The sequence below is a fragment of the Lactuca sativa genome, chromosome 4, assembly GCF_002870075.4.
Source record: "Lactuca sativa cultivar Salinas chromosome 4, Lsat_Salinas_v11, whole genome shotgun sequence".
NCBI classification, from domain to species: domain Eukaryota; kingdom Viridiplantae; phylum Streptophyta; class Magnoliopsida; order Asterales; family Asteraceae; genus Lactuca; species Lactuca sativa.
The window spans coordinates 162,067,920-162,212,098 of NC_056626.2; the positions used below are offsets into that span (position 1 = coordinate 162,067,920).

The window sequence follows — 144,179 nt, forward strand, 5'->3', positions numbered from 1 at the left end:
CAAATTCTTCATGCTAGTAATGACCGACTACTTATTGAAGTGGATAAAAGCCGAAGCTTTTGTTCTGGTAAGAGACAAAGAGGTTGTCTCATTTATTAAACGCAATATCTTGACCAGGTTCGGGATCCCTGCAGAAATTGTATGCGACAATGGATCCCAGTTCATAAGCAAAAGGATAAGAGACTTTTGCACGAGTTGGGGAATCAAAATGATAATGTCCACTCCTGTTTACCCTTAAGCCAATGGTAAAGCAGAATCTAGCAACAAAATCATAGTCAATAACTTTAAGAAAATGTTAGATAAAAGAAAGGAAAATGCGCAGAAGAACTTCCTTTCATCCTATGGGCAGATAGGATCACTTCCAAAGTAGCCATCGGCCAAACCCCATATTCCTTGGTGTTCGGAGCAGTAACAATCTACTGAAGTAGTGATCCCGACAGCAAGATACCTAATTCAAAGTCAAGAAAACAACGACAAGATCCTGGCCCAAGATCTTGATACTATTGATGAACTCAGGGATCTATCCAAGATCTGCATTGCTGCTCATCAACAGAGAATCGCCAAGGCATACAAAAAGAATATAAAATTCAGAAGATTCCAGATATGATACTTGGTGTTAAGGAAAACGTTCCAAAACACCAAGGATCCTAGTACATGTAAACTGACACCTAAGTGGGAAGGACCATATCTCATAGGTGATGAAGTAGAAAATGTGGCATATTGGTTAGCTACTATCGATGGGAGTATCTTACCAAGATCCTGGAATGCTATACATCTTAAAGCATATCATACATAAGTAAGATCAATCATACTTTAACAAACTCAAGGTGCACGTATTTTTTTACCTAAACTATTATTATTATTTAAGCGTCGAAGGGGCGTTAGCTAGACTAGCGCCCATCCCTAACTAATTTTTTTTGTGCCCAGGGACTCAAGGATCCTGACATACAAGGATCTTGACACATGAAGATCCAAGGATCTTGAAATTTGAGGACTTTGGCATTGAAGAGTCACATAGCTACAACGTTCTATGAGTCTTAACGATTGCAATATGCAAGTATCCTAGTAAATAAGAATAGAGACTATTAATCTCTCCTACGAATTAGGGTACTCAATTCCCTCTAAGGTTTAAAGAGTTAATTACCTCTTTCATACGAGTTAAGGTTTCTACACCTTGCTTGGATGCACGTTATCTAACTATGAGATGTGAATAAGAGGATCATTTCACACTGCAGGGACTTGGCAACCCTCTTATTTCTCAACATAAATTAAGATCCTAAAGTTAAAATCTAAGGTTTATTACATTGACATGTTATCTTAAGTTGGGATCTTCCCCAGATGATTCCTAAGGTTTATAACATTGACATGTTATCTCAAGTTGGGATCTTCCCCAAATGATTCATAAGGTTTATAATATTAACATGTTATCTCAATTTTGGATCTTCCCCAGATAAAACTATGTTTTATAACATTAATATGTTATCTCAATTTGGGATCTTCCCTTGGAAATACCTACGGTTCATAACATTTTCATGTTATCACACAATTAAGATTTTCCCAACTCATATAACACCAGCATGTTAACTTAAATTGGGATCATCCCCAGATAGTGTGCGAGGCATACAATATTCTCATTGTTCTCAGGTACTTTCCGAGTCAGGATCATTTCTAAGTAAAAATCCTTTCCAAAAGTCACCAAGTTATAGCTAATCGAGGATCCTTACTGATGAAAGTCTAAAGTAAGGATCCCCTCATCAGAAGTTGTCAAAGACACCACAAAACTGAACAACTTATCCTAAGTTTTTCTAAGATGGGATTGATTCCCAATAAATTCTAAAGTTGAAGTTTGAGAATCCTTTCTAGGAAAAAGAGCAAGGAAGAAACATGAAGCTTAAGAAAAAAACTCAAAGGGCAACAACCAGGTTCTATCTATCATTGTTTTAAACTATTGAGAAATCTTTAAATTTTCTAAATAAAGTTTTAGGATCCCAAACTCTTCAAGATTCTAAACAAATAATATTTCCTGGTTATCGAATTTCTATTTTTTAAATTGATACTTTCTGAAAAAAGTTTTTACTTTAAGAATTACTTGATAAATCTAATATTTCCTAATTATCATATTCCTGATGATTTCCTAAGATTATGAAGGAACTAAAGTTTTCAGGATCCTAATTATTTGAAGATCCTAGTACTACATGTCAATCAAACAAGTCAACCACGCATATAGAAATATAAAGCGACCGTAGATTAAAAGGGTTGCCCACCAAACCCACAAAAAAAGAGTAAATTATTGTCTTATAGGACCAAATTTATTAAAATTGTTTTTTAAAGTAAATCAATCTTAAGCTGTAGATTGATCACCATCACCCGGAGTCACCTCCATCTTATCCTTCTCTCCTCCCTCCTTCTGTTGCGGAACAGGATCCTGACTGGCTTTGATAGACTTGCCAGTTAATTTGGCCAGGACCTCATGCCACCCGGCCATATTCCAGGATCCCGTACTCTCCATATCCTCTGCAAGAACCTTCTTGGAGCATAGGGCACTCAGACTTGAACGATCGAACGTTAACACGTAAAGTGAGGAAACTCGAGACCTTATTCTCGGTATCTTCAGCAACAAAAAAAGCTTCTCCAAAATTGAAACCTGCATTAGAACAAACAAAATAAGAAAAGTAAATCCTTGGATCCTCGAAATCAACAAATAGATCCTACCCTTTTAGACCCAAGCTTTGGGAAAAAGATCTCCGCCAATGATAGAATCACGCTTCACGAAGAAGTATTTTTCCTTCTAGGCTCCATCATTGTGTTTCAATTTCAAGATAAGAGGGAACTGATTCGATTTGAACTTAAGCAAGAAATGAGAATTTCCAAAGGTAGAAAGTTCATAAACAAAAGCCAACTCAGGAAGACCTATTTTGTAACGAACCAATTTTACAAAGAAAATTTTCATTTTTGTTTATCCATACACTTTTTCATACATTAAGAAATCTAATTATAATTGTTTTCAAAACATAAGTCAATTACAACTTTTTTTCCAAACATCAGATTGTCCCATAAAACGCCTGTGAGAGAGTGCATGCCGCGCCATCAAGCCTTGCCCTTGCCCTTAGGATCCGATGTACCTGAAACAAATCCACAACCTATAAGCTAATTCTTAGTGAGTTCCCCAGAGCACACCCCACACACAATCCACATATCATGTTAGCTATGAAAGCTACCTTTACTGCATAACACATATCAATTAGCTATAAAAGCAACCTCTACCACATAATACATATTAATTAGCTATAAAAGCTACCTCTACCACATATCACATATGAATCAGCTATAAAATTTATCTATACTATTAGCCACAAAGGCTATCTCTACCATTATCCATAATGGCTATCTCTATGCTTACGTAAAGCTTATCTCTACCATTAGCCGTAAAGGCTATCTCTACCATTAGCCCTGAAGGCTATCTCTACCATTAGCCACCAAGGCTACCTCTACCATTAGCTGTAAAAGCTATCTCTACCACATATCACTGCATCAATATGGCACACCAACTATCATAAAATGGGCCGGCCTTGGTGCCTTAGATCCATTGGTATGGTGAAAAGACTCACCTCAAATGCAAAAGCTTCCTGAAAGAAATCCTTAGTTGCTGCCATGTCCCCCTCTTGAGGTATCAATACTTATCAATATACCTAATTAGTAATTGGGTCCTATACCATAATCCTTAATCCATGCATGGGGGTAAAATGACCATTCTACCGCTAGCCTAGTATGATCCAAGAACTAAGGCCCAAATCCAGAACAAATCCCAACACTAGGTAGGCTTTCCAACCCCATTAGTGGCCCACTAATGGCCCAATTTTCTAAATTGGGCCCAAACCGACTAATAGGCCTTACCCTAAGCCCTAACATATTCCTGGCCCAAAACATTTGACTTTTGATGGTCCATTTAGGCCCAAAGACCCAAAGTCCCCTGCTTGGCCCAACCCGAGGCCCAAAACACTTCAATCCCATATCTGATGAGTATAATGGGCGTACTCCTATGTATGCTAAGAGTACAAGGTAAATGGTATGTACGATGGGCGTACCTGCATGTACGCTCAGTGTACTCCCCTGTTAACTCACTTTCCTATTAAGTGCTTAATACTCTGATCCAGAAGATACAATCAACGATCCAAGTCCTCTCCAACGTCTTAATCCATAAAGTTGCTTGCTTGGTGGCTTGCAACCCACAAAAAGAGTCCAAAATTGAAATGTCATAACAAACTTCCATGGAAAGACTAGATCTCATGCATGGTCACAAGTGAACCCTAAAGATTGGAACTTTACTGCATAAAAGACTCATATGACACTAAGGGTGGCAACCTTGGACCTAGAAAATGAGTTGAGTCATAAAGGTCCATTCTTGGGACCAAAAGAGTCCAAAACTCATAATGGTTCCATATGAACGAACCATGATGGTAGCGAATCCGTAAATCACGGAGAAGCTAACAAGTCCTTACAAATGAACCATGATGGTTCCATATGAACATTGGTAGCATATATAGTTAGGATTCCATAAACTAAGAATGTGCGACTCCGCATCATTTTCCTATCCCTGGTATGAATGTTGATTAGGACAGAACCCCAATTCAATTACCTCTTAAGATCCTAAGTATGTGCGGTTAGGTCACATCCATCTATAGTGGAAAAACCTGGCAGAAGTCGGATTACGAATTCCCTTGACTTATAATAGCGCCTTTGTGTCGCTAAAACACCTAACAAGCAAAAATGATATAGACCCAATAGTGACAATGAAAAACGAAACTAGCAACGATAAGAACACGGACACTAGAACACCTAACAAGCAAAAATGAGATAGACCCAATGGTTACAACGAAAACGAAACTAGCAACGATAAGAACACGAACACTAGAACACGTAATAAGCAAAAACGAGATAGACCCAATGGTAACAACGAAAACAAAACTAGAAACGATAAGAACACGAACACGAGAACACCTAATAAGCAGAAACGAGATAGACCCAATGGTAACAATGAAAACGAAACTAGCAACGATAAGAACACAAACACTAGAACACCTAACAAACGGAAACGAGATAGACCCAATGGTAAAAACAAAAACGAAACTAGAAACGATAAGAACATGAACACCAGATCACCTAACAAGCAAAAACAAGATAGATCCAATGGTAACAACGAAAATAAAACTAGTAATGATAGGAGCATAAACATAAAACACCCTGTCATTCGTAACGACCAATACTCCCCAAATCAATGTAACAACAAGGAGTCCAGTGTCATCAGTTGACACGGATAGGCTTGATTCTCACCTTACAAACCTCAAGCTCTGTAAATAGACTTTCGTCTTACTCAACCGAATAACAAAACACTTTCATTCGATAATGACGAAATCCCTATCAACCTGACGCCTAAGTTCTGGCATAAGAAATACCACACCCTTCCCTAGCCCCAACAAAGATTGAAAACCAAGGTGCAAAGGGCATAAAAAGGAATCCAAAAGGCTTCCAACATTCCTCCAGAGATTCCCAAAATCTTTTAGAAAACCTCAACCATGTGCTAAGCAGAGATAAAATCACCTCAACTCCTGGAAACACCTCAATGACCGAACACCCGACACCACTTAGCACGGTCACAAGAACAAATAGTGTCTGATCATAAGATCGACATATTATGTAAAGGAAACACCAGACCTAGTCCCTAACCACATGAAGCACTTGTCTAACTCATAAGGGGAGAAAGACGAAATTGCCACAGGCACCACCGACTACGATTAAGCCAAACAAAACCTATCCTTAAGGATCGATACTCCCTACCCCGAATTGGAGACACGATCAATCAACAACAAGGAACTGGCAAAGGCCGACGTACCATTAGCTTGGAAAAACACTAGGGAGAAAACTCCCAAGATAATCGAAGGCTCATGAGGTCAACCACATCACACACAAACTCAACCTTGGTAACCATAGCACCAACTCTTAAGGCCCCGAAAACTCTACTTCTAGGACACCAGGATCCCGATCCCAAAAAGACCATTCAAAAGGCCTCGCCAAGAAAAGGCCCGATGACCCATAGTCTCCAATTAACCTAAGAACCTAGTTTAGACATTTTACATCCCATGTATTCAACACTCATAAGTGTCGAACCACCGAAGCCCTATAAATCCCACTTAACAAGAACGGGGTATACAAGAATCTGCACCCCAAAGAGAAACATGTGTAATGGACATTGAAAGATTTGGGATACCCACCTACCTCTACTCGAGTACTCATATACCAACAACTGCCACCCGAGCATGGGAGTTGTACCCTTCAAGGCCCCGTATGGCTGGAAATATAGATCATCCTCTGTTGGGCTGAGGTGAGAGATACCCACCTGAAAAGAGGACAAACACTCAATAGTACACCCCCTAGACCCAAGATTATTCGAGAAACCACAAAAAGGATTTTCAACACCCGAACACGACCCCAAACATTGTATAAACCGACAATAGAACTATAAAGATAGCAGGTTAAAGCCTCAAAATCCCAAGTAAGGGATCAGGGTATTCTTAAAGATCTTCCCTCAGGGAAGGATGACTCGATTTGAAAGGCAAGGTAAACTAACTCCCCGATGCACCAGACCATTCGAGATCCTCGCACGAATCGGTCTGGTAACTTACGAACTCCAACTACCCTCCAATCTTAGTGACGTGCATCCTGAGTTCCATGTGTCGAACCTAGAAAGGGTTTTTCAGAGAAAACCTTTCCAGTCCCACTAGACAAGATTTAGTGGACTAAAACCTCCTGAAAATTTATCAACCTATCGAGACTATAGATAGAAAGGTTAAGCACACCAAAACAAAGCCACATCCCGATGGTGAAGGTTCAAGAGAACATTAGGTGTGAGCCGGTATTCCCCTGGGAACACAAAGATCAAATAACTCGAAAGTACTCTCACCTATTTCCGTTTTCATGACCATGTCTTTCGAAAGAATTTCGGGACGAAATTCCCTCTAACGGGGGGATGATGTCACAACTAGCCTTTTTGGCTAGGAAATATCATCCTCAAGTAAGCAAGGACTATTGTGAGGCTTGTGCTAACATAACTAAGTGTTCAATATGAGTTCCTAAGGAGCCATATAGTGTTAGAATGGAAATCTCTCCAAGTATAGTGAATCTCTCCCAAATCTCTCCAAGAATAGTGAATCTCTCCCAAATCTCCCTAAGTATGCGAAATCTCTCCAAATATAGTGAATCTCTCCCAAATCTCTCTAAGTATGCGAAATCTCTCCCAAATCTCTCCGAGTATGTGAAATCTCTCCCAAATCTCTCTAAGTATGCGAAATCTCTCCAAGTATAGTGAATCTCTCCCAAATCTCTCCAAGAATAGTGAATCTCTCCCAAATCTCCCTAAGTACGCGAAATCTCTCCAAATATAGTGAATCTCTCCCAAATCTCTCCAAGTATGTGAAATCTCTCCAAATATCTCAAATCTCTCTCAAATCTCCCTAAATACCTTGCTCAGTCGAAAACAACTCAAAACCGGAAGGGGAAGCCCCAAAAGGATCCTCTTGGTCCGGAACCTCTTGGTCCGAAACCTCTTGGTCATGGACCTTCTTAATCGGGAATGCCCCCCTAAGGAGCCAAGAGAAGCCACACCCTCCGGAACCCTTTTGCTTCAGATCTTCTAATGGACTACGGAAGGCTTCACTTCGGATGCACCATGTTCTAAGCACTCCTGATGACTCCGGAACATCTCCTAAGCACTTCGGAACCTTCCGGTTGACTCTAGAATCTTGAGAAATGCTCCGGAAATTGAACTACAGCTTCGGATTTCGCTTCTAAGCTCCGAATTTTGGTCATTTTCGGTCCTCTTTATCATTTTAAGGTATTTTGAGGTCGGGAATCACGCCAAACTCGTATTTTTCCCATCCTAAACCCCTTAAACCTCTATTTTATGCTAAAATAAATTATTTTAAGCATACTTTTCATAAAAATAAATATTTGGGATTTAGGAAAACCTTATCCTAAATCAAGAAAAGGACAAGGAAGTTGACTTTGTGATTTAACGAAATTACTCATTTCCCATGCAAATCTCAAATAAACACACACTAACCTTAGGAAATAAGCTTTACCCACCAGTCCTCCAAGAAAATGTCAATTCACTCCTTATCCCTCCACTTAGAATACGTGAACTCCTCTTCTTCTACTTTCACACTTCTCATTTCCATCTTTAGCAAACTTCTAAGAGTGTTCTCAACTCCTTCAAGCTTCAAGTTCATCTCTTCAAGGGAAATTCCCAGATTTCTTTGGTGAGTATTCTTATCCTCTTTGAACAACAATTCTTCACATTATTCTAATATTTCATTACATTTACACAAAAATTATTCTTAGGATACTTTTTTTTAAGTTCAAAGAAACTCTCAAGTGATAGAACTTGGAAACTCCTCCTCAGCTCTTCAAATCACCCAACAAGTCAACTAAGGTGAGCTTCATACCCCACCTTTTTCAATGTTTTAATATTTTTGGGGGAGAGTACAAGTCAAATCTTGCCTAAATTCTTAAATGATTTCATATATACGCATGTTTGTATGTGTGTGTGAAATATTATTAAATTAATATTTTAGTAATATACTCATGAACGTAAGAATTTTCAATTTCATAAAGAACAGAGGATACTTTGTACAAAAGAGCCTCCCAACTATTAGGTGTGTCCAACTTAACCCCTTTACATATGCTTTCATGTCTAAAGATAAAAGTTATAATAGGGATCTTGATAAGTGGACACCATTTCTTGTAATTTTCGAAAATGGAAACTTTGTGAACTATATACAAACTATCAGGGGATATTTTATAAATATTCGATATAAAAGTTGCGTAAAGAAAATATGCAAATAGAGCCCTTATGACAGAAATATTTGCATGTCATAAGCTGCTGTCATAAAACCTCCAAGAGCATAAGTAATGTTCTATGTGTCATAAAACAGAAAATGCGTCTTATAACCGGCAGTTATAAATTTATAAAAATTATAACTTGACATTTTTTCTCTTGACTAAAATGACTCATTTTTCAATAAACGAAAAGGAACGAACACGAGCACCCAGTTAACGAGCACAATCAACGATATGAAACGAGAACGATGTTTCTATTCAATGAGTACGAATTTCATTATTTATCTAACAAATAATGGTTCTCTAATGATTGCTCAAAAGTTTGTTAATATTCTAGTCAGACAAATCTCAAAAGTACCTAAATATAAAAATATTAGTGTACGTCTAAGTTCTGTAAGGAGTTATAGCCAGAGTCTTCTGGAGGGAGAGCGGGAATTTGTGTATAGATCTATACGGGGTTGACACCCTGCACCTTCGCTGTTCGCTACAGCTAGACAGACCAGTCTAGGGTGACAAATGTCTTTTCCAAACCGAGGGCGCCTAAGAAACGCCAAAACAGGCACTCCGTCAGATTAGTATGGTTATAACGACTCACTAGAATATGTTATTAACTAGAAATTTATGTAAGGAAAACCTCATAAATAAATTTTGGCACGTTGTGTTGACTGTCCTACACGTGATAGGTGATGGTCCGCATTTGTTGTGTTGATTGTCCTTCTTCATCGCGTAGAATGCCCACAATAGTCGTGTTGATTCTTTCTCCTAGAAGTATAGAGTCGTAATATTGCTATTTTTACAAATCAAAAAGCGTAGGACTCTATGGAGAACGTTTGTAAACGGTTTTGATAACGATAAACTGACCCACACATATACATAGTTGGAAACTAGAACTTACGATTATTTCATAGCAGAAAATATAGGATTTTATGGGAAAACGATTTTTCTACGACTTCGATAACGATAAACTAGAACGCACACACTCAATTTTACTCGATAAGAGGAACAAGATTTTCAACCACATTTCCTCTTTGAAAATAAGGGATTTTTCTTGAAACAGTTGACTATTGCTATTCAAAATAACTATTCTTGTACACAGCTCACTTTTCAAATCACACTACTTTTCAAAATCACTCCTTATAAGGATGAACAAAAGTAATGTCATACACACATATATCCATGATTTTCAAGGCAAGACTTCAAACAATTTCATAGAAAATATCGGATTTTATGAAAGATGAGAACGATTTTAAACAAGTGTAAACGATTTTATACAAAAATGCTTATGAACTCACCAACTTTTTAGTTGACGCTTTTCAAAACGACTTGTATTCTCAGGGATCTAGTAAGCAGGTAACAAGGGACGCTGATGCAAGACCATTTAGTTGTAGTTTGGATTCTTTTCTACTTATGTATCTTTTGTGTAACTTGAAGAACAAATACAACATGTAAACAATGTAAGTTTGTCATCTCAATTTATGATGTTTGGATTGCTCTGTTTCATTTATATTCAATTGTTATGATACTGCACAATGTAGTCACCCACCTCCGGACGTTTCCGCCGTCTGGTCCGGGGGTGTGACAGTCCCTGTCGGATCTAATATAGGGATCAATAGAAATTGAAACCTCGTTATAAAACATGTTAGAAGCAAGCTTTCAGATTGGAAGTCTAAGTCCCTATCGTTCGGTGTCCGTTTGTCATTGGTCAAATCTATTTTAGGCAGCATGGCACTTTACTAATTCTTGCTTTTTCAGGTCCCCTATTTTTATTCTCGATCATCTTGAAAAGCTCAGACACAGGTTCTTATCGGGGGGGGGGGGGGGGGGGGGGGCGAAGAGAAAAATAAAATCAATTAGGTCAAGTGGGAGGTTTTTGCTGACAAAAATAAAGGCGGGCTAGGGTGGGATCTCTTAGAAGTATCAGCATGAGCCTCCTCTTCAAGTGAATTTAGAGGTTCAAGTATGAAACCTTTCAATTACAAGAGTTAATATTTTCATGAATGAGACTTTTCATATTCCATAACTTGAGGGCAAGTTATGAGACTCTTGAAAACTTTTGGATTACATAACTTATGGACTGAATTTTGTAACTCCTTAAAACCTTTTAGAATTCCAAAACTTAAAGACATGTTTTGTAACTCTTCAAAAACATTTAGATTAAATTTTAAACTTATAAAATAACCATTTTATCTTTTACCAATTTGACCTAATGCAACTCTTATAGCAAGATAGTTTCAAACTAACAATTATCTTAAAAAAATTGACAACTATCTTTTAATTAGATAAGGATGGCCATTACCATATCAGACAAAACAGATTTTATGATATAAAACAGTTTAAGGTAATGATCCAAATCCAATTCTGGCCAAAAAATTGCAAACAAGCTATCCGACTCGTCGAGTCAGATTATGGACTCGCCGAGTTCATGTATGGACTCGTCGAGTCCCTCTTTCAGAGTGCAGTTTTTCGACTTTTTCCATATTTGAACAATTAAGCAATGCATCTATATAACAGAAAACACCCATGTCTCTGATACCACTGTTGGGTTTTATGTACTATAACAATCCTATGGTGCACATACAACCCAAATGCTTTGGATCTAAGTTTTCTCTAGTTATACATGCAACAAAAATTATCCAAAGCATGAAGCCTACAACTAGCATACAATTGATATATGAACCATAAAACTGGTTAGAATATTACCTCTTGTTGTAGTTTGTTGAATTTGGCATTTCAAGAGCTTAACACCTCAAGTGTGATGCCTCAAACGGTTCATAACACACGATGAACAATTGGATGAATATGAGAGAGAGGTTTGGAGACATAAAATCGGCTAGGTCTTCCTTTGAACTCATAGGGCCGATTTTAGGCTTAGGGAAATACATATATAGTGTAGAATTCCAAGAGTCATATGAAAACCCTAATTCTTACACTTAGGCTTATGATCCAATAACTCATATGGACTAACTCTTCATGGAAACTTACATAAACTTAGTCCATGATGGATCAATAGTCCAAACCATATGTATCACTGATTTACATAATCAGTCTCCGTTAATTTAATTAGTCTCTTTTGATCACTAAATTAATTTTGATTAATACTAATTAAATAATATGATTTCTCAATTTAATATATTATACTTATAATACATTAATAAATCATAAATAAGCTCTTTCTCAAATATCCATCCTATCAAATTGTCCTGGTGAATACAACCCGAAATGGACCATGCTACTCTCGGGTCATGTACATACCAATTATAGTTATGGGCTCAGATACCTAATCCAACAATCTCTGCTCCAATGGTATCGATGACACGAACCACATCCTCATCAGCTGCTCTTTCGTTAAAGAGGTAATGGTTTTAATTTTCAAATGGTGCGACATCACTATTTAACGTTTCACCGACTTCATTGAGCTCTTTGATTTCGCGAGTAATTGGGGTAGATGTCCTGAAAAGAGGGCGATTCTAATCTCCATCCTCTATAGGCTCTTTTGGTGCCTTTGGAAGGTGTGTAATGAGGTCTTCAACAAACAGCATTTCTCGCATACTAAAACGACGAATTGCATTATCATAACGGTGTTCAATTGGTTAAAGTGCAGGGGTAATTTAGATTTAAATATTTGTTCTTTGACCGACTAGGTCTGCTGCCATTTCAAAAAAATTGCAATTTGTTGTTGTGTTTCCCCTGCCTTTTTTCTTTTAGGCAGGCCTGCTCTTTTATAAAATCGTTGTTTCCAAAAAAATTACTTATATAATATTGCCTAATAATTATATGCAAAAAGTTAAGATTATCAGATAATTGTTATAATTATTAGCGGTATGATCAGATAATAAAAGCTTATGGATAACCTAACCCTACATTAAACTTTTCACATTTAATGTTAACATATCTTTTTTTTTTTTTTGGAGATTGTGTTTGAACCGAATTCCTGCACAACAGTTAAAGGAAAGGAAATTTTCTTTTATACATCATCCTATTTTATCCCTACTACACACCACTCTAATACTATGTTGACTTGGCTTCTCTTTATTTACCAATTTCCCCTATAATCAAATTTAAAGTTTCAAGAAGGTGTCAAGTTTTTTTTTTCTTTTTTTAAAGGAAATAAAATGAAAAGAAAAACAAGGTTGAAGTGAATAAAGTGAAATTGGTCGCCTAACGGGTAGAGGAGGAGTCATGCTCTATCCAATCCATTCTTCTTTAATAATAATTAAAAGTTATTTTAAAGTATTTTTTTTCCTTAACAATATATTTTTATTTTTTCGATATTTTTCACTAGGTGTAAGACTCATGTATTACATTGGTTAATTAAAAAAAATTAAGTATAAATATCTAAATATTTAAGAAAATTGGATTTATAAAAAATAAGAAAAATAATGAATTATTAAAATTGATTTTCTTATCTTTTAATTTAAATAAATAAACAAAATAAATCAATGAGTTTTAATTTGGTAATTTTTAAATAAAAGTCCATTAATGAAATTGATATTCATTTTACTACATTTATTGTAATTATTACATTAAAGTACTATGTGAAATTTATTAAAATAGAAAGACCCATAAAATGACATGTGAAAAAAATTAATTTAAAATAACCAAAAAATAATATTTAACAAATTGAATGAGAGTGTGACATGTAATAAAAAAAAAGCTTTCATTTAATAGAGTAAATTTTTAGGAGCACAATCAAAATGCAATTTTTATTCTATATTTTCCATTTTTAGGAGGGCAATCAAAATGCAATTTTTGACATCAGGTTAAATTGTACATTCTCATCTTTTTTAATAAATTAGGTTTAAAATTAAGAGTAATCAAAAAAGTATATATGTAGACTAATATGGTATGTTATATTCAACATATTAAAAGCTAAATATTATAAATTTCGCAATAAGGATGTCATGACTTGCATATTGTTTAGATTTCGCTTATTATTAAAAAATGTTAAATATAATAAATAAAATTTTAATAAAACTCACATCTCACGATATATTACAAAATCTATTAGATTTTGCAAAACATGATATCTTTGGGTAAAATAATGATATTATTTCAAGAAGAATAAATTGTTTTTTTGTTTTTGTTTTTTTTGTTTCTTTTTATGGAATATCTTTTTTGAAAAATATCATATCATTTTGTTTAATCGTTAATTATGGTTCGACGGAGGTGTCGGCATAACGCCTGGTGGTCCGACGAGTCAATGGTTCGACGACAATGGCTTCGTGGTTTCGGTGGTCCGGCAAAGCGACGATAATGTATAATTTTTGATATTTAATATTTATATTAATAATTATTTGATTTACCTGATGCCTCCTATTTCGGTATTATTATCGACGGAATATTTAATCAATTTTTTAATATTTTTATTTTTAATTCATTTTTTAGTCAGTTTTTAATTATATATAAATTACAAAATCATAATAGAAACCGATAAATTTTTTTGTATATTTTTCCATAAATAAAAAGAAATAACTATTATTTACTATAAACGCATTTAATGATTTAATGACGTGTGTGTGTATATATATATATATATATATATATATATATATATATATATATATATATATATATATATATATATATATATATATATATATATATATATATATATATATATATATATATATAGTTTGTAAAATATAATAATTTTATATATTTGTTCTTTTTAATTTATTTTTGAAAAAATAAATTTGAAATAAAATATTTAAATAGAAAAAAGTAAATATAATTAATTAATTGATAACCAAAATATAATTATTAGATAATAAAATTAATAAAAATAAAAATCACAACTATTTTTGTAATGGATTTATTTGGAATTTTAATTTTTTATAATATTTTTTATATATTATAAAAACAATACTGTTGTTTTTTTTATTTGAATAAAAACCAAATTTAAAATTATTAATATTAAAAAAGTTAAAAATAAAATGTAGTTATTATATAATAAAGTTTTATTGAGTATGATATAAGGAAGTAGTGATAAAAAAAAATTAGTCAAAATAATAATTATATGTTAATGATATGGTAATAATAACCTAAAAGATAAATCTAAAGATTTATGATAACAGTTTAGATTGGTGTGTACATAATAGGATACAATGATGTTAAGTAAAGGGACTAGTGAGATAGGGATGAGTAGGTTATTACTTGTCCAATTATGGTGACTAAGGCTTTGTTTGATAGTGAGCTGATTGGGTCCAGTCAGCAAATTTCGGCTGACTCGGTCCGGTCAGACCATTTGATAGATCCCGAAATTGACTGCCTCGGTCAGCAAGAGCTGACCCAGCTCCTTACTCGGTCCTGAAAAAAATATGAGTTGACTGAGACTTTTTCTTTGATTGCCCTCCTTTACACAGACGCTGCTACAACCAGCACCATCACTGAGGGCGCCCTTCTCATTATCCTAACATGTGATGCAGTTTCTTCTTCTCCTTCCCCAGACACAATTTCTTCCTGCAGCTCCTCCCAACTCCGACCTACGCCCACCTCCGACCTGAGCTCCGACCTCCTTTTCGTGGTAGGAAAAGACCTCTATTTTCCTATTTTGTTGTTCGGTTTTCCTATCACGTTTGGTTCAATTTTTCTTCCTTGTATGTATCTTTTTGTTAGATAGAAACACCATGGCTTTATCAAATTTTAACGTTGTATTTCTCCTTTCTTCAATTTTATTAGTCTTTATCAAATACCAATATCACTTTAGTTTATCATCATATTATTAATCCTTTAAATATGTTTGTAACTCTAGTTGCACATGAAGTGTTTGATGGAATGCTTAAATGAAACTTTTTGATTAAAATGAGTCTATATTTGCCCCTGCTCAGACCCTCATTATAATATCCCCGGGTACTTTCACAATTGACAATTATTTTGTCTTAATAATGATTTTACAGCCTTGGTCCTTGTTGTTCTTCATATTGCTAGATTCTTTTCTGATTATATTCTTGTAAATGGCAAGTCATCATATTTTTGTGCTTTTGATGGGTCTAAATTGATATCAGATGTCCAATATAACATCATGTTTTTATTATTGATCATCTTATGTGAATTTGCTTCCCATTACATACATGCTTAGTGCCAATGTATTTTTTTTTGTTGGTTTTAGCTGTAGGTCACCAGAGGCTGTTGAGAATCGGTGATGTGAGTCTTGTACTATAAACGTGATGATGTGCTCTACTCTTTTTATGCAAATTGTGATCTTTTTATTACAATTTAGGTTATGTATTTTATGATATTGAATGGTTGTGAGAGAAGAGTAATAATATTTTGTTTGATATGGCATTTAATTTTAAAAAGGAAGATTGGTTTATGTTTTCTTATTGATTTTGTGTACATTAACTACAAACAATGTTGTAAGTTGTTTTCTAAGCTTGTTGGTTTCGAGATTAACATTTAATAGTATGTGTTTCTGTACTTCCTTTAGTTTTCATCTTCTAAAAAATATGAACAATAATATCATACTTTTAATAATAAAAATGAATCTATATGTTTCACATTGCTCATGGCATGCCATTAGAAAATAGAAATGATCTATAGTGCATAAATGTTAGCCATGGATCTTACAAGTGATTAGTTACGTATGTTGAGTTGCAAGAACAAAAGGGTAGAATGGTCATTTTTAGCACTCAGCACAGCCAGTCAGAAAAATAATCAAACAACATAAACTCAGTCAGATGTGGACTCAGTCAGAATTTCTAACCCAATCAGTTTCTAACCCAATCAGCTCTAACCCAATCAACAACTATCAAACGACCTCTAATTGGGGTTTAATTGGAAGATGGTGGGGAATTTACAACATTTCTTTCAATATAGTTGCATATTTTGTTACTTGGTCGGATAAAGCTTTTCTTAACCCAAAACCACGGAGAGGTTTGATCATGTCATCTTTACTATTATTTGGATGTTTTGGTATATTCCTATTCTAATAAATAAATAGTTTTAATCTATTTTTATCAAGTGTTATTTTAATACAACTCCTCATTAATATTATGTCATATGTCATTTAGATATACTAGGCAACTCATTTCAAAATTTGAATTTATATTTTCTAATTATATGTTAAATTTGAAGTTATAATAACTTTAAAATTTTGATATATAGCTTAATTAATAATCTATTTAAAATGACTTATTTAAAATAATTGGTTAATAATTACAAATTTTTATTATAAAAGTTTAATTAATTGTATAACCGTGATTCCCACAGGTTATAAACTAATTCGTAATAAAAACATTATTTGGGACGGTAAATCCCATAAAAATGGATATCTTTGAAAGTTAAATTTCCCAAACGTTTTTATGGATCTCGAATAAAAATTGTAAATGTAATTTAAACTACTTCATGGTTGCATAACCTTTACATCCTATTCCCGAGTTCAACTTAAGAAGAGAAAGGAAAGGAAATGGATGGAAATGAGAAGAAAATAAAAGAAATTGGTGTTTACGAGTTTCATTAACGGGGGGAATTTGAAGAAAGTGGAGGGAAATGGGAGGATCACTTTCCCTCCTAACTTTCCTTCCGATTTGGGAGGGTTTGGAAAGAAATAACAAAATGATTCATTTTCCTTCCACTTCTTTCCAATTCAGGAACATAAAAGAAAATTTTGTTTTCCTTTCCTTTCTCTTATTTTCTCTCATGATTTTTCTTTTCTATTCTCTTATTTTCTTTTGTTAAACTCGGGAACGAGACGTTAGTTATTTCTATTTGTAATGTTTGCTTTGTTTGCTCGTTGCTAGTCTTTTTAAAAAAAATTTGCCATCTAAAAAAAATAAAAACTTTCCTCGCTACGAAAAAACCACAAAATGGAGGGTTTTCTTCATCCATATGATGAATAGTCAAAGCAAGAGAATTATTTGAAGTTCAAAATATTTCATAAAATATCACTTGAATACGTCAGTTCTAATCGTAATAGTAACTTGCTACTAAAAAGGTACCTATAATTATGATCGTGTTATTGAACATTGTTTAGTAAATAATTTTTGATAATTGTAACTATCTGCATATGAATTCCATAGAACCCTCTTAAATATTTATGAAAATAATTGTCATACACTAAACAACATATGTATTTTATGTAACTGGAATGAGTTTCCATATCCTTTGTTATTGATAATTATAGGATAAATACGTGTATGGATGGACCAAATCTCAAAATATTAAGCAAATTAACAATGGGCCTATATATGTATAATATCTATACATTGATATCGAGAACCATATTGCAAAGTTCGTTGCCCAAATATTGTGTCTCTCATGCAATTTCATGTTTTTGAAGATGCCTCAAACAAAATCTGCCAAGACGCCTTTCTTTAGGATCATTGGAAACAAAGTTTTGGAGCAATGTTGTAGATTAAGAGCTTGATTCGAGAGCCAAGCTTGTTCTATTCATGATTTTTGGCCTATTTGGTTTAGAGGAGCCGTCAAGATGGTCAAGGATTCCAAAACTCGTGCAGTGAGTCTCGAATAGTTGATGTTGATGTCACACATCATAGTGTAAGATATATAAGGAGTCATTGGTTTTACTTTTCAAAAGAACCCTGTTGACGACTGTGGAGATATGAGACTCCAACATATATACACTTCTAGGAATCTCTCTCTCTCTCTCTCTCTCTCTCTCTCTCTCTCTCTCTCTCTCTCTCTATATATATATATATATATATATATATATATATATATATATATATATATATATATATATATATATATATATATATATATATGATACACTAGCACTCCTCTAAGGGAGGAGGAGTCCTTCTCTCCCAACCCATTGAACCCAATGTCACATCAGTTTTTTTACTTTCTTTTTCTTCTATCTTTCCCAACCCACACCATATGTAAATTCTATCTTTCTCAACCCACTCAACCCACTTTCCATATCATTCTCTTTTATTTTTTCATTTTTTTTGCTAATTTAAAAAAATTCTAAAATAATATTAGAAATAACATTTAATATTCTTTTTTATTTAAGTAAATTAGAAAATATAAATTAAAATAAAACATACCATTTTTTTGATTTTTTTTTTGCTAATTTAAAAAAAATTCTAAAATAATATTTAATTAAAAACCACACTTCAAAAAAATACACGATAATTATAAAACACGATAATTAAAAAAAAAATACACTAAAAAAAAGACAACATAATTTATATCCTAAAACGACAATTGAAATTAACTAGTTATTATCTAGAGTTGGAATGTAGACATGTTCAATATGATCAGTAAGATCAGATCGAAGCTGGTGGTGGGTTTCAGCATTGCGCAATTCATGTATTATTTCTTGGTCATCAACTTCGTCGGTGGGGGGATCGGGCTGATACACAGGACATATAGCAACACCCTCATCTTTCAATATCATATTGTGTAGTATAATGCAAGCGTACATTATATTTTTTGTTTTCTTCACCGTCATAGCTCGTGCAGGCATCTTTAATATGTCCCAGCGTCCTTTAAGGACCCCAAAAGCACGTTCTACATCCTTTCTTGCTGATTCTTGTGTTGCCTTGAACCGTATCTTTTTGTCGGTAACTGGATATGGATATGCCTTCACAAATACAACCCATGATGGATATATTCCATCTGCAAGATAGTAACCATGTTTGTAGTGTTCACCATTCAGATAAAATGAACAATTGAGTCCTGTTCCATGATATTTCTCATCAAACAATGGTGATTGGTAGAGGACGTTTAAATCATTGTTAGACCTGGCTACACCATAGAATGCATGCCAAAACCATAAATCTTGTGATGTCACCGCTTCTAGTATCATTGATGGATACTGATGGTCACCCCTCATATATTGGCCTCTCAATTCCGTTGGACAATTCCTCCAATTCCAATGTGTGCAATCAATGCTACCAAGCATTCCAGGGAATCCATGTCTAGCTTCATGTGCTTCATACAAAAGTTGAATGTCAGTGGATGTTGGACGGCGTAAATATTCAGCCTTATACATTTGGACAACACCGTAGCAAAAGTTTTCAAGAGCTTCACGAGAAGTTCTTTCTGACAGATTAAAATACTCATCTAACGAGTCTGGGTTATAACCCTTCGCTAATTGACGTATTGCTGATGTGCATTATTGTAGCGCACTGAAACTCCTTTGATTTGTTGCATCCCATGTTGTTTGAAAATAAGGATAATTCGTCTCCAGGTCACCAACAAGTCGCATAAACAAACCTTTGCTCATACGAAACCTTCTGCGGAATTGCGCGTGACCATAGGTTGAATCATCTGCAAAATAATGTCGGATTAGCAGTCGTTCAGCCTCTAAACGATCTCTGTGGATTGTGTTTCTCCTTTGAATGTTGCTTGAACTAGCATTATTCTGAAGAAGCAGTTGTGCAGTACGAGACAGTACAGGTAACAAATTATTGTTGATAAGTTCATCCTCAGATGATGAATTGTCATCGTTAACTTCCATTACTATTTTCCGAATGTGTGGATTCATTTTGAAAGAAGAGAAAAGTTAGAGAGAAAATGAAACAAACATGCATATATATAGATAATGAAACAAGCATAGCTATATATAGATAATGAAACAAGGATACATATAGAGAATCTTAATAAAAATAAAAATAAAAATAAAAATAAAATAAAAATGAACATGAAAATAAAATAAAAATAAAAATAAAAAACATAATAATAAAGAGAAAGATTCTCCAGTCAAATGATGCCGACATTTTGAACTTCATGGGTTCTCTAACTCCCAACCATACTTAGTTGCAATTTGTCGTTTCCTTTCAAGCACCGTGCGCAAAATACATCCAGTCAAATGATCATGCGGCCGGAGAAAATACTCCATATCTTGGTTCTCTATCTCGCGATCCAACAATTGAGCTTTTCGTTCTTCATTAGCTTCGAGAATGCGCAATTTTTGTTCCCGGTACCGTTGTCTCTGTTCTGCCTCTGTTTCGGTTGCAGTCTTGATGCCGACAATTTGTTTGACGAGACCAAACATTTCATTTTCTGTTGATGATGTTGATGTTGCTTTCTTTCCTTTTCTTTTTCTCTGAGGCGGTGAGTCTTCAACACTAAACGACTGTTGTTGTTGGGGGGAGAATATAGGAGGATATTGTGGATCAGATGATGATGTGTAGGCGTTGGATGAAGATGTTTTGGTTCGTTTTGAAGAAGGAGGCGGGGAGTCTTCACCCACTTTTGTAACAAATGCCCATTTTGCGTTGTCTTTCAACCACTCCCAAGCTTGTTGATGAGGAAAACCTTTCTGGTTAATAGTCCTCCGATACTCACTTAGTGAAGATTGTAAAACATCAGCCTCAGATCTCCCGCTAGCCACACTGTTCATCTTACGGTTATAGATGCAGTTGAAAGCATTACATTTCTTTTGGAGGTCTTTCCATTTTGAGTTTACTTGGTGTCGTGACCGGTCTGAACCTCCCATTTGAACACTGAAATGCTCTAGAACCCTCTCCCAAAATGCATCGAACCTTTGTTGATTTCCGCGTTGTTTATCTTTAGAAACATTGACATATGCCCTAGCCAAAGCCAACTCTTCGCGTTCCACCCAGTTCTTTCGCTTCTGGCGGAGTTTATAGTTGTGTTTTTTCTCAGCAACAGGGTGCAACTCCTCGCTGGTTTCTTCTTCGATTCTTTCGGGAGCTGGGTCGTCACTAAAACTGTCAGATTCTTCATTTTGAGCATCACGAAACTGGAAATTCTCGGGTTGAGAAGATTGGAATTGGGTTTCTGGAACCCTTTGAGAAAACTGATTCCGTGGATTATAACTCTGATTTTCCTCTAGAAGTTTAAATGTGTTGTAAGATTGTTGCACCGGGAAATATTGTTGTGGATAGTTTTGGTTTTGTTGGTAGTTTTGGTAGCTTTGGTAGTTTTGGTATTGTTGATAGTTTGGATTTTGAAAGTCTTGAAAAGAAAATGGAATATCTTGACTTGAACCGCGTTGTGTGGATTTGTAGTTTTTGACTAGAACTGGTTTGTTTAGCTTTGCCTCGGGAATCCATTGAATGTAACTAAATGAATCAAATGAAACATAAAAATTTTCAGAGTAAAAACACTACAAATGAATGAATTATTTATTCATCTATATATAATATGGCAAAATACTACAAAACCATAGAGTATATAAACTTGTAAAATAAAAAAGTTAAAAAAAAAAAAGGAACCCGTATCAATGTAGTCAAAGAATGCAGTCAAGGTCAAAGTTCAAATGTAATTTAAGAGTGACAGATGCATTACTTCTCTTGCAGGGAATCTTTTGGAAAGCTGCTACAAAAAAACAAAACATTGATTCCTACTTTCTAAATTTACCAACGGGTTCACCAACCCAATTTTCAAATGTGAAGCCACTGAACCCGGCGAAACCATTGTTGAGTTATCGTTTCTGGGCGGTACCGCCGGTACCGTCTTTATCTTTTTCCACCATTCCGTCCTACCTAAGAGATGGAGGCTCGATAAGGATATATATGAATATTAAGTGACGGGGTATAAGACGCCAATTATGATATCATGTAAAATATTTGTGAAGTCTTTCATTTACTTCCTGAAAGAGTCATTATGAAGAAATGTGAGACTTCAATATATGTAGATACTTATAAGACCATATCGGACTAATGATGAAAACAATAGCAGGTATGTGTCATTCTAATATGAGATACACCAAGGCATGGTTAAGTTCATCAAGATTCAAGGTTGATGGTTGTGATTTCCTAAGTAGAGGGATATGAACAAGGGGTGGGGAAGGAGATGAAAGAGGAAAGAAATGAGGTCAACGAATGCTCCATACCATCTGATTAGAATTAATTATTGTATCCTATTCATTGATAATTAGCAAATGCATAAAATACAAAACGGATCATATGGTAGAAATAACAAATAGTTTAACAATGGGCCTATATATGTACAATATCAATATGTTAACATTTTATTGATTAAAATAATGAAAACAAGACTAGGTAAGTAGAATGACAACTTCAAAGATATAGATATAATTAATATATTTTTAGAAAATAGTAACCTTATTTTACTTATTGGATTGGAGGCAACCTAATTTAAAATATTCCTTAATGAAAGAGATAATGTGGAATATGACTTTTTGTATTTCATGATGTTCTTTAATATCTAATAATGATGACGATCAAAGATAACATTAATTAAAAAAACACTAGTAATACCATTGCGAGCAATTAGGGGGAAGAAAAAGTATGACAATCGTCGTCTATTAATCAAAAAAATATTTTTTCTTTTTTTTTCTTTTGCTTTTAGAAATAAGGTACTTTTTAAAAGAACTAGTCAAACAACCTAGAATCAACCAAAAGTTTTTTGGCCTCACGGTATGTAGTGATATTTTCAACAGAGAATTTCATATATGTCCCTCTTAAACTTTAAAATATCATATTTTTCCAATTTAATTTTTCAATATCATATTTACCCTTCATAAACCTTCAAAATATTATATTTGTCCAAATCATTTTTTATAATGTTTTTAATTTTTTATAATCATTCTTTATACCTTAGAATTATTATAATAATTAAAATTTTTAACCATATTATCCATACGTCTATGATAATGGAATGTAAACTTCTAAATTGTTGGAATGTCGTCCTCTTGACGAACAAAAAAATTCATCTTCAACCCTCTCTATAGAATGTATATTTTGATTGTTTAGTTTTTTTTTTGTTGTTGATTATTATCATGCTGTAGATGGAGGATATTTTGATGTTTAGACAGTACATATACGATATTTTGATATTTAAGAATGACATATATGATATTTTGATGTTTAAAAATGACATATATGATATTTTGAAATTTTATTAAGGGTAAATATGATATTTAGAAATTTTATGAATGGTAAATATGATATTTAGAAATTAAGTTGGATAAATATGATATTTTGATGTTTAAGAAGAGTATATATGAAATTCTCCCTATTTTCAAATGACACGTCATGGGTTCCAAAAAAGACAACAATACCCCTCAATCCACTTTATCATATATGTAAATTTATATTAAACCAATAATAAAATTGCTATAAAAAAAAAGACAATAATACCCCTTAATCCACTTGCTTTGCCTATGTCTAACATACTAGAAAAAATTGTCTCTTATTCTCGTAACATCATACATGATTAGAAATCCTAACATAATTGACAATAACCAATAGAGGACAATAATTTCCTTTATCCTTATTTTTTCCACAAAATTTCCCTTTGTTTAAGAGTTATATGCAAGAAACAACAAATTATTGTTAGGATATGTTAGATGAAAATAAGGGTGTCGAACGGGTAAAATTTTCGGGTTTCGGATAGAACGGGTATTTCCTTAAGAAAATAATACCCGATACCCGACCTATATTGTAATTCGGGTTTTCGGGTTTTTGGGTATTCGGGTTTGAGGTCGGGTCGGGTAATTATCGGGTATACCCGAAAATTTCTTAACTGACACTTATTGATAATTTTTTTTCTTTATTTTTTTATTCTTACATGTTGGTTGGTTTAGTAAAGAATCGGGTAGGAAAATACTCCATACAATTAACAAGTACATATATAATAACAATACAAATCATTATAATATGTTATAGACTTTTTAATTCCATTCCGTGCGATAGTGAGAAACTGAGAATTGTGATGACGGTTCAGGACTTCAGCTTCAGCGTCGTATTTCCTTTGCAAGTTTGCGTCGACTGTCGAGCTGTCGTTCATAAAAAGGAAACGAAGGGTTCTGTTTTATTTGAAGTGTGCGTACGTGACTGCATTGTATATTTGGTATTATTGAAAAAACGAATTCGGGTATTCGGATATACCCGAAAATAAATATTCATACCTAAAACTCGACCTATATTATTATCGGGTTAACCTATTACCCGAATGTTCATACCCGTTACCCGTTCTACCCGACCCATTCTACTCGAATTCGGAACGGGTCGGGTAGGTAGAACGGGTTTCGAGTTTTTTCGACAGGCCTAGATGAAAATAACCAGAAAAAGATATAGTGCATGTTTGGCACGAGGCTTTTGGAAGCGTTTGAGAGCTTCTAGCTTTTAGCTTTTGACAAAACGCTCTAGTTTAAACAAAATGCTTCGTTTGACAGTACGAGCGTTTAATTTTTAATTTAAACAAAACGCTCCAAATCTAAAAGCTACTTCATGTAGCGTTTAACAAAACGCTACTGAGCTTTTGAAATCAATTTCCATAATTACCCTTAAAAATATATGTATATATGTGTTTGTTTTTAATCAATTGTCCTTTTATGTAATTTTATATATTTCAAAAGTGTCCAACTATTTTTACCAAACACTCATATAACAAATAAAAGTTACAGCTTCCTGCTACCAGCTACCCGCTAATCACTTCCAGCTAAAAGTTACTTTTGCCAAACATGCCCATAATGTCCTTCATTTCTAATCTTCTTATTGGCCCAATTTATTTAGCTAAATTACACCAACAAATTTAAAAAAAAAAAAACAAAAAAAAAAAACACATAAGATTGTTCAGTTATAAAAGGATGAAAATCAAAATACATATATCAGATTTATAACCTAGGTTTTATTTATTTATTTATTTTTTAATCCAAACTATCTACATTAAATGAAAAATAATCAACCATATATAGATGTACACATTAAGGGTTCTATAACATCATTCTTTCATTTCTTCATATATTAACAATATATAATGACAAATCTATCCAATTACATTACATATGAATGCATAAAAGAATAGCACTCAAAAAAACAGTCAAATAAAAGAATAGCAATTATGTTAACAATAATAACTTAACATAAGATAATTGAATAAAATAAATGAAAATTAACATATATCATTATCGTATTTAAAATATTAAATGAAGATCTTAGTTTACAAATTAAAAAAAAAAAAAAAATCTTAGTTTACAAACTTTAACAAATAAAGATCTTACTCATCTTAGTTTACAAATTTAATAATGATAAATTTATTTATTTTTTCTATTTTTCTTAGGTAACTTATTTAGTTTTTTAAACTATATTATTATTTATTTTTGTTTTGTTTTGTTTAATTATTTTTATTTTAAAAGTACTTAAAGAAAATTGATGTTTTTCTTTTCCAATATATGAGTCCTAAGAGCTAAATATTTAACAGACAATAAAATAGTAAAAAGAAATTGTTAGGTAAGCACTAATAACTGAAAAGTAAAAAAACTAATTAGTTCTATCTTGTAATCATTTATCCAAAATCCATTCGGTAGTAAACTGTAGATGTTAGTCTCTTACATATGCATCTTTTTTCATGAACAATAAGATTTCTCACCTTTTTTTTTTGGAAACTGAGTAATCCAACTCTTATAAACGATATTATTATTATTATTATTATTATTATTATTATTATTATTATTATTATTTTTTTTTTTTTTTGACAAAAATGACCACATTGTTTTTTGTTAAAATAACCACATTCTCCGGAATACATTGTTCTGGAGAGGTCTCCGGAATTCTGAAGTACCATTCCGGAATAGATTTGACTTTTTTTTTGTAAGTTTTGCTTTCATAAAATGTATAATTTTTGGTTTTTTGAAATATAAAATGCAATTAAAATGAACAAACAACTAAAAAATACATAAACAAAATAAATCATGTGTCTATAAGTCATATTACAAATACGAAGTTCAAATTATCTTTGTCATTGTATCCCAAAATATTTCTGCTAGTCATTTTCTACAACCCATAACCCATGGACCGGTGGTTTTACCATCTATAGAAATCGATTTCCTGGTGAACAACTCCAAGAACCAACACAAAACACCCCACAATCTCATATGCTGTCAATCTATTGTGGTACGTCTGGGGCCTTTTCAAGAGTCATTTTGAAGCTCTCGAGTGAGATTGAATCAATTAGTTTGGTACCCCAGTAGTTGACTCCCACTAGCAGTTTGTGGATGTGGACTCTCATACCTATAAACCAATCCTGATTTTTCGAACAACAGTCTCCCTTCTAATGACTATTGTATATAGTCATTTGGAATGTCTTCAAATCCAAAGCACCCAAAAACCAATGAGCATGTAGCATATTGATTGAAATGTAAAGCTACAAAAAAAAGGGTAGAAATAATTAATTAGTATATAAGTACTCAGGTAATGTAATCCAAACAAAATTATACCATATCACACTCTGTCCAAGTTGGGTAAACGGATATGTCAGCCATGTCACTCCAGTCATATGTATCAGTGTTGAAAGTTGACGACACAACCGTCCATCGAGCATCATCCGCTCTATGCTCTACCAACAATGAGATCCATATCATGATGTGCTGCCAATTTTTTTTTTTTTGCAGTAAAGTAAGTATTATTATTAGAAACTTAGTATGTAATAAGGAAGTAATTAAATTACTTACATCACGTGACATCCATCCTCCATGACTATCCGCATATAATTGTGTCTAAAACTCAAGCATAACAAAACCGGTCAAATAATTGTAACCAAACAACAACGAATCATCTCGTTCTTTATCTACACTGTGTATAGTAGGATCTAAAAGATTTTACAACGGTGCTGGTTGTTGTTGTGTAACACCTTTCCTTTTTATTTGTATCCATGGCGACTTATACCAGACATAACTTTTTGGCGTTTAGACCGCCTAAGAGGTGTTGGTGACGGTGTTTTGTATTCATCCCACAAAATCTCTATTACATCCGACGAGTGAATGACTAGAGACGGCTGCTCAGCTTCGACATTCAGCGGCTGTTCAGGGCCGTCATTCAACGACTTTTTGGGGGTGCTAAATGCATAATCATGCTCCCATAACTCAATGTCATTGTAGTATCCCTGTACAATCCAATAATGTATACTTGTAATCAATACAAAAACATAACGAGCATAAACAATTAAATAATTAAAAATGTACATCCATCCCCTTTGAGGTACCAACATTGTCTCTGTGAGTCTTATTGTAAGTTTTAGAACCGTAGCTAAAGTAGTCTCATGCTCTGCTAAATGCTCCCCCTGAGACCGCAACTGCTCGCGACATTCTCGTCTCATTTTTCAATTGTCTGACCTCTTTCTGGAAGTTACTAATAATTTGGTCATTTTCAGTTAATGGGTCAGCGGCCGACTGTGGTGGTGGTGGTGGGTGATTGGATCGTCTATTTGTGCCTTTTTTTGTCGAGGCTCATGGGTAGGGAGGTTTTTGGGTGTTGGTATTAGGGAAGGTGCCCTATGAACTTCAGTGTTGGGAAATTTAGGGCTATTAATCCACGTCGAGCTAACAATTCACCATTCAACACGCATCTCATCTTCCGTCGGCTCCAACTTTGGTACAAGTCTATTACCCTGTTAACAAAATTATAAAATTATAAATAAACATAAATTATAAAATAAATAAATATTTAAATAATAAAGTAATCATACGTCGTGAATTTGTAAAAACTAGTTACAGTGAGTCTTTTGTAACGGCCTCAGTTTTGACTATGCAACAGCTCGAAGGATCACATTTTGTTGTTAGTTACCAAACAAACTGCTCACCGGAAAAGTCTCAAGAATCCATATCTGAATGTTAGCAAACAAATAAATAAAAAATAGTTATAATATTTGCCAACAAAAAAAATAGTTGTTTCATCATATACTTACCTTAAAAGCGAATAATAACCCCTATAGGGTTTAGGTCAATTTTTTATGTTCGTTCTCTTTCGGTTCGTCTCGATGTATAAGTTTGTCAACCTTACTGAATACAGTAAAAACTGTTTGTACAATTGATCCTAAATTATCTGTCACAACTGGCATTTTGCTAGGAAATTCTATTCTCATATAAACATCATCCATTGTAAGAGCCTATACTCTAAGTGAATATTATACTCCATTCTCATTCAAATATATCTCATATGCTCAAATAAGGGTTGGAAACCCTAGATATCTCATTTCAAGTTCACTATGGCCTAGGATTCTCTTATTGGACCTAATGGACCAATAAACCTTCAAGTTGACTATCTTGGGCCTAGAAACCCTAATTGGGCTCTAATTAGACTCACATTCATCAACCTTAACATTTTGGGCCATGTGGACCTAGAATGGTTCATTCTATTCCTAATGGGCCAAATTGGGCCATAAGTGATTTTAAATTTCCTAATGGGCCATAAACCCATTCTTTTATTTTTTTTGGGCCGTGAATGCTTCCAAGGGCCCAATGGGCCAAAAATTTTATGATTAGAATCCAAAGACCCTCACTACACTTAATGGACCCAAGCTACTCCATCCCTTTTTCTTCTTGGCCCAAGAATCTCGGCCCATCTATATATATAAAAAAAAAGCTTATGGAGGATAATTGAGAGTTAGACACCTCAACATGGTTTAATGGATAATTGAGCAATGTTCAACATATAACAATGCCTAGTCTCATGTTTCCATGCAAACTTTCCTTTCCTCCCCTTTTTCTTCCTCTTGGCCGAGACCACCACCCCACCACTTTCATTCCTTCTTTCAAACACTCTCATAAACCTTCTCAAGAACTACTCTTTTTTCTTCAAAATTTTGTGACTTTGGTAGGGTGTTTCAAGCAAAAATTTATCAAGAACTCATCCATTGTGGTAAGATCTTACAAACCCAAGTTTTATACTACATCTTTAAACCTAAATCACTCCTCTTACACCATATTTTCATGGATCATGATTCTTAGAACCATCCAAGTTCGAAAACTTCTTCAAGAGGCTTGCTAAAGCCGAGATCTTCACCTTATTCTTCATCAAAACCGAAACTTCAAAGCCAAGTGAGTTCATACCCCTTGTTTTATGTTTTTATATGATTTTTGGGGGAGAATACAAGTTGCTTTGTGTAGATCTATGTGTATATGCATGACTATGTGTGTTTTCCATGAATTATTTGGTGATTATGTGTGATTTCTTCACTAATCTAAAAATATGTTAAGAAACTTGAAGTTTATCACTAGGATCTTCATATGAATCTTGAGAAAAATATGTTTTATCACAAGTATTTCATGTAAACATGTAGATCTGGGATTTGTATACTTGATATAGCAAAAATAAGTGTTGTGTTCAAAGATCTATAAACTAAACTCACAAAACAGCCCTTGACAGAAAACTTTTGGTCCAATCTCGGACTGTTTTGACCATCCAAATGGAAGTCTTTTTCAAAACTGTTTTACATGGATAAAGTTCAGATTTATACCTTTAAAATGACTACTCTCACGTTTTCATACGATTTTTCTACAATTTTTGGCGAATTTTACAAAACTGTCTATCATATTTGAAATAATTTCGGACCAACCTGTGAAGATGAGTAATTTCACCCTAGTTTGAAACCATCAAAAATTATGAGAACAATTGTGAGCAAAGTAGACAAAATTTCCAAACTTACAAAATTTACGGATCCAGATTTCGACTTACGATGAATTTTCTAAAAACTAGTTCGGAAAAGCCAAAAACCAGAAAAATATGTATTTTCACAAAACCAAGCCAAAAATGATATTTTTGACAAAAATGAGTTTAAAATGCTATTTTTATCACAAAGTAGTCATCAACACAAGTTTTTAACAAAATTGGAGATTAAAGTGTTACTCTTACAAAAATTGGGTCTTAATTGTAAATTTTTGGCTTATTGGGCCAAGAACGTCATTTTTACAAAAAGTGGGCTTTAGATATCAATTATGTAAATAATCAAGCTAAAATAAACAAAACAATAACAAACGGGTTAAAAACGATATTCATATCCTTATTGCGTCTGGAAATAATACACATGTTTAGTGGGCCTTAGTGTCCTTTTACATGTATATTGGGCTCGGGATAGGTATTCATATCCTTATTGGGCCTGGAAATAATATACTTGTTTAGTGGGCCTTAGTGTCCTTTTACATGTATATTGGGCTTAGGATAGACATTCACATTCCTTTTGAGCCTGGAAATAATAGACACGTATAGTGGGCCTTAGTGGTCCACTTACATGTTTATTGGGCCTAGGAATGAGTTTTATATGCGTTATTCTTTTTATGTTATTTTAGTGGATACTATTTGCATGCTATTTGGGCCTATAAATACCTTACATGTGAAATGGGCCTTAGTTGTCCTTTCACATATATTTTGGGCCCATGTTATATAATCTCATTCCCTTTAGGTCTTGAAATGATTTACATGTTTAGTGATGCCTTAGTGGTTCACCTACATGGATCATTGGTCCTGGAATGAGTTTATACCTTTTCTCTTCGCATAAATTCGATTAAGGATCTAGCGAGTTTTTGTCGGTTGGCACCTATTAAGTGTACGATCGTAGCCTGTAGTTATAACCAGAGTCTCTTGGAGGGAGAGCGGGGATTTGTGTATGGATCTATACGGGGATGACACCCCACACCTGAGCTGTTCGCTACAGTTAGACTAACTCAGTCTAGGGTGACAAAAACCTTATTCTATTTTCCGTCGGCGTCCAACGATGCCAAGACAGGTGAAATTGTCATAAATTAGTATGGTTATGACGGCTCGCTTAGAGGAATTAACGTTATTAAGTTTACGGAAGACCTTTCTATTTAGGCAACATCGGGTTGTTTGGGAACATTCTCGTTACATGCTCTTACATTCTCTCTCTACAATCTATTTACCTTTTTAGTCAAATAACAATAACATACATGCATTAATACAGGATCTAACACAAACACACTAAACAGTTTTCAGAAAATATCGGATTTTCTAGTGGTTTTCAAAGTTATACAAAACATTTTCACAAACATGCTTATGAACTCACCAACATTTTTATGTTGACCGTTTTCAAAATAACTTGTATTCTCAGGAAATCGTTGAAGCAGGATGAACGAAACAAACTAATGGATATTACGTTATATTTTTGTTTCATCATACTCTTACTATTTTGGCATGTAATATTCAAATACAATATTCGATGTAAACAATGAATGTTGTTATATTACATGTGTGATGATGATGTTATGTTTCAATTATATTCACTGTAATGATATTTCAAGATGATGTCACGCACAAGCCCCCGGACGTTTCCGCCGTCTGGTTCGGGGGTGTGACATTATCCTCCTCATGGATATTTGCCACATAAAAAATTAGTGAAAAAAAAAATTAAATTTCTGAAAAGTATTAGTAACGATAAGTAATTGTAATCAATAATTATAAAATAGACGACATTATACCTGTTGAATTCATCCAGGTTGGATAGCAAAAGGAAATACTCTTTTGTAACAGGTTGTTTAGCCAACCACCCATTACACCTTTCTCTAACATGTATAGAAGACATACACATACTTCATCCTCATCCGATAACTCATTAATTGAATGTTTAAACACATCCGTAACATGGTGTAATATGACCGAGACATTAGTCGGGACCATAGGAAAGGCATGGGAATGGAAGGTGATGCAGAATGCAAAAGCAGGAAAATAGTCACCAAACCAGAAGACGGTGATGCGACAAAATTCTTTCTTACCGAAAGACAGCTCATAACCCCCAATCTAAAAAACCTTCTCCTCTACTTGACTTCAATTCTAGGTGACAACTTCATGACAAAAGATGTAATGTAGAAGCAAAGGATCCCCATCTACATTAGGAAATATATAACCACCTCCCGAAACATGTATTCTGGAACAAAGTCTCGCATTCAGGTCTATTCTGAATGTTGCAAAAATCCACCCCCCCCCAATTTTAGGTTTACACGAGAGTGTAATTGATCCATCAAAAAGCAGGTCGTGCTGCACAAATAACAAAAATGTTCTCACTTCATTCTAAAATGTAAATGACCAATATTCTGGACCAGTTCTTCATGTTCCGGACAAGTTCATCATGTTCTGGAATAGTTCTTCGCGTTCCGAAGGCTTCCGGAATGAAATTTTAAGATTCGAAACACAACATTTCGATGTAAATCAACAATACCTAAACATCTAAACCACTTTTCAGTTGGTCCTACAACAATGACATCTTTAATTTAAATTTCGAAACGTTTTCAGTTCATTCTGGAGGTGGTCTATGAATTATGAAATAGTAGAAAAATAGGAACCTTAAAAAAAACAAAGGGAAAATAAATAACATACCCATAAAATAACAAGGTCGTGATGCTCGTCTTCCATATCGGAGATGGGTGTAGATGAGATTTGCGTGTCGAAATCAATTCAGAACGTCGTAATCGAGTCGGAACGTTGGAATCGAGTCGAAACATCAAAATGGAAATGAGCCTTTCCGAAATGATATCGCTGTCTCATATTATGTTCTGTATTTTGAAATTCAAAATCCGGATCCAGAACATATATTGTTGATCTGGAATAGGTATTCCGGATCCAATGAAATGGGTTGGGCCACCCGAAAAATAATCTGGAATTTGTTCCGGAACAACCCATTCCGGAATATGTGGTTATTTTGCAAAAAAAAGTTATATTTAAAAAAAAAACCCCAAAAGATGGTTAGATTACTCAATTTACCTTTTCTTTTTGTACATATTTATTATGAGGATTAGTTTTGGTTGACTCAACAAATTACCACATTTAACAATAAACAACATCAATACCACAATAAATATGAAGTTATAAAACACCATACAATATATATATATATATATATATATATATATATATATATATATATATATATATATATATATATATATATATATATATTAAATTTCTCTAGACACAGCTACAGTATAATGGGTCATCTTTTGTGTTATTTTGCCCTTCTATTTTCCTGGTTTTTCTCTTTGCTTGCTTCGTTCTAATATGTTGATTTTCCCATTCTATTTCCCTTTCCAATTCAGTCTATTTTCTGTATTGGGTCTTTTTATGTCGTTATTTATATTGATGGTGGGTTTCTTTTGCTTCCTTACCGTTTGGTTGAGTACGTGTCCGCTTCAGATTCTCACTGCTTCTTTCAGGAGTGATACATGTTATGTATACGTCTCCACTGGTTCCTTCAGCAGGTTAATCTATCAACAGATTCCACTGCCTCAAATACTTCTTTATTCTATTTTAATCGCTCACTTCCTCACTTCCACCGCCTCTCCCTTCTTCCGTTTGCCTCTATCCCTACAGCTCGCCTTCCCTACTGCTCACGTGAGCGCTGCTCACTGGCTTTCTTCTCTAACTACAATATTGATCCCCTCTTCCTGTCGATCGTCTCCACCACCTCAATCCACAAGTTCTTCTGATCATCTTCTGTTGTTTAGTTTTTCTCATCCACAAGGTCTAACCACTTCAACCGATTTCTCCCGATCCGCAGCTATGGCCAGGTAAATCTCAGCTATCAAACGCCTATAAAACCTTAGGGTTATTTTTTGTGCAAAATATTCCTCCACCTATTCTACTTCTCATCATCTTCCATTTACCCGACATGGACCGATCGTCTGTGACAGTGGTCATCGGCGCCGCCTTAGGCGGAAACCACCTCATCACACGGAAGAATGAGGAAGCCCCCAAGCAGCAATCGAGAGCGAAGACCGTCACAAGTGCTTCATATAGGACGTCATCTTCCCATCGATCCGCAACTATCGGCAGGTAAATCCCAGCTACACTTATAAAACCTTAGGGTTATTTTTTGTGCAAAATATTCCTCCACCTATTCTACTTCTCATCATCTTCTATTTATCTGTATCTTTAGGTACCATTGTTCTCTCCACCGGTTTTGTTATTACAGGTTGATGATTTTAAATATTTTGAGTATCACTACCTGTGAATATTTTTTAGAAAAGTTTTTATTCCCCTTGGATATCGGCGTGAAGGTAACAATCTTGACACTGTTCGTGATTATCTGTTGCTGGAACTGTATAACACAATTTCTTGTCTGGTGAGCCTACAAAAATTGATTTGGGTAAAGGTACACAGATTGATGTTCGTTTTCAAGTTTCTTTCTATCCATTTTATTATTTGTTTCTAATACATAGACAATGCATGCCAATTCTTTGTGAAAATGCCCAACTGAAACACATATGTCACATTAATGGTTTTTATTCGAAATTGTTTCCTATTATACAGTAGCACCTTTTTTTTTCTTCTATCGTCCCAACAAAAAAATAAAATGATTTATGTTTCTTCCTTCAGTTTAATACGTTAGTAGTAATGATGAATTTGACTAATTTCTTAACTTTGTGATGGGTGTGTAGAGCACAGGACCTGAGATGCGAAACATGCAAATGCAATTTGCATTCTGTATTTCGTTTTGTTGGATTTTTGTGGTGTTTCCAAAATATCGACTCGGATTTTTGTTAAAAATATCATCTTCCAAATCTTATTCATCATTTCAACTGGAGAAAGTTCCTAACTTGGTAAGCATAAAGACTTTTGTATTCTTTCAAATGTTTTGTGTATTTTGTTTTGCCCTTTTTGTTGTTTGTTACTATTATTCATATTGTTGTCTTTACGTTTTGTCTGCTTCTATTCTCTTCTATTGTCTGCTATTTCCTAAGAAATTCTTTCAATCGTTAGCATCATCTTCAGTCGGCAAACCCACCCGCGACCGGGCAGGACACAAACTTTATATCTCATGTTAAGCACAAACTTTTCTATAGATTGATAACTTTTGGAGTGTTTCTGAATTTAGGATGTCGGAAATGCCCTTTTCTGGGAACCTCCTCTTGACATATTGTCTGAATCAAGAATTAGTTCAGGTATGTCCAAAATATTAGATTATGTATAATAAGTAATCTTACTTAATATGGACTTGCTAACGTAGGGCTAAAAGTTTGCGAAATCTCCATTCCTTCACAATCGACTACATGTACAACAACACCCCTGAAATTTAAACCGGATGAACTTTTTGGATCGTCATCAATCGGCATCACTGATTCCATTCCGATGAGGTTAGTATCTGATTTCCATGTAAATTATGAACCAACAACTTTCCAGAAATGTCATTCTATGATTATATCAGAGCATCTGGATGCCGTTCCTGAGAATAAATCTCCTACATCTTTAGAGAGATTAAGAAAGCAATAAAGAAATTCCCTCAAAGCACACAAAAAAGAAATAAAAGACAAAGTAACTTAGCTTAAGTTGTAAATGCTACAAGTGTACATCTTTGACTAACTTTGACGTTGATCATTTTGTTCTCTCACAGTGTACCCATAATTGCTTATAATTTCCGAAGTAGACCTTGAGATGCGTATGAATGAAATCCCCATCAAAGATTTAATCAGGCTTGCAGAACATAGGGAACGAATAGCTGCATGTTCTTATTATTTTATTGAATGTTAATTCACTCTCATTGGTCTTTATTTATTTTTATTTTATTATTTACATAGAAAAAGGAAGCATCTACATCAGGACAAGGGTATTCAATTCAATCACAAATATCTCATATGCTTGTGTTTCTTGACTATATGTTGCTCAAATGTTTATTTTAAATTTCATGTTTTTGGAAATTGTCTATCATTATCTGAGATAGTTCCAAGTCTAATGAAACATGACACGGAACACGAAGGAATAAAAAGATTCACAAAACCCTCCCGAATCGAAAGCTTCTGACCCCGTGTAGCAGGGGATACCTATCTAGTTATAATTCTAAAAATCACTTTAAGTTAAGTTATACACAATAGTTAAAAAAAAACAAACATAAATACCCAAATCAAACACATAATCAAGTCAATAAAGGAAAAAATGCATCAATAGACCAATGGTGATGTACCAATATAGGAAAATATATGACATCTAAAAACCATTTTTCCAAAGAATATGAAAATCCTTTTCATATAATCTTTTTTGCTACAAATCTAAACTCTTTTTCATAGAAGATTCGAAAAGAATGAAAGATATTATTTTGGACAAAGTGGTGTAAACGTACTTCTCAATATGTTGCCGATTGCACCTGATTCGAAAAGGTATAACCATATTCAATTTGTTTCGATAAATATCAACAACGTTTTAATAACAACTTACTATCAACCATGTTTGAATAATAGCAATCACTTTTCATTTTTTTATTTTTTCGAGACTTGCACTAATAGTTATTGTATATTAATTTACTTTTAACATTTTCCTTTTTCTGAATAAAATCAAACTTATATTATTATTATTTCTTCTTTTTTTACCTGCCAACTATGGTTCATTTCCTATAGAAATTTACTTCAGTTGGTGTTACTGTTACGTGAGTTCATCCAAAGTGAATTATCTGCATGTCCCACAAAATTTTGGTCAGCATGGGCATCAAACTTTATTCCATAATCTAATGAGTAAGTTGTTCAAAAGAGTTAAATAACCATCATCGCACCTTATTCATCCCATTCTTAACCGGAAACAAAAAATTAACATAAGTGTAAGATCTATAAGAGTCGTAGTAACTTTATTCATGAATATTACCTTAAAAGTTAAAAGTATTTCTCAAAGGTGTAGCATTACATGGTTTTTGGATTCCTATTGATTTCCCTTTTCACCTATCTAGAAATGACATCTTTAGCATGCATCACTTTTGTTGAAAAAAAAAACCCTCAAGGCTGCAACGAAGCAAAATTAAATTAATCAATTACCTGAAAAGATAATTATGGAAGTCATAGAGCCCCAAATTATAGATTAATCAATTACATGAAAAGATAATCATCATAGAACATCATATCTTAAAATCATCCATTGCTTCCTTTACATTAGAGAACAATTGTAAAGAAAAATTAGAATACCAATGTGTCACACCCCCGAACCTGGACGGCGGAAACGTTCGGGGGCGGATGACTTTGTGTACAGTATCATAACAATTGAATATAAATGAAGCATAACAACCAAACATCATACATTAGAAATACACACTTACATAGTTTACATATTGAACTTTTTCATCAGTTACACAAAAGTAAGAAAGTAAAATTTCTTGAAGTCGCACCACTTGATCTTATAGTCGAACTTATTACTTGCTACTGAAATTCCTGAGAATACAAGTCGTTTTGAAAAAGTGTCAACTAAAAAGTTGGTGAGTTGATAAGTAGTTTTGAATAAAAATGGTTTTTGTACTTGTTTAGAATCGTTTTCATAGTGCTTTCAAAAATCCAATATTTTCTAAAAAGAAATGGTTTGAAATATTTGTGTCCGATCTTATATTAATGCATGTGTGTTAATGTTTGCGAAAGTAGAAAGAGAATGATTTCCAGACAACCCGATGTTGTCTGCAATAGATACTGCTGAAATCTCAACCTCGGTGGTTGAGTATCGATGCTTATAGGTTGTTGTTTTATCAAAAGAAGGTTTCCCGTTTCATCCCAAAAAGAAAATAGAATGGTTTCCTGTTTATCCCAAAAGAAAATAGAATGGTTTCCTGTTTTATCCCAGAAAGAAAATAGAACGGTTTCCTCGTAAATCTTATAACGTTAATTCCTCTAACTGAGTCGTTATAACCATACATAATAATGACAATTTTGCCTGTCTTTGCGTCGTTGGGACGCCGCCGGAATAGAATAAGGTTTTTGTCACCCAAGACTGGCCTAGTCTAACTGTAGCGAACAGCTCAGGTGTAGGGTGTCACCCCCGTATAGATCTATACACAAACTCCCGCTTTCCCTCCAGGAAACTCTGGTTATAATTACAGGCTACGATTGTGCACTCAAAGGTGCCAACCGACAGGTCTCACTAGATCCTTAATCGAAAATTTACACGGAAAAGAAATAATAACACATAAAACTCATTCCCAGGCCCAATAAACATGTAAGTGGACCAATAAGGCCCACTATACGTATCTATTATTTCCAGGCACAAAAGGAATATGAATGTCTACCCTGAGCCCAATATACCTGTAAAAGGACACTAAGGCCCACTAAACATGTATATTATTTCCTGGTCCAGTAAGGATAAGAAAATCGTTGTTAACCTGTTTGTTATTGTTCTGTTTATTTTAGCTCGATTATTTACAAAATTGATATAAAAAGCTCACTTTTTGTAAAACTGACGTTCTTGGCCCAATAAGCCACAAAGTTTTCAATTAAGGCCCAATTATAGTAAAAATAACACTTTAGTCCCCCTTTTGTTTCAAAACTTGTGTTTTTGACTAGTTTGTGGTAAAAATAACATTATAAACTCATTTTTGTGAAATACACACTTTTCTGGTTTTTGGCTTTTCTGACCTAGTTGTTGGAAAATTTGTAGAAAAATCATCGTAAGTTGAAATTTGGATTCGTAAATTCTGGAAGTTTGGAAATTTTGTCTACTTTGTTCAAAAAATTTCTCATACTTTTTATTGGCTTCTAACAAGTGTGAAATTGCTCACCTTCACAGGTTGGTCCGAAATTATTTCAAATTTGATAGACAGTTTTGTAAAATTCGCCAAATATAGTAAAAAAATTGTATGAAAACGTGAGAGTAGTCATTTTAAAGCTAATAACCTGAAAGTTTTACATGTAAAACAGTTTTGAAAAATATTACCATTAAGGAGGTCAAAATAGTTCGAGATTGGACTAAAACGTTTCTGTCAAGGGCTGATTTTCGAGTTTAAGTTATCTATGTTTGTTCACCACACTTGTTTTTGTTATTTTAAGTGGATAAATCCCAGATCTACAAGTTTACAAGTATTATATGTGAGGACACATACTTTTCTCAAGGTTTATATGAATATCCAAGTGATAAACTTCATTTTCAAGTAAAGATCTAAAAGTTAAACACATGAACATGCATATATATATATATATATATATATATATATATATATATATATATATATATATATATATATATATATATACATAGATCTAACACAAAAGCACTTGTATTCTCCCCCAAAAACATTATAAAACCGAAAACAAGGGGGGTATGAAGCTCACCTTGGGGATTTTCTAAGTGTAGAAGGAGATGAAGAAGAACTTTAAGTCTAGCTTGAACAACTTGGAGAGATCTTGAAAATATGGGTGTTCTAAGGGCATAATCACAAAAATTGGAGTTGTAAGAGGAAGGATCTTTGTAAAAATACTTGAAACAAAACAATGGAGTTAATCATAGACTTACCTAGGATCTTATAAATCCCTCCTTGATGATGAAAAGCTCGAAATTTTGAAGAGGAGAAGAATGATTGTTCTTGAGAGTAATGTATGGAATTTGGAGTTGTGAAGTGTGTGTATTGTGTGTGTATAGGCCGAGAATAAGAGAAGGGAGGGAAGAGAAGTTGACTTCTTAAAACTTGATGAGATGTGTTCCTTGATACATGTTGGTCCAATGCATAGATGTATGATGGACAATATTGAGGTGGCACATGCATTATCTTTTATTTCTTTTTTTATATGGGCCAACCGAAACAAGGAGGTTCTCGGCCCAACTAAGGTCCTAGTATATGGTTTCGGCCCAAAAGGCCCAATAAGAATGTCGTATGGCCCCAAAGAACTATGTTGAAGGCTTATTGGCCTACTAGGGCCCAATAAGGAAGTAATGGTCCAATAAGGGTATTGGGTTGAAAATTTATGCGTTATGGCCCAAAAATTATTGGGCTTGGCTTATTGGATCTAGTTTTTAGGTTTGAATCGTAATATATGAAAGTATGAACTTAAATGGCGTTGTAGTTTGAATCTTTCTAGCTGGGTCCTTGTAAGTTTACATGGAGGAGTCATCTTGTACACGGATTAAGATCTAACCCTAATTTGCTAGTTGTGACACAATGAGAAAACAATACTCATGCTGCAAAAACTAAAAACATTGTTGCCATTAATTTAATTTCAGAAGGTAAAATCATAAGAAAAAGATAATAAAACCAAATAAAACAGACCATCATGCTTCTATATCCATTGAGAACTGTATCATCCTTGCTCTTTTAAAAATTATATTACTCATCAATGAGAAAAAAAAGCTTCATGATTGTGTATATAAAAAGCATATTGGGTGAAATTAATAAAGATATTACAAGACACATACAACATTGGATACCAAAAAAACTCCAATAAAAATTGTGGTGGTTTTGTCAACAGATAAGCATAGTGTCGTAACAATATGATGACGATCAATCTTTTGTCTGATCCAGTCTCCATGATGTAAATACACTTCAATGATTATTACAGAGCTTCTATATGATACTGATAAAAATACCCAAAAAAATTGCTTCAAGAAACACTTACAACTAAATCGGTACACTTAACCTAATCAAGAACTTTGATTCACAATTTTGACAAACATAAGTTTTGATGGATGGTAGAAAAAAACAAATTTCAAGCATGCCAATATATATGACACGGTTATCACTACAACATGCAAACGTGAATTGGGTCGAAGAATATTGGCTAGGTTGCAGCCTACCTCAACATGGGCGACGTTTTTCAGGTTGTCATGTTTCGGTTGGTGGATCGATGTGATGATGGTTGTAGAATGTCACACATTACTATGCCATTACTTATTATGTAATGAGGTATTTATGTAACATCTAAATTTCAAACCAAAATTTTCATTTTTAATTAACTAAAAACATTGTTCATAAAAACTCATCTCAAGAAAATCGCAAGTATCAAATACAAATCATCATAATAATACCGGAGTGTCTCAAAATATCTAGAATCAAAAACTGCAGGAGAATGTGTACAATCCATCCTTTGCCTTCCCGCGATTATCATAAGTACTTGAAACACATGTAATCAAAAACTGTAAGCACGAATCTTAGTCAGTTCCCTAAAATACAACATACAACATAACACAAAATAAACAACATTAGGTTATCAGCAACCCTGGAGACTACTTGAAGTCTCAGTATACACAGTAACATATATCACAGTGACAATAAATAGACCAAGTTGGTCACACATACAATCTACCACACAAGTAAGAATAGTGAGGAGATTCACCTCGTGCAAAAGACTAATAGCACTCACACCCTACTTGCCGAAACTAGAATCCTCCTATTAATTGCATCAAATAACCCTAATTGACAATTAAGGTAATTTTCCATACTCAACTAGTCCTAATACAAGTCTAATCTACAATTTAGGCAAAAGATCATTTTACCGCTTCCAAAACCAAGACCCTCAAAATTGACCAAAAGTCGCACTTGGTCAAAACATTACAGGTCAACACAGTTGACCATTACGTGCGGTGTACCCAAACCCTATGTTGGGCATAGAGCACAAAAGCTGCAAACGGGTTCTCAGCTGGCTACGTTGGGTGTAGCCAAATTTACGCTCAACGTACATGACCAAAAGTCAAATCCTAATCTTTAAGCTCTTAATCAATAAGATACTTTACCCCAACCTCAGATCTAACCCTAACACACATTCTTATCCATAAATTCTCCAAATTTTGCATTTTCATGGCTAAAGTGAGCTCAATCTCAAAACCCTAACTTCTAACATCTCCAAAAACTCCATAACTCTTGCATGGATGAAATGAAAGGATCAAACTTGCATTTTTATGACACCATGGACTCAAAAACGTCTGAAAGGACAACTCAAATGGTTTGGAGTAGTCCATACTCACAAAGATTAAGGTTTTGGGACAAAATGAACATTAACGTAAGCTTAAATAAGACTAGCAAAGAAAGCCTCAAGGTATGAACTTTATACCTTCTGTAGATGAACAATCAGGTGTAGATTCTGGATCCAAGAGCTTGAGTGCACCACTACTTCTTCAATGATCTTCCTTCACCACCAAGAACACTCAAAATCACTGAAAGGCATCAAAATTTACACCCAAGGGCTAGGTTGCGATATCAGGGCTAAGAGGGATGGCGGATGGTCATAAGAAGGTCCAAAGGGGAATTAGATGCTTAAATAGGGGACACAACCCTAAAAACTTACGGTTAAGCAACAATATGAGTACGTCTAGCATACTCAATCAAAATCGTGATCCAAATACTGACTTAATCCCAACGTACAATCCATGTACGCCCAGTGTAAGGACTTACTTTGCAATTAATTAACATTTTATGGTTGAAAATGGAAATACCTGGAAATGGGTGTTACAATTTTCCCACACTTGAATCAAAATTCATCCTTGAAGTGAATCGCTATAAAAAGATCAAGGTAATGCTCACACATCTCAGCCTCGGGCTCCCAAGTCCACTCAGAGTCTTTCTGATGTTGCCACTGAACTTTGACCAACTTCACCATCTTGTTCCTTGATATGGGCATATTTAGTTATAAAATTAATGCATTATCTTAATACTTTATGTTGATTTTAACTCGTTTAATGAACAAAAGTTGCTTAATTAGTTTAGAATTTCATTTTTCAATAACAATGACATGCTCGAATAGAAAAGGAAGCGGATTTAGCAATTGGAAGCTTGGATCTTGGATTTTGAAGAAAGAAGGATGTTGTTGGACAGCTTGACTCCTCTTCAGTGTTTTGGTTATATCTCAAGAACCGTAACTACGATTGACTAGATTTAAAATGTTCTGAAAACTAGACACAATTTTGGACGACTTTCATGTTTTGAGAAAATGTTGATTCCAAATGGACTTGACGAGTAGGCCATTAACTCGACGAGTTGGTCAGAAGTTTCGCGATTCTTGACTTTGGGTTGCCGTACACGGGATTTTAAGTGATGGACTCGCCGAGTCAGTCACTGGACTCGCGGAGTAGGCCCTGTTTTCAGTATATATATATATATATATATATATATATATATATATATATATATATATATATATATAGAGAGAGAGAGAGAGAGAGAGAAACGCTTCTCATTCGAACCCTAGCTAATCGGGGGAGCCGTGGACGATTTTTGGAGGCAGAAGGGTTCTTAGAAGTTGTGGTTTTCGAGATTTCAACCTAGATATCAATTTGGAAGAATATCAAAGGAAATAACACATTACTTTTATCTTAATCTTTTGCATGAACAATGTTTAAATCATTAGATTATGTTTTTAGTTTGTTATTTGCTGTAGATATGAGCTAAAAACTCATAACTTCTATTTAGGATAGATGATTTTATAAATATGGTTTGATTTTATGATTGGATTGATTCAAATTGGTGATTTTGTTTTGTTAAGATTGTTAAAGATCCTTATGTGTTAGCAATAACTATTTTTTGTTAATTAACTAGCAAATTAAGTTGCATGAACATCTCTTAATTGCTAATCTTGTATGATTTATGTGTAAACATTGTTATATGCCTAGGAATAGCAAACGTGAAACTAGGGTTAACTAGAAAATAGGTACGTTAATGTGTGAGCTTGTGTGACGAACCATCAACAAGGAGTTAATTGAATTAGCATATTTAATTAGCTTATTACAAGTCTTATCTAACCTGAATCAATAAACTAGGAAACTCATTGGTTTAATCAACTGATCACTGCTTGAATTAATTTTTTTTCTAAGGATTAGTAATAGTGAACGTGAACCTAATCACACTAATCGGTAGCCAATGCCAATTAATCCATTGCACTTGTCATAAAATCAACCGTATGAATTAATGATTTGAACCTAAACAGAAGTCTCCTTAATTATTGAATTTAGTTGATTTTTATTTGCTTAGCTCTTAGTTTCTTAGTTTAAGTTTTAGTTAATTGTTTAAGTTTCTAATTTTGCAAAACTAGAGAAAACCCCCTTTCCATTACTTGTTTTATTTAGTTAATATTAGCATTTATTTTAATTGTTTACCGTTCCTGTGTTCGATACCCTACTTACCTGAACTAAACTGCTAATCGATAGGTACACTGCCTTTCGTGTGTTTGTCTTTGTGTTTAAGTTAGTAGGATTAAAACTAGTCCGTTTTATACACATCATTCCTCAAGGTCTTAATCTTCCTATCTAGAATCACCACCAAACTCTGGATATAATTCAGGTGACCATTAACCTGAATGTCCTCCAAAGGAACCACAAATGTCTCATCAGCCACACACTTCCTCAACTAGGAAACATGGAAGGTGTCTTGAATCTGACTTAACTCCTCTAGCAGCTCTAATATGTATGCTACCTTGCCCACTTGGGCTAACACTCTGAAAGGACCAATAAACCTGGGGCCCAGATTGCCCCATTTCCTAAATTTGGAAAACACCTTTCCAAGGTGATACTTTTAGGAGCACTAAATCTCTAACCTGAAACTCCAAATCAAAGCGTCGTCGATCGGCGTAACTCTTTTGGTGGCTCTAGGCAGTTAGAAAACTCTGTCTGACCTGCTGGATAAGCTCTGTAGTCTTGAGCACTATCTCAGTGCTCCCCATGACTCTGTGTCCGACCTATCCCCAAAAGATAGGAGTCTGACACTTCCTCCCATACAAGAGCTCAAAGGGAGGCATGACAATACTGGCACAATGGCTATTATGGTAAGAAAACTCGGCCTACGGAAGGTAAGAGTCCCAACTCCCACCAAAATCAATGATATAGTCTTTCAACGTATCTTCGAGCATCTGATTAGTTCGCTCGCTCGACTAATCTATCTGCGGATGGTAGGCGGTACGAAAATGCAATGGAGTATCGAACTCCTCATGAAACCTCTTTGAAAATCTGGAAGTGAAGCAAACATCCCAGTCTAACACAATGGAAGTCGGCACCCCATGGCGAGCCACTACCTTTCGAACATAAATCTCGGCCAATTTCGTGGCAAAAGAGCTCTTAAATATGGCTAGAATATGATCATTCTTCGTCAAACGATCAACTATCACTCAGATAGCATCAAAACCCCTCGAAGTCTTCGGCAACTTCATATGAAATTCGTCGTAATCTGCTCCTACTTACACATTGGTACCTCTAAGGGCTGCAACTTATCGTTAGGGTGTTGATGTTCGTCCTTGACCTTCTGGCAGATCAAACACCGCTCCACGAACCACGCCATAAACGTCTTCATACACGGCCACCAGTAGCCATGTCTTAGGTCATGATACATCTTTGTAGCCCCGGATGAATGGAAAATCTTGGTTTGTGTGCCTCATCCATCAACACCTGCCGATCCCCACTAGCATAGGGAACCCAAATCTGACCATATAGTATCAATAACCCCCTGCTATCAATATTGGAGGCTGAAACCTAACTAATCACCCGCTCACTCTTCCGATTCTCCCCTTGATATCCTATGACTGTGCAACTCCAATCATATCCAAGACTAGAGTCACCACGGTCATCCACAAACATACATCCCAAATTCGGGTACTGACTGTCCTTTGGCTCAAGGCATCGGCTGCCACATTGGCCTTGCCCGGGTGGTACAAAATCTTGTAATCATACTCTTTTACTACATCGATCCACCTTCTATATCTCATGTTCAGATTAGGCTAATCCATAAGCTACCGCAGACACTTATGGTATGTGTAGATAGTATAATGAACCCCGTAAAGATGACGGTGGCAAATATTGAGGGCGAAAACCACTGCCCTAACTCAAGATCATGAGTGGGATACTTCGCCTCGTGAGGCTTCAGCTACCTCAAGGAATATGCAATCACATGTCCTCTATGCATCAAAACAATACCCAATCACGAGATAGATGCATCACAATAGACCACAAAATCCTCAAATCCCATAGGGAGGGAAAGTATCAGCGCCTCACAAAGTCTATGTCGAAGTGTCGCAAACGATGTCTGCTTCTTAGGTCCACAACTAAACACAACATCCTTTATCGTGAACTTATTAAGAGGAACTGAAATATTTGAGAAGTCTCGAATGAATCTTCGATAATATCCTACTAAACTGAGGAAACTCCGAATCTCAGATGGAGACTTTGGAACCTCCCACCGTATAACCCCCTCAATTTTGGCTGGTTCAACCAAGATACCGTTCTGATTGACGAGCTGTCCCAAAAACTGAACCTCGTGCAACTAGAACTCACATGTGGAGAACCTGGCATATAACCTCTCCATCCGCAAAACCCCAAGAATCTCATGTAGATGCTCATCATGTTGTTCTCTGGTCTTCGAATGAACCTAGATATCATCGAAGAAGAAAATCACTGACCAGTCCAACATAAGTCTACATACCCGATTCATGAGATCCATTAACATTGTCGGTGCATTGGTGAGCCCAAAAGGCATCACCACAAACTTGTAATGCCCATAACGAGTTTGGAAATCCATCTTCTGAATAACCTCCTCCCGTACCCTACTTTGATGGTAACTAGACCTTATATCGGTCTTGGAAAACCGAAATGCTCCCTGCAGCTGATCGAATAAATCATCAATCCTCTACAACAGATAACAGTTCTTCACTGTCAACTTTTTCAACTCTCGATAGTCAATACACATCTGGTGTGAACCATTCTTGTTCTTGACAAAAAGGATCAGTTCTTCTCACTACGAACTGCTCGGATGAATAATCTCCTTTCCTAACAACTCATGAAGCTGAGAGGATAACTCTTGCATCTCGAGTGGCATAAGGCGATATGTTGCCTTTTCGATCGCCGCTGCAAAAGAGATTAGGTCGATCCAGAATCCCACCTGCCTCTTGGGAGGCACACCCGACAACTCTTCTGGTATTTCATCAGAAAAATCACGCAAAATAGGAGCATTAGAGATGGAAATCAATCTTTTCTCGTCAACCCAAGTATCCACCAATACGCCAGATAACCCGTACATCCATGTTATAGACACTGGCTCACCTTAGCGAAAGAATAGAAATATGATACAACCTTAGTATCCTCGCCGTATATGGTGAGAACTCCCCCACTTGGGTCTCAAAACATCACCAACAGCCGCTCACAGTTAATCAGAGCCTCAAACCAGCTCAACCAATCTATACCCAAAATAACTTAGACGTCTCCGATCGCAATAAGAATAAAGTCGATTGGATAGCTAACACCAAAAATCTCCAATACACAGCCCCATAAAATGACAGTAGCAAAGACTACATGCTCATCAGCTATAGAAATCCTCTATGCTTTACTCAAGGCCTCACGCGTAATGTTAAAACCATAACAAAATGATGATAACACAAAAGACTGACTCGCACCCGAGTCAAACAACACTAGAACAGGTCCAAAATTCATAAGAAAAGTACCTAACAGGAGCAATAACATAAGTAAAAATAAATCAAATCAATAGAAATAATAAAGAAACACATACCAACCACGACATTCGGTGCTGATATATCCTCCTCCGCTGTCTGTTGGAATGCTCTCGCTCGAGCCCTCGGAGCCTCGACCTTCCCCTTCCGGCCATTAGTAATATGCAAGGTCGTGGGATCAGGACCCTAAACCGTCCTCGATGCAAGATGAGGACACTCAGACCTCATGTGATCCATCTATTTGCAATTGAAGCTAACCCGAATTCCCTTGGGGAAATCCTTCGCCATGTGCTGATATTATGTATGGTATCTGGTATTTTGGGGAACTTACTAACCTTCATGCTTATAGTTTTCAGTTTATGTTTTTAGGTACTTTTGGTTCGAACGGGAAGAGCTTGAGATGATTGCATTGCACACACCACCTCATTCCGCATTTTGTGATTACTCTAATGTTTTATGATATATTTAATATACTTGGTTCTACCATGGTTTTATGACGACGTTTGGATAATAGTTTTATTAATTTGAATACGAAATTTTTTTGTCTTAGTTTTGGGACATTACAAGTTGGTATTAGAGCCTTGGTTTGAGGGATTCGCACATACTCTCGGGTGTGTCTTGATTCAAACTGAGAGTTTTGTAGAATTTTTCAAAAAAAAATGTTTTATAAAAAGGATTTCTAATAAAAAAGGGTGTGGTCCATGGAATCGACCGAGCTCAAGTAAGTTTTCCCAAAATACCCATACATGATTTATGATATTCTTTGATTTATGAATCTGTGAAGTGCATGCTAGTTAGGGTTTAGGATCTGCTCATGATTTGCATGATAGAATGCTAGGAGAGATGCCTTTATATGTCTACTGTTTGAGCTTGTAGACTCACATGATAATACTGATGAGTCAGTGATTGGATGGCATGATTATGTTATGCTGCTTTCTTTGTGCTTTTTAAGAGTTCTCACTAACTTCAGCTAATTAGGAAGCGGATATGTTAAGTTACATATCGTGGAAACTAAATAATTTTAGAAGGTTAGGTTTTAACTCAATTGCACAGCTGTTGTCTGAGTCCAACCGTTGTAATGTTAGACCTTTCATTCAAAGAATTATTTGGTGCCAGTGATATGTAATTATATTCGTAAGCTAGTTAGAGGGTGCTGGTAGGAGTTCCTTTTGCAGTTGATGGCGGAGAGTTGTGTGGTGATTTCTCTAGGAAAATATAGGAAGTGATTTAGTGCTGGGAGCCTGGTCGAGTGGAGGATTATTTGTGTGGATAAGGAGTAACTTGGAGGATTCAAAGCGACTGTTGAGGAAAGTACGGATAGATGTGGAAGGTAGTATGGGCCCATACTACTAGAAGTAGAGGATCCGTATCGAGTCAAGGATAATTGCGATGAAACGAGGAAGCTTATAAAGTAAGAGACACCTTGATATATATATATATATATATATATATATATATATATATATATATATATATATATATATATATATATATATATGCATATTCTGATGGTTTCTATGGTCTATTTTCTTTATGGAGACTCTTCGAGGCAGACCGGTTGGTGGTTCTCGTGCTGGTGATGGTTCAGGATCGGGTCTTGGAGTTAGGCAGTTGGATGATCAGACGCGGGAGTTCATTTTGCCTGAGATTACCCACAACATATTTGAGCAGAATCCTGTTATCTTTTCCTGAGATTACTACAGGGAGAAGGACCCGATCTCGAGTAGGCATTGGTTAATGGATGTTGCTAACGCCTTCTATACTAGTAGGTTTTTGGAAGGGGAAAAGGCCAGACTTGCTTCCTATCTTTTGAAAGATAGATCTCGAGACTGGTGGGAGGAGGTTGGGCGCTCCGTTAGTGATGAGGTTGTTGATTCGATGACATGTTATGATTTAACGACCAGATTCTGAGCTAAGTTCACACCAATGATTGAGGTGTAGCAGCTAGGGAGGGAGTTCCAGGACCTTCGCTAGACTACTGAGATGGTGTCTGATCTCACCATGATGTTACATGAGAGGGAGTTGTTGGTTCCGTAGTATGTGGCAGATGAGGAGATGAAGAAGGCGAGATATTATGAGATGTTAATGAGTGGTATTCGGCAGTTTGTGAGCTAATCCAGTTGCAGGACATTGTAAGATATGATAGCGAGAGCCAGAGAAAGGGAAATTGATCTTAAGATGGAGAGGAAGAGGAAGCCAGATCAGGCTCAGGTTTCAGGGGGTCGGGCAAGAGGTCCAAGGTATTTGATTCCCGGTTGAGATGCCAGCAGGTCCAAAGTCGCTGTGGCAAGTACAACAAGATGCACAATGGGGTGTGCATGGTGGGTGGTTATGGCTGCTTCATGTGTGGCCATATGGGTCATATTAGTAGGGATTACAATGCTACTACTACCATCACCACCCAAATATCTTATCTAATTTGCTTCCATTACATTTAGAGGGGCTAGAAGAAGGCCCGTTGTCTGAGTTTGGCAGCATCGGGACTAGTGATAGCACCAGCTCCATCAAAGCTGAGGATCACTGATGGTCGCCAGGATAAAGCAAATATGCTTGTGGTGAAGAGCATGGTTTTTTCAGCTGACAGCCAAGGAGGCTCGTGCAACACTTGATGTGGTGATGGGCATGTATCTTCTCTTTATCTCTTTATTTATATTCAATTGCATGCTTATAATTATGTGTTTTATTTTAGGATCATTCCTCATGAACGATATTTTCGCCTTGGTATTGTTTGATTTGGGGGATAATCGATCTTTTGTATCGCTTGCTCTTAGCAAGAGGTTTACTGGAGCTCCAGGGGAGCTGGATTGTCCTTTAAACGTCGGGATTGTAGTTGATCAATATGTCCATGTATCGAGGGTTCATCAGGGTTGTGTCCTTTAGATGTTCAACGAGCAATATTTGATTTATTTATTTTCCCATTTCTCTGTGCGGGAGCAAGGTTATCGTAGGGATGGACTGTTTAAACCCCAATGGGGCGGTGATCGATTGTGAGCATCAGTTGGTGCGTATCCGGACCCTAAGTGGGGGAGAGTTGGTGTTTCAAGGAGAGAGAGATCAACGTGGGTCAATATTTTGTTCAGCGGCTAAGGTCAGATGCTACTTCATTAGGGTTGTTTCAGATTTGTCGCCTATGTTATAGATACTTGGGATAAGGGTAAGGCAATCGTGGATGATGTGTCGATAGTTCGGGAGTACCCATATGTGTTTCTGGAAGATTTGCCTGGGGTGCCTCTGGAGAGGCAGGTGGAGTTTAGGATTGATATGGTTCTTCGTGCGACTCTGATTGCGAAGGCACCATATCGTTTGGCTCCTCCATAGATGTAGGACTTGTATACATAGCTCCGGGAGCTGTTAAACAAAGGGCTCATTCGACCGAGCAGTTCGCCATGGGGAGCATCGATCCTCTTTGTGAACAAGAAGTATGGGTCTCATCAGATGTGTATTGATTACCGGGAGTTGAATAAGCTAACGGTGAAGAACCATTATCCACTGTCGAGGATTGATGAGTTGTTTGACCAGCTTTAGGGTGAATCTTGGTTTTGCAAGATTTATCTACATTCGGGTTACCATCAGATGAGTTTCAGAGAGGAGGATGTTTAGAAGACGGACTCCCATACTTGTTATGGTCATTATGAGTTCTTGGTGATGCCCTTCAGGCTCACCAATTCTCCATCCGCGTTTATGGACCTCATGAACCGTGTATATAGGTCGATGATGGATCGGTTTGTGATTGTATTCATTGATGATATCCTAGTCTATTCCAAGACCCATGAGCTGCATGAGGAGCACTTAAGAGAGGTTTTGGAGACTCTAAGGAGGGAGAGACATTTTGTAAAGTTCTCCAAGTGTGAGTTTTGGTAGCGCGGGGTGCAGTTTTTGGCACACCTTGTCAACCAGAACGATATTTTGGTCGATCCGGACAAGGTCGAGGTCGTGATGAGATGGGAGGTTCTGAGGTCTCCATCTGAGATTCAGATTTTCCTTGGGTTAGAAGTTACTCTCAGAGATTCATCCAGGATTTCTCCAAGATAGCGGTTCCTCCGAATCGGTTAAGGAAGAAGATTGTCATTTTTCGTTGGGGGCCTAAGCAGCAGACAACTTTTGAAACCCTGAGACAGAGATTGTTTCAGGCGCCAATTTTGACCCTAGCAGAGGCTCTTGAGGACTTTGTCGTTTATTGTGATGCTTTGATCACGGGTTTGGGGGCAGTTCTAATGTAGAGGGGTCTCATGATCGCTTACGCTTCAAGGCAGTTGAAGCCTCATGAGGCGAACTATCTGACACATGATTTGGAGTTGGGAGTTGTGGTTTTCTCCATCTAGATTTGGCGACATTACCTCTATGGGGTCCACTGTATTATTTACACGAATCACAAGAGCCTGAGGTATCTGATGGATAAGCCAAATCTTAATATGAGGCAGCGCCGGTGGTTGGATGTGGTGAAGGATTATGATTGTGAGATCCTTTACCATCTGGGGAAGGCCAATGTAACTGTCGATGCTCTTAGTCGCAAGGCGGTCAGGGATATTTGTTTGAGGATGACCTTACTCCGCTTTTGGAGCGGATTCATGAGGCTCAGATCAAGGATATGAAGGAAGAGCACCGGAAGGTATATCGTTCCCTTCAGGAAGAGGGGCAAATTAGTTTCAGGTATATCGTTCCCTTCAGGGTTTAGGACTGGGTGGGCTAGGTTGCTTATTGCTTGGATCTTCCCGAGGAGCTCAGTCAGATCCATAGCACTTTCCATGTCTCTTAGTTGCGGAAATGTTTAGTGGATGACTATGCGGTCGTTCCATTGGAGGATATTCAGGTGGATGATTGCCTAAATTACATCGAGAGAATGGTAGCTAGTCTTTACCATAAGGCCAAAACCTTGAGGAACAAGGTTGTTGAGTTGGTGAAAGTCTAGTGGCAGTATTACATGTGGTTAGAGTGAATTCTAGGGACGAAGGACGAGATTAGGGAGCACTACCCAAGGTTATTTGAGGCAGCGGACTTCAAGGACGAAGTTTGATTCAAGTGGGGGAGAATTGTAACACTCAAGTTTTTGGTAAGTTTCCTTTGACCCCCTTTAATTCAAATTCTGGTCCCCTGGTTAGTATGCAGGGTGTACTCTATGAGTACGCTTAGCGTACTAGTTATAAGTTGGTCACAGGCATCACCTATGTACACTGCACGTATGTATGGTTTGAGCAAACCTAAATTTTAGGGTTTACACCCTATTTAAGCATCATTATATCAGCTCTTGGACATTTTTAGACTAGCCTCCATCTCCCTTTACCTTGGAATCGAAGCCCTATAACATTTGGTGAGCTTTGAGCTTGAAAGAGTGTTTGTTGGTGGTTTGTGAAGGAGGAGAAGAAGAGGAACACTTGAGGGGATAGCTTGAGCAAGTGGATCTAGGATTTTCTACTCATTTTCAAACCTTTTGAGGTAAAAAGATCTCACCTTGATGCTCTTTCGTGTTAGATCTAGCTTATGGTGTAATTTGTGCACTTTTGAGACTTTTGAGTTAAAGGTGAGATTTTGATCTACTCCAGAAGCAATGGATGCTAGATCTTAGCTCCATTTAGTCCCCATGTTGATAAAAATGTCAACTTTATTGAAATTGTTGGTCCATGCAAGCATTAAGACCTTTATTAAGCTCCTTTTTTAGCTTTGAGTCCCATTAAGCCATCCATGAGTGTAAAATTGCTAACTTTATGTGATAAGTCACCCTTAGGGACCAGATCTGAGAGTTTGTAGAAAAGTCTTAACTGTTTAAGTGCTTAGTGAAGTGAATTGGGAGCCTAAGGCGTATGTTGGGTGTACAAGCTGAGTACGCCCCGCATACTCAGCAGATGGACGTTGGACTTGGCCAATCTCGGTATTGGGCCATAGTTTGGGCTTTCATAGTTTGGGCCTTGTTGGGCCATTAGACTTCTATTTTGGGCTATTGGAAAGTATATTGGGCTCCTTTGGATTTAGGCCCATGATGGTTTTGGGCGTAATTTGGAATATTGGGCCATATTTGGGCTTTGGGTTGCCAAGTAGGATTTGGGCCTTTTTAGTAGATGCGTTGGGCCTTTGCTTTGGGCCAAGTTAGACAAAGGGTATAATGGTATTTTACCCTAGTTATGGGCTAAGTAGTTTAGACTCTTGGTTATGGGTTGAGATCAAATTAATAATTGGATACTATTTTGATGATGATAGTGCGGACATTTTCCGGAACTGCAGACAAAGATTCACTTAAGTGATTCAACAGCTAGAGGTGCGTTTCTTCATTGTTTATAGCAGGTTGAAGGCACCAATGCCAAACCATGGTTTTTTTTAATGTTAGGATGCTAGATGTTGGCGTGACTCTTGCATGTGTTATGTGCTTGTATGCTTACCGAGCAGGCCCGATGCCAGGCGGGGACCGATGACCATTCTATATGGTATTTATCTTTGTGATTATTGCATGTGTTATGTGTTTATCTATTATGTGATTATATGTATACTGGGCGGGGCCCAATGACTGAAAGATCTGTATAATGAGTGGGGACCAATAACGGGAGGGGCTCGTTATGTGTTTATTGTGTATGGTATGGGGTATTTTGGGGAATTCACTAAGCTTTGCTGCTTATAGTTTTAAGTTTATGTTTTCATATACTAATGGTTCGAAGGGGAAGAGTCCGGGATGATTGCAGTGCACACACCACCTCATTCCGCATTTTTTTTTATTACTTTGATCTTTTATGATGTACTTGGTATACTTGGTTCTACTATGGTTTTATGATGATGTTTGGATAATAGTTTTATTAATTTGAATACGAATTTTTTTTTGTTTTAATTTTGGGACATTATAAGTTGGTATCAGAGCCTTGGTTTGAGGGATTCAGACATACTCTCGGGTGTGTCTGGAGTCAAAATGAGGATTTGGTAGAAATTTTTTAAAAGGAAATGTTTTCCTAAAATACCTATACATGATTGATGATATGCTTTGATTTATGAATCTGTGAATCGCATGCTAGTTAGGGATCAGGATCTGCTTAGAATTTGCATGATAGAATGCTAGGAGAGATGTCTTTATATGCTTACTATATAAGCTTGTAGACTTACATGCTAGTACTGATCAGTCAGTGATAGGATGGATTGATTAGGTTATGCCTGGTTCCGATTACTCAATGCTCGAATGCTGTTTGCTTTATGCTATTTAGGAGTTCTCACTAACTTTAGCTAACTTGTAGGCGGATATGCTAAGTTACATATCGTGGAAACTAAATAATTTTAGAAGGTTTGGTTTTAACTCTATTGTGTAGCTCTTGTCTGAGTCCAACCATTGTAGTGTGAAACCTTTCACTCGAAGAATTATCTAGTGTTAATGATATGTAGTTATATTCATGAGCTAGTTAGAGGGTGCTCATAAGAGTTCCTTTTGAAGCTGATGGCGGAGAGTGGTGTGGTGATTTCCGTAGGAAAACATAGGAAGAGATTTAGTGTTGGGAGCTTTGTCTAGTGGAGGATTATTTGTGTGGATCAGGAGTGACTTGGAGGATTCAAAGCAACCCTTGAGGAAACGAATAAATGTGGAAGGTAGTATGGGCCCGTACTACTAGAAGCAGAGGATCCATACTCGAGTCAATGAGAACTGGGATGAAACCAGGAAGCTTATAGAGTATGAGACTCCTTGATATATATATATATATATATATATATATATATATATATATATATATATATATATATATATATATATATATATTGATGCACATTCTAATGGTTTATATGCTCTATTTTCAGCATGGTGACTCCTTTAGGCAGACCGGTTAGTGGTTCTGGTGCTGGTGAGGGTTCAGTTGGGCAGTTGGATGATCAGATGTGGGGGTTCATTTCATCTGAGATTACTCGTAGCATTCTTGAGCAGACTCCTATGATCTTTGGTACAATCAAGGAGGGTATCATGGAGGTGCTGGAGAAGCGCTTGGGCTCTTTCCATTATGAGATGGTAGCTTTGATTAGGACATGTTCACCGACCTTCAGGAAATTTCAGTTATGTGGGACACCGAACTACTACGGGGAGAAGGACCCGATCATGAGCAGGCGTTGGTTAGTGGATGTCGCTTACACCTTCCGTACTAGCAGTTTTCTAGATGGAACAAAGGTCAGACTTAGTTCCTGTCTTTTAAAGATAGAGCTCGAGATTGATGGGAGGAGGTTGGGGGCAACGATGGTGATGAGGCTATTGATTCGATGACATGGGATGATTTTACGACCAGATTTCGAGCTGAGTTCGCACTAGTGATTAAGGTGTAGCAGTTGGCGAAGGAGTTCCCAGACCTTCTCCATACTATTGAGACGGTGGCTGAGATCAACATGATGATTTGTGAGAGGGCTTTGTTGGTTCCACAGTATGTAGCGGATAAGGAGATGAAGAAGGCGAGATACCATGAGATGCTGAGGAGTGATATTCGGTAGTTTGTAAGCTGGTCTAATTGCAGGACACTGGAGGATATGATTGCGAGAGCCAGAGAGAGGGAGATTGATCTTGATATGGCCAGTAGGGCCAACAGGGCCGAACCCGTTGTAGCAAGTGTGGCAAGACGCATGATGGGTCGTTCAGGGTGGGTGGTTTTGGCTGCTTCAAGTACGGCCGGACGGGTCATATTAGCAGGGATTGCACTACTACTACTACTACCACCACCATCCCAATATCTGATCTGATTTTCTTCCATTGCAATTAGAGGGGCCACAAGAAGGCCGATTATCCAAGTTTGGCAGCAGTGAGACCAGTGATAGCACCTGCTCCATCGACGCTGAGGATCATTGATGGCCGCCAAGGCAAGACGGATGCACCTGTAGTGAAGAGTAGGGCTTTTTAGCTGACGGACGAGGAGGCTCGCACAACACCTGATGTGGTGACATGTATGTATCTTCTCCTTATCTCTTTATTTATATTGAATTTCCTGATTATATTTATGTGTATTACTTTAGGATCGTTCCTCGTGAATGTTATTTCTGCCTTGATATTGTCTGATTCGGGGGCTACCCGATCTTTTGTTTCGCTTACTCTTAGCAAGAGGTTTGCTGGAATGCTGGGAGAGCTGGATTGTCCTTTAGACATCGGGATTACCGATGATTGATTTGTCCATGTATCGAGGTTTCACCAGGGTTGTGTCCGTCAGATGTTTAGCGAGCAACATCCGAGTGATTTGGTTCCCATTCCTCTGCACGAGAACAAGGTTATCTTAGTGATGGACTGGCTGAGCCCCAATGTGGCAGTAATAGATTGTGAACATCAGTTGGTGCATATTCAGACCCCAAGTGGGGGAGAGTTGGTGGTTCAGGGAGAAAGAGCTCAATGGGCTGATTTTATGTTCAGCGGATTGGGTCAGACACCATATTCATCAGGTTTGCATTAGATATTTTACCTATGTTACGGATACTTGGGATAAGGGTAAGGTGACCATGGATGATGTGCCAATTGTTTGGGAGTATCTGGATTTGCTTCCGGAGGATTTGCCTGGGGTGCCTTCGGAGAGGCAGGTGGAGTTTAGGATTGACCTGGTTCCTGGTGCGGCTTCGATTGCCAATGCACCATATCGTTTAGCTCCTCCAGAGATGCAAGAGTTGTCTACGTAGCTGTTAGAGCTGTTAGACAAGCGATTTATTCGACCGAGCAATTCACCATAAGGAGCACTGATCCTTTTTTGTGAAGAAGAAGAAGGATGGGTGTCATCAGATGTGTATTGATTACCGGGAGTTGAATAAGCTAATGGTAAAGAACCGTTATCCACTCCCAAGGATTGATGATTTGTTTGAACAACTTCAGGGTGTATCTTGGTTTTCCAAGATTGATTTGCGTTCGGGTTACCATCAGATGTGGGTCAGAGAGGAGGATGTGCAGAACACGGCCTTCCGGACTCGTTATGGTCATTAAAAGTTCGTGGTGATCCCTTCGGGATCATTCTGAGATTCAGGGTCGTGGGTCAGAATTCGATTGAATAAAGGCATTGGTCCTAAAGGAGGCGATGTTTAGACCTTTTGGAAGGAGGCAATGATGGTTATGAGATCTAAACCTTTGAATTGTGTTTTAGACCAAAGGGTAAACCACGGAAAGTCATAGGCCGGGTTCTTGCATGAAATATGGAATTTTGTTCAAGAAGTTTTTATTCCAAGATTTTATGATAATATTGTAGAGCTCTTCAATACCTTTCCATTGATACAAATATCGTTGAAATTGGAGTTGAAAAGAAAAATTCATGACCATTTGAAAATATGATGATTTTGGTTTAAGCCGCACACGTTGGGCATATGGGGAAGTACATTGGGCGTACTAGGGCATCCCTGATTATGTTGAGCGTACCATGAGTATGTTGGGCGTACGCGATCAACTCCCAAACCTTCTTTTCATGGTTTGAGCCCTATATAATCTCCTTAACTTCCCCAAACCCAATTCATTCTCAGCCTCCACCTCTCCAACACACTCCCAGGAAAGCCCTAACTCTAGTTTGAGCCTTTTGAGCGAATGAAGGTCACCCTGAGTGCTTTAGAGTGTTCTTAGTTCATTTTGGACAATAAGGAGCTCATTGGAGAAGTGTTGGTTGTATTGGAGCTTGTAGATCGAGACTTAGTTCACCTTACTCTTTCTACTAGAAGTATAAAGTTTGAATCTTGATGATGCATTTGATAGATCTAGCTAGTCTTGGGTGCTATGAGCTTTTGTTCACTTTAGTGCATAAAGTTTAGATCTTGAAAGTTTGTGACCTTGTTATGGATAAATTTGGAAACTTTATCCATCTAAACATCTTATTGATTTAGATCTAAAGGTTGGAGACATGGACTTAATGGATTAAGTTGAAAGAGATGCTCTTTTGGTGCCTTTAAGACTTAAAACTAGATCTTGATGGTTTGGACCATTGTAATGGATAAAGTTGGAAACTTTATCAATTATGGAGCTATTAGGATCCTCAAAAATGTGATCTTGGTCCTTTTATTCCTTCCATGCACCTATCATGAAGTCTTAATGGATTCAATAAGTTAAGGTTTTACCTTTTGGACCTTTTCTAAACATGGAAAGTCATAAAGGTGGATACTTTATGGCTTAGAATGATGTTGTGAGAATAGATATGAGTGTTGGATGAAAGGACTTAAGAAAATAAGCAATTAATGGAAAAGTGACATCTGACCAAGTATGATAGGCGTACCTTTGAGTACGTTGCGCGTACTCGTATGGGGTCCCAATTCTAGATGGTGAGTAAGCCATGCGTACGAGCTGAGTATGTTGGGCGTACTCATTATGAAGTTTGACTTTCGTTGATCGTTGAATTTTGACCAAGTTTGACCGTAGGTCAAACTTGAGGATTTTGGGCTATTAATAAAGATTTTATGTGGATCTAGTGTTAGCGGATTCGCGGGTGAAAAAAGTGCAGAAAAGGGATCGTATCGTAGTGTTTTAGAGTTCTTTGATTCAGGTGAGTTTTCTCATTATGCTTGTGGGTCGAAGGCACCAATGTTGGCCCACTAACATGTTTATGTAGGATACTTGTTGTCTTTATGACTCTTGCATGATTGTTTGTATATATATATATATATATATATATATATATATATATATATATATATATATATATATATATATATATCTTCACCAATTGTGTCTTATTTGTTGTTATTATTATATGTGAAATTGCGTATGTTGAGACCTTGAGTAGTCTCGAGGGTTGCTGATAACCCACAGGGCATCGTGTTTTCCCTCTAAGACTTCGGGTAGTCACTAGGGTTGTTGATTACTCACGGGGCATGTTGTTTGCCCACTAAGACTTCGGGTAGTCTCCAGGGTTACCGATAACCCATAGTTGTTTATATGTGATGTGTTGTGTGTGGTATTATAAGGAACTCGCTAAGATTTGTGCTTATGATTTGTGGTTTAAATGTTTTCAGGTTTTCTTATAATAAAGGAGGGGCACGGCTCGATTGCATCGAATCCATGGTTGTGCACGTCATAACTTTTGATGATACTCAGATAAATATTTTAAAATTAAATGGTCCTATTTAAGATCTTGTAGTTGTGATTTGAATAAACACTTAAATATCTAATCCGAAAAATTTGGATTGAAATTTGGGTTGTTAGAAGTTGTTATAAGAGCCTTGGTTTGAGTAATTCAGGCATATTATTGAGCGCTCCTGAACTTAAACTGAGGAATTGGTAAAATTTTCTAATAGAAAATGATTTTCTGAAAAGGTTTTTAAAATAAAAGGGGGTACGATGCATGCAATTATCCGAGCTTAAGTAAGTATTTTCCAAAGTACCCATACATTTTTTATGATTATTGTATGATATGACTATATGAGAATTGCATGCTAGATTAGGGATAAGGATTTGCTCAGTGTTGCATGGTAGGATGTTAGATTAGGAAACAAACCTTATGATCATTTTCTGAGTTGGTAGTGATGCATGCTAGTGACTAGAGATCTTCAAGAGCTTCTGAGGTAGGAATGCTTGTTTATGTAATGCTTTTTGTAGCACCTGGTTCTTGGTATGTATCCTCTTGTTGTATACCTTGCAATTTGACATTGGACTCGGTGAGTTGAAGGTCCAACTCGCCGAGTAGAGGCGAGAAGAGACAAGGGACTTAAACGGTGAACTCGGCGAGTCGGGTCCTGAACTCGGCGAGTAGACCCTGTTTGGGCAAAAAAACCCTAATTTGAGGGTTTGCACCCTATTTAAACACTCTAACTCGGCCTCCCTTGTCCCTAACACTTCCAGAGAGCTGTAGAGCGAAACCCTAGCCCTCATATTGTTCTTGTGAGTGATTTTTGGCTTTGTGAAGGAAGTTTGGAGCTTAGAAGAAGAAGGAGGAGGTTGAAGAGTGCAAGGAGGGGAAGTAGATCCGAAATTTGCACTATGAGAAGCTTCCATTCAGCTAGAAAAGTTCCTACCTTGATCACTAGTTCATTAGATCCCCTTTTGTCCATAATTGGTGGTTTTCAAGCCCTAAAACCTCAAACTCCATGTGTTTATGCTCTATGTTCTTAAAGGACTTCAGATTTGGACCTTATGGACATCTTAGTAGAGTAAAGTCTTTGTGGTTGAAGTGATTGAGGTCCCTATGGAAAGCATGACCTCATAAAGAGCTTGGAATTGCCTTTTGGAGCTCATAGGGCCATGCATGCACGTAAAGTTTGCAACTTTACGTGATAAGCATTCCCTAGGAGCTTAGATCTATGGTTTGGAACCGTTGCATGTCTAAGATTTGGTTTGTATGGGAGGAGATTTGAAGGGACTCGGTGAGTTCCAAAGTGGACTCGACGAGTTCTATGAAGATAGTCTTAGACTCGACTTGTTGGATGAACGACTTAGCGAGTCTTATGAGGATTGCCTGGAACTCGACGAGTTGTTCTTCAAACTCGGCGAGTCATATGAGCAGTTACTGAGTTAAGAAGGGTTTAAGTGTAGACGGTCCAACCCTTCGTAACTACACGCGGAGTTAGCAATTTAACGTGTAGCAATAGTCCTAGAAACCCAAATCCTCAAGATGGATGCTCCGGTAAGGATTTGGAAGCGAGTAGGAGATCTGCTCGTGGGACTCGGCGAGTTGTTCTCGGACTCGGCGAGTCAGTCTAATCGTCCCAAGAAGTGAGTTAAGGGTGACTCAGTGAGTGGGAAGAGGGACTTGGTGAGTTAGTATTGGGATAGTAGGAGAGGGACTCGGCGAGTCTATGCCATGACTCAGCGAGTCCAGTCAACTGGAAGTTGACTTTGACCAAGGAGTTGACCGTGGACCAGGGGTAGGTCAGTAATTTGACCTAAGGGTATTCATGAGTGACTAATATAAGTTTATGGATTTATAGCCGGAGGATTACCGGTGCAGCAGTTAGACGTCTAGCAAGCAGACTTTTAGTAGCTACTTTTCGAGGTGAGTTTCCTTCCAGTGGGAACGGGTCTAAGGCACCAAGGCCGGCCCGTATAGATGATGTGTTAGTATCGGAGTGTGGGAAGGGCCCGTATCTCATAGTTGAGTTTGATTATGACATATGCTAGTATTATAGAATTGTTTATACTCGTTGTCTGTGTGATACTTGTATGTTATGGCTTAGTAGCTGAGTGTGGGCGAGGCCCATATCTCCCAGATAGTGGAGTGTGGGCGAGGCCCGTATCTCCTAGATAGCGGAGTGTGGGTAAGGCTCGTATCTCTCAGATAGCGGAGTGTGGACGAGGCCCGTATCTCCCAGATAGCGGAGTGTGGGCGTGGCCCGTATCTCTATGGGTGTGGGCGAGGCATGTATCTCCTAGTTGTTCATTATATGATTGTATGGTATGTGGTATTATGGGGGAACTCACTAAGCTTCGTGCTTACAGTTTACAGTTTTGGTTTCAGGTACCTCTTCAGCTAGGGGGAAGGAGCTGGCGTGATAGCGGCATATCACACACAGACACTCTTGTTTTTCCGCATTATGGATTTTCTGGGATGTACTCTAACATATTATTATGATGTGGCTGGTTTTCAGACATGAAGCATTATTATGAAACTTTTATATCGAAGTTTTTATGAATTGACCTACTTAAAAATGAAATTTTTGGCATGTATTTTTGGGATGTTACAAGTTGGTATCAGAGCCCTGGTTTGAGGGATTCGGACACACCCTCGGGAGTGTCCGGACTCAAATCGAGGGAATAAAAGAATTTTCTAAGAAAATGATTTTTCCTAAAAGGTAAACTAAAGAGTTTTGGGAAAAGTACGAAGTGTGTGATGTGCGCGACCGGCCGAGCTCAAGTAAGTATTCCCCAAAGTACCCATACGAGATGTGTTATGTTTATCAGTTTCAATAGAACAGCATGCTAGTATAGGACTAAGGATCTAGGAATGTTGCCTTATGTGCCTGCTATATGTGTTCCTGCTTATGAAAATTGCATGCTAGCATTGAGTAGACAGAAGTAGGGTAGCATGTATAGGTTAAGCTTGATAGTGTGAGCTTAGCATTGTATGCTAGTATAGTTCCTGCTTTGAGGATGTGATTGTTGATATCGTTCCCTCTTCGTCTGAATGTTGCTTGCTTTGTGCTTTGAGGGAGTTCGGGTGATGGGGGTTAGCTATCCGATGGATACATTAGGTCACATACGATCAAGGTCGGATAATCTCAGAGTGAGGGGTTTGACTCTATTTCATAGCTCTTGTTTGAGTCCTAACCGTGGTAGGGGTGAGTCCCTAACTCGAAGGATTATCTGAGCCTCGTTGCATGTGATTGTATTCAGGTGATGGCGAAGCACCATCACGCAGAGACCTTCGGCAGCTGAGGACTGATTAGGGTAGGGTCGGAAGTTCCCAAGGAAAGCCTAGGATGAGGATAGCAGAGAGAAGTAGTGATGAAGGGACTTGGTGGAGTCGAAGCATTCCTTGAGTAAAGTACGGATAGATGTGGAAGGTAGTATGGGCCCGTACTACTGAAAGCAGAGGATCCGTACTCGAGTCAAGGAAGGCTAAGGCAAAACCAAGGAACTCATGGTAGTTGTGATCCCTTTAGTGTGTTAGTATCGCTAATAATTATTATGGTGTATTGCAGAATGGTGGTACTACGTCTGAGGCCAGCAGTTGGTAGTTCAGGAGAGGGATCGGGTTCGGGTTCAGGGTCCGAGCCAGTTGATGAGAGCCTACGCGAGTTCATCGCCTCAGAGATCACTAGGGGCATCCTTGAGTCGACCCCTATCATCTTCGGGTCGATTAAGGAAGGGATAGTCGAGCTGATGGAGGATCGCCTCAGGGCGTTCAGGAGTGATATGGCGTCAGGCCAGTCAGGATTCCGCACACTCTTCTTTAAGGACTTCAGGGGCAGTGGTGCACCAGATTTCCATGGGGCGAAGGACCCCATTGCTGCCAGACGATGGATTGCAGACATTGAGTCTGCGCAGTTGACTAGCTTCTGCCCTGAGGGGTCGAAGGTGAGATATGCAGCAGGGTGTTTACGAGACCGAGCTAGAGATTGGTAAGAGTCTGTCGGTGACTCATTGGGAGCCTCGACTGTTGAGGCTATGACCTGGTTGGACTTTGTGACCAGGTTCAGGGCAGAGTTTGCGCTGGCTGTCGAGCTTCAGCAGCTGGCCAGGGAGTTTTTAGATATGAGGCAGACGACTGAGACTGTGGCGGAGATCACCGCCAAGTTCCGGGAGAGGGCATTGTTAGTGCCCCAGTATGCAGGTGATGAGGATATGAGGAGGACCCGCTACCATGACATGCTAAGGGTTGACATCCAAGAACATGTTAGCTTTTCAGCTTGCCCTACCCTGGAGTCCATGATATCCAGGGCAAGGGAGAGGGAGATTGATTTGGAGCATGTCCGGAAGAGGAAGGGTGAGGAGGGGCAGGTGGCTGGGGCTTTGGGGAAGAAGCCCAAGGGATCAGATGGTAGGAAGAGAGGCCAAGGATGACCGGGCCACTGCAGGAAATGCGGCAGGTCGCACGAGAGAGCATGTAGATTGGGATCGTCGGGCTGCTACAAGTGCGGCAAGACGGGACACTTTGACAGGGATTGTACTGCCCCTGCTCCGGTTGTTCAGACATATGAGTTGTTGTGTTTCCACTACAACCAGAGGGGCCACAAGAGGGCCAATTGCCCTCAGTTGACAGCAGCAGCAGCGCCGGTGAAGGCGCCAGCCCCAGCGACCCTGCGGATCACAGATGGCCGGTAGGTCAAGTCGGACGCTCCAGTGGTGAGGAGCCGAGCCTTTCAGCTGACTACAGAGGATTGTTCCATGTATGTGCCTTGTTTAGGATTGTTCCATGTGAACGGTATCCCAGTTCAGGTGTTGTTTGATTCGGGGGCTACCCGATCATTTGTTTCTCTTGCGCTTAGCAAGAAGTTTTTTGAGTCCTCGGGCATGTTGGATTGCCCTCTAGAGGTTGTGGACGACCGGTCGGTGCGAGCATCAGAGGTCTTCCGGGATTGTGTATTGAGATTGTTTAAGGAGCGGTATCGGGTTGACCTGGTTCCCATTCCGTTGCAGGGAAACACGATCATTATTGGTATGGATTGGCTGAGCCCCAATGGGGCAGTGATAGACTGCGCGCAACAGCTAGTGCGATTCAGAGCGCCAAGTGGGGGAGAGTTGGTGATTTAGGGTGAGAGACCACAGCGAGGGCCAGCCTTATGCTCGACGGCGAGGGCGAGGCGTTACCTTTAGCAGGGTTGCGCAGGATATATCGCTTATGTCATGGACACCCGGGAGGCGGGTAAGGCGATAGTGGGCGATGTGCCCGTGGTTCGAGAGTTTGTGGATGTATTCCCCGAGGAGTTTCCTGGGATACCTCCGGAGCGACAGGTGGAGTTCAGGATCGACCTAGTCCCTGGTGCGGCTCCGATAGCCAAGGCACCATATCGGTTGGCTCCTCCCGAGATGCAGGAGTCGTCTACACAACTACAGGAGCTGATATACAAGGGATTCATTAGACCGAGTAGTTCTCCCTAGGGAGCCCCGATTTTGTTTGTGAAAAAGAAGGATGGGTCGCACCGGATGTGTATAGATTACCGGGAGCTGAATCAGGTGACGGTGAAGAACCGTTACCCACTCCTAAGGATTGATGACCTCTTCGACCAGCTTCAGGGAGCATCTTGGTTCTCCAAGATTGATCTGCGTTCGGGGTACCATCAGATGAGGGTCAGAGAGGAGGATGTGCAAAAGACCGCGTTTCGGAAACGCTATGGCCATTATGAGTTCGTGGTGATGCCGTTTGGGCTCACCAATGCTCCTGCCGCGTTCATGGACTTCATGAACCGCGTGTGTAGACCGATGCTGGACCGGTCTTTGATAGTTTTCATTGATGACATGTTGGTTTATTCCAAGACGCAGGAGGAGCACGAGGGGCATCTATGAGAGGTGTTGGAGACCCTGAGGAGGGAGAGCTTATATGCTAAGTTCTCCAAGTGTGAGTTCTGGTTGCGCGAGGTGCAGTTTCTTGGGCACCTTGTCAACCAGGACGGGATTTCGGTGGATCTGGCCAAGGTAGAGGCCGTGATGAGGAGGGAGGTTCCGAAGTCTCCATCTGAGATTCGGAGTTTTCTGGGGTTAGCAGGGTACTATCAGAGATTCATCTAGGACTTCTCCAAGATAGTTGTACCCTTGACGCGGCTAACAAGGAAGTCTGTAGTCTTCCGATGGGGGCCTGAGCAGCAGGCGGCGTTTGTGACGTTGAGGCAGAGATTGTGCGAGGCGCCAATCTTAGCCCTGCCAGAGGGCGTGGAGGATTTTGTTGTTTATTGCGACGCGTCTATCTCAAGTTTGGGCACGGTATTGATGTAGATAGGGCATGTCATTGCTTATGCCTGGAGGCAGCTGAAGCCTCACGAGGCGAACTACCCGACACATGATTTGGAGCTGGGGGATGTGGTATTCGCCCTCAAGATTTGACGTCATTACCTCTATGGGGTTCGCTGTACGATTTACACGGACCACAAGAGCTTGAGGTACTTTATGGATCAGCCGAATCTGAACATGAGACAGCGTCGGTGGCTTGATTTAGTGAAGGATTATGATTGTGAGATCCTTTACCACCCGGGGAAGGCCAATGTGGTGGCCGATGTGCTTAGCCGCAAGACAGCACCGATCAGGGATGTCCGTCTGAGGATGACCGTGGTGACCCCGCTGCTGGAGCAGATTCAGGAGGCTCAGCAGGAGGCGATGAAGGAGGAACATCGGAAGAGTGAGAGGATTGTGGGTCAGATTTCCTCTTTCGACTATGACAGTCGAGGATTGTTAACACTACACCGTAGGGTGTGGGTGTCGTACCATGGAGGCGTGCGCCAGGTTCTGATGGGAGAGGCGCACAAATCTAGATTCTCCATTCATCCCGGGGCAACGATGATGTATAGGGATCTTCGTTTGGATTATTGGTGGCCCTGCATGAAGCGGGATGTATCCTGGTACGTGGAGCGTTGCTTGACTTGCAGGAAGGTCAAGGCCGAGCTCCAAAGACCACATGGTAAGATGCAGCCATTGGATATCCCGTTGTGGAAATGGGAAGATATTATGATGGATTTTATCACAAAGCTTCCCAGGACCACGCGAGGAGTGGATTCGATATGGGTCATCGTGGATCGATTAACCAAGAGCGCCCATTTTATTCCGATTTAGGAGAGCATCTCGGCCGAGAAGTTGGCCGACATCTATATCAGGGAGATAGTGGCACGGCACGGAGTGCCAGTGTCAGTGATTTCAGAAAGGGATGTGCATTTTACTTCCAGGTTTTGGAAGAAGTTTCATGACGAGTTGGGTACTCGTCTACATTTCAGCACCGCTTTTCAGCCGCAGACGGATGGTCAGAGCGAGCGGACCCTCCAAAAATTAGAGGATATGTTGCGGGCATGTGTTCTGGATTTCGGAGGTAGTTGGGATACTTACCTTCCATTGGTAGAATTCTCGTATAATAATAGCTATCATGCGAGCATCGAACTTCCTCCCTTCGAGATGTTGTATGGGAGGAGGTGCAGGACCCCGATATGCTGGGGCGAGGTTGGCCAGAGGTTTATGGGGAGCACCGAAGTAGTGCTCAAGACGAAAGAGAATATTCAGCAAGTCCGGAGCAGACTTCAAACTGCTCAGAGTCGGCAAAAAACTTATGCCGACAAGCGTCGATCAGACCTGGAGTTCCAGGTCGAAGATATGGTTCTCCTGGAAGTGTTGCCTTGGAAAAGCGTCATTCGATTTAGGAAGCGGGGAAAGTTAGGCCCAAGGTATATTGGACCGTTCAGGGTTATAGCTCGGGTGGGCAAGGTGGCATATAGGCTAGATTTGCCAGCCGAACTCAGTCAGATACACAACATTTTCCATGTCTCTCAGCTGTGAAAGTGCCTGGTGGACGACTCAGCAGTGGTACCCTTGGAGGACATTCAGGTTGATGGCAGCCTGAATTACATCGAGCGGCCTGTCGAGATCCTTGGCCCGAGGTCGAAGGATCTGAGGAACATAAGAGTGGAACTCGTGAAGGTGCAATGGCAGCACCGGAGGGGGTCGGAGTGGACTTGGGAGCCGGTGGATGAGAAGATGGAACATTACCCTGAGCTGTTTCAGGATCGAGCAGCAGGCTTCGAGGACGAAGTCTAAAATAAGTGGGGGAGATTTGTAGCACCTGGTTCTTGGTACGTATCCTCTTGTTGTATACCTTGCATTTTGGCCTTGGACTCGGTGAGTTGAAGGTCCAACGCGCCGACTAGAGGCGAGAAGAGACACGGGACTTAAACAGTGAACTCGGCGAGTCGGGTCCCGAACTCGGCAAGTAGACCCTGTTTGGGCAAAAAACCCTAATTCGAGGGTTTGCACCCTATTTAAACACTCTAAATCGGCCTCTGTTTTCCCTAACACTTCCAGAGAGTTGTAGAGCGAAACCCTAGCCCCCATATTGTTCTTATGAGTGATTTTTTGCTTTGTGAAGGAAGTTTGGAGCTTAGAAGAAGAAGGAGGAGGTTGAAGAGTGCAAGGAGGGGAAGTAGATCCGAAATCTGCATTGTGAGAAGCTTCCATTCAGGTAGAAAAGTTCCTACCTTGATCACTAGTTCATTAGATCCCCTTTTGTCCCTAATTGGTGGTTTTCAAGCCCTAAAACCACAAAGTCCATGTGTTTATGCTTTATGTTCTTAAAGGACTTCAGATCTGGACCTTATGGACATCTTATTAGAGTAAACTCTCTGTGGTTGAAGTGATTGGGGTCCCTATGGAGAGTATGACCTCATAAAGAGCTTGGAATTGCCTTTTGGAGCTCACAGGGCCATGCATGCACATAAAGTTTGCAACTTTACGTGATAAGCATTCCTTAGGAACTTAGATCTATGGTTTGGAACCGTTGCATGTCTAAGATTTGGTCAGTATGGGAGGAGAGTTGAAGGGACTCGACGAGTTCCAAAGTGGACTCAGCGAGTTCTATGAAGATGGTCTTAGACTCGACGAGTTGGATGAACGACTCGGCGAGTCCTATGAGGATGCCTGGAACTCGACGAGTTGTTCTTCAAACTCGGCAAGTCATATGAGCTGTTACTGAGTTAAGAAGGGTTTAAGTGTAGAAGGTCCAACCCTTCGTAGCTACACGCGGAGTTAGCAATTTAACGTGTAGCAATAGTCCTAGAAACCCAAATCCTAAAGATGGATGCTCTGGTGAGGATTTGGAAGCGAGTAGGAGATCTACTTGTGGGACTCGGCGAGTTGTTCTCGGACTCGGCGAGTCGAATCGCGAGTCAATATAATCGTCCCAAGAAGTGAGTTAAGGGTGACTCAGTGAGTGGGAAGAGGGACTTGATGACTTAGTATTGGGATAGTAGGAGAGGGACTCGGCGAGTCCAGTCAACTGGAAGTTGACTTTGACCAAGGAGTTGACAGTGGACCAGGGGTAGGTCATTCATATGACCTAAGGGTATTCATGAGTGACTAATCTATGTTTATGGATTTATAGCCGGAGGATTACCAGTGCAGCAGTCAGACGTCTAGCAAGCAGACTTTTAGTAGCTACTTTTCGAGGTGAGTTTCCTTCCAGTGGGAATGGGTCTAAGGCACCAAGGCCGACCCGTATAGACGATATGTTAGTATCGGAGTGTGGGCAGGGCCCGTATCTCATAGTTGAGTTTGATTATGATATATGCTAGTATGATAGAATTGTTTATACTCGTTGTCTGTGTGATACTTGTATGTTATGGTTTAGTAGCTGAGTGTGGGCGAGGCCCGTATCTCCTAGATAGCGGAGTGTGGGCAAGACCCGTATCTCCCAGATAGCGGAGTGTGGGCGAGACCCGTATCTCCCAGATAGCATAGTGTGGGCGAGGCCCGTATCTCTCAGATAGTAGAGTGTGGGCGAGGCCCGTATCTCCTAGATAGCGGAGTGTGGGTGAGGCCCGTATCTTCATGGATGTGGGCGAGGCCCGTATCTCCTAGCTGTTCATTATATGATTGTATGGTATGTGGTATTATGGGGGAACTCACTAAGCTTCGTGCTTACAGTTTACAGTTTTGGTTTCAGGTACCTCTTCAGCTAGGGGGAAGGAGTTGGCGCGATAGCGGCATATCACACACACACACTCTTGTTTTTCCGCATTATGGAATTTCTGGGATGTACTCTGGCATATTATTATGATGTGGCTGGTTTTCAGACATGAAGCATTATTATGAAACTTTTATATCGAAATTTTTATGAATTGTCCTACTTAAAAATGAAAATTTTGGCCTGTAATTTAGGGATGTTACACTTTTAGTTCTATATTTTCGGATGTTGCTTACTTTGTGCTTTGTAGGACTCATATTGATGTATGTTAGCTATCGCATGAATATGAAAGTTACATGCAGTGAGGGTTAAATAATCTTAGTGTGGTTGATTTGGCCTTATTGTGTAGCTCTCTTTTGAGTCTAACTGTTGTAGGGTTGGGTCTTTTAGTCGAAGGATTATCTAAGCTTCGTTGCATATAATTGTCTTCATGAAGTAGTTAACTGACATTAGTAGAGGTCATTCAGCAGCTGATGGCAAGGTGAGGTGGTAATCCTAAGAGAGCCTAGGAAGCTCTTTAGTGCGATTGGTGCAATGTTTAGCGGATTTTGGAGGGTATCATTATAAGGAAGCAACTTAGAGGAATCAGGGTGATTCTGAGGTAAGTACGGATAGGTGTGGAAGATCATATCCGGACCGTACTACTGGAAGCACATGATTTGTATTCAAATGAAGGAAAGTATCGGAAATTCTAAGGATCTAGATGAAGGTAGGAACATGGTTTAGCACCATGAATCCGTTACAACATTTTGGGTATTATTAAATTTTCAGTTACGGCTGTCCGAGAAGAAGATGGTTTTGGTGATTGTTTGGGCCTTAGTGTCCTTGTCATATGGGGTTGAATGGTGTAGACCTAGATGAGTATTTGATTTTGAGGTCTTGGGGCCCCGAATTAAGGTAGTGTAAGTCTGAGTCGTAGGACTCAAGGAGGGAGCGGTTGGGATGAGCGGCTTGAGGATTATAGTCTTGAGGTCGAGTGATCGGTTGATGGCTTATGATGACATTTTCTGTGACAAGGATTCTATTCTTCTAGTTTTCAATGTTGAGAGAGAGAGAGAGGGAGAGAGAGAGAGAGTATAATTGCAGAGATCAGAGGACAACCCAGTAAAGGAAACTGGATGGTTGCGGTATCCACAATAAATATGGAAATGAACGAGAGGATTCTTGTGGTTTGATCACCTCGAGAAAATTCCATATCTGGAAAGAGATCCAATTATGTGGAGACTGTACAAGATGAGCAACAAGGGTATGCCTTCCTTGAGTTCAGTTAGAGCGTGTTCTGGCAGGTTGTTCTAGGTGATCAGGAGAAGTGAATTGGGAACGACAACTTTCATTGTCTATGTTGTATCTCGACTATCAGGATGATGCCTCATGCTTCTATGATTGAGTCCCACGATGGAGTGAAGGTCGGGGATTGAGAGGCGAAGTGTGTGGTAGTCCAATTTCTCTTAGATGGAGAATTGGTCCTATGAATGGGCTATCGGAGTTATTTCTTGTGCATTTTCATGGGATTCTTGATAATAGAGGCAGTTATAACTGGGGAGTTTCTGAGGTATCCATCTGAGATTCAGAATGTCTTTGAGTTGCTGGGTCATTATTTGGAAGATCATCTTGCGTTGTGTTATACATAGCAAGAGTCATGTATTGTATGTATCTGGCTGAGCCGGGTTGAAGTGTAGGTGTCTACAATGTCATTTATTGAAAGTTCTAACCCAAGTGGGGGAGAACTAGGTATGCTACTTGGAAGATCAACGATCTGTTTGAGTTCATGGATCTAGAAGAATGGGTTTCACATATCAGCGGTTTGGGTAAGCAAGACTCTGGTTCCAGACGAGGGTGCAGAGCAAGTTACCATCAAGTATATGTGCTCGAAAATACATGAGTTGACTTTGCGATAAGAAGTTGTTGGTCAACGAGCTCGTTGTAGCCAGTGGTCCCTTTCAGGAAATCCGATGAATTATTCAATAGGTGGTTAGGTTGCTCGGGTCGAGCATCAAATGTTGGAGGATTCGTCAACTCGAGGTATAAATTTCCACCTATAGTCCAAGATAAGTAGTGGTTGATCTGTTAATCAACTTCGGGTTTGGGTATATGTAGTTCCGCATGGTTTTACTTTAGTGGAAAACATTGTATTACCGGGTTGTTCTCAGTATATTCTCAATCGTTGGTTGTTCTCGTTCGTTGTCAATAGTTGGGATGCTTCGAAGGTGTTGAGCCGTATAAGTTGGAGGTGACTGGACGTGACAACCTATCGTCATTTTCTATTTATGGTATATCATGGCTTATAGGTACGTTTTCCTTAATTTGATGGATTGTGGAATTATTGTCTATAGAAGACTCAGGTTTGATTTGGTAGTAAGTAGATAAATGAAGTGAGTATCCATTGATTCAAATTTTGGGTCTTTTGGGTTCCTTGTCATCAGTTAGGATTGCAAAAGGATGTGGAATTGTATCAACGGAAGGTACTTTGGATACAAAAATATTTGTCGAGAGTTGTAAAGTGATTCATCTGGTTTGGGGTATGAGCACCTGATATCGTTTAATCATGGGATCTTGGTCCTGTAAGCTTAGTGTGGTGGTGATTGGGTAGGAAGATTGCGGGATGGCTAGGTAATCTAGTGATTATAAGGTTATCAAAATATAGATGAATCCAAATGAGGGATGGTCACGTGAGACCACCGGGGATAGATCCAGGTGCGAGCCAGTTTAGAATTTGTGCCCATGTCAAAGTTTTGGATCAGTATATCTGGAGGGAGCACCAGGGTTCCTTGAGGTTGCGAAAACCTAAGATAGTTCAGGATTGTGAGTGTAGAGCAGACTACTTTTTAACCGGTGGGGACTTGAATGGCTAATCGGGTGGTGCAGATAAGATATTGTTTGATTAAGGATTAACTGGGAAGGTCAGTCAACATGGTATCATCCTATGTCAACTAGAGAGCCAGTTCTGGTTGCGAGAGGGTTTAGGGTTAAGCAAGCAATAGTGTTCTTTGGTCAGTGATGAGCATCAGAGAAAATGATATGGATTCATTGCTAGGTTCAGGTTGAGGGTTGCGTTAGGACCTCTTTGTCTGTTCTTGTTTGATGAACGCTTTAGGGACTAAAGCACGATCCAAACACCTGATAGATTCCAGTAGGACGCAGTTTTGAATCGTAGTGTTTTCAATTAGTGTGCAGTTATGGGAGTGATGTAAGACTCTGAAGCAGTCGTAGCATTCCCCATGTTCGTGTGTAGTTATGGGAGTGATGTAAGACTGTAGAGCAACTGTAGCATTCCCTAGGTTAGTGTGCTATTATGGGAGTGATGTAAGATTTCGGAGCAGCCATAGCATTCATTAGGTTAGTATACGGTTGTAGGAGTGATGTAAGACCGCGGAGCTGCCGTAGCATTCACTAGGTTAGTGTGTAGTTCTGGGAGTGATGTAAGACTGTAGTGCAGTCGTAGCATTCACTAGGTTAGTATGTAGATTGTGGAAGCATTGGTGGAATGCGTAGCAGCTGTAACATTCACTATTGTGATAGTGATGGAATTCTATGACTTGGCTTGTAACATTCTCTAGGATAATTTAGATCATCGTAGGTTTGGGTGAAGGGTTGTGAATGGGCCTCAACATTTGTAATGCTTGGGTAAATCGGAGGCTGGGTTGGGGTCGAATATGATGTGAGAACTCGGTTTGGTTTGTAGCCATCACTAGGGTAAAGTAGACTTGATGATCGTTCGTGCATTGGTTGGTTGAGTTGTCCTTCATCGGGAGTGAATGACTGATAGAGTTGTGTTGGCGGATAGACTAGGACCACACGTACCTGTTCAGTTTTTGAGTCTGGAGCTGATATTGTTTTCGATCAAGATTTTTCGGTATTGGTAGGTGGTCGGGGTGTATACGTTTTCGAGTATCTATAAATTTGTTTAAGACAAATAGGTTTTTTCGATTTGGGTTGTGAAGTTGAGTCTTTGTGGGAACATTTTTGATTGGTTCTGTTTGCCTAAGAGTTAGACACCGTTCAAGCTTTTCAATTTCAGGTATAACGGTTGGATACTCATTGGCTTAGGGAAAAAGTTAAGGTTCCTTCTTCATTACGGCTTGTGATATCTGCTAATTTGGGTTCCACAACAGCAAGGATGGGCGCTCATCAGAGCGAGGTAACTTCCCAGTCATTTTTGGGATTCAGGGAGTTCAGTAAGGATCGTTTAGTTCGGTAAAGGAGATAGTAAGGAATGATTTTGAGGACAAAATCTAATATAAGTTGGGGAGAGTTGTAACACCCTGTTCAGGAACATTCTGTGATTCAGGGTCGTGGGTCGGAAGTCAATTGTGTAAAGATTGTCGAAATCGGAGTTGAAACGAAGAAGTAATGACCGTTTGAAGTTAGGACGGTTTTGGGTTAAACTATGTATGTTGGGCGTACGGGGAAGTATGTTGGGTGTACTAGAGAATCCCTGCGTATGTTGGGCATACACGATCGGTGCCCAAACCCTATTTTTATGGTTTTAGCCCAATTTAAGCTCCTTAACTTCCCCAGACCCATTGCATTCTCATCCTCCACCCCTCCAACACCCTCCCATGAAAGCCTTAACCTTAGTTTGAGCCTTTTAAGTAAAAGAAGGTGGCCTTGAGTGCTTTGGAGTGTTCTTAATGCATCCGGGAGAATAAGGAGGTTTTTGGAGAAGTTTTGGTTGCTTTACAGCTTGTATATCCAAACTTTGTTCACCTTGATCTTTCTTTTAGAGGTATAAAGTTTGAATCTTGATGATGCATTTGATAGATCTAGCTAGTCTTCGATGTTATGAGTTTTTGGTCACTTTAGTGCATAAAGTTTAGATCTTGAAAGTTGGTGACCTTGTTATGGATAAAGGTGGAAACTTTATCCATGTAAACATCATATTTATTTAGATCTAAAGGTTGGAGACTTGGACTTAATGGATTAAGTTGAAAGAGATGCTCTTTTGGTCCATTTGAGACTTAAAAACTACATCTTGGTGGTTTGGATCATTCTAATGGATTAACTTTCAAACATTATCCATTATGAAGCTATTAAGATCCATAAAAATGTGATTTTGGTCCTTCTATTCCTTCCATGCAAGTGTCATGATGTCTTAATGGATTTAATAAGTTAAGGCTTTGGCTTTTGGACCTTTTCCAAGACATGGAAAGTCATAAAGGTGGAAACTTTATGACTTAGAATGATGTTGTGGCACTAGATATGAGTGTTGGATGAAAGGACTTAAGAAAATAAGAAATTAATGGAAAAGTGACATCTGACTAAGTATGTTAGGCGTAGCTTTGAGTACGTTGCGCATTGTAACATCATGTTTTGGATTCCGTGATTAGGGTTTATCGGCTGCAACCCGGGCATGAGGAAGCCTCGGGGCTGCGACGAGTTTCTAGAAGTGTAGGGCTTCTCGTCAGCCTTCCGTGGATATGAGGTTCATTGGAAACGAAGTTATATCGAGGAACCTACAGAAGTTTGAAGTTTTGGCAAGATAGGTCCTTTAATTGAGAAAGGTGGCAGTTTAGTATGCTGGGTATACGTGTGTGTACGCTTAGCATATTCATGTGCGTGACTTTTAAGCGGAACCACCTAGTACGTTGGGTGTACTAGAGGGGGTGTCCCTATATAAAGAATAAGATGACCTCATTCCTAGACACCATCCGCAGACAATCAACCCTCTAAAACCCTAATCCTCATTATTGAGCTTGCGTGTGTCCATTTTAGAGCTTTTAAGTGATTTTGTGTGTTCTTGGAGTGAAGAATGAGCTTTGGAGAAGAAGGAGTGAGAGTCCAAGCCTTGGATTTGAGCATATCTGAGTAGGGAACATCATCTAGAGGTATAAAGCTCCAAGCTTTCTCACTCTTTTGGTTTGTGCATCATAGTAGAGTATTTTAGGGTTTTGTACCAAAAACTTGGAGACTTTATGAGATATTTGAGCTCCGGACACTATGATCAACCCCTTTGAGTGTATTTAGTGGTGTAGTGTCATAAAAATCAAGACTTGGACGTTGGAATCAATCCATGCATGAGATATGAGCATTTTGACATAACAGAGTGAGATATTTGTGTGTTTGTGACCTTATCATCCATGCAAACGCTTAAAGTCACTGATTTTATGGAGTAATAGCTATTAGGGAGTCCAGATATGTGATATGAGCTAAGGTCTTAACGGGTTAAGACCAAGAAAGTGAGAAAAGCCATACCGGACGTACGCCGAGCGTACTCCTAGTATGGCCCGTGTACTGGGTTGGTGTCCCCGATCAGATTTCGTGCATGCTTGTGTACGCTGAGCGTACCAAGGGAGGTACGCCCCGCGTAACCTCACTGTGGACTTTTTGGGCTAAAGTTATTATTGGGCCTTATGGGTTGGGCCTGGATCTTTGGGCTTGTGTACTAGAGATTTTGAGCAAATAAATATTATATATATATATATATATATATATATATATATATATATATATATATATATATATATATATATATATGCCTTGGGCCCTTGTGTAGGGCTTGTCACTTGGACTTGAGAGTTGGGTCTTGGGAGAGCCCATTCATTATTGGGCCTTGGTGTGCCCAATGAGTTTTTGGTTGTTGATGGGATATCTAGTGGCTACCTTTGGACCTAAAGAGTGAGGATTTGGTCTTAGAGCTTAATTGGGTAATTGTGGATTTTGGTCTAGTGTTAGAGGTCGGTGCAGCAGCATATGTGTCTTATGTGCTTACCTGTGTATTGTGATATTCTACATGATGTATTTGTGATTTATGTTGAGTATTATTGTTATGAGCTTATTGAGTTAGGACCGGAGGGTCCACCCGATTTGTGGGACCGGAGGGTCTCCACTGAGACATATTGACTGGAGGGTCGTATCGAGTTAGCATCGAGTGGCTATTGTGATGTATGTGGTATTTGGGGAACTCACTGAGCTTCATGCTTACCGTGTTATGTGATATGTGTTTCAGGTTCTTCTCAGGGTCGTGGAAAGGTGTTGGCTTGATTGTACACACACCAGTGAAAGAGTTTTGTTTTGAGGATCCTAGATTGTTAATCAAACAATTATGGAGTTGACTTTTGTAAATTAAATAAATGGGATTTTTGTGAAATGTGTTATGAGAATTATGTGATTTTAAAATGAATTTTTTTTTGAAAATTTTCGGTGTTATAAGTTGGTATCAGAGCCTTGGTTTGAGTGATTCGGATGCACCTTCAGGTATATCCGGACTCAAACTGAGGATTTGAGAAATTTTTTTTCAAAAGAAATGATTTTTCTAGAACGAGCAAGAGTTTCTTAAAGAAAAACGAGAAGGAGCAGTGTGTGCAATCAGCCAGAGCCCGAACAGTGATTTCTCAAAATACCCTTACTTATTTGTGCTATGAGTTACTACTGAGATATTAGTGATGCATGCTAGAAGATAGGCTAGGTATTTGATATTTTACGGCTAGAGTTGCTTAATTTTTGATGCATTAGCCTAGGAATTTTGCTATCTGTGATGTGCTTTGAGTATATGCAGAGTAAGAGTATCCAACAAGAATCTTTTAGAAAGAACTTTGAGCAGAGCAGTAATCTAGGAGAGATACCTAGATGAGCATTGGAGGATCCTACTGAGGGAGTAGTTAGATACCTATGAGAGGTAGGGTTGCTTGAGTCCAGTGATACCTTTTGAGTGTGAGTAGAGCAAGTGGAGTTGTAACCTAGAGTGGTTTTACGTGTTGGTGGAGATTATTCGATGCCCGAATGCTGCTTGGTTTGTGCTTTGTGGAACTCTTCATGATGGGAGTTAGCTACTAAGTGAATATGACGATATTCAGGACGTAGAGGGCTGGCATCATAAGGAGTTCTTCAACAGCTGATGGCAGAGAAGTGTGAGAACGTAGGAAGAGCCTAGGGAGTGACTTTAGTCAGAATTGTACGCTGATAGAGGAGAGTATTTTTTGGGTAGCGACCAGGTATATCAGGATTGGTGATAAAAAAAGGTTGAGCAGGTACTTAGGAAGTCTGGGATGATCCGTGTGGAATGTATGGGTAGATGTGGCAGGTAGTGTGAGCCTATACTACTGAAAGTAGAGGATCCGTACTCGGAACAAGGATAATTCCATAGGTTTTAAGTATCAGATTGAGAGGTGATAACATTGTTCGGGTACCATGATTTGTAGCAAATTGAGAGGTGATAACATGGTTCGAGTACCATGATTCGTAGTAGATTGAGAGGTGAACACATGGTTCGAGTACCATGATTCGTAGCAGATTGAGAGGTGATTACATGGTTCGAGTACCATGATTCGTAGCAGATTGAGAGGTGATCGCATGGTTTGAGTACCATGATTTGTGGCGATTGGTGATTCTGGTTTTACTAGTTATCCCATTGTGATTGATTAGATTGAGATCAGATATGATAGAGTGTGGGGCCAGAGGGCCATGTCAAGTGAGTTTCGATGGAGCATACCTTGAGAGGGAAATCGAGTTAGTTCCCGAGAGATTTTATTGGTGAGATGCTAGTTGGAGTCGCAAGACTCGGGGATGAGTAGAGATGATGCTTATTAGAGGATCACAGTCTAAGTGAGCTTTTGATCGATAGATGAGACGTCACCTTCTGTGAAAAGAGTTGTGTTGTCCCCGTTTCCTAGGAGAAGCAAAAGAAATAACAAGCTTCTGGTTTCAGAGTTTGGAGGTAAACCCTGTGGGGTAGCATAGGGTTGCAACCTTTTCACCAGAGTATTTGGGTAGTATATTTGCTGTGGGGTATTTCTTATACCATGAGAGAGTCATTAGTGGGACTAAGATGGAAGAGAACAAGGAGGTGCATTATTGAGGGAGACATACATTTAGCAGCAGTTCTAGGTGATTAAGAGGAGTGTAATGGGTCGGTGGCCCTCGTTGTCTACGATGTCAATCGACTATGAGAGTGAGGTCTCTTGCTTTTATGATAATTCCCGCGATAAGAGGTTGGTCAAGAAATCAGAGGCGAGGTGTGTGATAGTGCATTATTTCCATATTAAGAGTCAGGACTAATTCAAAGAAGTTGGGGTATCTGGCGGTGTGTCGGTCTGAGGCTTCGAGACGACTAGAGGCAGTCACGTTGGGAGGATTCTGAGATTTTCGTCCGAGTTACGGGATATTTGGAGTTGCTTGGTTTTCATCGGGAAGATTATCGAGTGATTACATGGTACGTTCCAAGAGTAAAGTGTGATCTACCTAGTGAAACGGTCTATGGAGTAGATTGTTGGTATGCCAATTAGTGATGGTTCGAACCCTGAGTGAGGGAGAATTGGGTATTCTATTGAGAGGATCAACGACCCGTTCAAGTGCGGTTAGAGAATTGGTTACGAAGATCTGCGGTGCGGACACATGAGACCTGGGTTATTGGTGGATGAGGCGAGGTGCAAGGCGGGATGATGTATGAGTATTTGCTTAAGAAAGGATGAGTGAATCCACGACAAGTGGCCGTTGGTCAGAGAATTTATTGTGGCTAGGGATTTTTCGGGTTTTCAAATGTTGAGTTCAAGGCGTTTGGGTCACTAAGTTCAAGGTGCAATAGCTGAGATATGTGGGTGTAGGTATAGATTGTGATCTATACTCCAGGAGGGGCAACAGTTGATTTGTCAACCAATTTCAGAGTCGGTATGAGTAGTTTCGTATAAGTGGTGATTAGTAGAGGATGTAGCTTCAGATTTTTGTCAACGTGTTTTTAGTCATTGACGATTCATCCGTGTTTCAATTTGTGAGATCGGAGTATTTCGAGGTTTCGAGTCGCGTAAGTAGAAGATTTTTGGTTGAGGCAAGACATCGTGAGATGCTGTGGTAGTGGACCGAGGTACCCGTGCATGATGTCCTAATTTTTGGTCATGTTGAGACTCGAGTTATGAGATGGCGAGTGGAGTCCGAGTGACTTTTGTTCCAGTGGGTACCCATCAGTTAATTGTCGCCGGAGTGGGACTGTCTAACGGTGTATTTGTGATGAGAAAAGTACATTGCCTACGAGAACTTATATCAGGAGTGGTGGTGCATAAGCTGGGTGGGTGTAAGCACCTTTCTACATTGAGCTGCAGAGCATGAGTTGGTCAACTCGATGTAGTGATGACTTGATAAAGAGATTATGGGGTGATAAGAGAGCAAGTGGATCCGAGTGGGAGTAATCGCTCGGGATTATCATGAAAAACCATTGAGTGAGCCCATGGTGAGTCAGTGAGCGAGACAGTGGTGTAAGACTACGGGGGAGCCGTAGCATCCATGAGTCAGTGGGAGAGGGTATCATGGTACTGCAGGGAGTCGTGGTACCCACTAGTCAGCAAGAGAGTTTTGTGGTACTGCGGGGAGCCATAGTATTCACTGGAGAATGTTGTAATACTGTTGGGAGTCGTAGCATTCACGAGTCAGTGAGCCGGTGTCATAAGTCTGCGGGGAGCTGTAGCATTCATGAGTCGATAAAGGTTCATCTTAAGATCACGGGGGAAACTGTAGCACTCAGTAGTCGATAAGAGTGAATATTGTTCTTCGGGGAGCTGCAGTACTCACTAGTCAGAGTATGACGCATAGGAGTTGTTAGGCTTGGGTAGCCTTACCACTTGAGTCTTCGAGAACCTGGTTATCGGACTTGGGGCAAGACTAGGGTCTCCGTGACGGTCGGAAATTATTATATCCTAGGTTGAGGAGGGATTATCGTAATTGGAAGGAATTGGAGAGATGGTGTGTGCATAAATTCACGAATCGCAAGTATGGGTTGAGTATCAAATTAGAAATGAGTGGTTCCAATTCTGTTGTCGAATCAGACTCTCAAGCTGAGTTTGGTACAATTCGTGTATTGAGTAGGCCATATGAGGTTCCAGATTTGTAGATGGGTTTCATTTTGAGGGGTATTGATCGCCATCTGATTTCTTAGACCGGAGTGGGTCAGTTTCGTTGGTATGGGAAGAACCGCGTGACGCATGGAACCAGTAGGTGGTAGACAACAGAGGTCGGAGGTGAGACGACTTCAGATGGGGTTGTAGTATTCGCTTGGGGTACAACGAACTTCATGACTTGTGTGTCATGATGGGCCGAGATATTTATTGTGAGAAGGAAGCCGATAAGTCATTTTATTGGGTGTGCAGTGGGTAACCTTTGGAGGTTCAACTATTTGGTTGGGAGTTGACCTAGTGCTCAGTGTTGGAAGGGATATTTGAGAGGAAACGGGGCTTATGATTAAGGGTGTCAGAGGATCGTTCTGAGCGTGCTTGACCGCTTTCTTGTTTCTAAGGACAGAGTTTGAGGATCATCCTTGAGAAGAGTTCTGATAGTTGTTCAGGCGATGGGTCCTTAGTGGGATATGACATTTTCGTTCCTTTTGAGTTACGATCGGGATCGATTAGACAATCAGATTTGGTAGAGTGTTCTTAGAGTATGTTATTCGATGAGAGATTAACATGATGATATTTTGCGAGGGTGTTCTGGCAGGGAGACAGACCACTAGAGTTTTCAAGTTCTGGAGAGACAAATCGAGTACCACAGCAGCAGAAGGGTTTGTCCTTCTTTCGGGTCGGGAGTTCCTTTTGGGTTCAGGTGTCTTTGAAAGAGATTGTTGTATGATATGATGTCCTTTCGGTGGTGCTTCTCGGGTTATTGGGTTCGATCTATGTGTTGATAAAGAGTGATTTTGAGGGCGAAATCTAACTCAAGTAGAGGAGAATTGTAACATCCTGTTTCGGATCGTCCATGATTAGGGTTCATGGGCTGCAACCTGGGCATGAGGAAGCCTTGGGGCTGCGACGAGTTACTAGAAGCGTAGGGCTTCTCGTCACCCTTCCATAGATATAAGGTTCCTTGGAAACAAAGTTATATCGAGGAAACTATGGAAGTTTGAGGTTTTGGCAAGATAGATCCTTTAATTGAGAAAGGTGGCAGCTGAGTACGTTGGTCGTACGTGTGTGTATGCTTAGCGTACTCGTGTGCGTGACTTATAAGTGGAGCCACCTTGTACGCTGGGCGTACTTGGCTTAGAGTGAAAACCCTAAGTGAGGGGGTGTCCCTATATAAAGAATAAGATGGACTCATTCCTGGCCACCATCCTCAGACAATCAACCCTGTAAAACCGTCATCCTCATTCTTGAACTTGTGTGTGTCCATTTGAGAGCCTTTAAGTGATTTTGTGTGTTCTTGGAGTGAAGAAGGAGCTTTGGAGAAGGAGTGAGAGTCCAGGTCTTGGATTTGAGCATATCTGAGTAGGGAACATCATCTAGAGGTATAAAGCTCCAAGCTTTCTCACTCTTTTGGTTTGTGCATCATAGTAGAGTATTTTAGGGTTTTGTACCAAAAACTTGGAGACTTTATGAGATATTTGAGCTCCGGACACTATGATCAACCCCTTTGAGTGTATTTAGTGGTGTAGTGTCATAAAAATCAAGACTTGGACGTTGGAATCAATCCATGCATGAGATATGAGAATTTTAAGATAAGAGAGTAAGAGTTTTGTGTGTTTGTGACCTTATCAACCATGCAAAGGCTTAAAGTCACTGACTTTATGGAGTAAGAGCTATTAGGGAGTCCAGATCTGTGATATGAGCTAAGGTCTTAACGGGTTAAGACCAATAAAGTGAGAAATTCCATACTAGAGATATGCTGAGTGTAATCCTAGTATGCCCCACGTACTGGGTTGGTGTCCCCGATCAGATTTTGTGCATGCTTGTGTACGCTAAGCGTACCAAGGGAGGTACGCCCCGCATAACCTCGTTGTGGGCGTTTTGGGCTAAATCTATTATTAGGCCTTAAGGGTTGGGCCTGGATCCTTGGGCTTGTGTACTAGACATTTTGATCAGAGAAATATATATATATATATATATATATATATATATATATATATATATATATATATATATATATATATATATATGCCTTGGGCCCTTGTGTTGGGCTTGTTACTTGGACTTGAGAGTTGGGCCTCGGGAGAGCCCATTCATTAATGGGCCTTGGTGGGCCCAATGAGTTTTAGGTTATTGATGGCCTAGCTAGTGGCTACCTTTGGACCTAAAGAATGAGGATTTTGACTTAGATCTTAATTCAGTAATTGTGGATTTTGGTCCAGTGTTAGAGGTCGGTGCAGCAACAGCAGTATCTATAGGAGTTGTTCATTATCCGAGGTGAGTCTTCTCACTATACTTACGATGAGTGGTATCTTTGTGTGACCGTGATGTCTTATGTGCTTACCTGTGTATTGTGATATTCTGCATTATGTCTTTGTGATTTGTGTTGAGTATTACTGTTATGAGCTTATTGTGAAATGTGTTGTGAAAATTATGTGATTTTAAAATGAAAATTTTGTTTGAAAATTTTCGGTGTTACACGCGTACTCATATGGGGTCCCAATTCTAGATGGAGAGTAAGCCATGTGTACGAGCAGAGTATGTTGGGCGTACTCAGCCTAAAGTTTGACTTTCGTTGACCGTTGACTTTTGACCAAGTTTGACCGTAAATAAAGAATTTATCTGGGTCTAATGTTAGCGGATTCGTTGGGTGCAAAAAGTGCTGAAAAGCGATCGTATCGTAGTGTCTCAGAGTTCTTCGATTCAGGTGAATTTTCGCATTGTGTTTGTGGGTCGAAGGCACCAATGTTGGCCCACTAACTTGTTTATGTAGGATACTTGCTGTCTTTGTGACTCTTGCATGATTGTTTGTGTATATACGTCTTGATCAATTGTGTCTTATTTGTTGTTATTATTTTATGTGATATTGCGTATGTTGACACCTTGAGTAGTCTCAAGGGTTGCTAATAACCCACAGGGCATGTTTTTTTCCCACTGAAACTTTGGGTAGTCACTAGGGTTGCTGATAACTCATGCGACGTGTTGTTTGCCCACTAAGACTTCGGGTAGTCTCCAGGGTTGCCGATAACCATAGTTCTTTATATGTGATGTGCTGCGTGTGGTATTTTAGGGAACTCACTAAGCTTTGTGCTTACGATTTGTGGTTTAAATGTTTTCACATTTTCTTATAATAAAGGAGGGGCACGACTCGATTGCATCGAATCCATTGGGGACTTGTGTACGTGATAAAGTATGACGATACTCTGATAAATGTTTTAAGATTAAATGGTCATAGTTAAGATATTTTAGTTGTGATTTGAATAAACACTTAAATTTTTAATCCGAAAAATTTGGGTTGAAATCCGGGTTATTACAAGTTGTTATCATAGCCTTGGTTTGAGGGATTCAGGCATACTCTCGAGCGTGCCTGGACTTAAACTACGGAATTGGTAAAATTTTCTAAAATAAATTGATTTTCTAAAAAGGTTTTTTAACTTTTGTAATATCCAAATTTTCAAAGCAAAATTTTCATTTTTAATTAAATAAAAACATTGTTCATAAAAACCCATCTCAAGAAAATTACAAGTATCAAATACAAATTGTAACGCCCGTAGATCAGGGCTAGTCAATTTAGAGACGATAAGCGTCCAAAAGTGACTTTTAATAGAGGATTATTTAGAATGAATAACCTTAACTAAGTTGTAGTATATGTTACAAGGATTCCGTATATATAAAGAACGCCGAAATCCGAGTTATAACGAAGAAGTTATGACTTGTCGAAGTTTCGCGACAAAACCGGCACGACGCTGAATGACGTAAAAAGTGAATTTACGTTAGAGAGATATTTAGCCTTAGTAATCTAAACGAAAGTCGTAGAGTTCGTTAACCCAAGAGCGTGCATAAAATGAATGCCCAAATCTGAATTTGTATAAGGAAGTTATGATTTTTCTAAGTTTCAGCTTAGCAGTATGCAGCCCGAAACTCGAATCCGAGATCGAGTGATTGTTGGTTGAAAAAATCTAAACGAGAATCGAATATCCCATTGATATTAGTTCAAAGGTAAAAAGACAGACGAAAACGGACGTCAGATGAAAAAGTTATGAATTTATAACGGAGTTTTCCTGTCCCGGCCTACTAAAATAATATAATAAAAATAAAGTCAAAATTAGCCGACGGAGTCTAAACAAAAGTTGTAGAGCGTAGTCTCACCTATGCGTGGATATAAAGAAAGTCGAAAACGGAGTTCGTACGAGAAAGATATGAATTTTTGAAGTTTATTAAATAAATAAAATATTAAATTTAATTATAAAATCTGATATTATCCAAATGGGGGGAGTCACCGGGCTTATCCGGGTTATGCCCAACGTACCTGGATTTACGCCCAGCATAAATCGAGAATCCAGCCCCTATAAAAGGAAGTCAAGGCTGCCGAGTTCTTTGCTCCTTTTTTCTTCTTTCTCTCTCGTTTTTGCATCGTTTTGCGTGCAAGAAATATCCCGAAGCCCCGATATTAATCTAGAGACTTGAAGCAAGTCCCAAAGCCCCGAAGATCTCGAGAAGTAAAGTTTCCGAGCCGAAGCTCTGCTTGCGAGAAGCCAATTTTTGTGTAGATCTTCCAGATCTACCGAATAATACTACTTCTACAAGCTGTAGTGCTGTCCGATCATCTTTTGATCAACTGAGTGTGTGATTAATTTCTTCTAACACATAAATATGAAGTATTTGCTATGAAATACATGCTATGTGTTTATATACTGTTGTTTATTTGAGATAAGTGTGGAATGGATGTTTTATATGGTTTTTAAATGAGTTAAACTATATATGTATTTTATATCAACTAATATGTTGGGTAGAACATGGGTAGATGAGATAGTTGGTATATGATAAAATGATGAGATATGTAAGATGATTAAGAATAATATTGGTAGATGCACCAATTAGAGAATGTCATAATACTAGCAGATGCGCTTAAGAATAATATTGGTAGTTGCACCAAATAGAGAATGTCATAATACTAGCAGATGCGCTTATAGGATAATCTTGGTAGATGCGCTTATAGGATAATGTCGGCAGATGCGCCTAAAACAGAATGCCATAAACCTAGCAGCCGCGCCTCATAGTGTATGACGTAATCCTGGCAGAGGCGCTTAAAGGATGATGTTGGTAGATATGCCTTATGTAGCAATGGATTTTGTGCCAATTCCTTAGGTCAATCCTCAGGAATGAATGAATGAAGGATAGTTGAATTCTTAGGGTAAAACCTTGAGAAATAAAGAACATAATGGGGATGGGTAATTGGGTTGATTGTTTGATCGTTGAATATAGTAATTATATTATTGTGGGTCAAAAACCCTATATGTTCACCAGGCTCCCAAGCCTGACCCTCTCAGTTTTCTTTGTATCACATGTATTAATACGAAGACATATTTCACTGAGAGATTAAAGGAGATGTAAATCATTAGTGTAAATAATTGTAAGTTCTCTTTATGCATATGTGTCTGTATCGGAACATGACATCCCAAGATTTTGTTATATAATGAAAATTCATTTCTTAAAGAAATGCTTTGATAAATTCTTATCATATTTTGTTTTGGGAACAAATTCTGCAACCGTTTTCTTTAAACGATTACTTTGATTTTTAAAAACAAAGCATAAACAAATCGGTCTTTTCTGGCTGTGAAATTGGGGATGTCACACAAATCATCATAATAACATCAGAGTGTCCCAAAATATCCAGAATCAGAAACTACAAGTGAATGTATACAATCAAGCCGTCTATAACACCCGTGACTTGAGGTAATGCTAATTAATTAGTCTTTGTAATTAATTGTTAGACTATGAGATTAATGTTGGATTATTGAGTTGGGCCTTTTTTGAGTGGGCTGTTGTTTGGGCTGACTGAAGTTGTACGTTGGGTGTAATCTTGGCGTATGCTGGGCATAGTGACAACATTGGATGTGGGTGGTTGAAGCACGTACGCGCAACGTACGCGACCTGACTCAAAACCCTAATTTTTAGGGTTTAGGCCATATAAATACATCTTTATGTCCCAAACCCCAGCCTCTTTGACTCGGAATCCCTAGAAACCTAACCATCTTCATTTTTGTGTGATATTGATCTTGTAAAGTCCATTTTAGTGGCTTGGAGCTTGGAAGGAGAAAGAAGACATTAGTGAAGAAGAACTTGTGTAGCTTGAGCTTAAAGATTTGAGACATCATCATCATTTAACAGTCATTTGAGGTAAAAAGCTCAAAACTTGCCTCATGAATGCTTAGATCTCTTGTAATGGGGTTTTTTACCTTTTTGGTCCCAAGAATGGAACTTTATGACTCCAAATCCGTTTTTAGGCTAAGGGTTGCCACCCTTAGTGCTATTTGAGTCCAAAAGACAGAAAAGTTACCATCTTGAAGGTCTTAATGTGGCCATGCATGAGTATTAGTCATTTCTATAAAAGGAGGTTGCCGTATGTCAAGTTTGGGTCTGTTTATGGGAGTTTGCAAGCCACCAAGTAATCGACTTTGTCGGTTAAGACACTTTATTAGACTCATATATGTGTTTGGAGTTGAAGGTCTTAAGGGATTAAGCCTTTTTGGAGATTATGGCTTAACTGGGTAGTATGTTGGGCGTACAAGCCCGTACACGCAATGTACAAGCCATGCCGCCTGTACACTTAGCGTACAGAGGCGTACGCCCCGCGTACTCACTGGATTTGGGTTTTCGTCATTTTGGCGTCGGGTTGGGCCATTTCATGGAATTTGCTATTTTGGGTCATAGTGGGCCGTCAAAGATCAGTTAGTTTGGGCTAAGAATATGTTGGGCTTAAGAGAAGGCTCGTTTGAGGATTTGGGCCTAATTTATAAAATTGGGCCATTGGTAGGCTACTAGTGGGCTTGGAAAGGCTATCTAGATTTGGGCCTTTCAAGTTATGGTTTTAGGCCTTAGACATGGACCAAATTAGATCAGGGGTAAAATGGTCATTTTACCCTAAGAAGAATTATTAGTTTTTGACTAAGTGTTGTTGTGGTAATGATAGCTCGGGGAGTCATCGGAGCAGTCGTTAAAGATTCCTTACCATGAGATTCTGCATTCAGCTTTGCGAGGTGAGTTTCCTCCTGTAGGAACGGGTCGAAGGCACCAATGTCGACTCGTTTATGTATGTTAGTACGTTCCAGACTAAGGTCCGATGTCGGGAGGTGCCCGATGAATGTTTGTATGCTTGATGTCTTCATGATTCTTGCATGTGTCTGTATTTGTATGTTTCCGGATTTCGGTCTGATGTCGGGCAATCCCCGAGGAATGTTAGTATGCTTCCGGACATTGTCCGATGCTGGGCAGGGCCCGAGGAATGTTTATACGTTTATGTTATGTGATTATTTATGTGTATTTATTGATATGTTTATATGTATACTGAGCTTTGCTCGATGCCTGACAGGGCCCGATGTCGGACTATGTCCGATGCCGAGTGGGGCCCGATGTCGGGCGGTGCCCAATGAAGGGGCGGGGCCCATGATATGTTATATGTGATTATGTGCTTATGTGTATGGTATGTGGTAGTTTGGGGAGATTCACTAAGCTTCGTGCTTACAGTTTTCAATTTTGGTTTCAGGTACTTCTGGTAGCATAAGGAAGAGCTTGGGATGACTACAGTGCACACACTGTTATGTTTATCCTGGGATGATTACTCTGATGTTTTGATTTGGAAACTCTGATAATAATGTTTTTGAGATGGTTTAACTTATGTTTTCTATGAAGTGTTTTGATGACTATGGGTTTATTTAATGATTTAAAACGAAATTTTTGGTCATGATTTTTGGGATGTTTCAAGTTGGTATCCGAGTCTTGGTTTGAGGGATTCGGTCATAGTCTCGGGTGCGTCTGAACTCAAACTAAGGACTTGGTATAAATTTTTTAAAAGAAAACCATTTTTATAAAAAGGGTTTTGAAAAGAGAAAAGGGGTGTGGTTCATGCAAGTAGTCAAGCTCAAGTAAGTTATCCCAAATTACCCATACATGTTTGTTATGATATGATATGATTATGAGAACTGCATGCTAGATTAGGGATAAGGATCTAGGAAGGATGCGTTGTATGCCTGTTATATGTGTATGAGAACTGTATGCTAGATTAGGGCTAAGGATCTAGGAAGGATGCCTTGTATGCCTGCTATATGAGTTTAATGAACTGCATGCTAGTACTGATTAGTCCGTAATATGATGGCCTGATTAGGATATGCTTGGTTTTGATTAATCAATGCTCGAATGTTGCTTGCCTCGTGCTTTTATAAGTTCTAGTTATCTTTTAACTAACTAGTAAATAGATATGTTAAGTTACATATTATGAGGAATAAATAATTTCATAAGGTTAGGTTTAGCTCTATTCCGCAGCTCTTGTTTGAGTCTAATCGTTTTAGGGTAGGATCTTTCATTCGAAGAATTATCTGGTCTTAGTGATATGCAATGGTATTCACAAGCTAGTTAGGGAGAGATAGAAGGGACTTCCTATGTAGCTGATGGCGGAGAGTGGGTCAGAGGTTACCCTAGGGCAAGCCTAGGATGATATTCGCATGAAGAGAAATAGTAGTAGAAGGGACTTGGTGTAGTTAAGTCAACTCTTGAGGAAAGTATGGATAGATGTGGAAGGTAGTATGGGCTCGTACTATTGAAAGCATAGGACGTCCTCGAGTCAAGGAGAGCTGAGATGAATCCATGGAACTTGTAGTGTATGTGATCCCTCGATTTATGATGAGTATTATGATGTCTGTTATAGTGTATTTTTAGTATGGTGACGCTGCGCACCAGACCAGTTGGCAGGTCTGGTGCCGGTGAGGGATCAGGCTCGGGCTCTAGAGACGGGCAACTCGAGGATTAGATGAGGGAGTTCATTTCATCTGAGATCATGCGCAGTATATTGGACCAGAATCCTGTGATCTTTGCTACGGTCAAGGAGGGAACTTTGGAGATTCTTGACGAGAGGTTGGCTGCATTCCGCACCGAGATGGCGGCAATGATAGGGGCGCGCATGATGACATTCAAAGAGCTACGAGCATGTGGAGCTCCAGACTATGATGGGGCTCGGGACCCCATTACTAGCAGGAGGTGGTTGGCTGATGTCACCAAAGCCTTTCGCACCAGTCGTCCCGAGGGGGACAAGGTCCAATTGCTTCCTGCCTTCTGAAGGACATGGCGCGTGATTGGTGGGAAGAGGTTGGAAATGTCATTGGAGATGATTCTGCTCTTGATGCAATGACCTGGAGTGATTTTTCGGCCAAGTTCAGGGCCGATTTTGCCCCTGTGATCGAGGTGCAACATCTTGCGAGGGAGTTCCAGGATCTCCGGCAGACTACTGAGACGGTAACTGAGATTACCACCATGTTTAGGGAGAAGGCCCTTCTTGTTCCGCAGTACGTGGCAGACGAGGAGATGAAAAAGGCCCGATACCATGAGATGTTGCGGGGTGATATCAGCTAGTTTGTGAGCCGATCCAGCTGCAAGACGTTGGGCGATATTATAGCTAGGACTCGGGAAAGGGAGCTGGATTTGGTGATGGAGAAGAAGAGGAAACCAAAGGGGGTTCAGGCAGGGAGTTCAAGAAAAAGGCCCAAGGTATCAGATCACAAATCAAGGAGCCAGCAGGGCCGCAACCGCTATGGCAAGTGCGAAAAGATGCACAAGGGGGCGTGCAGGGCAGGTAGTTTGGGCTGCTTTAAGTGCGACCGAACTGGTCATGTCAGTAGGGATTGTACTGCTACCACCACCACGACAATATCTTATCTAATTTGCTTTTAGTCCAATCAGAAGGGCCACAAGAGGTCCTAGTGTCCGACTTTAGCAGCAGCAAGATAAGTGGAGACACCTGCTCCTGCTACGTTGAGGATTACCGATGGTCGTCAGGTCCGAACAGGCGCCTGCGATGAAGACCATAGCCTTCCAACTGACAGCAGAGGAGGCACGTGTAGCTCCCGATGTTGTGACAGGATCGTTCCTTGTGAACAATATATCTACTCTGGTATTATTTGATTTGGGGGCTACACGATATTTTTTGTTTCTCACGCTCATCAAGCGATTTGTGGGAGCTCCAGGAAAGCTGGACTGTCTACTTGATGTAGAGATAGCGGATGATAGGACCGTTCGGGTTGCGAGGGTTCATCGAGGATGTACACTGCAGTTGTTTGATGAGCAGTTTTCTGTTCATTTAGTCCCCATTCCCCTGCGAGGGAATAAGGTTATCATGGGTATGGTCTGGTTGAGCCCAAATGAGGCAGTGATCGATTGCGAGCTGCAGCTTGTACGATTTCGGACCCCAAGTGGGGGAGGCTTGGTGATTCAGGGTGAGAGGGCACAGTGTGGACTGACTTTGTGTTCAGCCGTGTGAGCGAGACGCTACCTACAGCAGGGATAGGCAGGTTATGTCGCCTATGTCTTGGATACCCGGGATAAGGGTAAGGCAACCATGGATGATGTACCGATCGTACGGGAGTACCCAGATATGTTCCCATAGGATTTTCCTAGGGTACCTCCAAAAAGGCAGGTAGAGTTCAGGATTGACCTAGTTCCTGGTGAGACTCCGATAGGCAAGGCACCATATCGTTTGGCTCCTCCTGAGATGTAGGATTTGTCTACACAACTAAAGGAGCTGTTAGACAAGGGATTTATTAGGCTGAGCAGTTCGCCATAGGGAGCCCCGATCCTATTTGTGAAGATGAAGAAGGACGAGTCATATCGGATGTGTATAGATTACCGGGAGCTGAATAAGGTAACAGTGAAGAACCGTTATCCCCTCCCGAAGACTGATCATTTATTTGACCAGCTTCAGGGAGCATCTTGGTTCTCCAAGATTAATCTGCGATCGGGTTATCACCAGATGCGAGTCAGGGACGACAATGTGCAGAAGACAGCCTTTCAGACTCGCTATGGTCACTATAAGTTCGTGGTGATGCCGTTTGGGCTCACCAATGCTCCTGTCGCGTTCATGGATCTCACGAATCGCATGTGCTGACCGATGTTGGACCAGTCTGTGATAGTCTTCATCGATGATATCTTGGTTTACTCCAAGACTCAGGAGCAGCACGAGAAGCACTTGAGGGAGGTGCTAGAGACACTGAGGAGGGAGAGACTTTTAGCAAAGTTCTCCAAGTGCGAGTTCTGGTTGCGTGAGGTGTAGTTTGTGGGGCACCTTGTCAACCAAAAGGTTATTCTGGTCGATCCGCCAAAGGTAGAGGTCGTGATGCAGTGGGAGGTTCCGAGGTCTCCATCAGAGATTCAGAGTTTTCTTGGTCTGGCGGGTTACTATCATAGATTCATCAAATATTTCTCCAATATTGTTGTTCCATTGACCCGACTGACGAAGAAGTATGTGACATTCCACTGGGGGCCTGAGTAGCAGGCAACTTTTGAGACTCTCAGACAGCGGTTGTGCGAGGCACCGATTCTGACTTTGCCGGAGGGCGTCGACGATTTCGTGGTTTACTGTGATGCTTCGATCATGGGCATGGGTGCAGTGCTGATGCAACGGGTCGTGTGATTGCATACGTGTCGAGGCAGTTGAAGCCTCATGAGGCGAATTATCTGCCACGTGATCTGGATCCAGGGACTATGGTCTTCGCCCTCAAGATTTGGCTACACTACCTCTATGGTGTTCGTTATATCATTTACACAGACCACAAGAGCTTGAGGTATCTGATGGACCAGCCAAATCTAAACATGATGCAGCGTTATTGGTTTGATGTGGTGAAGGATTATGACTGTGAGATCCTTTATCACCTAGGGAAGTCCAATGTGGTGGCCGATGCTCTCACATGTAAGGCAGTAGCGACTCCGATTCGAGATATATGCATGAGGATAACATCGATTACTCCGTTGATAGAACGGAGTCGGGAGGCTCAGATCGAGGGTATGAAGGAAGAGTGTCGAAAATGTGAGCGGATCATAGGTCATGTGGCATCATTTGATTATGACAGTCGTGGGTTGTTGACCCTACATCGGAGGGTTTGGGTTCCTTATTGGGGCAGTGTATACGAAGTTCTGATGGATGAGGCTCACAAGTCGAGATTCTCCATTCATCTCGGGGCGATGAAAATGTATCAGGATCTTCGCCCTGATTATTGGTGGCCCTGCATGAAGCGGGATATAGCTTGTGATGGGTTTTGAGCAAAGAACAATCCTATGGTGCACATGCTAAGCCCTAAAGCTTTGGATCTAGGTTTCTCTATTGTACATGCAAAATTTTCCAAAGCTTACAAACCCTATATCTAGCATACAAAATATGAAAATAACAACTAAAAAAAGTTTAGATGATTACCTTTCACAAGTAGCAAGAATCTTCAACCTCAAGAGCTTAGTATCACAATTGTAATACCTCTAATGGTTTACAAACACAAGGGCAAGAAGATGATCTTGAAGAGAGGGAATGGAGGCTCCAAATTCGGCTCTAGAACTCTTGGTAATAAGTGGTAGCCGATTTTGGGTGCCCTAGGGTCCTTTATATAGGTGTGCTGTTAGGGTTTTAGTCAAAACCCTAATTGGATAGCTTAGGCCTTAAGCAGTCCAAAGAACCTTCTGGAATAAGGCCACGGAAGAAATCATAGTGGGCTTCCACTCTAATTTTCGTCCCCCTTATATCCATAAGGATCTACAGCCTAAATCCAATTATCTTATAATTGGCAATACCAGTCCCCCTTATTTAATTAATCTTTTTTAGCCACAAAATTAATTCTTAATTAATTCTTGACCAATATTAATTAAACAATATGATTTCTCTTTTAATATATAATTCTTATATTAATAAACCATAATATCATCTCTCTCCATTAATCATCTGTCACACCCCAAAACCGAAACGGCGGATACGTTCGGGGGTGGAGGACGTCATGTCAAGTATCACGAGATATGTATATGGTAAGCAAGTAAAGAACAACCATTTCATTTAGAAAGAAACTGTTTACAATGTATGTGTTCACAAAACATAGAATTCATAAACAAATAACAAAACAAGACTTGAAGCTATAATGCTCCATCTTCTGAAGTCCCAGCACAAGCACCTGTCTAATAGTATCCTGAGAATACAAGTTATTTGAAAGAGTTGATCGGCAATTAAGCTGGTGAGTTCATAAGATTTTAGTGATGTGAGTAAGCTGTAAAGTGTTGTTGAAAATGTATATGTAAAGTGATGTAAGCTGTAAGTTCTGTTTTGTAAAGTTTGCCTGTTCCTCTAGAAAAATCATATATTTCCTACTTTAATGGAAGTTAAGTAAAATGACACTACAATCCTTTCTATGCGTACTAAGTGGGTACAAGTTATATATACTTAGAGTAAACAAAAAATCGATTGTGTGCATCTGCCCTCAACTCACAACCCAACAGGGAAACAGTAAGTAAGGCGGATAGCACACATTCCATTGGTTGTTAGATCGTTGTCATATATAACCTTGGTGTATTCACTTGTTACTCATGGAGTCATTTGTAATGGTTCCTTTATATCAAATGAAGAGTTCTTTTAAGAAAACCTATATTTCTTATAGTAAAATATTGACTATGGTGATTGCTTTTATAATAGCTTTGTTTATACTGCTATATATAATCTGATATCGGGTAGATAGTAGATTGGGTGACCTCGGTGCAAGCCCACATCCCACGGGAACAGGACGTACAACGAAGAGCACACATCCTATTAGCTGTCGGATATTAGTTTTATATATAAACATGGTGTATAAACTAAGGTGTTATAGAGTTAACTCACTTAAAGTCTTTAAAACTGTATTGGCTTAATAAAATGGATTAAGCCCTTAACTGGGAAATTGCTAGTTTTGTATACCAAAAGTACTAACTTTGAAACATAAGTTTTGTACTAGAAAAACTATCCATTGACCCTGTGTCCTATGACCTGCTCCATACTTGGTACCCTTATGATGACTTAATGTATACTAAGCATAAATATATATAGATTCGGGTAGATAACAGATAGGGTGACCTCGGTGCAAGCCCACATCCAACGGGAACAGGACGTACAGCGAAGAGCACACATCCTATTAGTTGTCAGAATCTACTTAGCATATATGTATCCTATAGTGTATACATTAAGGAATCATAAAGTTAGCATCATGGTTTTAACTTTTAAAAGTAGCCTTCTACCAAGACTCGACTATTTTGAAAGTAGTCTTCTACCAAGACTCTACTGTTTTGAAAGTAGTCTTCTACCAAGACTCTACTGTTTTGAAAGTAGTCTTCTACCAAGACTTGACTGTTCCTTTGTCAAATGTAAAGTATATTCTCCCTAGTTTATAACTATCTCGAATAGAAAATAGATTAACCTTCAAGTGTTACCGACACTTTATGAAAGTAATGGGAGAAGTGAATACTCTGATGTCGTTTATAATGACCTGCGGAGGTACTATTAACCTAAAAACATATTTGTTTTATTACGGTCATAATGTGAAAGCTAGAACCCCTACTAAACGCTCTCATGTAAAGAGATTGAGGGAACCCAACGCGACCCTAGCAAATCCATGCAAGCCGTGTAATTCACATTAAAGTTATATGATCATGTATACCCAATATAACTATCACTAATGCGTTAGCGATTCATTGGTATAATTAGATCCTGTCTGTGTGTTATCATGCTCTAGCAACTTAACTTATTTGTTTTGTTCTGTTCTGGTATTGTTTGATTCTCTTCATTGTTTGTTCTGTTCTGATATTGTTTCTTTGTGTGCTTCATTGTACTAGAAGTAATGAATAGCATTATCCTAAACTATACCTATAATAGTTTACTAATGTTCTAACTGTACTGTTACAGAAAAGACTCATTTATCTACCAAGTTATGCTTATACTTCAAAAACGGAGTTTTGTACAACTATAAAGTAACACAACCTTTAAAAGAGTTTTGAAATATATTGGCAACTTATAAATGACATAAGTAACATTTTGAAAGATGTTTATAACAAACATTTACACAATTATCATTGTGTTCAACTTGTATTCCCCCCTTAAAACAGTTCAAATAGTTTAAAAGATTCATTACGGGGTATGAACTCACCTGATGTGGGTGATTCAAACGGGTATGCGCGTACGGATGAGAAGTTCCACGAATGAAGTCCCGAGACACAATAAGTCCTAAATGACATATAAGGACATATATTGACATGAATATAGTGTTTACAACAACTATATGAAAGGAAACACCTTCCGGGACTAGGAAACACCTTGACCAAGTGTTGGAATCACATGTGATTCAACATAGGAAGGTATAAAGGCACTCACATGAGTTTACCACCATGAGTTCACGGCCCAAGGGAGTTTACGGCCGTAAACTCATGGCTACTCATGTGGGAATGCAAATTTGAAGGCTAGGGAATGATTCAGGGACATTAACTCTAACCTAGGATGAGAAAGACCACCTTCTTTGGAGTTTTTGAGGAGTTCACGGACCAAATGAGTTTACTACCGTAAACTCATGGCCATTTATGCTTATGAGTGTCCTAAAGGTCATAAGGAAGCATTCTAAATTCAAGCCTAAGCCTTAGGAAGTGTTTGTGGCATCAAAACACCTCTATCTTGAGGTTACGTCCCATGGACCATTTGGTCGTAAGTGTGTGGCCGTAAACACCTATGGGTATTGGTATTTTGGTTGCTTTGGGTCCTAGACACATCAAGGTAAAGTGCTATACTTGTCTCTTGGCTTATGGAAGGCATTTAGGGCATTTTGGCACCCTAAAATGGAGTTCACGGCCCAAGAACATCCTTGGCCGTGAACTCACTTCTAGCCTTTTTTTCTTAATGATTTTGTGGTCTAAACATGACATGGTAGTTTCTAGGTTTAGTTCCAAGGCTTGGAGGGACATTGGGCACACTTTGGCCCTCAAAATTAGTGTTCATGGTCCAAGAAGATCTTGGGCCGTGAACACCATTTCCTTAGTGTTTTGGCTTGATTTTCATGTTATTAAGGCATATAACACACTTATATACACTCTAGATTGAAATACTTACAATCCGGGGTGATCGGGCGAAGATCCTTGAGAGAGAAATCGACTTTTCTCTAGCTGGAAATGCAACTAATGAATAAATATGGTAAAGAACCATATATATACCCCTAGGGTTTTTGGCAGAAAATATTTTATTCAACGATTGAATTCTAAGATCAATGAGCTTTGGAAAAACAGAGTTGCACAATACCCTAGTGCAACCTCTCTCCTGATATCTCCTTAAGTGTAAATCCTGAAACGCTCAAACTTATCTCAAAAGTTTGAAGGTTAGCAGAACGGATTTGACTTCACTTGCTGTGGATGGTTTTTACAGAGTGGAAACTCTTGGGTTGTCACATCATCCCCCCGTTAGAATGAATTTCGTCCCGAAATTAGCTCTCTTAACCTTACTACTTGGTTTTAGATTTTCTGCTTAGTAAAATACTCACTCGTAGACCTGGCAACTTTTCCCTGGTGTTCTTGATAGGATTCATACTTGGTCCACCTATCATTACCTCGTGTATACAAGTCATATATGATTAAGATTAGTAGGACTGTCGGATGTGCGACTTTGCCCTAGCTCCACAACCCTCGGGGAAAACAGGAGATAGGGCGGAAACACACATACTAGATCTGCGTAATCACTCTCATATACCACCCTTGCGTATACATTCAAAAGTAATAGGCGGGCTGTATTCGTCCATAGCCTCTATGCTCGAACTTGGTCCACTGGACGAGTGGTATTTCGTGATGGTCTGCGGACATCTGACGATAAGGCTTCGGAGGACAAAGTACTCTTCGCACGAGCACTTCGGGGGTTTAGAATGCGAAAGATAAAAATTTTGATTCAGGTCGGACTTTCGATATGAATGACGAAAGTTTCGAGAACTTGCCGATCGCGGCGATAGAAACATATGAACTCAGTATGGTGAGGACCACGCCAACTCATGACGAAAGAAAACAACGGACTCTATACCGAACAAAGTTTTGGTCAAATGAAAGAAACGTCTGCTAAACGACGATGTATCCCTGGTATGATTGGTATTGTAATCCTAGTATGTTCAACAATGTACTCCTTGTAACTGATCTCGAGTTTCCTGTTTTCTATTTTGAAATTAGCACTCCTACGTATCGTACCTCTATGTGCGCATACTTACAAATAAAAGTTCTTTACTTACTGAAAGGATACTTTTATACTATGATCCCCCATGGTACCACTACCATCGCCCGTCATATATAATTTGTGAATACTTAAGATGAGTCCGGCAGTCGACTGAGCATCTCTACCTTAAATCCTCAACCAATTAAGGAAAGGGGGCCTAAACGGAGTCACTCACTCTAAGTCTGCAACATCTCAGTTGCGCACAACCCTGATGTATATGGTGAGTCATAATAGCTTCTCTAAGGGATCTTTTATTTCTCTTGAATTTTATGACCTATTACAACATTTGAGTTGTTATAGTTACTTTTAAGTGTCATCCCCAATATTTTAATCTTATATGAGTATAAATTAATTTTTAAATGTAATTACTATTTTGAAAACGTACCACTACTCGACGATGACTCCGGGGTAGATTCTCCTGCGGTGATCATCATAATACGTCCATCCGCTCCTGAGTTCTTCATTATTGGGCAGTCCCTCTGAATGTGTCCATTCTTACCACAGACATAACAGGCTTGGTTTTCTTCAGCTCTGAGGACTTGGGAGATCGGTTGAGTTGGTGCCCTGCAGTAACGGACTGTGTGTCCTTTTATGTGGCAGTTTAGACACTGCATTTCTCGGCACACTCCAGTGTGGTGAAAGTTTCACTTTCCACACTTTGGAAGGTTTCCAGCATAACGACTGGCAGGTGCTGAAACAGTAGGCGTCGTTGCAGCGTACATAGTACTCGCTTGTTGCTCTTGCGGGGTGTCTTGTGTTGTTCGTTTCTTCTTTCTCTTGTTCTCCGACTCCTGATTATAGTCCTCTTCCCTTGATGACTCGGGAATAGGGACTTTTACGCTGTGGCAGACTCCATGATCGATGAGTCGCTGAGCCAAGCGTTTAGCACTAGCGAAAGTGGCTGGGTTAGAAGACAACACATTTCCTTGGGTCGGAGCAGTCAGACCCCAAATGCATCTTTCTATCTTCTTGCTCTCCGAGGTAATCATCTCGGGGCATAGATCTGCTAGTTCGCTGAACCGGTTTGTGTAGGTCACTATGTCTGAGCCAACCATAGTGAGATCCCACATCGCTTGTTCCAGCTTTTGAACGCCTAACGAGCAATATTCTTCCCGCATTAACTCTTTTAGGTTTTCCCAACCTATTGAGTTTGCCATTGATAGGGTCAGTGACTTAACATGGTTGGTACACCATGTTAGGGCCTTGCCATCGAAGGTGCAGGCAGCAAACTTCACTTTGCTTCCTTCTGGGCATAAATAGATTTCGAAAACCGACTCTGTTTTCTCGAACCATTGCAGGAGGGCAATGACTCCTTCAATCCCTTTAAAGGACAGTCGTTGGCATCTGCTGAAGTCCTTGTAGGAGAACTCTCCCTAGCGCACAGGGACCTTACCTTGAGTAGAATCAGTAGGCATTTCACCTCCACTTGTACTGATGGGGTGATATTGTGCCATGGTTGTTGCCATAGCCGCGACCACTGCAGCGTTCAGAGTTGCTGCATCGATTTGTGGAAAAGGTATGGGAGTTATCGGAGTAGTGTGTTTGGGTGATCTGCGAGGAGGCATCTTTGCTAAAAAGAAAACCAAGATGAGACGGAATAAGTCTATAGTAACGGACACAAGCCGAAAGCTGAAAAGACAAGGTTATCCTAGTTCTGGATGTATCGGGTCCTGACTTCCACAGGGTTCTAGGAACAATTCATAAATGAGTCTATACCTAATAAACTCTATGAATTTGAAATAACTATCCTCGAATGAATATCTGTTTCCTGAATAACTGTTACCAGCTGCATGTAAGAAAATAATTCTAACACATGTAATGTGAGCAGTGTTTCCACTCGCTCGATAATTTAACCTAGTTAATATTTATTAGTGTGATGCGTAAGACGTTTTGGTGACTTCGGCTAATCTTTCCTTGAAATCTTCTCATGAACTTGTCCTTGTTCCTCCTGAACTCTTCTGTTGTCTACTATGAGGAAGTGGTTACGTTAATCTGGGCTTGTCGTGCGAGAATGAAAGTGACTAAAGAACCTATGAGCTTTAAGGTAACTTTATGGGGTGATCCTTACGGAATTCTCCTATAATTGTACCAGGTACACCAGTTTGCATTGTATATAATCGAAGATCAAATAGACCTTCGAATAATTGATCCCACCTCAACACTACGTCCTTAAAAGGAATGGATAGCGAAGCATCGGTCACAAATTCTATGTCTATAAGATCTTGATTATATATAAAACTTTACGAATATACCCTGTAAGATTATAGACCTATCCTCAAGGGTCTTTTAAGTTATCACATAAGTTATTTATCTGGACCAAAATACTCCTATAGTATTCTATCTCTAACTGTACATGTTTTGACGTTCTCTTGACTGGTGTTTCGGTAAGTTTTAACTCCGTTGCAACACCACATCATTCCCAAACACATGTCGGTCACATCTCGAATGAATATAGTTGATCAGGCTATATTGATCCTAGCTATGAGTACATAACTGTTTAGGTTGACGACAGTGCCCAACCTTTAAATACCTTTAGTTTTGTTCTCCTCGTGATCCTAGTTCTATTATGTACATGTATGAGCAACTAGGTATATTTTTATAACTTGTAGTTATACTCTAAAATATATCATTATCCAGAGCACTTAAGCCCCATTGTATTTATAAACATATATATTTTATCGGTTGATATACTTAGTTCATTATAAACAATGCTTTGATACCAATCTGTCACACCCCAAAACCGGAACGGCGGAAACGTTCGGGGGTGGAGAACGTCATGTCAAGTATCATGAGATATGTATATGGTAAGCAAGTAAAGAACAACCATTTCATTTAGAAAGAAAGTGTTTACAATGTATGTGTTCACAAAACATAGAAGTCATAAACAAATAACAAAACAAGACTTGAAGCTATAATGCTCCATCTTCTGAAGTCCCAGCACGAGCACCTGTCTAATAGTATCCTGAGAATACAAGTTATTTGAAAGAGTTGATCGGCAATTAAGTTGGTGAGTTCATAAGATTTTAGTGATGTGAGTAAGCTGTAAAGTGTTGTTGAAAATGTATATGTAAAGTGATGTAAGTTGTAAGTTCTGTTCTGTAAAGTTTGCCTGTTGTCACAACTGGAAATTTTGTGTCTTGTAAACTTTACATTCAAGCTAATGTGAATCAAAAACTTCAATCAAATACATCATACAAGTACTACAAATAGTCATCAAACAATTAGAAACCCTAGAAGTTCTTACTTAGGTCCATTTTGGACTAGAACTTCCTTATTGGACCTAATGGACCAATAAACTTCCAATTTGACTATCTTGGGTTTATCTCAAATGGGCTCTAATTGGACCCACATCTATTTGTTTCAAGATTTTGGGCTATGTTGGACCTAGAATGAAAAGAATTAAAAGCCTTGATACATGAATAACCTAAACTAGTCCAATAAAAATATGAAAATCCTACCACATTTCTTTAGACTTAAAACATACTCAAGATTAACACTAATGTTGGGCTTAGGGGCAAAGGCCCAAATTTTTTTTCCTTTTCTTTCCAAATTCTCGGCCCAAATGCACAAGCCCAAGAGGATGGAAGAGTTGACTTGTTGTGCCACATCATTGTTATCCAAAGGACTTCCATGCAAAATATCTCACATACCTCCATGCACATCACTTCAAAATCACTTCTCTTCTCTTCTCTCTCTCACTCTCGGCCACTAGCACACACACACACACCACAAAAATCTCTCAAACTCTCTCAAGAACACTCCTCCCTCTCCACTCAAAATCTCGAGTTTTAGGAAGCATTCAAGAGGAAATTTCCACAAATTCTTCATCTAAGGTAAGATTATGCATGGATCTATGATTTAGATTCTTTTTGTTATCAAATCCCTTCCTAATCTATGCAAAAATCGTGATCTTACATCCTAGAAATACCTCAAACTTGAGATCTTCAAGGAAAGAGTGCTAAGGCCGAAAATCACTTCATTTTCCTTCCATTTTCTTTGCAAAACCGAGCCCCCACACCCAAGGTGAGCTTCATACCCCTATTTTCTGTTTTCATGAGTTTTGTGGGAGGGGAATACAAGTGAAAGTGTAGATCTATATGTGTTTTGTATGCCTTGTATGATTTCCATGCTTACATGTATGCTTTTGTGTGCTATAATGTTGGATCTAGCCATAAAACCCCTCAAAACCGAGATATATCTTATGTTAAATGATTTTAGCATCAAATGTATTTCTACATACCAAGTGTTTCAAGAAAAATAGCTAAGTGGTTTAGTAACAATTTTCTTTGGGCTAAAAACACAAATTTTGGGCCTAAAATGTGAAAAATACAAAAATTAAGGGCCCAAATTGACATATCACGAATTCTGAGGGATGAAGTGTGTCAAAACAGTTTCAATAAAACAATTTCTGGAAATATACTCATTTAGAGGATTAAAAATATAAATTTCAAGCTTAATGGGCTAAAAATGACAATTTCGGCCCAATGAGGCCCATTATGCGAATTTTTCTGTTTTGGAGGGCCAAAACTGTGATTTTCTATAAAACAGTGGACCATAAGTGATCCAAGTCCTTTTCAAAGGTTTAAAATGCTCTTTAAATTAAAAAGGACCAAAGTTGCAAAAAATTTACAATTTGGGCCAAAAATTGTCAAACTTGCGAAAAAGAAGGGTTATAACCGAGAAAACTGAAATTTCAGGGACTTAAGCTGTTTTCTATGAAAAATATGCTGGAAAATATTTATTTCAAAAATTTTTGGTGTTAAAATGTCAAGAAAATTGATTTAAGGACCAAACCGGAAAGTATTTGAATAAAGGGTTGAAAAAGTAAATTTTACAAACAAGGAGGGGCTGAAAACAGAAAATTTTCAAGACTAATTCAATACATGCAATTTGACCAAATAATGGTACCACGACTATCGACGAAATACAATACATTACAACACCAAAAGTCGTTGTTAAACGAATTGGTTCGGTCTCGAACCAATAAAAATCCGAAACTACTAACACGACGACACTACGATACTACAACACTACGATTCATACAACTAACGATTTGGTTCATTATACATGCGAATGTGCACAGACGTCTACGCACTATCTTTGGGCCCCACAAGTGTAAAATCTTGTTCGTTGAGCCTAGCTAGCCCGACGACCTGATCTTAAGGCCCAAAGACTTCAATCTTACGAAGTGTTGGGTTTTACCGATCCGACACGACGTAACCGGACTTTCAATGGCTTGTAGACTACTGGTCCCCAAGGGTCCTTTAGTGTCGCTAGTAGAGTCTGCCTTTTATGCGAGGCGGGTCTGGGACCCCTCGTACCTTTTTATCCCCAACCGGCTAATGGAGTCATCGAGGCCTTCGTGTCCTCTTTCTCTTCGGATGTGGGACTACACGTAGTCAGGGCGGTTGGATAACGTGATTAGTACGGACGACGCCTACGGGATCGTTAGTATTGCTATAGACGAGTCGTTTGTGTAACGCGTGTTTGTAGCAGATAATCATAATCCAATGTCGTCTGGTAATGATAACTTCATGCGTTGCAATGGTTTCAATGTAAATTCATGGAATTCAAAGGATTAGGAAAACATCGGGTTTTCCTAGGTTTCACAATACATATCGGATTCGAAATGCATACAATTTTAATGAACAATTTTTACAAGTATAGAAACAAACAAGCATACCTATGGATCTTCACACCTTTTTGACTATACTATTTTCAGAAAATATCGGATTTTCTGGTGGTTTTCAAACAATACAAACATTGGATTTCAAACACTACTTATGAACTCACCAACATTTCATATGTTGACGTTTTTCAAAATACTTGTATTCTCAGGGAACCAGTGAACCAAAGGAAATCATATTCAGTGATGGCTTGCAGTGTATTGATGTACGAATCGAACAATTTATTTTTGGGAATGTAATGTTTAAACAATATACTTCATGTAAATTCTACTGGTTGTACTATATTAATGCATGGTGACGAATGTTGTTATGTTTCATATATTCAATGTTATGGTATTCAATTGAGTCACGACAGCCCCCGGACGTTTCCGCCGTCTGGTTCGGGGGTGTGACACCTGTTCCTCTAGAAAAATCATATATTTCCTACTTTAATGGAAGTTAAGTAAAATGACACTACAATCCTTTCTATGCGTACTAAGTGGGTACAAGTTATATATACTTGGAGTAAACAAAAAATCGATTGTGTGCATCTGCCCTCAACTCACAACCCAACAGGGAAACAGTAAGTAAGGCGGATAGCACACATTCCATTGGTTGTTAGATCGTTGTCATATATAACCTTGGTGTATTCACTTGTTACTCATGGAGTCATTTGTAATGGTTCCTTTATATCCAATGAAGAGTTCTTTTAAGAAAACCTATATTTCTTATAGTAAAATATTGACTATGGTGATTGCTTTTATAATAGCTTTGTTTATACTGCTATAAATAATCTGATATCGGGTAGATAGTAGATTGGGTGACCTCGGTGCAAGCCCACATCCCACGGGAACAGGACGTACAACGAACAGCACACATCCTATTAGCTGTCGGATATTAGTTTTATATATAAACATGGTGTATAAACTAAGGTGTTATAGAGTTAACTCACTTAAAGTCTTTAAAACTGTATTGGCTTAATAAAATGGATTAAGCCCTTAACTGGGAAATTGCTAGTTTTGTATACCAAAAGTACTAACTTTGAAACATAAGTTTTGTACTAGAAAAGACTCATTTATCTACCAAGTTATGCTTATACTTCAAAAATGGAGTTTTGTACAACTATAAAGTAACACAACCTTTAAAAGAGTTTTGAAATATATTGGCAACTTATAAATGACATAAATAACATTTTGAAAGATGTTTATAACAAACATTTACACAATTATCATTGTGTTCAACTTGTATTCCCCCCTTAAAACAGTTCAAATAGTTTAAAAGATTCATTACGGGGTATGAACTCACCTGATGTGGGTGATTCAAACGGGTATGCGCGTACGGATGAGAAGTTCCACGAATGAAGTCCCGAGACACAATAAGTCCTAAATGACATATAAGGACATATATTGACATGAATATAGTGTTTACAACAACTATATGAAAGGAAACACCTTCCGGGACTAGGAAACACCTTGACCAAGTGTTGGAATCACATGTGATTCAACATAGGAAGGTATAAAGGCACTCACATGAGTTTACCACCATGATTTCATGGCCCAAGGGAGTTTATGGTCATAAACTCATGGCTACTCATGTGGGAATGCAAATTTGAAGGCTAGGGAATGATTTAGGGACATTAACTCTAACCTAGGATGAGAAAGACCACCTTCTTTGGAGTTTTTGAGGAGTTCACGGACCAAATGAGTTTACTACCGTAAACTCATGGCCATTTATGCTTATGAGCGTCCTAAAGGTCATAAGGAAGCATTCTAAATTCAAGCCTAAGCCTTAGGAAGTGTTTGTTGCATCAAAACACCTCTATCTTGAGTTTACGTCCCATGGACCATTTGGTCGTAAGCTTGCGGCCGTAAACACCTATGGGTGTTGGTATTTTGGTTGCTTTGGGTCCTAGACACATCAAGGTAAAGTGCTATGCTTGTCTCTTGGATTATGGAAGGCATTTTGGGCATTTTGGCACCCTAAAATGGAGTTCACGGCCCAAGAACATCCTTGGCCGTGAACTCACTTCTAGCCTTTGTTTCTTAATGATTTTGTGGTCTAAACATGTCATGGTAGTTTCTAGGTTTAGTTCGAAGGCTTGGAGGGACATTGGACACCCTTTGGCCCTCAAAATTAGTGTTCACGGTCCAAGAAGATCTTGGGACGTGAACACAATTTCCTTGGTGTTTTGGCTTGATTTTCATGTTATTAAGGCATATAACACACTTATATACACTCTAGATTGAAATACTTACTATCCGTGGTGATCGGGCGAAGATCCTTGAGAGAGAAATCAGCTTTTCTCTAGCTGGAAATGCAACTAATGAATAAATATGGTCAAGAACCATATATATATATACCCCTAGGGTTTTTGGCAGAAAATATTTTATTCAAGGATTGAATTCTAATATCAATGAGCTTTGGAAAAACAGAGTTGCACAATACCCTAGTGCAACCTCTCTCCTGATATCTCCTTAAGTGTAAATCCTGAAACACTCAAACTTATCTCAAAAGTTTGAAGGTTAGCAGAACGGATTTGACTTCACTTGCTGTGGATAGTTTTTGCAGAGTGGAAACTCTTGGGTTGTCACATCATCCATTCAAGTTGCTTTGGTGAAGGCAACCCAAAAGGACCATGCTATAACCGGGTCAAGTACATACCAAATATAGTTATGGACTTAGACACTATTCCAACAGTCTCCCACTTAGATAAGTCAAATAACTATAAATGCAAGTACGACTTTAGGATCTGATTAGCAATCGTAGCTCTCGAAAGCCGTTGTCGAACTCTGACACATCCTTCAGATAAGGGATCGTATAGTCCGCCGTTCTCAAGATATCGTGTGGACAATTACATGGAACATATTCATACTTATTGTCCAACAGTTTGTTTCTCGATCTCTGATTCGTCTGACATAGAACTTTATTGAACACATCAATTCAGTCCTGATCGGGCCAAAAACATAAGTCAAACCAAATCATCGAGGGGCCCAAATATCACTTTTACCCTCTTAGGATAAAAGGAACATATAAACTTCGACTTATATGCATTTACTATTCACTCATCAAATCATGCACAACAATGAGTTTTATAACATCAAGTTACTGATGCGTTTATGCATTATCAATGCACAACCAACTTGCAAACAATAAACCATATATCTAGGTTTAAAGACTATATGATATTATCGTCTTGCAATCACTTGTGATAAATTCCATGAAGTCATTCCAGCAAGCGTGGGTTTAATCCAATGCTCAATTCTTATTTCATAAGCACTCATGAACGTTGCAACAAACTTTTGCTATGTCTAATACACTTTAGACAGTTTACAAACCAATTCATGATAGTCTTCTTTCATACCTACTTCCAAAGTATGAGCGGCTGTGGACTGTTCGAATAATCTTATTATTCAAGAAGTCAAAACATGCAAAGTGAAACAATAGGTAAATAATTAAGACAAGACAGTAACTTTACTTATAAATAATACTCATTTATTTAATCATCAAATGTTAATTACAATTTATCTGTTACACGTTTCGAATATATCTAATCTAAACTAATATTGTCCTTCAGCCCAATGCGCCTAGCGTGCTTCAAGTGCTTAACCCTACTCAGTCCCTTCATAAGGGGATCTAATGGGTTATCCTCTGATGATACCCTCTTTACCACAAAGAGTCCCTATTGTACCCGATGTCTGATGATGTGGTATTTCCTGTCGATGTGCCTGGATTAGCCATGATCCCTCGATTCCTTGGTCAAGGAAACCACACCTTCGCTCTCGCAGAAAATTTCCATAGGCTCCTTTATGGCTGAAACAACTCCAAGGTCTCCGATGAAGTTCTTCAACCATATTGCCTCCTTAGACGCTTTGTTCGCTGTTATGTACTCTGATTCGCACGTTGAATCAGCTACGGTTTCCTGCTTGGAACTTTTCCAAGTCACTGTTCCTCCATTCAGGGTAAAGACCCAGCCTGACTAAGAGTGGTAATCATCTCGGTCTGTCTAAAAACTGGTGTCATTATACCCTCACACCCTTAATTCATCACTCCTACCAAGGATTCTGGTCCTCCGAAGGTACTTAAGAATATTCTTGACTACGGTCCAATGCGCTCTACCAGGGATCCCTTGATATCTATTGACCATGCTTAAAGCGAAGGACACATCAAGATGAGTACAATTCATAGCATACATGATCGAGCCAACTATGGAAGCGTAAGGTACTCGACTCATTTCTGCTATCTCGGCCTCGGTACTCGGACTTTAAGTCTTACTCAACTTGGTATTTCTTTGGATTGGTAACTCTCCTTTCTTGGAATTCTCCATACTAAAACGCTTTAGTACCTTGTCCAAGTAAGTATTTTGACTAAGTCCTATTATTCTTTTACTCTTGTTTCTCACTATCCTTATTCCCAGAATATAGGCAGGCTCTTCGAGGTCCTTCATAGCGAAACACTTCCCAAACCAGGACTTAACCTCCTGCAGGGTTGAGATGTCGTTTCCTATGAGCAGTATGTCAATTACATACAATAAGAGGAGGCTAATTATACTCCCACTGGCTTTAACATATACACATGACTCATCCTCGCTTCGCAGGAGGCCAAACTCTTTGACTTTATCATGGAAACAAAGATTCCATCTACAAGATGCTTGTTTCAATCCATAAATGGATTTCTCAAGCTTACACACTCTATTAGGATGCTTCGCATCGAAAAAAACCCTATGGATGACTCATGTAAACATCCTCAGCCAACTTCCCATTGAGGAAAGCGGTTTTGACGTACATTTGTCATATTTAATAATCATGAAACGCAACTATGCTAGCATAACCCTAATAGACTTTATATTTGCAAATGGTGAGAAGGTCTCATCATAGTCAACTCAGGGAGTTTAAGTAAAGCCCTTCGCTACCAACCGTGCCTTGTAAGTGTGTAGTTTCCCATCCATGTCGGTCTTCTTCTTGAAGATCCACTTGCACACATTGTCAACCAAATTCCAAACTTGGTTGTCATACATGGACTGAATCTCGCTGTCCATAGCCTCTTTCCATTTTGCAGACTCCGGGCCTGCTATGGCTTCCTTGTACCTATTATGTTCATCCAAATTTATTCGTGTATTGTCACTAATAAACATATCACCCTCACTTTTTATATGAAAACCATATAACACAGGTGGAACACTAACTCTACCGGAACGTCTAAGAGGTAAGGACTCGTTAATTGGTTCAACAGGAGTTTCCTCCTCAGGTTGAGCGCCTGTGTTTAAGGTTCCTTCATCATTCGATTCTTGAAGCTCTTCAAGATCGATTTGCCTCCCACTGTCTCCTTGGCTTATGAGTTCTCTCTCCCGAAAAACCCCTATCCTCGCAACAAAGACCACATTGTTACTCAGTCTATATAAGAGATATCCAAAGGATTTTTATGGATAGCCGATGAAAATACACTACTCACTACGAGGTTCGAGTTTTTCGTGAGTCTCTCATCTTATGAAAGCCTCGCAACCCTAAACCTTGATATGTGCCAACAAGGGAGCTTTCCCTGTCCACATCTCGTGAGGTGTTTTGGTAGCCTTCTTTGTAGGGACTAGGTTAAGGATATGGGCGGCAGTCTCTAAGTCATACCCCCAGAATGAGATAGGAAGCATGACTCATCATGGAACGAACCATGTCAAGTAAGGTTCGATTATGCCTCTCAGCTACACCATTCAACTGTGGTGTCCTAGGTGGCGTCAATTGCAAAACTATTCTGCATTCCTTGAGGTAGTCGTAGAAGTCAAGACTAAGGTACTCTCCACATCAGTCGGATCGAATCATCTTGATTTTCCTGCCCAACTAATTCTCCACTTCTTGCTTAAACTCGTTGAACTTTTCAAAGGTTTCTGACTTGTGCTTGATTAAGTAGATATATCCATATCTGCTATAATCATCGGTGAAAGTCACATAGAAGAGGCTCGCATCCCTTGTGGTGGATCTAAAGGTCCCACATACATCGGTGTGTATGAGATCCAATAAACCCTCACCCCTTTCACAATTACCAGTGAAGGGTGACTTGGTCATCTTTGCAAGTAAACAAGACTCGCACACGACATCGTCCCTAAGGTCGAATGACTCCAAAACTCCATCCTTTTGGAGTTGGGCTATGAGTTTCTTGACATCTCCAAGACGACAATGCCACAAGCATGCTTTGTCCAAAGCATTGGAAGAATCAATATGCAACACATCATTTCATAAGTTATCTACAACCATCACAGTTTCATATATTCCATTACAAGGTAATGCTTCAAAATAGAAAACACAATTAAGAAAAGCATTAATAGAACCTTTTTCATTATCAAACGAAAATCTAAATCCTTGTTTATATAAACCATGAAAATAAATGATGTTTCTTGCCTTTCTGGAGAATAGCAATAATTATTTAACTCTAGTCCTAACCCACTACTAAGAACTAAAGAGTGAACTCCAATCTTGGTGATAGGTGATGATCTTCTGTTCCCCATGATCAAGTTTATCTTCCCATTCTCCACACCCCTATTTCTTCTTAGGCACTGAAAATCAGAACAAATGTGAAAACCACATCCTGTATCAAGAACCCAAGAAATAGCATGCAATGAGTTATTAGATTGAATAGTATAAATGCCTGCGAAGGAAAGCTTTATCTTTCCATCCTTGACGTCCTGCAGATACTTCGGGCGGCTTCGTTTCTAATGCCCTTTCTCATTACAGCAGTAGCACTTTGCATCCTTTAGGTTGGAGGTGGGCGCAGCGGGACCAGCCTTGGAAGGAGCCCTCCTCTTCTTACCCTTCCCCTTACAAATAGCCAAGATAGGGGCAACAGTAGTAGGAGTTTATGCAAAAGATTTGTCCTTGAGGTTGCTCTCAACAGTCCTCAACAGGCCTTGAAGCTTGCTCAACGTGACCTCCTCTTTGTTCATGTGGTAGGTCATGCGAAACTAGTTGTAGCAAGGAGGCAAGGAATGAAGAATAATATCAATCGCTAGCACTTCATCGAAATTAACACTTAACTTCTGCAGGCGGTCGACATATCTCTGCAATTTCTGCAGATGAGCGGTGATAGGCTCTCTGTCTCTAATCTTGGTCGTGATCATCGAAGTGATGATCTCGTACCTCTCCTGCCTGGCACTTTGGTGGTACCTGTCTAGTAAATCCAAGTGCATCTCATAGGGATAGTAGTCCTCATAGGACTTTTGGAGTTCTGCATTCATAGTCACAAGCAAGATGCAATGGACTTTCATAGCATCTCGTTGGTGGGTCTCAAACTTGGCGATCTCCTCGGAAGTAGCAGTGTTGACATTCACTTCTTTCAGCTCCTTGTCGAGTACATACTCCTTGTCCTCGTAGCGGGTAACCATTCGGATGTTGCGGATCCAATTATTAAAATTGGTCCCATCGAAGATCACCCTCCCACACAAATTCATGAGTGAGAATGAGTCGGAAGAGTTCGAGCCAGAAGCGTTGTTGTTGTTTGAGTTCGACATCTGAAAAAGAAAAGAGACAAAGCTTTGATTAGATAAGAATCCCCAATTAAACACCCAATTGAGAAATTAGGGCTAGGATCCAACAACATTGTTTGCAATTTAGAAGAGGGATGTCGTAACCTAAACAACAAACAATTTGAAGGTAAATGAATGACAATTCACTAATCTCCATCATGAAAAAAGAAAAGCAAATTAAGTTTTAAATGTATTGAAAACTCCTAGATCTTTTCAGATTCATTGAGCTTTTCAAAGGCATGTTTAAATCTCGATATGCCCTTCAGGTTTGTGATTGGGATACCGAGGATCACAAACAAGGTGTGAATAACCACGCAAATGTACTTGGTGCCCTCGATGTTACAGTCACCTAATCAATGTGTCAGTTAGCCACACACGCTCCATTGATCTATGTCAAACATCGAGTCACCATTTTCCACCGTTGCTAGACCCAAATTAGTGTGCCGGTTAACCACACACGCTCCACTAACGTCTTGGCAAGGGTACAAAGTGTAATTTCATGGAATAACATCATTTTCACATTTTTCCTAAAGTAACTAAGATTGGGAATTTAATAAAAATTTAGTTACTTTATTAATCATTATACATTTAATGAGGAATTAGTTGCCCTATCCTACCCGTTCGGCTAACGATCCTCCACCAATCAATGAAGCGGTGGGTGGGAGTGGACCCCTCTTAAACTGCTATTTTATAGACAACAACCTTATACGCCCCTTATAGATCGGCTTCGTGAATGAGGCCTACTAACAGTAAGAATAGCATTTATCTTATACATATATATATATATATACATATATATATATATATATATATATATATATATATATATATATATAATCATTATTCTTATACTATTATAATAGTATAAGGGTTGAATTTTAAACATGTAAAATTCTAGGGTTTAGAATTTAAATATTTCAAAATTAAACTTTTTAATAAAAAATTTAAATTCCAAAACTTGAGGGCAAGTTTTGAAACTTTTCAAAACTATCTAGATCAAAATTCAAATAATATAATTAAACAATTAATTGGTGATTATCTAATTTTGACCTAATCCAATTCCATGCAAGATAATTGATCAAATAATTCTAATAATTAAGGTATATCAAATAAAGTAATAATTATCTAATTAAATGATAAATATCTTTTATTTTGACAAGGATAATCACATGGAATCAATAAAAAACGGATTTCATTAATTAAAAACAATTTTGGTAATTATCCCAATTCAAAATAAGCCAAAATCCCGAAAAGCCTTCTGTCTGACACCCTGACTCGTCGAGTCCCTTACAGAACTCGCCGAGTTCATCTGGGGACTCGACGAGTCTGTCAGGTAGAAGGCATATTTTTTGATTTCAAGTAGTGAATAACTACACAAGGCATCAAATACAATAGAAACCAAGCAAGGCTTTGATACCACTGATGAGTTTTGAGCAAACAACAATCCTATGGTGCACATGCTAAACCCTAAAGCTTTGGATCTAGGTTTCTCTATTGTACATGAAAAATTTTCCAAAGCCTACAAAACCTAGATCTGGCATACAAAATCTAAAAATAACAACTAAAACAAGTTTAGATGATTGCCTTTCACAAGTAGAAAGAATCTTCAACCTCAAGAGCTTATTATCACAATTGTAATACCTCTAATGGCTTACAAACACCGAGGCAAGAATATGATCTTGAAGAGAAGGAATGGAGGCTCCAAATTCGGCTCTAGAACTCATGGGAATTAGTGGTAGCCGATTTTGGGTGCCCTAGGGTCCTTTATATAGGTGTGTTGCTAGAGTTTCAGTCAAAACCCTAATTGCATAGCTTAGGCCTTAAGCAGTCCAAAGAACCTTCTGGAATAAGGCCATTGACAAAATCATAGTGGGCTTCCACTCGAATTTTCTTCCCCCTTATATCCATAAGGATCTATAGACCAAATCCAATTATCTTATAATTGGCAATACCAATCCCCTTTATTTAATTAATCTCTTTTAGCCACAAAATTAATTCTTAATTAATTCTTGACCAATATTAATTAAACAATATGATTTCTCTTTTAATATATTATTCTTATATTAATAAACCATAATATCCTCTCTCTCCATTAATCATCCATTCAAGTTGCTTTGGTGAAGGCAACCCAAACGGACCATGCTACAATCAGGTCAAGTACATACCAAATATAGTTATGGACTTAGACACTAGTCCAACAACTTGGTCTGTGGAGTGGTGCTTAACTTGCAGGAAAGTCAAGGCCAAGCACCAGCGACCTCACGACAAGATGCAGCCGATGGAGATTCCTGTGTGGAAATGGGAAGACATCACTATGGATTTCATCATGAAGCTTCCTAGGACCACACGTGGAGTGTATTCGATTTAATGGATCGGTTGACCAAGAGTGCTTATTTTATCCCGATCCAGGAGAGTATATCAGCTGAGAAACTAGTCGATATCTACATACACGAGGTAGTGACATGTCATGGAGTGCCGGTTTCGGTTGTTTCAAACCGAGATGTTCGTTTCACTTCCATATTTTGGAAGAGGTTTCATGACGAGATGAGTACTCATCTTTACTTTAGTACCACTTTTCACCCTCAGACGGATGGGCAGTGTGAGAGGACGATTCAGACTCTAGAGGACATGTTGCATGCGTGCATATTAGATTTTGGAGGGATTTAGGATTCGTATCTTCCATTTGCGGAATTTTAGTATAACAATAATTACCATGCTAGCATTGATCGACCTCCCATCGAGATGCTCTATGGGAGGAAATGTAGGACCCCAATCTGTTGGGGCAAGGTCGATCAGAGAGTCATGGGGATTACTGAGGTGGTACTCAAGACCACTGAGAAAATCCAGCAGGTCCGAAGCAGACTCCAGACTGCTCAGAGTCGGTAGAAAAGCTATACCGACAAGCGCCGTTCAGACCTAGAGTTCCAGGTAGGGGATATGTTCATCCTGAAGGTGTCACCTTGGAAAGGTGTCATCCAGTTCAGGAAGCGGGGCAAACTGGGCCCAGGTACATCGTCCGTTCAAGGTTTTGGCTCGGGTGGGTCGGGTTGCATATCGACTGGATCTGTCAGCCGAGCTTAGTCAGATCTACATCACTTTTGATATCCCCCAGCTGCAGAAATGCTTAGTGGATGACTCGCGCAGTTGTGCCTTTAGAGGATATTCAGGTGGATGACAGTCTGAACTACATCGAGAGACCACTATCCATTCTCGACAGGAAGACGAAGGAGCTGAGGAACAAGAGGGTAGACCTAGTAAAGGTGTAGTGGCTGCACCGCAAGGGCTCTGAGTGGACTTGGGAGCCCGAAGAGGAAATGGGGGAACAATATCTGGAGTTGTTCAGGGCAGCGGACTTCGAGGACGAAGTCTGATTCAAGTAGGGGATAATTGTAACACCCGTGACTTGAAGTAATGCTAATTATTTAATCTTTGTAATTAATTGTTGGACTATGAGATTAATGTTGGATTATTGAGTTGGGCCTTTATTGAGTCGGCCGTTGTTTGGGCTGACTGGCGTAATCTTGGCGTACGCGGGGAATAGTGGCAACATTGGATGTGGGGGGTTGAAGCACGTACACGCAGCATACGCGAGCTAACTCAAAACCCTAATTTTTAGGGTTTAGGCCATATAAATACATCTTTATATCCCAGAAACCCTAGAAACCTAGCCTTCTTCATATCCCAAACCCAGGCCTCTTTACCAGCCTCCTTGACTCAGAAACCCTAGAAACCTAGCCTTCTTCATTTTTATGTGATCTTGATCTTATGAAGTCCATTTTAGTGGCTTGGAGCTTGGAAGGAGAAATAAGAAGTTGGTGAAGAAGAACTTGTGTAGCTTGAGCTTAAAGATCTGAGACATTGTCATCATTTAGCACTCATTTGAGGTAAAAAGCTCAAAACTTGCCTCATGAATAATTATATCTCTTGTAATGGGGTTTTAGACCTTTTTGGTCCCAAGAATGGAACTTTATGACTCCAAATCCGTTTTTAGGCTTAGGGTTCCTACCCTTAGTCCTATTTGAGTCCCAAAGACAGAAAAGTTACCACCTTGAAGGTCTTAATGTGCCCATTCATGAGTATTAGTCATTTCTATGGAAGGAGATTTATGTATTTCAAGTTTAGGTCCATTTGGCGGTTTGCAAGCCACCAAGTAATCTACTTTATTGGTTATGACAATTTATTGGACTCAGATATGTGTTTGGAATTTAAGGTATTAAGGGATTAAACCTTTTTGGAGATTATGGCTTAAATGGGTAGTACGTTGGGCGTACAAGCCCGTACGTGCAGCGTACAAGCCATGCAGCCTGTACGCGTAGCGTACAGAGGAGTACACCCCACGTACTCACTGGATTTGGGTTTTCGTCATTTGGGCCTTGGGTTGGGCCATTTCATGGACTTTGCTATTTTGGGCCATATTGGGCCATTAGAGATTAGTTAGTTTGGGCTAAGAATATGTTGGGCTAAGAATATGTTGGGCTTAAGAGAAGGCCCATTTGAGGAGTTGGGCCCAATTTAGAAAATTAGGCCATTGATGGACCACTAGTGGGCTTGGAAAGGCTATCTAGATTTGGGCCTTTCAAGGTATGGTTTTGGGCCTTAGACATACACAAAACTAGATCAGGGGTAAAATGGTCATTTTACCCTAAGAAGGATTATTAGTTTTTGACAAAGTGTTGTTGTGGTAATGATAGCCCAGGGAGTCGTCAGAGCAGTCGTTAGAGATTCCTCACTGTGAGATTCTGCATTCAGCTTTGCGAGGTGAGTTTCCTCCTGTAGGAACGGGTCGAAGGCACCAATGCTGACCTATTTATGTATGTTAGTATGTTCCGGACTAAGGTCTGATGTCGGGCGGTGACCGATGAATGTTTATATGCTTTTCGGATTTCGGTCCGATGTCGGGTGATGCCTGAGGAATGTTTGTATGCTTGATGTCTTCGTGATTCTTGCATGTGTTTGTATTTGTATGTTTCCAGATTTCGGTCCGATGTCGGCAATGCCTGAGGAATGTTAGTATGCTTCCGGACATTGTCCGTCGGGCGGGGCCCGAGGAATGTTTATATGTTATGTTATGTGATTATTTATGTGTATTTGTTGATATGTTTATATGTATATCGAGCTTTGCTCGATGCCGAGCGGGGACCAATGTCGGACTATGTTCGATGTCGGGTGGGGCCCAATGAGGGGGGAGGGGGCATGATATGTTATATGTGATTATGTGCTTATGTGTATGGTATGTGGTAGTTTGGGGAGTCTCACTAACCTTCGTGCTTACAGTTTTTAGTTTTGGTTTCAAGTACATCTGGTAGCAAAGGGAAGAGCTCGGGATGACTGCAATGCACACACCATTATGTTTAGCCTGAGATGATTACTCTGATGTTTTGATTTGGAAACTCTAATAATAATGTTTTTGAGATGTTTTGACTTATGTTTTCTGTGAAGTGTTTTGATAACTATGGTTTTATTTAATGATTTAAAACGAAATTTTTGGTCATGATTTTTGGAATGTTTCACCGTCTCCTTCCCTAGATCATCAGAAGTACCTGAAACACATCTGATCAACAATCATAAGCACGAAGATTAGTGAGTTCCCCAAAATACAACATATAACACAACACAAAATAAACAGCTATGGGTTATCAGTAACCATAGAGACTACCTGAAGTCTCAGTGGACAAACGGCACGCCCTATGGGTTATTAACAACCCTAGAGACTACCTGAAGCCTCAACACACACAGTAACACATATCAAAGTAACAATAAATAGACCCAGCTAGTCACACGTACATTGTACCACACATGTAAGAATAGTGAGGAGACTCACCTCGCACAGAAGACTGATAGAACTCACACCCGAACTACCAGAACTAGACTTCACCTATTAATTGCACCAAATAACCCTAATTAACAATTAAGGTAATTTTCCATACTCAACTAGTCCCAAGCCAAGTTTAATCCATAATTTGGGCAAAAGACCATTATGCGCCTTCTAAAACTACAACCCTCACAAATTGACCAAAAGTCGCTCTTGGTCAAAAAGTCAAAGGTCGACATAGTTGACCATTAAGCATAACGTACCCAGACCCTGCTTTAGGCGTAGAGCACACAAGTTGGAAATGGGTTCTTAGCTGGCTACGCTGGGCGTAGCCAGATTTACGCTCAATGTACACGAGCAAAACTCAAATCCTAACCTTTAAGCTCTTAATCAATAAGACACTTTACCCCAACCTCATATCCGACCCTAAAAGACATTTTAATCCATAAATTCTCCAACGTTATGCCTTTGCATGGGTAAAGAGCTCAATCTTAAAACCCTAACTTCTAACATCTCCAAAAACTCCATAAGTCTTGCATGGATGAAAGGAAAGGACCAAGCTTACATTTTTATGACACCATGCACTCAAAAATGTCTGAAAGGACAGCTCAAATGGTCCGGAGTAGTCCATACTCACAAAGACCAAGGTTTTTGGACAAAATAAACATAAACTTAAGCTTAAACAAGATCTAGCAAAGCAAGCCTCAAGGTATGAACTTTATACCTTCTATAGATGAACAATGAGGTGTAGATTCTAGATCCAAGAGTTTGAGTGCACCACGACTTCTTCAATGATCCTCCTTCACCACTAAGAACACTTAAAAACCACTCAAAGGCTTCAAAACTCACACCCAAGGGCTATGGTATCGATATTATGGCTAAGAGGGATGAAGACCGGTCATAAGAAGGTCTAAAGGGGAATAAGATACTTAATTAGGGGATACAACCCTAAAAATTTAGGGTTTGACAACAGCATGAGTACGCCCAACGTACTCAACCAAAATCGTGACCCAAATACTGACTTATCCCCGACGTACAATCCATGTGCGCCCTATGTAAGGACGTTCTTTGCAATTAATTAACATTTTAATGTTGTAAAAAAATACCAGAAAAATGATGTTACTATTTAATTTATTTAACTATTTGTTTTTTTTTTATATTGCTTGGGGGCAGACTGACGATTTAAGTTGTTGAATGTCTTATGGTATCGAACACAACCTTTGTTTTTTGTTTTTCCGGTGAATGTGTTAGAAACAACTAAAGTTGACTTTGGGATTTGTTTTTGTTGTTGCATTTTGAGTTAAGACAACAAATTGTATTGATATTTGGCTCTTTTTGATCTATTTCATATGCACATATAACACCATGAGAAATTAATAAAAGGAATATTTTGGTTCACTAACTTTTTTCTTCATTTTGCTTACTCATTAGAACGATGTTTCGGAAGTTCAATTAGTAATCAAATGTTTTTGTTAAATCAAATTATATATATTATACATTTATTGGCCAGGTGTTACTAAATAGACATTCTATAAACACTTTTTATAAAAAATCAATTAATAATTAAATACTATAAATTTTTTTTTTTTTTTGAAAAACAATAGAATTTCAATCAATAGAAATAATTAAATTACTGACACGGTATCTATAGTGTCTTTTAGCCAACTCTTATTGGAATCGAGATGGTTAGCATTTCCTGAAGAACAATAAAAGAAAATGGGATACCTAAGATGCATTTTAATAAGAAAAAGAAAATACATAAAAACATGAAACACAAAAGACAAAACTCTAAAGAAAAACCACGAACATAACCACCGCCAAAATTGATTTTAACTAATTATCGTAGAAAAAGCAAAAGTACAAAACATACTACTAGTAGTTTATGAAACCATTTAAACTAAAAGTATTAAAAAATAAATCTATTTCAAGGGACTTTAGATTCTGGTCGACGTTTTAATTCCACAATTTCTATTGGTCAATTGTCTCGTGAACGATCGAGACGAGGAGTGCTACCCTGCGCTAACATTATGTGAAGCTTTCTAACTTGGACATGACCACGTGTCATGACTCACGAAATCTTGAGATCAAAGGGTGGAGAATGCATGGCCCTGTAGCACACGCATCTGACCCTGTTAAGGTGCATGAAGACGCGTGTCTTGTAAGCGATGGGAAGACAGTGACACGTGGTCAGACGTAACGCCACGCTACCTTCTTGGACTTGGAGTAGTCGGTATTTTTGTATAATTTTGGATACGGACTTGCAACCGCAATAAAAAGACAAACTGTCATTTTAGATTAAGTTCAAGTTTAGCTTTAGCTGTACAAAAAATCAGGAATATATTAATTAACTAAATTAGGTTATAACACGTGCAAATAAATTATTATATAGAAAATATTTTTGGATTATAAAAATAATATCTCAAAGTATAATGAACATATAATTTAATAATAATATTATTTTACAATTCTTCGTATAAATAAATTAATGTTTTTATATAGTTGTTTGTACCATGTAATCTTATTGAAGAGACGCAAGCTTGCTATTTATTTGTTTTTGTTTAGTTCAATGGTTGGCCACAAAAGAAATGTAAAAGTTCTAAAAAGAAAACTCAACTAATAGTTTTCAAACATTGTTAATATGTAGGTTTTAGTTTATTCTGTTTAGTTTAATAGGATTTTTAACAATTTCAATATAACATAATCAAACAAATAAAGTTTACTTTAACCAACCTAATAGCGTGAAGATTGTTTAAAAATAAAGTAACTATTAAAATACAACAATCGTAATATGAAAGTTGGATGATATATTTGATAAATATGAAATAGAGTAATGTTCTGAATCAAAAAGAAACTGGAATTTTAATGGTGTTATAGAGTAATATGAAAGTTGGATGTTATATTATACAAATAGATGAAAGAGCGTTGCTATTTCTTACATTTAGCCGAATGTATAAAGTTCTGAAATAGAAAGGAAAAACGATACATTTTAAGTGTACATCTCAGGAACTTTCAAGTATTCAGAATTAAGGCAATGCTGATTCATAAACGACAATAAATTATGCCTAATTATAAGGAAAATTTTCTCAATAGTTTTCGAATTCTTTTGCAGAAAATGAAAGATTCTTTGTCATCTCAATTTATTCATTTTGTTAGACAAAAGTTAGTAATGACCATCACCTTGGCTATACAATATTCTTGTTTCTTCAGCCAACCTTTTCTTTTATCATGTCTTCCAAAATGCCAAGATTATTTTTCTTTCTTTGTCTCCTTACCACCACCTTTTCTTTTATCATGTCTTCCAAAATGCCAAGATTATTTTTCTTTCTTTGTCTCCTTACCACCACGAAGAACAATAATGGAATTTGATTCATTGGATAGGCTTGAAAAAAAAAAGACACAATAAATCTATCATGCCACTTATTAAATTAAACATTCTGACTCTTTTGCTTTTAACTATATAGTTACCATTTTCCTCCTTCCCGTATTAGATTTTTTATAACAATATTTCCATTGTTGAAATACTTCCCTCCAACTTTAATCTAACAACATTTAAACCAAAATATAAAAAAAATTTCAATAAAAAATATCTAATTTTTCAGCAAACGTGATTATTTACCAAACTACCCCCTGCTCTCTTAATCATATGTATAAAATAAATTTATGAAAAGAGAAGAGACCATAAGAAATAGGGAAAATGACTCTTGAGGGTAATTAACTTTTGCGTTTGTACTCATTTGGTCCCTTTCCTTTTTTTGTATTCAATATACTATTGAACTTGTTGTTTGTGTTCACCATAACCCTTTTGACCGGCTTTTGACATGTGATAGTCGGTCAAAGGGTTATGGTGAACATAAACAACAAGTTCGATGGTATATTGAGTACAAAAAAAAGGAAAGGGACCAAATGAGAACAAACTCAACAGTTGGTTACCCTTCCGAGTCATTTTCCCCGAAAAGTTAAATGAAATTAAAGTTGCAAAATTATCAAAGACTACAACCTTCTTTGGCGATAATGTATATAAAGAGCGTTTCAGATGGGTAACTTCGTTAAAACATGGTCTATGCTATGCTTTGGTGGTTAGTTGTCAACACCTCTCTTCAAAATGATATGATTGTGTATGAGAGGTATATTTACCAACATAAACGTTTACCTCAAGGTATATTATGGTGATGTGTCTGCAAAAGCAGCATGATATTATACATATTGATGTTGTATCTCATCTCATGAATTTGATCTTAAAGCTAAGTAAACTCAAAAATCACAGCACTTGTGATTCCACTCGTTTGTAGACTTGTCTAAAATCCATGTTATGATAAATCATTCGATTGGAAATGTAAATGTAGTCATGAAATGCGACTGCTTAGTCAAGATTCCCCTAATAAATATTCAAGTGCATTACAAAGTTGTACATGTATGAATAGTGTTCTTTCGTGGGTTATGTTTTGAAGAGAAGCAAGAATGAATCTCATAAAGTCATTAATATCAGTAGGAGATGACGTGGGATTTGTTGTAAATGAGTAAAGGGAAAATGACTCAGGAGGGTAACCAATTGTTGAGTTTGTTCTCATTTGGCCCCTTTCCTTTTTTTGTACTCAATATACCATCGAACTTGTTGTTTGTGTTCACCATAACCCTTTGACCGGCTATCACAGGTCAAAAGCCGGTCAAAAGGGTTATGGTGGACACAAACAACAAGTTCGATGGTATATTGAATACGAAAAAAAAGGAAATGGACCAAATGAGTACAAACGAAAAGGTTAATTACCCTCAAGAATCATTTTCCCTAAGCAATACCATACACTTGAGCCAGAGATTATGAACATAGATATTCAATGTCATCCACCTTAGTTTGCATAACAATATTCGTCCCCAAGATATTTTCCTGTTCGTTTATTAATAATGTTGGTTGCAACAAAACGTAAAAAGTATGTTGTTGAAAAAAAACTATGGTTTAACTATAAAAAACTAAACATAAAAAGTAGCAATGTACTATACAAAAAATGTTTCATTTCCTATTACTACAACATTAGTGATTCAAAGAGACAGTATCTTGAAATTCCCATCACCCTTTGAGAGGTTATAGTTAATGATAAACATTAACTAACAACAATTTAAACATTATTTAACCAGACGTGGTTAATAGTGAAGAGAAATGTTGGTTTTTCCTTGATATAAAGACATAAACAAAAGCGAGCAAGAGGAGGAGCCTATTGTGCTGTGTTTTACTATCTCTAAAATGACCTGAACAAAAAATAATAATGAATATCCAGATACACAATATCTAAATACTAACCAAACACAACTTCCAATAGCAAATTCTGCTCAATGACACACACAAAAGTTCTCATGGGCATTTTATCAAACACATACAATGAAATATGTAACGAGAAAATAAAAAATATATTTGGATCTAATATAACATCAAACACACACAACCATATATATAATTTTTTGACATCTTTTATATGAAATAATGAAATCGTTTATATGAAATAAAGAAATCATTTATACCGATAAAAATAAAAACATATATAATCAGGAGATCAGAAACTTACCAGTTGTAGATGAACACGGCTTCCAACAGCACACACATAATGATGACGATAAGGAGCTGTGAATAGAAATCAAAATATATAAGTAGGAGGTGGAATTACAATCGACACTAAGCAAATTAATTCAGTCATCAATTATGGGATTTTGGTAATCGACTTACAAATTTTCGTTGATTTGTCGTCAGGAAACTATGAAAAATGTGAGCAGGATTTTGATTAGTATATGCGAGGTCGCATAATTTGTATTATCTGTATTATCTATATTTAAATGCAGGAAAATTTGTAATATTAAAACTGATTTACTAATTTTTAGGATCTGTTTATGAAATCAAATTGTATTGTTATATTTACACGTTGAATTTTAGAAGCTCAAGAGGCAGACATGTTGCAATTAAATAATTTGACACATGGTAGTAAGAGATTCAATCTATTTATTTATTAGAAAAGGATTTCATAAAACCACTGTAAGTTTATTTTCCTTAAATGTTGAACGAATTCTCTTTTTGTTTAACTACGAAGTGCATTTTTTAAAAGAAGAATGGATTGCGGAAAACCATCGAAAGATTATTTTCTAGTTAAAGATAATTTAGTGTTTATAATTTTTAAAGTTGAATGGTTAATCACAAAAAAGAAAAAAAAATACCGTCGTTTAGGATTACTTTGATGAACATGCGTTTTTTCAAGAGTATTATTTTCAATGGAGATTCCAAATGCACAAAACATTATTTCAACGTATCGTCAAACACTTGACAAGAGCATATCCATATTTTATGAAACGTTACGATGCAAGGGTATGCTAGGCTTTAGTCCTTTACAAAAACTGCACAATCGCATTTCGTATTTTAACGTACGTCACCCTACCCAATAAGTTAGATGGGAATTTTAGGATGCCTTCACGTACCACTGGAGAAAGTTTCCACAAATTTTGCAAATGTGTCCTTAGGTTGTACGGTGCACGATATTTACGTAAGCACACTTACAATGACAATTGATAATTAAATGCTCATCATGTTAGCGTACATGACTTTCCTAAAAGTAGTATTAGGAAGTTTGTATTGCCTTCACTCGGAATAGAGAAATAGTCCAAATGCAGACAACGGTCAATACATACGAGGAAATTATGGTTACCCGACAGTCTTACTTGAAACAGTGACGTCACAAGATTTGTGGATATGATATGCTTGCTTTAGTGCTCCTACTTCGCTCAACGACATATCACCAATACTCATCGGCAAATACGATATAACTACACTAGATTTTTCATTCGATGTCTATGGAACGGTGTATAGGAATTCTTTTGCCCCATTGATAATAAAGGGAAAAAAATTAAGAAAGCTCAGGGAAGAGTGAAGAAGGATGTAAACGAGCTTTTAGAGCCCACAAAACACATTGACAGTTTCTAAAAATCCTAACACTTTTTGTTGATGAGAACAAACTTAAAGAGATTATGTATACATGGATCATATTATATATTTACATAATATAAAGATAAATAATCAACGATATGTGAGTAAGATGAAAACAAAATCGTTCCAAAGACAACTATTTGAGATTCGTGGGGGAAATACATGGCTAGATCAATAGTTGAAATATCTAATGTTGAAGTCTATCATAATCGTTGTAACGACATGATAGAACACATTTGCATTGTTGATAACATTGACTTGAACTTGGTACTCTTAGAAAATTTGGATGGGTCAATTTTTAAATGAAAACTATGTAGTTTTCCTTTGTTGCATGTTTTAAGTTTTTAATTCAAGAACGTTTAATTATTTGTTATGTATTTATTTTATTTAAATTTTAATGGAAATTATAATATTTATCTAAATTTACTTGTTAAAGTAAATTAATCTAAAAGGAGAGAAGTGTAGCGAAATGGAAAATCATTCCCAAAAAATGGCAAAAAAATCATATTTTTATGGCATAGCTAACCTAGCATTTAGGTGACACAAATAACAGTGTGACACATATAAGGCTAGTGGAAATGGTATAGAGTTCACAACAGACCTTTTCAGCCAAAATGTTGTCCACCTCACTTTGCCACCATATTTGCTAAATGAGAGAGAGAGGGGGGTTATAACAACCGTGTTCCCAGGTGTTTGTGGTTTTGGCTTAAAATATATTTTTTTTGCAATGTTGGTCCTTACGCGGGGCGTACCCTATTGGTACGTTGAGCATAATTCATTAAAAGATGGTGAGGATCTTTTGAGTACGTTAGGCATACATGAGAAGTACGTAGGGCGTACTCAGGGTGATCTCAAACCCTAATTTTTACAGTTTAAGCCATGTTTAAAGGACCTAAAGTCCTTGAGACCTCCCTTACCTTCAGCCTCCACTCCTTTATTCTTTCATTTCGAAACCCTAGCCCTTGAAAGCTTGTTTTAGACCTTTAGAGTGTTCTTGGTGCATTGTGGAAGAAGAAGAAGTTCACCATTGAGGATTTTTGGGCTAGGAGCTTGTAGATCCAGAGCTTCCTTTTCATTTGCCAACTTCTGGAGGTATAAAGCCCACACCTTTATGGTTCTACGGATTAAATCTAGGCTACGGTATAGTTTTGCATAACTTTTGGTCCCATGGTTTGGTTCTTGTGAGTAAAAACTACTCCAAAGCTCAAGTTTGTTACTTTATGTTGTTATTATAGATTTTGTGTCATAAAAATGAAGTATTTGTTGTTATTTCTCACTCATGCAAGAGTTTAAGGCTATTAAAGAGTGTTGTGGACTTAGGGTTTGGTTTTGGGCTCTATAAATTCATGCAAAAGCTTAAAGTTGACGATTTTATCAATTAAGACCTTCCTAAGATTGAGATATGTGTGTTGGACGTTTAGTCTTTGTTGAATCTATATGCCCAAGAATCATTATGGAGTGATATTGCTAATAATATATGATCATATACGGTCACACCTTTATCAAGTTGGCACATTTGATATATTTAAGTTTAATATGGTTATTAATAAATAATATCAATCTTGTAATTTAATTAGGGAATAATTATTGTTTTATAAAAATAATAATTATAAGAGAGTATAACTAGTTATTATTTCATATAATATGAATTAATAAGTCATGCATAACCTTTTGAACTAGTTGGATTCTTTTGTCTTTTACCTAAAGTGAAAGTTTACAGTTTATAAACTTAAAGTTTATAAAGATTAAAGAATCCATCCTCTATTGAAATGTATGGCCAAATATGGAGGTTTCTTGTCAACCTCCATGCTTTGTCTCCCTATGCTTCTAAAGGCTACAAATACTTTAGTGTATATTAGGCCCTTACTTTGCATGGGGTATATCAAGCTTCCTTGAGTTGTCTCATTTAGTGCTTATTTGAGTTAAGCACTTAAATGCTCAAGACACTCAAGAATACAAGAAGGAACTAGCATTTCAAGTGTCTTACTCTTAATGGTGGATACACATAGATAAATCATGTTCTTTGATTTTTGCTATCTTCATCAACACCCAAAAATCAAGTGGGTTCAAAGGCTTCAAATGTTCTCATTCTAAAAACTCTTCGGTTGTTTTTATTTTATTCAAACCTCTATAAATGGGTCCATGATCGTTTGGTTTTGTTATAAACTAAAAATAAACTTGTTATTTTTAAAGACTTTCATTGCCATTTTTGTGAAAAATAAACTTATATTTTGTATTAAAACCAGCAGTGGTATCAAAGTCATTTTTTATATGTTATAATGATTTTTAATGTTTGATAATCTTTGGTTTTTGGAAAACAAACATGAATGATGGTGATTTGTTATCATCAATGTTATTCAAGTGTAATTAGATTACTTTGTTGACTAAAAGCGATCTTGATAAATATTAAGCAGGTAAGGAAAGTGTAGAGTACACACTTGTTTAAGTTTGATCAAGTTTCAAAGTACACTGTCATTTAAGGGCGAAACCCCTCAACGAACGGGGATTCGAGGGTAGTGCCCCTGGGAGCAGGGTCCAAGGGGCGACAGCCCCTAGCGGGGTCCAAGGGGCAGAGCCACAGGCTGGGGTCGAGCTGAAAGTTGGTTTTGACCCTTATCCATATATATGTTTTTATGACAGTTGGTTTGACCCGTATCCATATATCCGTTTTTATGACAATTTTTATAGTTTTATGACAGTTTAAAACTGTCATATGACAGTTTTCATACGAAGATCCTAAAAGTTGGTTTTGGTCTTATTTCTGGTACATACGAAAATATCATCAACCATTCTTTGTTCTTGTCTCTCTGAGTCTTATCCAATTGAGGATTTGGGAATACCACCCAAATACTTCAATTTGAAAGTGATAATCACAATTCTCAGAATTTCCAAGCCTTTCTATACCCAAATTTCTAACAATGAATTTATTTTGGTTAAGAAAAATCCATATTTTTTTTCTTTGGTAACTTCTTGGTTAAAATTATTTATTTTTATATATAACCATTTTTCATGCATTTTGGTTATATAAAAGTTGCCTTAGAAAAAACAAAGAATTGTTTGTTATAATATGTGATATGTTGTTGTGTATAAACGAGCCATTTGGACTTTTGTATCAGATACTATAAGTTTCTAATTTTGGTTTTAGGCTTAATTATAGTCTTAATGGTTTAAGTGTTGTAACTTTCACAACACAAAGATTTGAAATCCTTTTGCAAGTATGTGATGCTGATTTTTAAGTTATTGTATGTTATATTTTGTGTATGAAAATGAGTTTTACATGTCAAATAACATTTTAACATAAGATAATATCATTTGAAGTTTGAGTAAAAAAATTTTGAAAGAAAACATAAGATGTTTATATATGGATATTTATAAAAACGTTTTTACCAGTTAAAAATCGATTTTCGTTGAAAATTGTTTTTTTGTAAAACTTACAAATAACCAACTTTAAAATATTTGAAATGGTTTGATAGAAGTTTAAACATTATATAAACTCCATGTCTTTATACCTTAAGGATAAATAGAAATTATATATATTGAAAGATCCCATACCTGAATAACCTATGCAACCCAGTCAGTCTGATCATGATACTTTGATGAAAGTATTATTGTGATGATATTTATGTGTCTCACATTATACTGGAGTAATTAGCCTTGACTTGCACAGAGTCTTGGATAATTATGAAACATATCAGATGTCTAATCAAGTAAAGTCGATATTCAATTAGAACACCAGAAAGTACTTCAAGTCTATTCAAGCATTGAGTAAAGGAAGTTTAATAGATTTTGTACTTAAATAGACTTATAGTTTAGTTAAGGGATATACAACATGAACCCAGAAATTAAGAAATGATCTAAATGATTGATGTTGTTTCTATTGTGGAAGAAACTATACATTGAAAGAGAAATTGCTTCTATAATCTCATCAAGCTGAAGAAGTCTGAATTGGACAAGACTTCAAATATCTATATGATAAAACTATTTATTTTTCCGTCATTTACTTCATTATGTTATTGTAACGCCCATAGATCAGGGCTAGTCAATTTAGAGACGATAAGCATCAAAAATGACTTTTGATGGAAGATTATTTAGAAGGAGTAATCCTAAATAAGTTGTAGTATATGTTACAAGGATTCTGTACATATAAAGAACGCCTACATCCGAGTTATAACGAAGAAGTTATGACTTGTCGAAGTTTCGCGACAGAACCGGTACGACACAGCGTGACGTAAATCGTGAATTTATGTTAGAGAGATATTTAGCCTTAGCGATCTAAACGAAAGTCATAGAGTTCGTTAAACCGAGAGCGTGCATAAAAAGAATGTCCAAATCTGACTTCGTACGAGGAAGTTATGATTTTTCTAAATTTCGACTTAGCCGTATGCAGCCCGAAACTCGAATTCGAGATCAAGTGATTTCTAACCGAAACAATCTAAACGAGAATTGAAGATCTCGTTGATAGTAGTTCAACGGTAAAAAGACAGACGAAAACGGACGTCGGATAAAGAAGTTATGAATTTATAACGGAGTTTTCCTGTCTCGCCCTACTAAAAATAAATAAATAAAATAAATTCAAAATTAGCCGACAGAGTCTAAACGAAATTTGTAGAGCGTAGTCTCACCTACGCGTGGATACAAAGAACGTCGAAAACAGAGTTCGTATGAGAAAGATATGATTTTTGAAGTTTATTAAATAATTAAAATATTTAATTTAAATATAAAATCCGATATTATCCGAAGGGGGGGAGTCATCGGACTTATCCGAGTTACGCCCAACATAACTAGAGTACGACTAGCGTACCCATATGCATGAACTGAAATGTGCCACGTCGACCTGACCCAATACTCGAGTGCATGTGTTCGTAAGCTATGACGACTCCGACCTGATCCGAAGCGTACGCCCAGCGTAGTCCTCCTTTTAGCACCCTATAAATAGAATGTGAGGGCAGCCGATTCCTTTGCTCATTTTCTCTTCTCTCTCTCTTTCTCCCATTTTGCATCGATTTTTGTGCAAGAGATACCCCGAAGCCCCGGTATCATTCCCGAGCCCCGAAGCAAGTCTCGAAGCCCCGAAGATCCCGAGAAGTGAAATTTCCAAGCCGAAGTTCTGCCCGCGAGAAGTCCGATTTTTGTGAAGATCTCCCGGTTTCACCAAAAAATACTACTTCTACAAGCCGTAGTGATGTCTGATCATCTTCTGATCAAGTGAGTGTATAGTTACTTTCTTCTAACACATAAATATAAAGTATTAGCTATGAAATATGTACTATGTGTTATATATTATTTGTCTATTTGAGATGGGCGTGGAATTGATGTTTTATATGGGTGTTAAATGATTTAAACTGTGTTTGTATTTATATCTACAAAAATGTTGGGTAGAACATGGGTAGATGGAATAGTTGGTGACGATGCGACTCCATGCCTATTGAGTAAGCCTTGGTGACGATGTGACTTCGTGCCTATTGAGTAAGCTTTGGTGACAATGCGACTTCATGCCTATTGAGTAAGCCTTGGTGACGATGCGACTTCGTGCCTATTGAGTAACCTTTGGTGACGATACGACTTCGTGCCTATTTGATAAACCTTGGTGACGATGTGACTTCGTGCCTGTTGAGTAAACCTTGGTGACTATGGAGATATTGCATGATAGCTATGGATTTAGTATCTGATAGATAAATTTTGGCGGCAATGGACTTCGTGCCAATTCCTTAGGTAAAACCTTAGGAATGAATGAATGAAGGATAATTGGTTCTTAGGTTAAAACCTTAAGAAATTAAGGAGATAATGGGGATGGGTATTTGGGTTGATTTTTTGATGATTGAATAATAAATGTATTATTGTGGGTTGAAAACCCTATATGCTCACCAGGCTCCCAATCCTGACCCACTCAGTTTTCTTTGTATCACAGGTATCAATACGAAGACATATTTCACTGAGAGATTAAAGGAGATGCAAATCATTAGTGTAAATAAATGTAAGTTCTGTTTATGCTTATGTGTCTGCATCGGAACATGACATCTCGAGATTTTGTTATATAATGAAAATACTTTCCGCAACAGTTTTCATTAAATGATTACTCTGATTTTAAAAACAAAGCATAAACAAATCGGTCTTTTCTGGCCGTGAAATTGGGGATGTCACAGTTATAATTAAAGTGACACTAAAAATTGATATTATGCTATGATGATTGGAAGAAATAATCAACTGACTACAAACGAATAGCATTTCGTGTTGAAGATATAAGAAGTGTTGTTATAGTCTTCTATCTAAACAACAGATGTTTTGTACCTATTTGATAGGGACATGTAAAAGTTGTAAATTTATGAATAAATCTCGATTTACTTATCATCTAATGAATGTTCATACTCATGTTTTGAAAAGATGTATTATATGTTAAAGAATATTTTCTCATAATGTTAATTATGAAGTAAATCTATAAGCTTTCAATAAATTGATGGTTCTAATCATAACACCTAAATAATCAAATGATATTTGATTCAAACTTATCCATGTCATAATCATCATGACTCTATAAATATGAAACACATATACCAAGTTCAAAATGATGGAACTTTTAAGGCAAATGAGCTTAATTCATTTGATATATGTGAATCTTGTTTATATGGGAAGATGATTCACAAGTGTCTTTACCTATTAGTAGTTAAAGAACAAAGGATTGACAACAAATTATACATAAGTGATGTATGTAATCTTTTCAATCCAAGTATAAATTTGGTGATAAATTCTTAGTCAATTTCACTGACAATTTTTTTTTCATTATTGTTGAAACTTTTGATTTGCTTAAATTGTTTCATAGTGAAGATTGCAATACCGCTTAATGATGTTGTGATAAATAAAATGAGTTTTTTGTAAACCAAGTCTTCTTTGAATATCTTAGGAGTTGTGGAATTGATTCACAACTCATTCCACAAAAAAACACTCACTTCTCATTAGTATGTTTCTTTTGACATAGGATCACATAGTCACGTGGATCTATCTTTTGTTGTTCGAGGTAGCCTTCGTATTCTCTAGTGGGATAAGGTCACCTGGCCACTAGTTGAATGTCAATAGTACAAGTTTTTGAAGATGATAAAAAATAGACTTTTCACTCTATTATATGATGTTTTAGAAAAACTATTTACTTTATAAAATTTTGGAATTATGCCCACTACAACAAATATATATATTGAATGTATATATTTTTCCAAACAAACAAGTAGATTAAATGCTATGATTAGAGTAAGGATGTAATGGTTTATCCTTATCTAAAAATTATAGAGTTATGGAGCTTATGTTATATAATGAGCTTAACCACTCTAGCATCCACTAATTTCATTTATGTAGACTATCCAAAATTATTGTTTAAGATGAAGTCTCCATAATCCCACTAATTGTCATTCTAGAAGGCAAGTGCTTAGAAAGTTCTTTTTCTAAGTGGTAGAAATTTAGAACCTTAAGAGCAAAACATCCATAAGATTAATGCATCATAGTTTAGAACTAGCAAGTTTTCAACTGTTGTTAAATTTACTCAATAGTTGATCAGAAACTAATAAAACAAATAGAGATACATTCATGTATGATTATCAAGTATGGGTTTGATTGATCTTCCTTGATATATTATGAATATAAAGATTTATTGAGTTTTCAAAGGAGAAAACATACATGAATGAAAATCCTTCCAGATTTAAGCTAACATCTTAAAGTAAAAATCTTCTTTCTTATAAGATAATTACATAGTGTGATTTGATTATAAATCAGGATGACTCTAATGTTTTTTACAAAGCTAATGGGAGCACAGTAACATTCCTAGTCTTATATGTAGTCGACATACTAATACCTGAAATAAAGATCCATATAGATAGATCATGGAAACTTAAAGGATTAAGTAAAATCGCATTAATTGTTAGGGATCTTAAAGAACTTAAGATATAAGACTCTAAGAGATTTTACCTTATCAAATACCACATGACATGATTTTAAGCAAAATCCTAGTGCAAATGTTGTTGAACTAGATAATATGATTGTATTCCATATGTTGTTGTAATTGGATTAATCATATATATCATCATTTTTCATGAAGGCCAGCTAAATTATATGCTTAGGGCATGTCGAATGATACCTGTATAATCTGAGAACAAGTCATCATGTGACTTATAGGAACATTCTAAAGTAATTTCAAGAACTAGAGAAATATTCCTAATCTACGGAGTATTTGAAAGAAAGTTATGTTTAAAGTTGTTACACATGTGCTACATTTTCAAATAGATTGAGATGACTCATAATCACAATCGAGCGTGTCCTCATTATGAAGAAGAGAAAGTTACATGGATAGTGGTTCCATGTAGATTTTAATTACAATTACACATCAGAGTTAAAGTACATTTTGGTTTGGAGAACCACATACTAAGAGGCTTAAAGTATAGTTCATTATGACTATGAATAATCCCATTATGCTAGTATTGGTATCTAAGTCATATTTAAGCATCTAATACATTCTCAATAGTTTTCTTTATATGTGAGTTATATAAAACTGAAAATTTTTGTATTCTCAAAGTTTATACAAATCAATTTTGTAAAATCTACTTAATAAAGGTCCTTCATTAGCTAAAGCATGAAAGTCAAACTATTTCTATAGGTCCTTGTTGAAATAAGTAGATGTATTTGATTGGAATTTAGTATTTGGATATTGGAACAATAAAAGCAACATATATTGTAATGAGTTGAGATATTGGACATGAGTCCTTCATTAAATAACTGTGTGTTCTTTATTATCATGTTTCAATCCTTGAATAACTAGGTTATTCTTAATGTACATAGTCATTCATAGTTGTGGGGAAATCTATGAGGTAAGACTAATATGATTGGATTGGTTGATTTTTATGGAGATGAAAATAGCAAGAGATGCTACCAACTTCGTAGGTACTTGATTAGGAGAATAAGTACTGGACCTGGCCCGCATCAAAATCACTTTTTGGATCGTAGTCAAGAGTGATGTTTTGATCAAGGTTGTATCTTTTTATTTGTAGACCTGAGATATATATTTAGGACTTGAAGTGTAGGAATTGTTGTGCTTTTATATGGTTTAACGTTGTTCCATAAAAGGCAATCATAAGGGACATCGTTGGGTATGACATGAACTATATTTATAGGTGTATGTAGTCAAGATGGGGTTTGTTTCTCTTATTCATTGAGATTTAGACATCTAAGGCCTTACTTAATGTTGAATACTAAATGAGATTGATCATGATCCATATCCCATATTCAACATGATGTCTGAGATAAAAGAATAATCGATACCATAACTTTAGTAACAATTATAGCTTAGAGCTCCTAGAATTGGATGTTGATGAGATGAAACCCTTCATATGTTGTTAGGGGCAGTAGCCCATTGCTAGACGTAAGCTAATGTTTATGTCATTCTATAATAAATCTTGTGCAAGTGGTAGATTGTTGAATCAATATGCCAAAGAATAATTATGGAGTGATATTGCTAATAACATATGATCCTATAGGGTCACACCTTTATCAAGTTCGCACATTTTGTATATTTATTATTAATATGATTATTAATAAATAATATCAACTATTGTAATTTAATTAGGGAATAATTATTGTTTTATGAAATAATAATTATAAAAGAGTATAACTAGTTATTATTTCATATGATATGATCATATGAACTAATAAGTCATGCACAACCTTTTAGACTAGTTGGATTCTTTTGTCTTTTACCTAAAGGAAAAGTTTATATTTTATAAACTTAGAGTTTATAAAAATTAAAGAGTCCATCCTCTTTTTAGAGGTATGGCTTAAATTAATAAAGTAATATTGTGGTTGTTTGTCAACCTCCATGCTTTGTCTCCCCATGCTTCTAAACGCTATAAATACTTTGGAGTATTTTATTATAAGGTTCTTACTTTGCATCGGGTATATAAATGATGTTTATTGCATGTTTTTTTGGCTGGTTTTGGTCTTAATCCTTCTATGAAATCTTATGGCCGAAATTTCTCCAGATCCTCCTCCTTCTCTCTCTCTCTCTCTCTCTCTCTCTCTCTTTTGAAGTTAGTTTGGTGGTTTAAAGCTTCCTTAAGTTGTCTCCTTTAGTGCTTATTTGAGTTAAGCACTTAAAGGCTTAAGACACTCAAGAATACAATAAGGAACTAGCATTCCAAGTGTCTTATTCTTGATGGTGGATACACATAGATAAATCATATTCTTTGATTTTTTCTATCATCAACACCCCAAAACCAAGTGGTTCAAAGGCCTTAAAGGTTCTCATTCTAAAAACTCTTTGGTTGGTTTTATTTCATTCAAACCTCTATAAATGGATCCTTGATGGTTTGGTTTTGTTATAAACTAAGAATAAATTTGTTATTTTTAAAGACATCCATTGCCAGTTTTTGTGAAAAACAAGCTTATTTTTAAAAACTTCCATCGCCATTTTTTGTGTAAAAATAAACTCTTTCAACACCCGAGGTGGTCACTGGTATGTTTTCCTTATTTATTCTATTTTGCTATCCTTATTTATGCTTATGTTTTATCTGGTTATGTATAGGGACCTTCTTGGTCAATGGTATGACTGCTCATGTCCTGTTCGATTCGGGTGATACCCGATCCTTTGTATCTCTTGCACTTATCAAGAATTTTAGTGATGCTCCCATGGTTCTCGATTATCTGTTGGAGGTAGAGGTTGCTGATGATTGTTCTGTGAGTGCTTCGAGGGTTCTTCATGAGTGTATTCTGAATATGTTCATTGATAGATATTCTATTAACTTGGTTCTGATTCCTCTGCGAGGGTCAAAGGTTATCATAGGGATAGATTGGTTGGGTCCTAACGCAACCATGATTGATTGTGAGTGCCAGCTAATGAGAGTTTGAACCCTAAGTCGGGGAACTCCACGTAGACCGGTCCTTTGTTCAGCTATGAGCTCTAGGAGATATCTTCAGCAGGGATATTATGGGTTTTTGTATTATATAGAGGATACTCGGGATGGGTGCACGAAGACGTTGAATGAGGTCCCCATTATTTAGGATTTCCCCGATGTGTTTCCTGAGAATTTACCAGAAGTACCTCATGAGAGGCAGGTTGAGTTCCAGATTGATCTAGTACCCAGTGCGGCTCCTATAGTCAAGGCACTATATTTTTTAGCACCTCAGGAGTTGAGGAAGTTGTCTATGCAATTGCAAGAGCTGTTGGGCAAGGGATTTATTAGACCTAGTAGTTCACCATGGGGAGCATCGATCCTGTTTGTGAAAAAGAAGGACGTTTCACAATATGTGAATTAATTACCAAGAGTTGAATAAGTTAACGGTGAAGAACCGTTATCTACTTCTGAGGATTGACGATTTATATGAACAACTTCAGGGTGTATCTTGGTTTTCCAAGATTCATTTGCGATCAGGTTACCATCAGATGAGGTCCAGAGATGAGGATGTGCAAAATATGGCCTTCAGGACTTGTTATGGTCAATACGAGTTCGTGGTGATTCCATTCGGTCTCACCAATGCACTGGTAATTTTCATGGATCTCATGAACTAAGTATGCAAACCGATGCTAGAGCGATCGGTGATCGTGTTTATTGATGATATCCTGGTATACTCCACGACCAAGGATCAACACAAGGAGCATTTTCGGGAGGTTGTATGCAGAACTCTCTAAATGTGAGTTTTAGTTGCGTGATCCGCAATTTTTGGGGAACATCATCAACCAGATGGGTATATTATTGGAAGATCCATCCAAGATTTAGGCCGTTATGCGATGGGAGGTCCCGAGGACACCATCAGAGATTTGGAGTTTCCTAAGTCTGGCGCGTTATTATTGGATGTTTATCTAGGATTTCTCCAAGATTACTGTACCATTGACCCGTTTAACGAAGAAGAATGTTACTTTTGAGTGGGAGCTCGATCAACAATCAACTTTTGAGACGTTGAGATAGAGATTACACGAAACCTCTCACTCTTCCTAAAGGCATAGATGATTTTGTAGTTTATTGTGGTGCGTCTTATCTCGGGTTTGAGGGTTGTCCTCATGCAGAGAGGAAATTTGATTGCTTACACTTCAAGGCAACTGAAGCCTAATGAGGTGAATTACCCTATGCACGATCTAGAGTTGGGGGTTGTGGTTTCTGCCCTAAAGATTTGGAGGTACTATTTGAATGGGGTTAGTTGCACTATCCACGCTGACCACAAGAGCCTGAGATACCTGATGGATAAAAAAATTTAAACATGAGGCAACGGAGATGGTTGGATATGGTGAAGGATTATGATTATGAGATCATGTAGCATCCTGGAAAGGACAATGTTGTGGCTGACTCCCTGAGTCGCAAGGTAGTGAGCACACCTATTGAAGATATATGTCTGGGGATGGTTATTGTTTCTCCTCTTTTAGACACGAGCGAATTAGGGGTCAGATTCCATTGTTCATCCGAAATGGTCGGCGTTTGATGACGAAGTGTGGTTGGGTTTGGGTCCCGAATATTGGTGGGGTTAGGCAAACAATGCTATAAGGGGCTCATAAGTTAAAGTTTTGGATCCACCTAGGGCCACAAAGATGTATATGGATTTAAAGTTGAATTATTGGTGGCCCTGTATGAAGAGGGAGATAACATAGTTTGTGGAACGATGCTTCACTTTTCAAAAAGTCAATACCGAACATCAGAGACCGCACAATAAGATGCAATCATTGTCCATCCCATGTGGAATTGGGAAGAGATCACCATGGATTTCATCACAAAATTGCCCACTACGTCATGTGGAGTTGATTCAATTTGGGTAATTGTGGATAGGTTAACCAAGACTGCTCATTTTAAACCAACGGCTGAGAAGTTGGATGACAATTACATTCGGGAGGTGGTGGTTCGGCATGGGGAGCTAGTTTTGGTGGTTTCGGTTCGAGACGTTCGTTTCACCTCCAGGTTTTAGAGGAAGTTTGATGAGGAGTTGGGTACTCAATTGCATTTAAGTATATCATACCACCCCCATACGAATGGACAGAACGAGCAGACAATTTAGAGGCTCAAGTATATACTCAGGGCGTGTGTGTTAGATTTTGGCAAGAGTTAGGATACTTATCTTCCACTGTCCGAGTTCTCCTACAACAATAGTTATCATGTCAGTATTGATCGGCCATCTTTCAAGATGATGATGGAAGGAGCTATAGGACCACGGTTTTTTGGGGCGAGTTCAGGCATCAAGTCATGGGAGTACTAAAGTAGTGTTCAATACCAGTGAGTTAATACAACAAGTACGTAACAGGTTGCGAATCGCACAAATTCGACAAAAGAGTTATGCACACCATCTTCGATCGGACTTTGAGTTCCAGATGGGGGATTTTGTGCTTCTGAAGGTGTTACCATGGAAATGTGTCATCCGGTTTCGGAAGCGGGGAAAGATAGGCCCCCGATTTATTGGTCGCTTCAGGATTATCGCCTGGGTGGGAAAGGTTGCATACTGGCTGGATTTGCTTGATGAGTTCAGTCATATCCACAATACTTTCCATGCCTCTCAGTTATGAAAGTGTTTGGGTGATGATTCTTTGGTGATTGCTTTGGATGACATTCAGGTCGATGAGCGCCTGAACTATGTAAAGAGACCGAATACGATTCTCGGCAGAAAGACAAATACTCTATGCAAAAAAGTGGTGAACTTGGTTAAGGGCTCTGAGTGGAGACGAGAGCCTGAGGATAGGATGATTGAGCATTACCCATAGTTGTTTGTAGCAGCGACTTCGAGGACGAAGTCTGATTCAAGTGGAGGAGAGTTGTAACACCCGTTTTCCCAGGTATTTTCCGTTTTGGCTTAAAATATAAAATGTGTGCAATTTTGGTCCTTACGTGGGGGGTATCCCATGGGTACACTGAGCATAATTCATTTAAAGGTGGTGGGGCTCTTTTGAGTACGTTGGGCGTACTCAGGCTGACCCAATCCCTAATTTTTAGGGTTTGGTGGCACACCCCCGAACCAGACGGCGGAAACATCCGGGGGCTTGCACGTGACTTCATCTTAAAATATCATTACAGTGAATATAATTGAAACATAACATCATCATCATCACACATGTAATATAACAACATTCATTGTTTACATCGAGTATTGTATTTGAATATTACATGCCAAAATAGTATGATGAAACAAAATATAACACAATATCCATTAGATTGCTTCGTTCATCCTGCTTCAACGGTTCCCTGAGAATACAAGTTATTTTGAAAACGGTCAACATAAAAATGTTGGTGAGTTCATAAGCATGTTTGTGAAAATGATTTGTATAATTTTGAAAACCACCAGAAAATCCGATATTTTCTACAAACTGTTTAGTATGTTTGTGTCAGATCTTGTATTAATGCATGTATGTTATTGTTTATTTGACTAGAAGGGTAAAGAGAATGTAGAGAGAATGTAAAGAGCATGTAAAGAGAATATTCCCAGACAACCCGATGTTGTCTGTAAAAGAGAAAGTTGCCATACCAACCCCTGAGGTTGAGTACTAGTAAGAGTATGTTTCCGAGTAATCCAAGAGAAAAGAGAATGGTCTTCCGTAAACTTCATAACATTAATTCCTCTAAGCGAGCCGTCATAACCATACTAATTAATGACAATTTAACATGTCTTTGCGTCTTTGGGACGCCGCCGGAATAGAATAAGGTTTTTGTCACCCTAGACTGGCCTAGTCTAACTGTAGCGAACAACTCAGGTGTGGGGTGTCATCCCCGTATAGATCTATACACAAATCCCCGCTCTCCCTTCAAGAGACTCTGGTTATAACTACAGGCTACGATCGTACACTTAATAGGTGTCAACCGACAAAAACTCACTAGATCCTTAATCGAATTTACGCGAAGAAAAAAGGTATAAACTCATTCTAGGCCCAATGATCCATGTAAGTGAACCACTAAGGCATCGCAGAACATGACATCATTTCAAGGCCCAATGAGATTATATAACATGGGACTGAAATATATATATATATATATATATATATATATATATATATATATATATATATATATATATATGTGTGTGTGTGTGTGTGTGTATGTGTGTGTGAAAAGACAACTAAGGCCCATTTCACATGTAAGGAATTTACAGGCCCAAATAGCACGCAAATAGTATCCAAGGTCCGTCACACATGTTAATGGGTCAATGAGGCCCAATAAACATATAAATAGTATACAAGACCTATCACACATAAAAATGGGCTACTAAGGCCCGATAACCTAGAAAATGATCAAATTAATCCGTTTGTTAGTTTATCGTTGGTTTTGGCTCAAGTATTCACTAAAATAGCATAAAAGCCCACTTTTTGTAAAAATGACGTTCTTGGCCAAATAAGCCAAAAATTTACAATTAAGGCCCAATTTTTGTAAGAATAACACTTTAGTCTCCATTTTGTTCAAAACTTGTGTTAATGACTAGTTTGTGGTAAAAATAACATTTTAAACTCATTTTTGTCAAAAATATCATTTTTGGCTTGATTTTTGTGAAAATACATATTTTTCTGGTTTTGGGCTTTCCCGACCTAGTTGTTGGAAAATTTGTAGAAAAATCATCGTAAGTCGAAATTTGGATCCGTAAATTCTGGAAGTTTGGAAATTTTGTCTACTTTGTTCATAATTTTTCTCATAATTTTTAATGGCTTCTAACAAGTGTGAAATTGCTCACCTTCACAGTTTGGTCCGAAATTATTTCAAATTTGATAGACAGTTTTGTAAAATTCGCCAAAATTGTAGAAAAATCGTATGAAAACGTGAGAGTAGTCATTTTAAAGGTATAAACCTGAAAGTTTTGCATGTAAAACAGTTTTGAAAAATATTATCATTAAGGGGGTCAAAACAGTCCGATATTGGACCAAAACTTTTCTGTCAATGGCTGTTTTATGAGTTTAATTTATAGATCTTAGAACACAACACTCATTTTTGCTACTTAAAGTGTATAAATCCCAGATCTACTAGTTTTTATGTAATATATGTGATAAAACATACTTTCCTCAAAGTTCTTATGAAGATCCAAGTGATAAACTTCAAGTTCTTAACATATTTTTAGATTAATGAAGTAATCAACACATAATCACCAAATAATTCATGGAAAACACACATAGTCATGCATACACACATAGATCTACACAAAGCAACTTGTATTCTCCCCAAAAACAAGTAAAAATCGAAAATAAGGGGTATGAACTCACCTTGGGGTGATGGATCGGTTTTGATGAAGAAGTGGAAGAAGATTTTTGATCCTAGGAAACTTTCTTGAGTAGATCTTGAACTTAGATGTTTCTAAGAACATGATCCATAAATATATGGAAGTAAGAGGAGATTTTTGAAGAGATCAAGAAGTTAAATCAGAGATCTAAGTGAGAACTTACCAAAGTTGATGATCTTGAAGAAGAATCTCTTGAAATATACTCTAATTCTCGAAAATTTAGAGGAAAATGTAGGAGTGTTCTTGTGAGTGTTTGAGAGATTATTTGAGAGAGTTTGTAAGTGAAGTGTGTGTGTGTGTATCTTTGGCTGAGAGTGAGAGAACAGAGGGAGAGAGACTAGTTTTGAAGTATGTTGGTTTATACAAGTCTACATAGAAGTATGAGAAATAATTTCCTTGTTGTATGGTGGATAATATGGAGGTGGCACCTCCAAAGTCAACCCCTATTTCATTTTGTTTTGTTTTTTTTTTGTTAAATGGTGTTGGGCCGAAATTTTGGGCCAAGAAGGTAGGAATTGGAATAGCTTGAGCCCATTAAACTTTAGTTAGGATTTTTGGAGCCTAATCATAACATCTTTCGGCCCATTGGGCCTTTAGGGTATCTCACGACCCAATAGTATAAAAGAATGGGTTCTAAAATCCATTAAGGTTAATTGGAGTTGTTATGGCCCAATAAGAGAATCCTAGTCCATAAAAATCTTGAACCGAGATTTATAAGGTTTCCAATCCTTATTTGAACATATGAGATGTATTTGAACGAGAATAGAATATAAGCTTTTACAATGGATGATGGTTACATGGGAACAGAATTCCCTAGCAAAATGTCAGTTGTGACATTTGGACCCTATTTAAAGGATCTTAAGTCCTTGAGACCTCTCTTCCCTTCAGCATCCACTCTCTCATTCTCTTTTTTCAAAACCCTAACCCTTAAAAGCTTGTTTTGGACCTGTAGAGTGTTCTTGGTGCATTGTGGAAGAAGAAGAAGTTCACCATTGAGGATTGTTTGGTTTTAAGCTTGTAGATTTAGAGCTTCCTTTTCATTTGCCAATTCCTTAAGGTACATATCTCACACCTATATGGTTCTATGGTTTAGATTGAGGATAGGGTTTAATTTTGCATAAATTTTGGTCCCATGGGTTGGTTCTTGTGAGTAAAAGCTACTCTAGAGCTTAAGTTTGTCACTTTATGTTGTTATTAGACATTTTGTGTAATAAAAATGAATTCTTTGTTGTTATTTCTCACGCATGCAAGAGTTTGAGGCTATTAAAGAGTGTTATGGAATTAGGGTTTGGTTTGGGGCTCTATTAAGCCATGCAAAAGCTTAAAGTTGACGACTTTATCAGTTAATACCTTCCTAAGATTGAGATTTGTGAGTTGGACATTTAGTCTTTAGGTATTAAGAGTTTAAAAGTGGATTTTAGCATCAGCGGGGTTACGAATGGGGCAACCCTAGGGTACACAATGCATAATAGGTTTTACCCGTTTCCTTTTCTGTGGTAACCCAATACACAAGGCGTAATGGAGGAGTACACATGGCGTACTCCTAGAAGTGTATTTTGGGCCATTTTGGGCCGTGGGCCATGTTTAGTTGGGTCTAGTTTGGAAAGGGTAGAATGGTCTTTTACCTTTAGTAAAAGAGATTATGTTTTGGACATTGATTATGGGTTATTACCCTAATCATTAATTAGGGTGGGTTTTGGATGTGTTTAATGTGAGGAGTAGGGTGAGCATGGGCCGGGTTAGGTCGGTTTTTGTCTAAACCCGAACCCAAAACCGATTAATCGGTTTTTAGAAAATTAGAACCTAACTCAACCCAAAACCGATGGGTTCGGTTTCTTGGTTTTTGGTTTTCAATGGGTCAGTTTCGGGTTTAAACCCAAACCCATTTGTATTTTTAACTTGTGATATTTGATATGCTCGTGTCTCTTATATAATAGATGGATACGAACTAACTTTCTTGTTCTATATGATATGGCACAATTGAGAATAAGAGAAGTTGGTTAATCTTTGTAGTTTGTATATAGGGGCAATGTGGGATGGATGCAAGCCTAAGCCTTAAAAATTAAAATCAAATAATAAATGAATAAGGGATAGGATTTGAACTCAAGTCCTACAGAAAAACAATTACCTTTCATTCTCAAAACACTTAACCATTGAACCTACAACTTATATATGTTCTTTAGTGACAAAAAGAATATACATAGATATATTTCGAACTAGCTGGTAAAAGTAAAAGGAGTAATAAGAGAATTGTAATAGAGACCTCTAGTATAATAACGAGCTACCTAACCACTAGTCACCAGACCAATTTTTTATTTATGCTTATGACTCATGAAATACATATATACATAGATATTTCTTGGAACACATATATTTTTTAATATTCGATTCTGTTTGGTTTCTTTTGGTTTTATAAGACCCAAAAACTGAACACAAACCGAAATTTCGGTTTTTGAAAAATCTAAACCCAAACCGTCGGTTTTCGCTTTGGTTTCGGTTTTGTCGGTTTTTGCCAGTTTTTCGGTTTTCAGGTTCGGTTTTGCTCACCCCTAGACTTAGGAGCCTTTGTTGCAGCAAGCACGTGTGCGATAAAGTTATCTTCAGATTGAGGTGAGTAATCTCACTTTACTCGTGGGTCAAAGGCGCCAATGTCGACCCACTGGATTTTGTATGTAGGACGCTGGCTGTCTTTGTGACTCTTGCACGTTAGTATGATCAGGTTGAAATACACCCCATGGCTTGGCCCATTATTGTATATTGGGTTGGAATATACCCTATAATTGGCCCCAACTGTATGTATGGTATGTGGTACTTTGAGGAACTCACTAAGCTTTGTGTATACAGTTTATGTGTATGGTTTCAGGTACTTCCAGTTCGAAAGGGAAGAGCCCGACGTGATGACATAGCATCCCCCTTGTAATTCCACACTTATGATTATTTTTATTCTGATGACTTGGATATGTTGTATAAAAATTGACTTTGAGACATCTAATGTAAGAAATTAATGATTTTTAAAACAAAAATTTTTATCATTGCTTTTGGCTTGTTATAGAAGCGTGGCTTGGGAGGCCACGTTTGGCTCATGCCACTCCACCAGGGACAACGCAACAACCATATTATGCATGCCACAACCATATCAAGCCCACTTCACACCTAGGGGTGACAATTGTTGACACGATACAACAAAAATACACAACACGAAATGAAATTAGGACGAAAATGAAATTCAAATTCATGTTTATGTCAAGTGTAAAAAACATGATGTTGTGCCGTGTTCAAATTTCAACACGAAATTGATGCGATTTAACATTTATTTTGCATGTTTTTTGTGTTATGACCGATTAAATATTACTTAAATAAGCTAATTGTTATATTATGTTATCTTTTTGGTGTCGTGTCATGTTTGTTGTTTTTTAATTAGTTCGTTTTCGTGTTAGTTAGAAAAACATGACATCGTGTCGTGTAGTGTCAGACAAAAACACGACACGATGATCCGATTTGCCTTCCATACCTCGTTAAATAAACAAACTAGAAATCTTGTCATAAATAAAATAGATTGTTTATATTATAATTTAAAGAAAAACTTCATCAAAAACTCTATTATTAGGGATGTTCTTGATGAAAATACATACAACCTACCACAAATACTGGTAAGATAAAAACTTGTTAATTAAAAAGGTTTTTTTTTTAATATTTGATTTTAAAAAAATCTCCAATATCCAATTTGATTTTCAAGAGTTTTTGGTTAAAAAATGGAAAAACTAAAAAAAAAAAAAAAAAAAAAAAAAGTCCTCACATATTGGTCTCATAATGGATTTACCCATATTATTTTTGTTTATTCAATTAAATCCCCAAAAACTGGTAATTGTATTTAATTTGACACTTTTATTCGGTCAACAGGTTATCTAACTTTCAAAAGTTGCATTTTGACCCAGATTTCAAACTGTATTACAGATTTGGTCCAAAATTTACCCTTTGGGCTCGGATTTTAAAATTTTGTTATGAATTCATCACAACCATAGTTGTTTTATAAATTTTCTTATCAAAATTTTGTTTCGAATACGTTTTTGTTTATAAAATTGGATTCATACAAAAGAAACATATTTTTACATAAAAACTCTTATATTTGCTATATAAAAACTTTTTTTAATTTTTTTGTACACAAAATACCTATTTATAAAAATAAGTATTTATTAAGTACATAAATATATAAAAATCCGTTTTTATAAAGAAAATGTATATAAAATATGTGTTTGTATACATTTTTTTATAAAAACATGTTAGAATATATATATTTTTTTATAAAATACGTGTTTGTATATATATATATATATATATATATATATATATATATATATATATATATATAAACATGTTTGTATGTATATTTTTATAATAATTGTTTGAATATATTTTTATAAAATACCTGCTTATATACATTTTTTTTATAAAAATAGATTTGTATATATTTATGTATTTAATAAATACCTACTTTTATAAATAGGTATTCCGTACACAAAATAAAAT

The 144,179-nt window shown here is 37.9% G+C and overlaps 2 protein-coding genes across 2 annotated transcripts; both read right to left on the minus strand.

Annotated features, from left to right (window-relative positions):
* Positions 1-19,069: 19,069 nt before the first annotated feature.
* Positions 19,070-20,317, minus strand: LOC111921351 (protein ANTAGONIST OF LIKE HETEROCHROMATIN PROTEIN 1-like). Its single transcript, XM_023916907.1, has 2 exons — positions 20,074-20,317; positions 19,070-19,962 (listed from the first exon to the last, which is right to left on the minus strand). Exons 1-2 carry the CDS (start codon positions 20,315-20,317, stop codon positions 19,070-19,072), a joined length of 1,137 nt encoding a protein of 378 aa, XP_023772675.1.
* Positions 20,318-20,584: 267 nt separating this feature from the next.
* LOC111921352 (glutathione S-transferase T3-like) lies at positions 20,585-22,242 on the minus strand. Its single transcript, XM_023916908.1, has 3 exons — positions 22,186-22,242; positions 22,103-22,143; positions 20,585-21,887 (listed from the first exon to the last, which is right to left on the minus strand). Exons 1-3 carry the CDS (start codon positions 22,240-22,242, stop codon positions 20,585-20,587), a joined length of 1,401 nt encoding a protein of 466 aa, XP_023772676.1.
* Positions 22,243-144,179: the final 121,937 nt, after the last annotated feature.

Bases quoted from the DNA above. Each gene is read 5' to 3' on its own strand.
- LOC111921351 (XM_023916907.1), bottom strand. From the start codon at position 20,317: ATGGAAGTTAACGATGACAATTCATCATCTGAGGATGAACTTATCAAC. The intron at 19,963-20,073 runs GTTTGTTTATGC...AATGCACATCAG, and splicing joins AAGGTTTCGTATGAGCAAAG to CAATACGTCAATTAGCGAAG.
- LOC111921352 (XM_023916908.1), bottom strand. From the start codon at position 22,242: ATGGTTTCGCCGGGTTCAGTGGCTTCACATTTGAAAATTGGGTTGGTG. The intron at 22,144-22,185 runs GTAAATTTAGAA...GTTTTTTTGTAG, and splicing joins TTGGGTTGGTGAACCCGTTG to CAGCTTTCCAAAAGATTCCC. The intron at 21,888-22,102 runs GTCACTCTTAAA...TGATTCATTTAG, and splicing joins GCAAGAGAAGTAATGCATCT to TTACATTCAATGGATTCCCG.